Raw genomic sequence first — 144,179 nt, forward strand, 5'->3', positions numbered from 1 at the left:
TCTCTCTCTCTCTCTCTCTCTCTCTCTCTCTCTCTCTCTCTCCAGCTTTTGTAACTAAATAGGTTCTCTCCCTCCCGCTCCCTAGTCCCCCACAAGAGACTACCCTAACCACAATTATAGCAGTTTGACCAACTCAAAATTACAGCAATGGAATACAAACTATTAACGAGATGATTTGCATAAAATCATGAATCATTAATAACATGTTGCATATAGGTTCTAATCACCAAACTCAAAAGAAACTGCCTAGACAACGGGAACAAGAATAGATTAAGCATATCAAATTGGTACAAATTTTGTCTTTTTAGTAAGATAATAGTCATGGCTATACATTAGCTATCAATAGCAATCGGTATTTGGATGCAGTAATGTTTTCCAACACATGGCCATTTGAAAAAGACAAAGCAAGGTGTTGCTCATCATCTAGACCTAGTCCCATGGTAGAAGAGGTGATTGTGCATGGGAAGGTGTGGTCAACATCAACTAATTGCACAACCCTCCCAATGAGTTGGGCATGGGAAGAATCAGGGGTGTGCCTTCACGATAGTGGAAGTAAGGCATGGCATGCGTGGCAAGCCAATGTAACTGAAGGGTCCAACAACAATGTCTTGCTACAGTAGTGAGGGCAATAAATACAATGCCTATTTGGAAACCGCACACAACTTCTCTCTCTTTGGTGCTTGCATCTCAAAACACTGGTCACACATGCATGCTTGCCAAGTTGGCATAATGTGTCATTGATATCTTGTGCACTTGTATTTGTTGCTTTCTTTCCATGCCCTAGTCTTGTTTGTGTGACATTTGCATGTGCTTGCCCTATGCCCCCTCTAATGGGCATGCCAATTTCTTTTGGAGCCATTTGATTCAAAATATTATCTCTTGATACTTGCAGTTGTTGAAGGGTTGCCTCCTTCACTTCTCTTGTACATGTTGGAAGGCCATCTTCAATCTTTCTAAGTATCCTATTCAATTTGACAATGCAAGAACTTATGTCCCCATCAATACAATCCTCTTGACATGGATCGATTGGATCATCACACTCCAACATAACATTGTCCTTTTGCCTTATAGGCATGCCTTCCAAGGCATGCGCATTGTCTATGATGGGTAAAATGGAGTGAAGTTGTGGAAAGTACTCTTTCAATATAAGGAAAATGTCACATAAATGCTTGCATTCTGAAGACCAACCTAGACATTCACAGTAGTTGGATTGCAAACTCACATTATACCATTGAGAGGGAGTAGAAGTGCTCCGCAGCATCTAGACTTGTGTATCGGGTTCGACCCTTATCACCTAAGCGCAGTCCGAAGGCTTGGGAGTGTTGAGTAGGATCAGTGAGGCCTTTGGCCTTGCATACCTGCTCAAATTCCTCCACGAAGCTGTATGGGTCGTCGGTAGCTTGGTATTTGTCCAATCGCTTTGCTACCACAAGGATTCTCGATTGATTCTTAGAGCCTTGGTTGACTCCCAACCCCACCAGTAGCGATGTTGCCAATGCTGTAGCGCTTTGCTCTGCGGTCGTGTTATCTAATAGCCACTTTGTTTGGAGCTCGCTTAGCATGAGGTATTCTTCTAGTTCTCTCTCGCTCTTTAACCGATTCCTACCCGCTAAGGCTAGCACTCTCTGGATCTCTCGCATTTCTAAGCTCTGGCAAAAGTTCCGGGTTTGTTGATCCTTGTTGTATGCAACCAAGCCTTGCAAAGCCCGGCGGCCCAATTTTCTCTCTTCCTCTAGGTCTACTATGATATCCTCTATCAGTCTACCATGGTGTTCTAGCTGGGTTTCAGCATCATATTGGTTCATTAAATGTTGAACGACCTCAGGAAAGTCTCCTAGATTAAGCTCCTCATTGCTTCTATGGCCTGAGCTACCCTCTTCCATGTCTAGGACTTCCTGTTTTACCAAGTCATTGATCAAGTCGATAAGGCTGGGAAGATCCACCTCCATAATAGTACGCGTTTGGTTTTTAGCTATATTTCTCGATTGGTCCTACCTTTGGGAATTCGATCGCCCGCCTATGTCTTTGGGTCTTCTCCTACTGGTAGCTTCCTTCAAGTTCTTATGTCTAGGTGAGTTCCTTATTAATTATAATTAATCCTCAACTTACCCTCACTCTGTGCGTGTGTATGTGTGTGTGCTCTTTTCTGTGTACTGTGCGAAGTTAGGCTTTTAACTTTTCTCAGTTGTGCTTAGAGGATTGAAATTCAGAGTGAGTGAGAAGGCAAGTGCCTAGACAACTCTGTCACTCTCATCGTGGGTTTAGCCTGATAAGTTTGCATGCTCGGTTTTGGGTCACGGTTTTTGGCTGTCCCCACTAGTTTATAGGATTCTCTGCTACTTTCTTTGCCCCATCATGATTCGATAGTGCTCTAAAACTCCACTTGATGATGTTGTCAGGCTTGAATCACTAGATGGTTGACTAGCATCACCTCTATGCTTGAGTCTCGCTGATCCCTTTGTTCCTTGTGCCAGAAAGACTTCTCTAGCATTTGTGTGGTCTTTGGATGTTCAGTCAGCTGGTGTCTTTGGATGTTCAGACATGCGGTGTTTAGGTGGTCTGGTCTAATGTTCAAAAAATTCTTTTTTAAAAAATTAGGCTCGGCCCAATAGGTCCAAATTGTAGGGGCCAAATGTTTGATTCGGCTCGTCTGAATGGCTGAGGACCGAATGCAATTGGTCCGAGTGTTAAATTCAGCCAATTCGAAGGAGGTTGTTCGAGCCGAGGGCCGAGTCAGGTGGACCGAATGCAAAGTTGGTCCAAATGGTAAATTTGGTAGTCCGAATGTAAGCTTGTCTGAGTGGGGTTGGGCTGAGTCGGCAGGGCCGAGGATGGAGGGCTGAATGCAAAGTTGGTCTGACTAGTTGACTTAGACGAGCCGAGCAATGGGTGTCCAAGTCAGGTGGGCTGAATGGCCGAATACAGGGTGGGCCAAGGGCCAATTCTGGGACTCGGCCCAAAATCACCGTCATTCGAATGGGTCGAGCACGACGCATTTTTCGTTGAGATTGCACAAAATTCATCACGCCAAATGATCAAGGCCTTTCCACTGGTCAGCACCTCCAGATCCTAGCTACACATGTAGGGGAAGGTGTGGGAATACCTGTAGTGGGCAATGAACTCATCGACGATGAGATTGAAGCAAGTCCACTCAATGAAGCGCGCACACACACACACACACACACACACACACACACACTCTCTCTCTCTCTCTCTCTCTCTCTCTCTCTCTCTCTCTCTCTCTCTCTCTCTCTCTCTCTCTCTCTCTCTCTCTCTCTCTCTCTCTCTGTGGCAACCAGGGTTTCAAATGAGCTTTTCCTTGGTCTCCTAGCTATTGAACCCCTCCTCCACAAAGTTCCTTCCACTCCTGCCCCCTTGCTTGTTGGTCTCAACCCCCTTCAACTCTCGTTCCTCCTGGTTTTCATAGATTTGTGCCATGTTTGGCCTGTTTTACAGCAACAAACCCTACACTTTTCCAACCAATTTTCTAACCTTAACCTACTCTAAATGCAACAAGAATCGAAAGCAAGGTATTGAACTGATTTCTCCTACTACACTAACCATCAAAGATAAAATAATACTTAATTGTAGCACGAATTAAAGACCCAAAACCTCCTATCTACCTCAAGCTCCGATTTAGGGATGGAATCCTTACTTTGATGCTCAATTTGAAGCGCGCAAGTGCTCAACTTGAATCTGTTGGTCTCAACAATGGAACCAAAATGTATAGGTGAGCACAAGCTCAACCGCCAAGACCCACGGACTGCTTATTGTTCAAGCATTTCAAGTGGAGCACTAATGGCTATCTCCACATAGCCGATGCGCTATCCCTCTCTACGAGTGTAGTGAGCTTACCTTGATGCGCGATTGATTTGCTTCCTCTCTCAAGCACTCCGATAGCTCCATGATTCATGATGCAAGCTTAAGCATCCTCAAACCTCTTCCTCCAAGCTCCATTCTCCATAACCACACACGAGACAAGAGAAGAGAAGAGAAGGGAAGAAGAAGAGAGAAAATGGTGGAGAGCTTCACCAAGATCCCTCGCTCTCACAAGCTCACTCCCTCACTCCCTCACACTCCCTCCCTCAAGCACTCACAAGCAAGAAGCAAGAGAAGAGAAGAGAAGGAGAGAAGAAGAAGAGTCCACTTTGCTACACACCAAAGAATGAGCTCTCATTCATCTTTTGAACCTTATATACAAAGCCCTATATCCCACTTTGGCAGTTATCCCCTTTTTACATGGCCGACCAAGGCCCTTTTTTCCCTTGTCCTCATATCTTCTTGGCTTCTTTTCTATCGCCCATCTACCTTTACAATTTGCATGGGTGAGAGCCCAACACTCTTAAAATAAATCATGGTGTGCCTTGCACTCTTTTACAAAAGCATTGACTTGCGCTTTTTCTTGTGCGTCTTTCTCCTTGATTTAGGACTTTTCTGCACTTCTTCTGTTTCCATATTTTTCCTCGCGCACCTTTGTCTCCTATTTCACTTTTGCCTTGGCCTTATCTTCTGCTTTAGATTTTTTCGATTTTCCTCCTTGTTCAAGGGATAACACCATCTAGTCAAGGAGGGCCAAATAAGCTACAAATTAAGATTCCTTTGAAGAAGAGAGAGGAAGCCAAGGAGAAGATGACAAGAAAAGAAAAGGTTGAGCTTCAAAATCTGCAAGAAGAGTCAAAAAAGTCTGAAGAAGAGAGGATGAGAAAATTGGAAGAAGAAGCATAAAGACTACACAAGGAAGAGGAAGAAGACACTACAATAGCTATTCGCATGTTAATAGAATAGCATGCCAAGGAGAAGGAGTTAGCTGCCATGAGCTGGTTGATAGATGAAGGTCCAAGCACTAGTGCCATCAAAGATTGAGCAAGGAAAAGGCAAGGCCTTGCTGCGTTCAATCCCACCAATTCTCATGGCCTGAATTGCAAGTATAACAACCATCCAAGGTACCACAAACATGGTGAATGAAAGTAATCTAATGGCGTGGGTGCAATATCTGGTGGGTAGAGTGTATAAAATAGTCCAAGACTCAAGCATAGGAGATTCAATAGTGGGAATGAAGAGACCGATAGCTATTTTTATGGATACTGAATCACGGCAAGATCCTAAGAAGCATAAAGTAGAGGCATCAACAACGTTGATACCTATAGAAGTGTGTCATCGATGGGGTATGATAAGTATGTCAAGGAGATCCTTACACAGCTTGAAAAAGCAAAGGAAGAAAAGAAGATAGTCGTGGCTAAGGTGGAGGTTAAAAAGGAAGCCTTGGCAACATTCCAGTTGGAGAGGACACGCCAAGTAGTAGGGCATTAGAAGGAAATAGAGGAGGTGAAGAAAGAACTCAAGGCCAAGGAAGGGGTGGACAATTGGCAAGAAAGGTTCAATGAAGAAAGACAAGAGTTGACAAGGTTACAAAAGAGAGTATAAGTTCCTTATTATGCAATAGGAGGAATTGAGAGGGCAGTTGGAAAAGATAGAGGAGTTAACGAATAGACTTACAGTAGAAAACACCATAAAAGCTCACGAAGAAGAAAAGCACCGTAAAGAAATGGAGAAAATGGAGAATAAGTTGTTGTTAGCATTGGAAGAGCAAGAAAGTTGAAAGGTGAGATGAAGCACTTGAAAGAGGAGAAAGAAAAAGCTACTCAAATGTGGAAAGAGCATGAGCCAAGAATGGTGGATTTAGAACAAAGACAAAACAAAAGTCTAGAAAAAATCAAGCAAAGAGTCGAAGAATGGGTAGCTAAGAGCAAGGGAAGAGTTAAGGACTTGGCAAGCCATCTAACCCATACGGAAAGCAAGAGAGTGGTAGCAAAGAGTAGGGTAGAGGTTGTGGAGACAATAATGGTGGGCCAAAAACATGCTTTCCTCAACACCATTCTAGATATCACAAAACCAAAAGAGGAGGAGGCCATGGAAGTCTTGAAGAAGAAGTTAGAGATTGCCTGCAGAGCTATAAGGCATGGCTTGTGTGCCCAAACGCAAGAAGCACAAACCAATATAAGCTAGCAAGAACAAAGAGAATACTTGCTAAGGGTAGGGTTGACATCTCAAGAAATAGAATTGCTAGGGTATAAGGAGAAATAAAGACCACTAGAGTCCGAGAGAGGAGAAGGGCAACATGTGCCACCTATTGAAGGAGGGCTAGATTTTGAGGAGGGCCAACAAGAAGAAGAACATGTTCCACAATCAAGCCCTCCATGATTAGAAGCACAACAGGAAGTTCCACAAGAAGATCCAACTCTAGAAAGGAAAGTTAAAGTTAGAAGGAAGAGAGAGAAGATGTTGGAGCAAGCATGAAGAAGGCTAAGAGTGCAATCCCTAGCAGTTCGAGAAGTCCCCATCCCACAAACAGAAGAGTGTTTCCTTGTAAATTGGAACATGGAACTCGCAGTGTGGGAACAATGGATAAAAAAATGGCAACCCTTTGAGTTTACCTTTCAATTCCTGTCAAGATTGTGGGAGAGAAGGAAGGAGTTTCACTTGAAGCTTTCTTGCTTGCACAATGGGGGAATACACACAAGGGTGGAGGCTGAAAACAGTTTTCCTCTTCTTAGTTGTGTAAGCCAAAAGAACTCACTTACAAAGAAATAGAAGAACCCTATATATGGGTCTCAAACCAAACTCAACTAACTAAGGTGGCATACTAACTGAGCCACGAACTAGAGTAGATAAGGATAGCTATCATGTAGCTATTATTCATGGGCGGTGTACCAACCGCATCTGCAACTGACAAGTCGGTGACATAAATACACAACAGTCACCCTGGCGTATCACGAGTGGAGCTCGATATCTCAACACTCCCCCTCGAGCTCAATCCCAATTCCTGCACACCAAGCAGGTCTCTGAACTTGCGCAACTTCTCTGCGCCCAATGCCTTCGTGAATATGTCAGCTACCTGATCCTCTATGCTGACATAAACTAGATCAATAAGACCTAGTAAAACCCTCTTCCGCACATAGTGATCATGCACCTCAATGTGCTTTGTTCTAGCATGATAGACTGGGTTATTTGCCAAGTGTATACTAGTCATGTTGTCACAATAAATGACAACTGGCCCATCTGTAGGCTGATGCATATCATAAAGTAGCTTATGCAACCAAGCTACCTCACATGCAGCCATTGTTGCACCCCTGTACTCAGCCTCTGTGCTCGAAAGGCAACTGTAGGCTGTTTCTTGCTGCTCCAAGTGACTACAGCACTCCCAAAAGAGAACACATATCCACTAGTAGATAGTCTATCAGAAATACTACCAGCCCAATCAGCATTAGTGTATCCATGCAATTGTATCTGAACCCCAGTCTCATAAAATAGTCCATACTGCAATGTGGACTTCACATACCTGAGTATGCGTCTAACATCATCCAAATGTGGTTTCCTTGGAGCCTGCATAAACTGACTTACCAATCCAATAGTATAGCTCAAATCTGGCCTGGTAATAGTCATATAAATCAAACTTCCTACTATGCGTCTGTACATAGTAGGGTCTTCTAGAAGCTCACCTGCATCTGTGCTCAGCTTCACATTCTGCTCCAAAGGAACTGAAATAGGCTTATAGCCTATCATCCCATATTTGGACAGCATGTCCAATCCAAACTGCCTCTGCAAGAGCTATATCCCACTTGGTGATCTAATCACCTCAATGCCCAAGAAATAACGCAGCTCTCCCAAATCCTTCATCTCAAACTTTTGCTTCAATAGCATTTTCACATGAAGGATATCTTCATCACTGTCACCTGTCATAATCAAATCATCAACATAAATGACAAGTAGCATAATACCTTTCTCTGTTTTTCTCACATAAAGTGAGAAATCTGCCTTGGAAATCTGAAAGCCAATAGTGACAAGATACTGTCCTATCTTGTCAGACCATGCTCTAGGTGCTTGCTTCAAGCCATACAAGGCTTTCTTCAACCTGCAAACAAACTCAGGATGAACAACATGCACATAACATGGTGGCTGCTCCATATAGACCTCTTCTTGCAAATCACCATGCAAGAAGGCATTCTTTACATCCATCTGATGTAAAGACCATCCCTTTGATGCAGCCATAGCAATGACTGCTCTTACGATTGCCATCCTTGCAACCGGACTGAATGTTTCTTCATAGTCAATGCCATATGTTTGTGCATACCCCTTGACTACTAATCTTGCCTTGTATCTGTTCACAGAACCATGTGCATTGTGCTTCACCTTATAAACCCACTTACAGCCAATTGCATTTTTACCTTTAGGCAAAGGTACCAATCCCCATGTAGCATTTGCTTCCAAGGCATCCATTTCTTCATCCATGGCTTTCTCCCATTTTTCTTTTCCCATGGCTTGCTCAAAAGAAGTGGGTTCTGGTTCCTGTATCACTTTGACCATATACGCATAGTGAATGGCTGTAAATCCATCATATTTCAACCTATCCACAGGATACCTAGCTCTCGTAGACCTGCGCAAAGTAGGTTCACTCCCAGGTGCTCTCAAAACATCCCTGGTCTTCCTTACTCCAGGTGTAACAATAGAAGGAATACCCAACTCATCATCAATGCTCTGTTCTGAGCCACTGGATTCACCATCCACATAAGAGTGACCTGCATTCACATCAAACATGGGCTGATCAACCTTCTCTTTTCCTTTTCGTGATACCTGCATACCACTATCTGCATTACTTTGAGAAGATTTTCCTGATCTCAATCTGCTTGTCCATGGTGAAGAATGTGAACCACTGCTAGAGGACGCTCCAGGTCCACTAATATTTTGTGACTGCTGCTATGAATTCTGTGCAGCGTTACCATTTTGTGCATCTACATCATCAATCACATTGACTGGTTTATACCAGCTACTCATCTCATCAAAAACAACATCTCTGCTCTCTGTAAACTTACGAGTAGAAGGGTTATAGCATCTATACCCTTTTTGCTGCAGAGAGTAACCAATAAAGATGCACTTCTCAGCTTTTGGATCCAACTTGGATCTCAACTCATCTGGCACATGTACATAGGCAATGCAACCAAAAATTTTCAAATGAGAAATATCTGGTTTCCTACCAGTATACCTCTCCTCTGGAGTCATTCCATGTATTGCTGCAGTGGGAGTCCTGTTCATTATGTAAACTGATGTAGCAACTGCTTCAGCCCAATAAAAATCTGGCAAGTCTTTTTCATTGAGCATGGCACGAGATACCTCTCCAATATGCCTATTTTTCCTTTCTACAATTCCATTTTGTTGTGGGGTATGACTGCATGAATATTGCTGCTTTATGTCATGCTCCTGCAGGAACCTTGCAAACTCATTTGAGAGGTACTCTCCCCCTCCATCTGACCTTAGGCATTTTATCTGCAGGCCTGTTTCTTTTTCAACCATCGCTTTAAGAGTTTTGAAATGCCCAAAATCTTCACTTTTCTTTTTCATAAAATACACCCAAACTTTTCTGCTATAGTCATCAATAAAACTGACAAAATAATGACAGCCTCCAAGAGATGCAGCTTTAGTTGTCCACACATCAGAGTGGATTAATTCCAATGGCTTCTTACTCTCTTGAACATGTCTAGGAAATGGTTTCCTTGCCTGTTTTCCAAACTGATAGGCTTCACATACCTTATGCATTTCTGCAACCTTGAATCTAGGCAATCCTACAACAATGTTTTGGGCATGCATTGATTTAAGTCGCTGTACATTAACCTGACCAATGCGTTTATGCCAGATATCAATATCTGCAACTACACCGGTCCCATGTGCAAACATTGCTGCACTCAATTCAGACATGTCTGCATCCAACGTAAACATTCTGCCCTTCTTCTTTCCTTTTGCTATCAAGCGACCTTCATTTTTCATATCCTCAACAAAGCATCCATGAGGATTAAATCTGACCTGCAAGCCCTGCTCAACCATTTGACCGACAGAAACCAGATTCTTGGTGATATTTGGGACATGAAATACATCGGACAGGTATTTCTTTTTCCCATCCTGCATAGACAAAGGAAATTTTCCAATCTGCACAATAGGATGTGCAGTATCATCACCAGTCTCCACAAATCCTGGTTTTTCCATTTTCCTTGCATCCTCCATCCATTCTGCATGACCTGTCATGTGGTTTGATGCACCTGAGTCAACATACCATACATCATTGCTTTCTTCTACACTTGTCATAGAATTATTCATGTGCTGCACCATAAACAAATGCTCATTTCTGTCATCACCCTGTCTACTAGAAGATGCATAGTTTCCTTGTTGCAGTTTTCCATTCATGATGTCATTTTGCTTTTTATAGCAGTCTTTAGCCATATGACCCATTTTACCACAGTAGTAGCATTCAACATTACTGTTTGCATTTTGGCCTCTTTGCCATCCACCACGACCTCTTTGGCTCCCCCTGCCTCTAGAGTTACCACGTCCTCCTCCATAGGACTGGTTTTCTTTAGTTTGCTGCATATTCTGATTTCTACCACGGCCTCCAAATCGGCCTCCTCTACCTCTGCCTCTACCTCTTCCAGCATTTGAGTAGAAGACAGCTTCTTTTGAAGTTCCTCCTGAAGAAGATGCACCACCATTTCTCTGCTCCTCAGAAATTAGAAGAGCAATCAACTCCTCAAAGTCAGGAAATCTTTCACGAACTGAAATGGATGTCCGAAACTGTGCATAATCCTTTCCTAGACCATTCAAGGTCACAGAAACTAAATCATCATCTTCCACTGGCGACCCAATGGAAGCAAGTGCATCTGCAATCTTCTTCACCTTCATGTGGTAGTCATTGATGCTCATATTTTCTCTCTGCACATTATGCAACTCTTGCTTGAGCTGCATTTTCCTTGCTTGCGTATTTGTGCTATACATTTTTGACAAAGTGTCCCATGCCTCCTTTGGCGTACTTGCATCTTGAATATGCACAAGCATAGAGTCTGAAATGCTGATAGACAGCCAGTACATAACTTTCCTGGTTCTCTCATGTCATGCTTTAAATGCCTGAATTTGCTGTTGATTGGGAACATCAGGAAGAACTGGTTCTTCTTCATTTTCTGCAACAAATTCCCAATATCCTTTTCCCATGAGGAAGTTCGTCATTCTAAACTTCCATGCTTGGAAGTTGTTCTTATCAAGCTTTTCAGTGACAATCTGTGAAAGAGAATCAGACGCCATTACAGAACACTGCAAAAAATTCTGTCACTGCAAAAAACACAGCTTCACCCTCACAAGGGAAAATCTGCAAAACTGGCGAAAGTGGTATTTGACCACACAGTCACTTCCTAGTGACGATTTTGCATCAACAGGCAACAGGGATGATTCTGTAACTCCCAATGTCTCTGCGCACAAGCATACGATGCAATTTCTACAGTAGCTTTTCACCAACCTGTAGAACAGTGGCTGCACAGCATAAAACTGGGCCTTTTCCTGAGTGCGTGCAGAAAACTTCCGCCTCCAAAACAGGCCTCAAAATGGCCTCAAATAAAAAAAACAAGGTCGCCAAGGGCTATAGCCCTTTCCCGCAGCATATACTGCCCTCTTGCTTCACCGCGAAGGGCGTCTCAACCTGAGACAATGCACTCCTGCACTTTCCAGTTGTGCTACCTGCAGAGATCTACTCCCAAAACAGAAAATGAAAGCAACACTGCTCCTCTTACCAGAACACCGCGAGCTTGGCTTGCTTTCTTGAGCTCCTTACCACGAACAAGGCTCTGATACCATGTCAAGATTGCGGGAGAGAAGGAAGGAGTCTCACTTGAAGCTTTCTTGCTTGCACAATGGGGGAATACACACAAGGGTGGAGGCTGAAAACAGTTTTCCTCTTCTTAGTTGTGTAAGCCAAAAGAACTCACTTACAAAGAAATAGAAGAACCCTATATATGGGTCTCAAACCAAACTCAACTAACTAAGGTGGCATAGTAACTGAGCCACGAACTAGAGTAGATAAGGATAGCTATCATGTAGCTATTATTCATGGGCGGTGTACCAACCACGTCTGCAACTGACAAGTCGGTGACATAAATACACAACAGTCACCCTAGCGTATCACGAGTGGAGCTCGAAATCTCAACAATTTCCACCCTCTTTTTTGACTTGAACACTAGTATAGACAACTACACAATGTGTAAACTCATGATGTGAGCCACCATTCTCCCATCTTTTTATATGGCTCTACTAGAGGATACGAATGATAGCAGATTCACTAGATGTAGCTATCCATTTTGTCCACAACCCCTCTAAATGTATGCATGAATCTAAAGGGCTACATGCAATGTAAGAACTTTCTTAGCAAGTCCCCCAACCTCTTCCTCCCACAATCGTAAACATGAGGACTAGTTCTGCTCGTACCTTTAAAAAAAAATAGAGAAAAAGAGTAGAGAAAGGAAAAGAAAATCAAAAGAGAAAACGAGCAATACACCTCGCTTTTGATGAGCACTACAATCACTGCACTTAGGGGTCCTCAAGTTAGGTGCATCTAGTGGCCCCGGTCAGCTAGTTCCGTGCCTAACCCCCTAGTCCCTTTTGTTCCCCCACTTCATGCACTTAGGACACATCAAGGGCAAGATACACTTAGGGAGGTCACACTCACCTATGGTTATACATGTCTCCCTAAGCTACACCCACTACATCTCTCTTATGCATGAACTGGGTCCTTAAGTGTGGGACAACACCCCAGGCTTGCGACCCAACTCCTAATTCCAGTGGCATGAACACAATGCACTGCATGGTAAGGTAGACACATCCCCTAGGTAGTGCACTTCTTTTCCCTTTTAGGTGAATCCGACACCTCGCAACCAACCAACTTTGGAGGCCCCATCACCCTCTCAATCTACTCTTGGCTCGACAACCTCCAATACTTGGAAATGTTTTTTCTCATGTCCAATCCCCGCAAGGCCCCATCATCAACCCACATGGAAACCCTTCAACTACCTGAGTCCTCATCAGCAAAACAATTGTCCATAAGTGCCATGGGACTGGCACTTGACTAGGAGGGGGCAATGTTAACCTTAGTGGAAGAAGGCATAGAAAAGAGAAGCAAAAGAAAATTCAAAGAAATTCAAAAATATGAAAAAATGCGGCTTGACGGAAGAAATAAGAGGAGAAAATGCCAGAAGCATAAGGGCAATCTTAAAAGTTCAAGGCAAATGCAAAAGGGAAAATTCACATTTTAAAATTCAAAAGCGCCCTTAAATTTTGGTAAATGAGCATTGGGCTCGCTCCTGTGCAATCTGTAACATATAGACGTACATCGGTGAAATGACAATGTAAATAAAAGGGAATAGGAAAAGAGAACCTAGGCAAGATAAGCCGATCATGTAAAAAAGGGGGACGGGTGCCCAAAAGGGGAATATATAAAAGCCGAAACTTGAATAGAGAAGCTCATTCTTAGTGTATGGAAAATAGAAGCTTTCCTCTTCTTCTTCTTGTTCTTACTTGTGCTTGAAAAAGTAAGCGAGGAAGAGTAAGGGAGTAAGTGTGTGAGGGTGAGGAATTATGGTGGAGAAGCTCTCCATCTTCTCCTCTTTCTTCCCTTCTTCTTCTCATCTCTTGTCTCACACGGCTATGGAGCATGGAGCTTGAAGGTAGAGGATTGAGGTTGCTTGAGCTTGTATCTTGGATCATGAAGCTAGTAGAAGGTTTGAGAGAGAAGGGCACTCGATTGGGCATGGAGGTAACCTCACTACACTCATAGGGTAGAGGGTGTGCATCGCTATGTGAGAGGTAGCCATTAGCATTCGACTCAAAATGAAGTGTTTGCCAATTCTCAATGAAGAGTCCAAGTTCAAAGGTGCTCTTATGTCCAATAAAGAGAGGCTTTTGTATACTTTGTGCTTGATAGTCATTGCTATCCAATGCACTTCTATCATGGTGTTAGAAGTCTCACCTTCCTCATGGACATGTAATAACTTGTAAATGAACTCCCCCTTATATGTTGAGTTTTGTCTTTTGATTTGATGTTCTACTCATGTTGTTTGGGCTTCCAGAAACAAATAACATTTAGTAGTAGTCCAAGCTAATTATGATCACCACTTCTATTGGTTTTCATCTCTTGAGCTATATTAACTATGGTGTTTTGGGTGTCTCATGTTGGTTATGAATTATATCTCACAATATTAATGGGCTTAGGTAGTTTAATGATGAAGAAGACCAATATTGCTCATGTATTGAATTAAAGCATATTATGGCACACATTTAAGGGGCTTTAGCAACTCCTTCTCTACCAACCCATCCTTTCTTTACTCCATGCAATGTTGTAAGTTAGCACAGAGAATATGGATGATCAACTTCAAGTCAGAGCTCACAAGGAAACTTGAACTTTAAGGTTTTGTGCTTTTCTACCTCAAATGTCTCAATTGACTTCTAATGAACACCTGAATGTTCTTGAACCTCCTCAATTTCTATTTCTATTTTGTACAATTTGCATAAATGACCATCAACATACTAGTTAATCAATCATTTTCTCCCATGTCATTGGTACAATTTTGTATGCTCCATCTCTCACCCTACAAATAATGGTTTGTTGGATGTTGCATGAGGAAAGCCCCATACAATAGGCTAGTGGCAAGACATGCATTGTGAATAGGATTTAATTTTGATCAATCCTCTTTAAGTGAGTTTACTTAACACATTGTCCACATTCCTCGCACCATTTGAATAAAAAACAATTAAGACCTATTGCAAAATTGGGTTATATCCAAAACAGATCCAACAACATACTTTACACTACAACCATAAACATAACATTCCAAGTGAGTTGGTGTATAATAGACTCCAATTGAGTTTTATTTTGATGGTAGTGTCTTGGTTGATGCATGCGTTTGTAACGATTTTCAATAGTTAGATGACCACAAATTAGCCTTTGATAAGCATAATAGTAATTCCGCCCAATGAAAGATTTGATTTACACTAATCCAAGGGAGCAAATAGACAATGTGTAAGCCCTATAATAATGCTAGTAGATTTAGAGAAATCAATTATCTTTAGTATATGTGCAATGTAGTGTTAAGCAAGATCGAGGTTGATGATTAATCTTCTAAGTTGCATCCAAGTTAATATATGGTCCTTGAACTGCTGGTTTTTTGTCATAATGACTATCATATAGATAATGCAATTGATTTCTAGTATCCCAAACCATTTGCAATACCAAGCTTCAAAGAGTATTCTAATGTGGCAAAACCCAAAAGGCCTTGTGTAGAGGTCTCCCTATATCGAGCACCTACTTTAGCAAGCCCTTTTGCCACTTTCCTCACAAGCAAAATGTTTTGTTATACGATATTCAATTATGCACCAAATACTCTTCTCCACCCCATGTAAACAAAACTTAGGTATCACTTCATTTTCTGCACCATCTCCATCCGATGGAAACAAGCTTAGGTAGTGGTGATGCACGCCCTAGTCATGAATCATGAGGGAGAGGTTTAACGTTAATCGACATGTAATGAAATGAACTGATGGAACGTGGACAGGTCACGGAGTGAGAAGGGGGAGAAAAAAGGAGAATTAGGGATCGTTGACTTAAGGTTAATGGTTGACTTATGGGGGACCGGTTAACGAAAGTAGAACGATTAAAGGTTACGCGTATTTTTGAACGAGGGGAGGCACTCGCCAGCAGGCTAGAAAAGCCATGGTCTCTAATGGTGCTTCTCTTTACGACGACGAAGAAGAAGAAGAAGAACTGCAACATTGAACGGAGGAGCAGGTAGAAGACATCGAAGAAGAAGAAGAAGAAGAAGAAGAAGAAGGCGACTTAGGCAAGGAGAGACACGGGAGGAGAAAAAGAAGAAGAAGCGGCCCTCTGTCACCCTAGGTTCTTGCCGTTTCTCCCCCTCCCCCCCTTCTATCCCTTTTTGGCGTGGCGCACTCCTCATCCCCAGCCACGATCCATAGCTTCCCCTCCACTCCGTCATCCTCATGGCGTTTTGAATATCCCCTTGCCTTAAATCCCTAGCGCGGGGCGCACAGCTATGGCGGATCAAGATGCTAACGCTTGGCCCAAACTGGCCACTTTCAGTCCCGCAGTCTCTGCCTTGGCCACTGACCACGTCAATGGCGGACTTAGTGCCCTTCGTTTGTCGCAGGAGGGCTCTGCATTTGCCAGGTCAGGCCCACCACTGGAAGACAGTGCTCCGTCGAGCATCACCCAGCAGAAGGTTGCAGCAGCCAAGCAATATATTGAAAATCACTACCGCACACAAATGAAGAGTTTGCAGGAAAGGAAGGAAAGGTGCTGCCATTCTCTAACATGTTGTGTTGTGTGAGATGTCTTTGTATAGTTAGTTTGTGTTTATTCAATCAAGATTTCTATGTTAATAGTCTTTTGGTTCTGGAGCCCTTAATATAAATGGGGGATGAACCTTGATATTCATGGCATCCACTACGATGAGGTCCTATGATAATTATCAGATGGTTTACTTATATCACCTTCCTTTTTGATACCACAAGGATGTGGCTTGATGCTTTTGAAGGATTCGATGAAAAAGGCCTCCATCCATGCTAAGCTATAGGACTTGGTTTCTACCATTCGTAATGACCCCCTCTGAGGTGCACAATTATGATCACAATAAAACATAGAATGTCTTATCTGTATCAAGAACTTTGGTAGATGATGAAAATGTAAACTTAGGATGTACTAATTTTTGTACTGCATAGGAATGCAGCTCCCAAAACTTCTGCCACACTGATCTACTAATGCTCATGCTAGGCAACAATTACATGTGAGAAACATAACAGGAAGCTCAGTTAACTTTGAACAAACACACGATTTGCTACAATTGGATACTCAGATGGATTGGAACTGGAGCCTCCAATTGGATGCCCTTCGATCTACATCATGACAAAATGTTTAGTGTCCTTTTCAAAGTCAGACTGAATCAAAACCCTCGATTGACACATTGTGGTGCAATGGGTAGTAGCCTTTCCAAATGCAGTCTATGTGAAGCCCTTGGTTGATCGATGCTCTTCCCTCTTTGTATCATGGCAACTGTATGCTGAAGTGCCTTGTGTATCATGGCAAATGTATGCTGAGGTGCCTCAAAGGTTTATTCCATCTATCATACTTCTAATCTCAGCAATGAAGAGAGTAGGGAGGTTACACCTGTTATATTTTACTATACATGGAAGCTGCAGTGAAATGCATCAGATGTTATGGTGGAATATGCTCGCTGGCCATTTTAAGTGGCATTTTCAAGCATTTGAATTACAAGATATCCTGAAGCCAAGGTATTCTTCTGTAGGAAACTCAACAACGGCTTGAAAGAGACTATGGAATCAATAACAACACCTATACAAATGGGTGAATATGCTGAAGGAAGAGTGTTCCTACTCAGAGGAAAATATGTTGAGAGGTCTCTCCGTGGGTGCTACTTGGAGCAGGAGGACGCTTGGGTGCCAGGGGAGGCTCTGGTCATAAATACCTTGTCTCTGTATCCTGCACAAGAACTCCTTGTGTCACCTTGTCATTTTGGGTGATTGATTGTTTTGTATTGACTTTCACAGTTCAACGCTCAGGGAAATAAGATGCACATGATCGCATTGATATCTTGTTAGCAAAAGGAGGCTATAAGACCTCATGAATCAATAAGCCCTGTTTGAGAACCAATCTATCATCCAGCCCGTAGAGAATCTATCTACTGAGGCTGGCACCGGAAACTCCTCGTGCTGCTGCAAGGATGCTACTTATAAATTCAAAAAATCGAATTTGCAATTTGTTAGCGTCTGGTCATTTATTGCTTGTGAGTCTCCATCTGAGTCAAATGAGGATATTTGGAGCTCTAATATTGTGTTTGTCTGTCATTTAATGTGTCTTAAGACAGTTTAGGTGGAGCTTGTACCAATGCACACATAAACATGAGAAACCAAGAATGAACGAGCAATGGGCACCAGAAGATGAAACATGAGATTTATAGTACAATACCAATAGAGGACCTGCATAATGATGATGAGCAGCAGTGCTTCTAGAGACTTCCTCTCTCCAAGGATGCAAGAGAATGCGATAGTTGAGATTGGAATGAGGCATATATAGAAGCCTCAAGACGAGACATGGGACAAGCAAGTAAACTCTAAGCCTTTGGGATGAACATGAGACAACTAAAGAAATCCTAATCCTTATCTTCCAAAAAATGGGTCTGTGGTAGTCGTGAAGTCCATGTGTTCAACACAAGGACCTTGTCATCATCATCAACTACATCTTTAACATATTTGGCTAGCAATCTTAATAAATTGTGAGCTTTGTCAGGTTCTTGGATTACTAAAGCATTGTCAGAAATTAATTTTGCATGGAATATCCTTGTGATGGTCTACTAAACCATTGACCATGAGATGATCCTCTCTTCCAATCTTGTATTATTGAGACGTATATGAATACTTGCTTGTGTATTCTCAAAGAGAAAAAAGAAAAAAGCCATTAATGTGGCATTCTTAGTAGCACATGATAACATATATTCAACATATTGAAACCCCATGCACATTTGGAGTGCATCCATGGTTAAAAAAGCTTTTCAAGCTACATGTGACTTCCATCAAATTGCTAATGCATTGTTAGACATGAATGTGCGAGGATTTATGTGCGAGTGTTTTCTTTTAATAAAACGGACACACATGATACACTTTGAAGACCCATAAAGGGGTTAGCGGGGAGAGGCAAGTGAATTTGTACATAGGGCATGATACGTGATGTTGAGCAAGTAAACTTAAAGGCCTCAATTAACACAAAATTTTCATGCATTTTGGCCTAATTTAACTCCATGAGCAGTCCCAAAATGAATCATGTATTCAAAAACAAGGATGATTGCTGCACTATTGCTATCATTTCACATCAGCCATGACATCAAAGCTGCCACTGCTGCATTTTGGAGCCAAGGATTGCTGTGTAGCAAGGCATCCTTTGTCGATCATCATTTGGTATAAGTTGAGACATTTCGGTGCTCGAAGTATTGTGTTTTGCTCCCTTGGCCTTTGTCTACATTGTCATACTTCCATAAGAAAAGAGTTGTTGTTGGATAATCTTTGCTCCTTGAGCCTCCCCATTGCATTTCATTTGCCAATATTCATTCATTGTTTTGTGTTTTTGAGCTCATTCACTACTAGTGTTTGTTGTACACAAAGTATTATCTCCATTGCAAACCCTACTGTTTCTTCACATGGTATTAGAGTAGAGTGCTAGAGCTAAAGATTCTTATTCTTTGTGTTGAGCACAAGGCCTTGTGGGTAGTGATGAGGCATTTGATATCTTAGGTTTCTACATTCGATTCTGTTGCGACACTTGGGAGAGAGCTCTAACTTCAGCTCCCATCCCACATCCTCCCATTCAAGTTTACGTTGGTGCTATGGCTGTTCTCCCCTTGAGCTACAGCACTAACCGATATGAAGGCTTGAAGTTCTGTGTGAAATTTGAGCAAATAGTTGTGGGGATTGATATATTTAAATACCTATTTATGGATTTGACACTCAAATCCAAAACTCCTCCCCGAGTTTCCAAAATTGGTTGAAGCTCCTAAAGTTTGTTTTTTGCTGTTCCTATTTCCCCTATTTTTGAAACTCCCGTGTACTGTGTTGTGATTAGGTTGTGCAACCCAGTTGTTGGGCAAGGCAGACATCTTTAAAATTGGGCATACATTCCTTGGGTACAGTGGCTATTTCTTGGTCTAGTCGGCACCTTAATTGTTGTCGGACCTTCATTCGCAAGTCAGTCCCTTTGTAGGCAGCAAGTTGGCTAGTATGCTGATAGCCTTAGTAGCTTTCTCCCTCATTATTGTTACACTTATCATGTTCCTCCGTTGTTGTGGTGTATGTGCTCCCTTATCACATCGACACTTTTTACTTGGAGAAGGGATTTTTCCTTGTGTGGACATCCACCTTGGTGTGTGGTAGTATAGGGAGATGACATAATCATCACAAATATTGGAGGTCTGAGCCTTGTTCTGAACAGGAACCCTTTCTTGACCGATTGCATCGATTGGAGCAGCCAACTTCTCCTCCCTCTCTTCATGTTTTGCATAGGGCCCATCCTTTTGGTCCTAGGATGCCTATGATGGCACCTTTTGTTCAGGTTTTTGTTCATCCTTCTCTACACAAAGAAGACCGATCAGATGGATCAAACTACTCCCTTTGGTTTTGCAAAGTGGACGCCTTTGATCTTTGGGCTTTTGTCACTACTCATATTCCTCGGCTTGTGGAGGATCTCGTTATTAGCTCATCTATGGATTGTGTAGTGATTTGGGAGAGGCCCAATTCTCAAGCTGGGTCTTCTCTCTTTATGAGTCTTCAGGACTATCCTTCTTTATGTGTGCAGGTTTAAGACGACGACAAAAGTGTGGACACTGGACAAAGCTTTCTTCTCTCTATCATTTGAGGATATTTGCTGACCATATCACATTGGATAAGAAACTTCGCATGCTCTTTGTTGATGACTCTTCTTCCATGAAGGATCATATCAACAAAATGGAGGATATTAGGGATGAGCGTCCATCCTTTGGATGAAAATATCTTTCGAGGGATATGGCCTTGGTCCTTCTTATCCAGTTGCCATCTTCTAAGTATGGTGTTTTCTACATTGGTCTTCTAGCATCGAGAGTATGTGAGACTCTTCTTTGGAGGAGTCAACCCTACTTGTCTTGGAGTATGACGAGTGTCTCAAAGAGATAGGAGCTAGTGGATCTGGCTCTACTCAAGCTTTTATTATAGGTATAGGAGGGGGAAACAAGAAAGGGAATAAGAATGTAAATATCTCCAAGAAATAGGATGACAAGAAGGATGCGAAGTAGTCTAAGCCCAAGTGCCCACACTATGGAAAGGGCGCTCATCTTGAGGAGTATTGATAGAAGTATCCCCATGTGAAGCCACAAGTTGTTTCAAAGGACTTGAAGGCTACCCCTTGTCAAAATATGCAATGGTGCAGAGAGAGTAGGGTTTGTGGGAAAAACACAGCGTGGTACGGCAAACATTAAGAGAGAAGAAAAACTTAGAACACAAGGATACAGTGATGATACATTGAATCATGCTTCGAGAAGAAAAGTTGATATAGCGGAGCCGGAGCTCAAAAGATAATTGCACTATCCTATTTGAATCAAGCGGTAGCACCTGTGGGAATTTGCACAGTGAAGGGAGTAAAATGCAGTCCTTTGGGTAGTGGGCTATCGAAGTAATCACTAGAAGGTGAAGGATAGTTGTCAAGGGAGCAAATTACAATTCTTTGATGCTCTTGGAGATGAGGAAGATGATCACCAATTGTCGAGGGAGCAAAGTGCATTCCTCAAATGCCAAGAAGTGGCCTCGGTAGCAAAATGCAAATCCTAGAGTGTGTACGAGCTGTCAAACGCAGGGAGAGATCAGCCTATATGCTGACGATTGATGCCAAGGATGGTCGCCAGGGTGGTAGAAGCTTTGTTGACAGTCAAATGTAGAAAAGTAATGATGCCTTGAGGAAGAGGAGCCGACACCAAGGTGTAGCTGCTGTCACTAGGGTCAAGATTGTTGATGCTAGGTTGTAGGAGGAGACGCAAGACAGGGAGGCCTCCAGACAACAAAACGCAAATCCAGAGAGAGCCTTGGTGGAAGAAGCTGATGCCAATGCTAGAGAAGATGACACCAAGTTGGGAGAGCTCCAAAACGCAAGATTTTAGTGATGGAACAGGGCGCCTGAAGGAGAAGGAGAAGGTTGACCACGAACTATGATGTCCTAGTAGGGGTATGGGCAGCAGTGGAGTGGAGAGAGAAGACAAATCAATCAGCTAATCCTTCAGGGGTACTGAAAGATATGGGCTGCTAAGGCTGTCCATGTGCCACATGTCCAATAGCAACTACTGAGGGATCAAAGTGCAGTCTTCAAATGCCAAGAATTGGCCTATATAGCAAAAAGCAAATCCAGAGTGTGTCAGAGCTGTCAAACACAAGGAGAGATCAGCCCAAATGTTGATGGCAACTGATGCCAAGGATGGTCGCCAAGGTGGTAGAAGCCTCAGAGGTAGTCAAATGCAAAAAAGTGATGATGCATGGAGGAAGAGGAGCTGATGCCAGGATGTAGGTGTTGTTGCTAGGGTCAAGATTGTTGACGTGGGGCTGTAGGAGGAGACGTTAGATAGGGAGAAGGCCTCCAAACAGTAAAACACAAATCCAGAGAGAGCCTTGGTGGAAGAAGTTGATGCCAATGCTAGAGAAGATTATGCCATGCTAGGAGAGCTCCAAAATGCGAGATTTGAGTGATGGAATAGGGGGCCTAAAGGAGAAGGGGAAGGGTGACCATGAATTGCGATGTCATCCAATAGGGGTATGGGCAGCAATGGAGTGGAGAGAGGAGTGTTGGAGTGACGGAAGAAGAGGGGTGAAGAATGATTGAAGTGGTAGTGGTGAATGAATGAAGTGATAGCCTATTTATAGGCATGAGCTATTTAGGGTGGCGCATCACTGTGTGGGCGCCCATTGAAAAAGTGACCAAAATGTGGACACTAGCTCTTTTTGGGGCTATTAGTGGGGCACCCTAAATGAAGTGTGTAAATTGAAGAAGTGGTTTCTCAATACACCCATTGCTATTGAGTCTGTTTTTCTGCATCTATTTGTGGTGGAAGATATTGTTTTTGCTTCCTCCATTGAGGAAATGCCATGGCTCATTAATAGTGGGGTCACTTTCCATATGACTTATCGCTAAGATTAGCTTGAGGATCATCATTCTAGAGGGGGTTCGGTCACCATTGGTGACAACTCTTCCTTGCCCATTCGTGGAGTGGGGGACCATTCCTTTTGGTTGATTGTTAGGCCTCAATGGCCAAAGTCCTTTATGTTTTACATTTGGGCTTCAACCTTCGTTTGATGCAGCTAGGGACTTGTGTGATTTTACCTAGGATACTGTGATTGTTAAGGACTCTTCTACAGGTTCTATCCTTTGGATAGATACTTAGGAGGACGAACTTTATAAGTTCATTGCCCTTGTCGTGTAGACTTTTCATGAGCTTGGGGTTCTTTGGCATGCCCATTATGGCACCTCAACTCCAATGTCATATGCAAGGCTCAAAAGAAGTTAGTGGAGGGTCTCCTTGATTTTCCTCCTATTCACACCTTTTGCCCTAATTGCTTGTGGAGCAAGCAACATAAACAGCCTCATCCATAGGTTGCTTCTAGGAGGCCTACCACCCCGCTAGAGTTGGTCCACATTGACTTATGTGGACCTATGGCACAACCTCTTTTGGGAAGGCCAAGTATTTGATTCTGATTATTGATGATTTCAGCAAATATATGTGGCGGTACTTCTTGGAGTACAAGAGTAAGGTGTACTCCAACTTCTATGAGTGGAAGGTGGTTGTTGAAACACAAACGTCTTTCAAGGTTTGAGGTGTATGAGCTGACCATGATGGTGAGATTTGCTCTAACATTTTTTCTAACTTTTGCAAGGATCATGACATTCAGGTGAACTATTTCCATTTGAGCTCACCATCAAAGAATGTTGTGGTGGAGTGCGCAAATCCTACCATGCTTGAGATGGCCCGAGCAATGTTGGAGTATTAGAGTTTACCTTGCTCCCTTTGAGGGAGGTGGTTGCTACAGTTGGGCATATCCACCACGTCTTTGACTTCCACATTTCAAGATGCAATTGTTAGTAGATTATTTAGTTCATGGTTGAGTATGTACATATGGTACAGTAGGTTGGGCATGGAGATATTTTAGGCATTTTATTTGTCAGTATTTATTGGGTTTTGGCATTATTTGCAGCTAGTTGGCTAGCATTTAATGCTGGCTGACCAATCATATTTTTGGCTTTTATTTGGCCTATATATTCTTAGGCTCCCTCCTCCACATTTATTCATCACCTAACAGTTCTTGGAGAGAGGGAGCACGTGCCAGTGCCTCCATAGCCGGTGAGTCACATTGCTTTTGTGCTGTCTCATGTCTTGGTATATGGATTCCATTTCTCGAGCATACATCTGAGTTCTCATTTGTATTGTATTCTTTCTTTCCCTTTCTCTTTTGTCTTGTGTTTCAGCAGTTTATTACAACTTATATTTACGCTTACATTGCTACACCACTTTTGACATGGTATCAGATTTCAGGATTTGTGTTCTTGCTGATTTTGGGATTGTTTTCACCCTTGCTGATCAGGTGGCTGTTGCTCCAACAAGGTGACCTGTTTTACCTGCGTTTTTTGTTGATGTCAGCATCCGTACAGTCTACGTTTTGGCTTTGCATCTCCTCTTGGTTGGGCGCTTGCATTAGCAGGCCGTTTTTGTTGTTTTTAACAGTTTTTGACTAATTTCTTGACTTTTTATAGCAGCTTTTGTCTTATTTTGATCAGATTTTGGGTTATATTGTATGTGAACTCTTGCTTTTTGCAGTCTGTGCTCATGTTTTGGATGTGTTCCGTCTCCAAATACCTTCTTTTCTTTCCTTCTTTTCTAAATCATGTATAGATGGCTCCTCCATGCACATCCATTGATGACAAGCTCCATGGACTTGATTATTACACGTGGAGTGTGGTAATGAAAGCCTGGTTTATCTAGAAGCGGTTACGGTACGTGGTCGGTGGAGCTATTGCACGTCCTCAACAGCCTTCTCTTGTTCCATGTGATTTTGATGAAGACAACCATGAGGAGGTAGTGCTTACATGGGGTTCAGATGCTGCTCGGCCTTACTTCGGTGTATTTCCAAAGAAGTCCTACCAGCGGTCACCTCTTGCAGGACAGCTTCAGACGTATTGTCAAAGTTGCAGTTGATGTACGAGGCTCCTTCCACCCTGAGGGCCGTTACTCTCTATGGCTAGCTCTAGCAATTGAAGTTTGAACCCAAAGATATGATCCAATCCTTCCTACTTTGAGTTACCCAAATCCAGGATCAGCTTCGCACTATGCAGTTTGCCCTATCAGAGGTATATCTTGTTGTGGTACAGTACTCTACAAGCTTCCTCCAGAGTTTGATGGAGTGGCGAATGCTTTACGGGCACAGACATCCACGACTCCTATTAGTTTTCTTCATATGTCCTCGATGCTACTTGAGCATGAAGCAACTTTGTGACTACAGGGGCGGCTTTTGTCACATTATGGAGGTTCAGGTGAGGTTCTTGTAGCTTTAGAGAGGTGTTTGAAGATGAAGAAGTCGAAGGCCTAGTGCTACCATTGTGGCAAGAAGGGCCACTTGCAGAAGGACTACAAGAGTTAGCGGCTTCTAGGAAGAAAAAGGAGTAGAAGATGATGCGGGATGCGGACTCCTCCGACGGGTCATCTTTTGCCTTAGATTCCGATTCCGATCCTTCAGCCAAGGCGAAGTCCAAGGCATGGAAGGGACCCTCTTCTTTGGATTGTGGGAAGGGCTTGGTGGCCCTTTCCTCAGCTGCTTTCTAGTGGTGGTGATGAGGTCATCCCTCATGACTCTCTAGTGCTAGAGACGGAGCAATGCAAAGAAGAACTTGGAGAGGTGCTCGGGAAATAGAATCCATATTTCAAACATGAGATAGTTGTGTACAACAGTGAGTCATTGGTTGGGTGGGCTTTGGCATTGGCTCCCTCTCTCCAACAAGACCTTGTAGTGGAATTTGCAAGTGGTGAATAATTGAACAGTGGAGGAGCTTGAATATATAGCACAAAATAGTGCCACAAGTGTGATTAGGCTGGCCAGCAATAAGTGCCAAAATAATCACAGAAATGGCCGATAAAAAATGCTAGATGGCACATAAAAAATGTCAGATGCCCAGTCCACATGCCTAGTCCACTGGACTGACTCATGAGCTGACATAAGCACATAGAGGTGCATTATCATTATGTCAAAGACATGCTCCATGTAGGGGAGATTGACTTGGCCTATGTCCATACGCAGGACAATTTCGCAGATCTATTTACTAAAGCTCTTTCAAGAGAAGAGAAAAGTTTGAGGTCTTTTGCAAGACTTTAGGCTTACTACCATTTTGGGATTGATCTGCCACTCCTTGTATACATTTCGTCATTCACTCTTAGGGGATCTTGTTACATTTATCATGTTCTGTGTTGGTGTGACTGTTCCCTCATCTAGGGGTGCTTTTTACCTTCTAGCTAGAGAAGGATTTTTTCCCCATGAACACCCACCTTGGGTATGGTACTATAGTACCTTAGGGATTGCATCTTCTTTCAGTCATTCTCTTGTGTTGGATGCAACATTCTAGTACTCTCTTTACTTGCTGTTCTCTGTTCACTTTGAGTGTGAGAGTGTGCACGTGTGGCTGAGCTTTGGCCAATCCAACAGATCCAACAATTATTGCAATCACCGTATCCTCTACTCCCTGCTGTCATGATCCCTGCCCAGCCACCAGCCATGATCATCTTCTCTCCTCTCTTTTCAGCCTGATGATCTCTCCTGCCTTGCAGTCTGGCATCCTCACTGATGTGGTAGTGACCACATGTGCAGGGGCTGTTGTATTTAGCCATCTTTCTGTTTGTTCAGATCAGACTTTTGTTTCCTTTATCATCATCTGTGTTCTCCTTTCTTTCTGTGTGTTTTCATGCTGACATACTCCAGGCATGCACACACATTTGTGTATGTTGGTATGTGTGATTTGATCATGAGTCAAGATACTGCTCGAAAGAGTTAAAATTGATACTAAAAAAATAGGAGCTAGCACTATGGGGAGGCTGCAAGAATGGCCTGCTGGACCTTTTGTAGAAGTTTGTACATAGCCAGTGGAAAATTGCTAAAGACAATCAGGATGTTTGATTAATGGCATCCAGCACCTTTATCCATTAGTTTTGCTTAACCACTAGCGACAAAGCCAGAGCAAATTTAGCAAATTTGTTTCTAGAGGTTGTCTGACATGCAGGTACATTTATGATGCTTTGGTGTGATGTATTAACTTGCTTATGTTTATGCAAGGACATGAGCTTGAGATATGCATTGCATCATATTCTGATCCAGAAACTCATGAATGTTAAAGATGTTGGTTTGTCTGATTTGCAACAAGAAAACATTGGCACCATCCAGAATTTATACTGTTCTGTTACAATACCTTACCAGAAGGTGGTTGCTGGAGCAAAAGTTAAAAGATGCAGAATTATCTGAAGAAGAGCACCAGAATCTTATAAAGGACTTAGAAAGGAAAGAAACAGAAAACATGCGTTTGCAGAGGCAGAGGTTGGGTATGGATGATTTTGAGCCTTTAACTATCATTGGGCGTGGAGCTTTTGGTGAGGTATGTTCTTTGTACTACCTGTGCTCTTTCTTAGCTATATTTATGCAGTGCTGAGCATTCGGAGTGTACATTTTTTCCTTCTGGTGTTTGTAGTCGTCATATGTGTATCTGCTATTTTCAGATTCATTTTAGTCCCTGTGGAATTTGCAGGTACGGCTTTGTAGAATGAGATCAACTGGGGAAATCTATGCCATGAAGAAGCTCAAAAAGACTGAAATGCTCAGTCGCGGTCAGGTGTCGTATTTGAATTAAGCAAGTTATTGTCCTTAAGTACATGTGTTCAGGCATGCATACATATACAGTTATAGACGCATGCACACAGGCAGGCAGGTAGGCATGCAGGCAATATATGTACTTGTGTGCCTATGTGCCTATACATGTATATGTGCCTATGTGTATAAGCATAACCATAGTTGTACTTACGCCTATGTATATATGCACATACATATGCATAACTATAAGCATAGGCATACTGATGTGTAACTCTCTTTCGTGGAAGCACACTCCATTAAATGCTATAATACATTCAAAAATAATGGCAAAGACAGCTCTAGCTGACATTAAGAAAGATCTCTAAGATCATAGGAGTCCCAAGGAGATTGGAAAGAGAACATCCAAAGTACTGACAGGGGAGGAAAAATCAGCATCAAAATCAAATGATTGCAAGCATAGCACCCAAAAGTTGGTGCAGCCTCACTAGGCGACACCCAGAATTTATCATATTCTCCCCCCCTCCCCCCCCCCGCCCACAAAAAAACCCCATGGCTAGGTCTCATTCAGAGGAAGACAGGGTATCAGCCCTGGGCCACTTGAACTTAGGAACCTACCAAGCCCTTGCAAGGTGACAAATATCTTCTAGCACTTCTCTTTTCTTTTGCCACATGATTGGACTTGGAACAACTCTAGTTAAATCACCGAATGAAATGCGCAGCAGCCCTTCAAATATATCACGGGCAGCATGATATATATCAAAACCAACAAGGGATAATTTTGATTTTTCATCGAAAAGTACATCCCTACTGACAATTACCTTTTTAGAGATAGGATCATATAGTCTGTATCCTTTGCTCTCATTGCTGTATCCCACAAAAATGCATTTGATAGCCTTGTTATCCAACTTTTTTCTGAGTACCTTGGGAATGTGTGCATATGCTAGATACCCAAAGGTATAAAAGTGCCCAAGAGAAGGTTTTCGGCTGTTCCAAACCTCAAAAGGCGTGACATTCTTTAGTGCTTTGGTGGGGCATTAGTTTAAAACATGGCAAGCACACATAATGGCTTTCATCCAAAAACTGTGTAGCAAGCTCTTTGCTTTCAGCATACATTTGGCCATTTCCACGAGTGACCGATTCTTTCTCTCTGCAACCCTATTTTGTTGTGGAGTATAAGCAATAGTGAACTGATGAACAATGCCCTTCTGCTTCAAAAAAGAATTTAGCATAGAGGACATATATTCCCCCCCTCGGTCTGAATGGTGAGTCTTTACTTGACAGCTAGATTGGTTCTCAACAAGTGCTACAAAAGCCAAAAATGCATCATACACTTCTGAATTTTTCACTAAAGAATAGACCTAGCAGAAGTGAGTAAAGTCATCAATAAAAGCCGCAAAATAGTAACATCCACCTAATGACTTTATCTGCATAGGGCCACATACATCTGAGTGCACCAATTGTAACTTGGTTGTGGCTCTAAAAGCAATATCACGGGGAAACGAAAACCGATGCATTTTTCCCAAAATACATCCCTCGCATAAGTGCTCAGGAAATCTCTCCAAGAGAGGTAATCCATCTAGCATTTGTGTACGCTGTAAGAGCATCAAGCTACCATAGTTCACATGCCCTATGCGAGCATGCCATAACTCTACTTGTAAAATAGCAGGAGTAAGAGTGGATGCTAAATATGTTGATTGATCGACTGAAAGAGCATCCAACTCATATAACCCATGACAAAGAGTACCAGTCAAGACCAAAGTCATGTGTTCCTCATCTCACACCATGCATTTGTCATCATCAAAGATGACTTGCAATCCACACCGTGCCAAAGAAGAATAGATAGCAAATTCTTCTTTATACCTGGCACAAACAAAGCGTCTTGTAGGCGGAGAATTGAGCCATCAATGGTTGTGAGCATAATCTTCCCAATACATTTAACAGGGTATGATGCATTATTGGCACACTGTACAGATTTACTAACTGGAGCTGCACCAACAAAAGCGATTAAATCTTTGCGAGATGTGATGTGCCTAGAAGCACCATTGTCAAAAAACCAAAGTGCTTGCATCCTCAGTAGAGCTAAATGCTCTATCAGCCCAAGATGAGTCACAAGTGCATGTATAAAAATAATAGTATCTGTCTACAACAAAGGACGTTGACTCAGTAGTAGTGGAAGGAGCATCAGAAACAGACATTCCTGACTCCTTCTTCTCCTTGGCTATACGCTTTCTACACTTGTGATGTAGTGGCCTGGCTTCTTGCAATAATGGCATTTGCCCTTCTTGGCTTGTGTGCCTCCTTGTTTCTTATTACCGCGTGAAGTTCTTGAATTTCCAGAGCTTTGCTGAGATTTCTTTGCTTGGTTGCCTTTGCCCTTTTGTCATGCCATAAATGCCTGCTCAGAGGCTATGACATCTACACCACTGTTTCTTCTTGCTTGCTTCTTCTCTAAGAGCAAACTAACTAGCTGAAGAAAAGTAATTGATTTTGAGGCAATCCTCATGGTGAGGTTCAAGGCCGTATGAAAGGCCAAGTACGAGGGCGGAAATGAGTTCAATGTAATAGATATCAGTTGTGTATTTGAGTAATATTGCTCGACATTCATAAGCTGCTCACACAAGTCCTAAATTTTGTTTAGATAATCCTACATAGAATCACCCTCATCCATCTTTAGTGTCTCAAGCTCTTTCTTTAAGAAAGAGATGCGGGTCTCATTCTTGCCAGCAAGCATCTGCCCCAAAGTCAGCTAGGCTTCTCGTGAAGAAGCTGCAAACCAGATGTGAGGGATGTTTGACCGTTGAATTGCCAAGGCAATCAGTGACAAAGCCTGTGCATCACATGTATCCCATGCCTTTTGAGTTGCTGATCTTTGGGGAAGTGGCTGAAGTGGAGTAGGCTGAACAGGCTGAGGTACCTGTTGTGCATGTCCTCTTGGAGGAGGGGTAGCAATAGCCACAACTCCAGGACTGACTTCTTCTCCGCTTATGTAGTCCCAAAGATTCTTCACAATCACCACATTCTTCATCATGAAGGACCAAAGTGAGTAGTTGTTACCATCCAACCTATCCTCCTTGGATACATAGGTAAACGCATCACCTCCTTGATTTGTCATGATAATCAATGCCAAAAAGAGCAAAAAAAGTAATGTCCAAGTTGGACCAACTTGGAAATCTCAAAATTTCCAGAAATTACAGCAAGCATGTTGCTGCAATTAGCAAATTGAAGTTCACTCTGTCAAAACTGTCTGTGATGTACGCAGTCCAAGGTGCTTTTAATGCTCAACAACATTGTAGTAGCAAAAGCCCCAAAATATCTTGCCCCAAAATGCTCAAAAACAGTTTATTTCAGATTGACACTCTTGTACATTTACCAATCTCTGTACTGAGAATAAAAGCCCCAAAATTTCACAAAATCTCTACGTGAAAATGTGTCCCAGACACTTGGAAAAGTAGAGAAATGCTGCCCAAGCACAAGCCTTTTCGTGTGAATGAGATTTGAAATAAAAAATTGTTAAAAACATTTCCTTTTGCCTTGATGTGGACCGTCTGGAGTTGTGACAGCCGTATTGGTGGCAGACGGCACTGGTCAGAGCTGGAGGTGGTGCTGGTCAAGGTGGCTGGCCACAGGATACAGGCGTAGCTATAGTTGTGTGCAGTAGGCGTGGTGACACAGGCGCTGTTGAGGCGTGGCGAGGGCAGGTAACAGGCCAGGGGCATTGTGGAGCTAGGTGAAGGCAGCACACACTAGGCGGCATGTGGCACAGGGGTGGAGCAAGTAGGCGCAAGACTGGAAGCAATCGGGCATAGCTGGCAAACCGGATTGCTGGCGGATAGGCGGCTGTGCACAGGGCTCTAGGGCTGACTGTAGAGGGGGCACCTGTATAGGGCGTGAGCAGCGTTGATCGAGGGCATGGCCAACACAGTTAGGCGGTGCCAACGGGCACTGGGGGCTGACTGCAGAGGGGGCGCTTGTACAGGGCGTGAGCAGGCAGCATGTGAGCTAGAGGTGGGCAGCACTAGCACAAGCGGCCTTGAACTTGGTGGAGGCGCTGAGCAGTAGTTGTAGACCTGGCGAGAACTCTTGGAGGAGAGGTGAACTCAGCTTTGATACCAAATGTGAGAAGGTGGAGAGGATCGAAGCTCAGTTGAGTGTGCAGTAAACAGTGTGGAGAGTGAAGCACGACACCCAATGCAATAGTTTGAAAGAGTGTAAGATGAAAGTACAAGGTACAACCCTTAAAAAACCTTAGGGTTGTAAGAGGGTGTTCACACCTAAAAGTGTGTGCAACATGATAAGTGCCCGTAAATGTGTAACATAGGCACATAAAATGAAGAGAATGAATTTGGGGGAAAAAACCTCTTGAATGGAGAGTAAAAAGTGCCCCAGTGGTCCTACTAATCATCGACATTCCTCTGTGAGCGTAGGTGTGAGTGAAACCCAACAAAACGGTGTCAAGAAAAGTAATCGGATGGTATGCACTTATACCATATTAGAGAGATAGTAGGGTTTGTAGAAAAAAACAGTGTACAGTAAACATTGAGAGAAGAAAAGAAGAGCGAAGAATGATGAATGTCGAATCATGCTGATACAATGGAGCAAAGCTTAAAGATGATTGCACTGTCTTGGCTAATCAAGTAGCAATATCTTTAGGAAATCTGCACAGTGAAGGGAGCAAAACGCAGTCCTTTGGATAGTAGTTCCAGGAAGGTAATTGTTGAATGGTGAAGGATAGTTGTAGAGGGAGTGGAACACAATCCTCAAATGTTTTGAGAGAGGAGAGAGAATATTACTTGCAACCATTGTACCTTGGAGTGTATAGGATAGTTACCTGTCAATAGATAAATAGGTGCATGTATAAAGGGCTTGACCAATCTTGTCCATGAACTCATATAGAAGTCAAAGTGTGTTGCCCTTCATATCTTTAATATGATGGACACTATAGGTGGGTTGCAAAGCCTTCACAAGTGCTTTCGCATGAATCTACCAATCATGCCCCAATACCATGCATGCAAATGCAAGAGACTTTGGCTTTTCCCCATGTTTCCATTTAGCCCATTCGTGGCTAACCACACTACATAGGAGTCCTTGACGTACTCTGATCAGCCTTTTCACAACAATGAACATATAGGTAAATCGAGTTTGGAATGACTTTAGGATCTCCAAGTCATTGTTTGCCCTATATATTGCTAGGACCTTTGGCTTTTTGCATGACAAAATTCACCATGCTATTGATGCTTTTGCAAGAGGAGACAAGAATCTCTATTCCGTCTATGTACGTTTGACTATCCATTACATAATACATTGCAACCATATCTTGCCCATTTGCCCTTAAGAGACTCCAACTCTATAGTCGCAACTACCTTTTCCTTTCAAAGCCCAATAGAGCAAAGAGCTTCATGGAAAGGATCATCCCATTCACATCTTATACAAGAGACTACTTGCATAACTTTGTAATGAGTTCCATGTACAATGTTGAAAGACAAGGCACATTGAATGAATAACTTAGTCAACTCCCTTGTGGCCTCCTTCATTGGTTGCTTTTGAAACCCAACTTTTACACTTTGCCTCCTCAATAAAGGAAGGGCTGTTCTTTTCTTGTGTGGTGCATTACCGGAACTCTCACCTACAATATTACCGTGACTATCTTCACCTACTCCGAAGCTAGAGTCTTGACTTTGCATTTCAGTCAGCTCCATGCCAATGTCAAGGGAAAGCTCCTTGAGATGTTCAGGGTCTTACACTACATCCAAATCTAGGCCTAGCTGCTCAGCCTTCCAAGCCTTGAGTGGCTCATGAACATGTTTGGGAACTATTGAGCATTTGTCTATTCCAAAGCCCTTCGTGTGGGTGAGATGTGCCTTAAATCTAGTCAAAGGTGCGTCATAATCATTGGCACAATACCTGCACATCCACTTTGATGTGTTGGAACTTGCAAACTTTCCCAACAAGGTCACATGCCTCCAAAGGTTATCGGACTTTTGAGGCATGGTGATTCGTGAACTTGTAAGTTGGCAAGTTGCTGTTGTAATTTGCAGCAAAATACAACAAAAAGTAAGATATTGTTAGAAAGAGAGACATAGATTTTCAATCTACAACAGAAGTTAGTGCGGAGTTCATATTGTAGAGTGTGGTCAATGAGAGAGAGAGAGAGAGAGAGAGAGAGAGAGAGAGAGAGAGAGAGAGAGAGAGAGAGAGCTTTTACGAAAAAAAAAGAGAGAGAGAGAGCTCTACTCCAGCTGTCCTTTTTGTGTGATTTTTCTGTGTTAAAGTCTTGGTAGACTTTCATCTGTTTTCTTTGCTGACCTGATGGTTTGATGTAAATATTTACTATTTAATTCAATTATCTTCACGGAGAGAGAGAGAGAGAGAGAGAGAGAGAGAGAGAGAGAGAGAGAGAGAGAGAGAGCTTAACGACTACCAATGGCCAAATTGGGCTATGAGACCAAAATGTTACATTTGAAAAGTCAGGGAATTCCAAAATAGTTGTCACGTAATGCTATGTCTAACAAAATGAAAAACAAACAGCTAACAATACATAGCTGATGAGTACAAAATGATGTCTAAGCCAAATACAATGTGGAATTGCTCAAAAGGCACTCTCATCCCATGATTCATGAATTTGATGTTTTAGGTTGAAGGCACAATTGCAAATAACTAAGCGTCACTTTTAGTTGCTTTCATAGGGGAAAAAGATGTTTCAAGATAGAGCATGCTTTTTGGAGTCAAAATGTCACCTTTCAATTGACGCCTTAAAAATGTGCGAAACATTTATTACTCGTTTTGTATGTTTTCTACCTTGGGACATGTGTTTCCATGCAACTATGGTGGTTAGAGCACTTGGGACCCCTCTTTGGTGGATGACACACATCAATGCCTCCCTCAACTGTTCCCATGAGAGCCACTGGCTATTGGATAGTTTGCCCTTGATCATCTTGTACACTCCTTCCTTCATTTACAACATTTCTTCATTCACTTCAGAGTTCTCCTTCTTTGTTTGTGTTTTTGCATTTTTGCATTTTGGATTTGTGTTTGAGTTTATTGTATTTCAATTGTGGTCGTACACTTGGTGTTTTCTCTTGCAAAACTTGCATATCTCCACACTATTTACCACCCCCTCCTTTGGTAGATACTTAGAGTTCATGGTGTGGTCCCTTGGCTAGGTGCCTTGTTCAACCTCTATCAATTGCTGCGTTTTCTGTTGACGCCTTGGTTTATTTTGTTTGGAGCTGCTGCACACTTGGTGACTATTGCATAGGCTGTCCATACAATAGCTGATTTCACCAACTAGCGGTTGGTTAGCCTGTTGGACCTGGTGTTTTCAGCCTGCAGCTGCTGCTTGATCTTCCACTATCTTTGGGAGCTGTTTTCTGCACCATTGCTGCTGCACACTTCACCAAATCAGTCTACATCAGGTTTAGCCTTGTGTTTTTGGGATAGTTGTCACTAAATTGATTGCTTATTCTGTATTTAATAAATTTATGTCAATAAATTAATGACTCACTTTTCTTTAAGTGTTGATGATGATCTAGCATGGCCATGAGACCATTTAGAGACCAATATTCCTAGTGCATCACTTAATGGGGTGATCAGAGGACTATGACGGGGATATCTGGTACAGGCAATACAAGTTATGAAGGGGGAAAGAAGTGTCTGCCAAGTGTAAGAGTGTACATAAGAACCAAGGAGTTACACATAAATGAAGATGGATTAAGTTTTAAGAAGAGGAAGTGCATTAGCATTGTGTATATGTATTTACGTGTACATCCGAGGACACCTAGGAATGTTTACTTGTGTGTAATAAGCATTGCATTCATTTGGGGTCATCCTCTCCCTTACAAGTTAAGGTTTAAGGTTTTTTCTTTCATTAAGAAAGACAAGAGAGGTAATTCTCTCACTAAGAAAGATGAGAGACGTAATCCTCTAGAAGTGGGAGGAGAGAAGTGATTTTCTCTTTCTAAGGTCTAAAATGACACAAGCTTTTGTGTGGAATTCAATCTTAAGGTTGAGGCCCAAGGCAATTTAATGAACTCTTCTTAAGGTGGTTGCATGGACACAAGTTAAGAGTACAATTTAAGAAGCTGTTTTTTTTAAAAGACATGGTGAATCCATTTTTAAAATATCTCACGATAGAAAGACGATCTCTAAAAATGCCCGCCCGAGGTATCGGAAACAATGAGATCTACAACTTTCGTGTTGGACATTTTTTCATCTGAGCAACACACAGAGAGATATCTCGAAATTGGTGTGGTAGAGTATGTCCTGGAACAACCACATCTTGCATAAAGATCAACTCAAGTCTCTTTCCAAGAAGAGAAGCTCTTGAAAGCCTATATAAGAGGAGGCTCTCCTTGGGTGTGAGCAGAGGTGAAGGAAGCATCACTTTGCATGCATCCAAGAGAAGAGAAGATGCAAGTGCTACGGAAGCTCTGTTGAAATCAAGTGCTGCGGAAGCTCTTCTGAAATTAAGTTCCAAGAGGAGAAGAGAAGGTGCAAGTGCTGCGGAAGCTCTACTGAAATCAAGTGCCAAGAGGAGAGCCCTACACATATTGTGTAGGAGAGAAGGAGACTCGAGAAGAATCAAAAGGTGCCAACTTCCAAGTTGTGCAAGTGTTAGCCGGTTGTATACCGTGCAAGGAACCGTGATCTTGTTTCCAAGATTTACAAGTAAGAACTGGTTTATGTGTAACGGAGGAGCTTGCTCCTTGTCAATAATATAACTCCACAAGGGGGGGGGGGATTGGCCTATCTTCCAGTCCCTTGTGTGTTGTCAATTTCTCTCTCTCTCTCTCTCTCTCTCTACATCTTTCTTTTCTCTCATATGTTCTCTCTCTGTGCTAGCATAATATTCACCATATATATTTTAAGTATATAAGAAAGTCGAGTGTGTATCTGAGATCTTATAACAGTGGTATTAGAGCAGGTCTCTTTGCTTTTCTCAAGGTAAAGGCTATTCTTGCAAGAAGTAGGTAAACTGATGAAGCACCTACAAGTGAGCAGTTACAGGCTCAATTGACAAAGTATTGTAGCTTATTGGAGATTCCCGAAGTACAATTGATTGACAACTTAACGGCAAGGGAAGAAGTTACGTATGAAGGACCGAATCCTCCAAAAGATGGTGATACTGGAGGAAACACCATTGCACCAATTGATGGTGAAGGTGCAAAGCATCCAATTGCTGAGAAGCTTCCTAGAAGGAAGGACTCTGAGGTCAAGAAGAGTAAAAAGATGTCACCTCGAGTGAGGGGGATAAGGAGGGAATCATCTCCCTCAGCAACCAGCTACTCCCTTGATTACTCAAGTTCCTTCTCCTCCTCATCAACTTGTAGTTTTTACTCTCTTGGTTCTAAGTCTTGTGCAATCCGCAAACGGATAAAGAGGGACCATAAGAGGAGCAAGCTTAAGAAGACTAAGACTTTCAAGTTTGGCGATAAGGATATAAATTTTGACTCTTGCTTTGGTAAGAGAGATCCTGCTAAGGCGTTAGCCTTTGTCAGGCAATTTGAAGTTGCTTTTTCCGATGGTAATTTCTTAGAAAAGTCCAAGCTCAGGCATGTAGGCATGCACTTGAAAGACACCGCTAGCAATTGGTGGTTGACTCTCATTTTGGAGGGAAGGAAACCTACGACTTGGGAAAAGTTCAAGAAGAAGTTTTATGCTCAGTTCTTGCCTCCTGATTTTGAGAATGATGTCAAGAAGGAGTGGGATTGGTTAGGCCAGAAAGAGCATAAGAATGTCACTAGTTATGTGGACAAGTTTTGGTCTATTTTTCTCAAGGTTACTCCTTTCATGGAGATCAGCGATGAAGAGAAGAAAAGGAAGTTTGAAGCTGGCCTACTCCCTCATTTACACAGAACCATGGAGGTGTATCCACATGAAACCTCATCTCGTATGATGGAGTCTGCCATCATAGTTGAAAGTTTGCATACACCTGGTACATCTCGAAAGTTGGAGATGAGTTCTTATAGAGCTAGACAAGAGTAGCTCTATGATCAACCAAGAGACAGGACTAATTGAAGAAGACTTATCTTTATCCATGACCAATATTCAAAGCCAGAGGGTAACAAAAAGAAGCGCAAGTATCTCTCACCCTCTGAGATACAAAAGTACAAAGAGGAAGGAAGGTGCTTTCTTTGTGGTAAGTTAGGGCATATGAAGCCTGATTGTCCTCACAAAAGGAAGGAAGCAAATGTGGTTAAAGATCCTCCTCTGCCATCCTCAAATTTTATTTCGGATGTGCAAGCTAACACTCATTCAAATGAGAAGAAAAGACAACTCTTAAAGGGTTGGGGAACACTCAACAATCAATAAGTTTTGATACTCTTTGATGCAGGGTTCATAGATAATTTTGTGTTAGCAGATACTGTTGAAAGACTACAATATATTCCACCGGATCGATTGGGAACACCAATTGGATCAGGTTTGGCATTTGAAGGACTTATAACCAATTCTACTCCAATCCAAGGGAAGTTGAATCTTAGAATTGGGTCTTATTGCGACCAAGAATCTTTTTTACTTGCACCCATCGGTAACTGTGATGTTATCTTAGGCATGCCTTGGCATTACAAGATTAGACCTCTTCCCAATTTTGTTAAGAAGATCCTTGCATTTCAATTTAAGGGTCGAAACATAGTATGCATTGCTGATTGTTGGAGATTGGCCGGTGCCAATTGTTAGTCATGTTAGCATGTCTAAAGAAATGAAGAAAACTATTTTTACGTACATGATTTTTGTGAGAGAGTCAAAAGAAGCTAATGATTTAAGGACACTTGGTGCCTCTAATGAACACACAATACCAACTAATGCTTCTAAGTCTCAAACTTTAAAAGAACCACTCTCTTTAATTGATCAAGCTAGATATGCTTTTGTTAAACAATATGAAGATTGTTTTAGTGATTCACTCCCAGGAGAGTTACCTCCTAAGCGCCCAAAAGATCACACAATTGATCTTATTCCAGGCAGTTCACCACCTAACCAACTGCCTTACCGAGTAAGTGCAAGTCAGCAAGAGGAGATCCTAAAACAAGTAAACGAACTGTTGAAAAAAGGGTTAGTTCAACCTAGCTCTTCTCCATATTGCTCTCCAGTCTTACTTGTTCAAAAGAAAGATGGTTCTTTCCGCATGTGCATAGACTATAGATTTTTGAATAAGATCACAATCAAGAATTGTTTTCCTATCCCAAGGATAGATGATATCTTGGATAAGTTGCAAGGGGCTAGTATCTTTAGTCACATTGATCTCAAGAGCGGCTATCACCAGATATGGATAGCACCTGAAGATGTTCATAAGACAGCTTTTTGTACAACATTTGGACTATATGAGTTTTTTAGTCATGCCATTTGGTTTGACTAATGGATGCGCCACATTCAATCGAATGATGGAGAGAATTTTCAGACTCACTCAAAGTTCACAGGTATCTTCTTTGATGACATTGTAATATTTTCACGGTCTGAAGAAGAGCATAGAAAACATCTATCTATTGTTTTTCAAGAGCTTTGCAAGCATAGACTACATGTCAATGCTAAGATGAGTGAATTTTTCCTTTCAGAAATTCATTACTTGGGCCATATTGTTTCTCACAATTTGGTGAGAATGGATCTTGAGAAGATTCGAGCCATTGTTGATTGGCCTACACCTACTTTTGTACATGAAGTTAGAAGTTTCTTGGGCCTATGTGTCAGAAGTGGTGCAGCAATGGAAGCGTATAGAATATGCTGAAATAAATGCTGAAACACAAGACAGAAGAAAGAATGAACACAGTAGACAGATGAGAACTCAGATGTATGCTCGGGAAATGGAATCCATATCGAACACTAGACAGCAGCATACAACGGTGAGTCACTGGCTGCGTGGGCACCTCAGCACCGGCTTCTCTCTCCCTGAAGGATCTCCACTGATGGCTGAAGCACCAAAGACTGTGGAGGAGGAGCCCTATAAATAGCCACAAAAGTGGGGAGCATAAAATGCAAGTCGGCCAACATTTAATGCTGGTCGGCCAGCAACAAATGCTAAATAATACATCATAAATGGCTACAAAAATGTGCCATAAAATACTGCATAAAATGCTACATAAAATGCCCAGCCTCTGCACACAGACTCACACCATGAGCTGACTCATATCTGCTAACACCCTCTCTCAGATCATGTGTGATTTGATACAATAAAATAATGATGGAGAATCATAAACTACACAACAAAGAAACACCAGAAGGACCATGGATGTCCAAGCGGTGAGTGGCCAGCCCACCACCAAGATGCCTCGGAGAGTATCTGATGTCGATGTCGATCGTACCAACAACACCTGAAAATAGAGAAGACTCATAGCAGCTCTCTGTGTAATGTCACCTATGTCACTCAGGACATACAAAGCCAATCTGCCAAACATGTCTCTGAACATGTGACCATGGATTCCCCGCCTTTGGCCAAACCACCAAAGTGTCCCCTCATGTGAGCTCCAGACGAAAGCCTCTCGCTCTCTGTCAAAAAGAACAGCTCATCATGAACCCAGAAATCAACTCCAGTCTCTAGGATTTCACTGCCAGATACCGTCGATGCGTCAGGGACATCCCTCTCTGGATCCTGTGCATCTATATCAAAATATAGATGAGGCACTGCAGCCCCACCAACACCCGCTCACACTCCCGCTCTGGCACGAGAGTCGTGAGGGATGACCTCATCACCACCACTAGAAAGCAGCCGAGGAAGGGGCCACCAAGCCCTTCCCGCGATCTGAAGAAGAGGATCCCTTCTGCGCCTTGGACTTCCCCTTGGTCGGAGGATCGGAGTCGGAGTCTGATGAAGGAGAGGACTCATCGGTAGAGTCAGCATCCCGCTTCGTCTTCTGCTCCTTCTTCTTGGAAGCCGCTAACTTCTTGCAGTCCTTCCGCAAATGTCCCTGCTTACCACAGTGGTAACACTGGGCTTTCGACTTCTTCTTCCCGTCACCCCTCTCTGAAGCTACATAAGCCTCACCTCCATAATGTGCCGGAAGCCGCCCCTGTAATCTCAAGGATGTCGCATGGTTGTCCTCATCAAAATCTTTAGGAAGAGGAAAAGGACGGAGAGGTCGAGCAATAGCTCCACAGACGATGTACCATAGCCGCTTCTGCACAAACCAAGCTTTCATGACAGCACTCCATGTGAGATAATCAGGTCCATGTAACTTATCTTCACTTGAGGTGCACGGAGGGGCCATCTGGAGGAGGTAGAAAAGAGAAGTAGAAGAAAAGAAGGTCGTTTGGAGAGTGAGCACAGCCAAAACGCAACCAAAAACACCAAAATTAGTGAGTTCACATGCAATATAACCCAAAGGCTGACCAGAATAAGCCAAAAGCTGCTGCACAAAGTGAAAAAATCAGTCAAAAACTGCCAAAAACAGCAAAAACGGCCTGAATAATCAGAAAAACAGGCAAAAATAATGCTGTAAACAGCAAAACGCAGGTTGCAAACTGAATAAACAGGGGCTAAAGACTGTTGCCAGCAGTTTGATGAAGGAAACACGGGCAGCAAAGAGTGGAACAGCAGTAAACGCAAATCTGTCCAGAAAAACACAAAACGCAAAACGCAAATGCTGAAACACTGTCGCCAGCAGCAAATCAGCAGTCGCCAGCAGGAAGGACAGCCGCCTGATCAACAAGAAGGGTGTAAATCCTGAAAACAGCAAGAAAACACAGCACAAATAGGTTGCAGTCTGAAATCTGATACCATGTCAGAAGTGGTGCAGCAATGGAAGCGTATAGAATATGCTGAAATAAATGCTGAAACACAAGACAGAAGAAAGAATGAACACAGTAGATAGATGAGAACTCAGATGTATGCTCGGGAAATGGAATCCATATCGAACACGAGACAGCAGCATACAACGGTGAGTCACTGGCTGCGTGGGCACCTCAGCACCGGCTCCTCTCTCCCTGAAGGATCTCCACTGATGGCTGAAGCACCAAAGACTGTGGAGGAGGAGCTCTATAAATAGCCACAAAAGTGGGGAGCATAAAATGCAAGTCGGCCAGCAACAAATGCTAAATAATACATCATAATTGGCCACAAAAATGTGCCATAAAATACTGCATAAAATGCCCAGCCTCTGCACACAGACTCACACCATGAGCTGACTCATATCTGCTAACACTATGTTCATACTACATGAGGTTCATATGAGGTTTTGCATATGTTGCATCTCCTCTACATGAACTTACTAAGAAGCGAATGCCTTTTTGCTGGGGATCAAGGCAACTACAAAGCCTTTGAAAGAATTAAGTTTCTTGTGACTCAAGAACCAGTTCTCATAGTTCCGGATCTTCAAAAACCTTTTGAAGTTCACTGTGATGCTTCTGGGGATTGTATTGGAGTTGTGCTTAACCAAGAGCATCATGCAGTAGCATTTGAGAGCCGACGCCTCAAGGATCATGAGCTACATGCTCCAATATATGAGAAAAGAGCTTATGGCAGTGGTACATGCTCTTGAAGTATGGAAACACTATTTACTTGGTGCAGATTTTGTTATTAAAACAGATCACCAAAGTCTAAGATACTTTCTCACTCAGAAGAAGCTCTCAAAGAAATAGATGCGTTAGGCAAATTTCTTATCTATGTTTCATTTTCAAATCCTTCATACATCTGGAACTAAGAATGTGGTAGCAGATGCTCTATCACGGTGACCTCGAGTGAATGTAATCACAATTGTTTACCGTAACGAGTTCATGGATTTACCCAAAATGTATGCAACTGATTCCGACTTCTCAATCATATGGGATCAACTTAACTCAGGTCAGTCGATTACACCTTACTCAATTCGAGATGGTTATTTGTATCATTATTAAGCAATTTGTGTAGCATTACCATTGTGACACAAGGTAATGGATGAAGCACATGCATCCCCATATGTTGGACATAGGGGTATTCTATCCACTACTCAAGCATTGGAAAGATATTTCTTTTGGCCCACTCTTAGAGCTGACATTGAAAGATATGTCCGCGAGTGCAAGATATGCCAAAAAGTAAAGTATAACAAGCATAAACTACCTGGTCTATTGAAGCCATTACCTACTCCCAATGAGCCTTGGGAAAGTATAGCCATGGACTTTATCATGGAGCTTCCTTGCACACAAGCAGTCAACGATGCAATCTGGACTATCATTGATAGATTCAGTAAAGCAAGCTTACTTTATACCTGTGCGAAAGACAATCAAAGCTGATCATATGGCTAAGCTATTCATTGCTCATATTTTCAAGCATCACGGCATGCCTAAGTCCATTATAAGTGATTGAGATCCCCACATGACCAGCCTCTTATGGCTAGCTCTCTTCGAGAACCTTATCATTCTCAAACGGATGGGTAGAGTGAAAGTGCTAATTCTACTGTTTTGGACCTTTTGAAATCATACGTCTCTAATAATAAAAGAGAATGGGAAAAGTATTTGCCTTTAGTAGAGTTTGCATACAATAATATGGTGCACTCTAGTACTGGTAAGGCACCCTTTGAGATCATCTATGGTAAGCCTTATTTACCACCCATTCTTCTTACGAAGGATAAGATCTTTACAGCATATGAGTTTGTCAGAGACATTGATACAACTTTCACTCAAGTAAAAGCTGCTATCCAAAGGACACAAGAGAAGCATAAACGCGAAGCTGATAAGTATCGTCGTAAGTTAGATCTCAAGTTGGGACAATATGTGCTTCTTAAGTTTGAGAAGGCTTGCTTGAAGAAGCAGAAAGATCAAAAGGGTAAAGTGGTTAAGCTTTCTAATTGCTATTATGGCCCTTTCAAGATCACAGATAAGATAAACGATGTGACTTTTTGTTTGGATCTACCAAGTCATTGGAACATTTATAATGCTTTCCATGTAAGTTTGCTACGTCCCTATATTGGAGAACCTCCAATGGAACCAATCAAGGAAGATTTACCTAACATTGACGAAATAGAAGAGTTCCTTGTGCGTGAAAGAATTTTACACCATCAGGACAATACTCTAAGGTCAAGTAAGATATTATGGAAGTATCTGGTTAAGTTTAAGAATTATCCCCCATTGGATGCTTAGTTTATGACTAAGAGAGAACTACAAGACTTTTCAGATCTTCTTAAGGACTTTGCATCCCCTCTACAGTTGAGGTCAACTGTTTAGAAGCCGGAGGGATGTCACTAAATTGATTGCTTATTCTCTATTTAATAAATTTATGTCAATAAATTAATGACTCACTTTTCCTTAAGTGTTGATAATGATCTGGCATGGCCATGGGACCATTTAGAGACTAGTATTCCTAGTGCATCACTTAATGGGGTGATTAGAGCACTGTGACAGGGATATTTGGTACAGGCAGTATAAGTTATAAACGTAAGAGTGTAAGAGTGTACACAAGAACCAAGGAGTTACACATAAATGAAGATGGATTAAGTTCTAAGAAGAGGAAGTGCATTAGCATTGTGTATATGTATTTATGTGTGCCTCCGGGGACGCTTAGGAACGTTTACTTGTGTGTAATGAGCATTGCATTCATTTGGGGTCATCCTCCCCCTTACAAGTCAAGGTTTAAGGTCTTTTCTTTCATTAAGAAAGACGAGAGAGGTAATTCTCTCAGTAAGAAAGACAAGAGATGTGATCCTTTGGAAGTGAGGAGAGAAGTGATTTTCTCTTTCTAAGGTCTAAAATGACACAAGCTTTTGTGTGGAATTCAATCTTAAGGTTGAGGCCCAAGGCAATTTAATGAACTCTCCTTAAGGTGGTTGCATGGACCACAAGTTAAGAGTACAGTTTAAGAAGCTGTTTTTTTTTTAAAGACATGGTGAATTCATTTTTGAAATATCTCACGATAGAAAGACGATCTCAAAAAACGGCCGCGTGGGTTATCGGAAACAACGAGATCTATAACTTTCGTGTATGACGTTTTTTCATCCGAGCAACACACAGAGAGATATCTCGAAATTGGTGCTATAGAGTAGATCTTGGAACAACCACATCTTGCATGAAGATCAACTTAAGTCTCTCTCCAAGAAGAGAAGCTATTGAAAGCCTATACAAGAGGAGGCTCTCCTTGGGTGTGAGGAGAGGTGAAGGAAGCATCACTTTGCATGCATCCAAGAGGAGAAGAGAAGGTGTAAGTGCTGCAGAAGCTCTACTGAAATAAAGTGCCAAGAGGAGAGCCCTACACATATTGTGTAGGAGAGAAGAAGATCCAAGAAGGATCAAAAGGTGCCAACTTCCAAGTTGTGCAAGTGTTAGCCGGTTGTATAATGTGCAAGGAACTGTGATCTTGTTTCCAAGATCTACGAGTAAGAACTGGTTTATGTGTAACGGAGGAACTTGCTCCTTGTCAATAATATAACTCCACAAGGGGGGGGGGGGGGTGGCCCATCTTCGAGTCCCTAGTGTGTTGTCAATTTCTCTCTCTCTACATCTTTCTTTTCTCTCATCTATTCTCTCTCTGCGCCAGCATAATATTCACCATATATATATTTTAAGTATATAAGAAAGTCGAGCTATCTCGGATCTTATAACAATAGTGCAGCCTGCAGTGCTGTCCATTGCCATTTACAACAGTTGGTTTGCATACTGCAACTCAGAATCCACTCGAAGCATGACATACTCTCCAGGTCATGTTTAGGTTTGAGGTCTTGTATTGACTCTTGCATAGTGTGTTTACAACATTTAACATTCATTTGTTCTTCTCTTTCTCTAAGTTACTCTTCAGCTTCAAGTTGTACTATTTATCACTTTGTATTTTGTCTCGTACATTTGTGTTTATATTATATACTTGAGTATTTATTTACACAACTAAGCACTAATCTAACAATGGTACAAGAGCTACCTTCTCCATTGTACTCAGCTTGTGAGTTGCTGTTGGTACAGCTGCCATTGAGTCTCAGCTCGGCAGCATGGCTAGAGTTTAGTTTTTAGCCACATGCCTAGTTGTGTGTCCAGCCTCTCAAGTTTGGAGAGCTGTAGGAGCAAAATGAGATTTATGCTTCTTGATTTTTCGTGATGAACATTAAGAGGAGAGTGTTTTGCATCCATCTAGAGGTGTTGGACAACTGGGAATTAATCTCTTTCTTCTCCTTTCTATCTCTTTTGGGCTGTGTAAGCTCTGTTTTAGAACATATTAAAATTGGAGTTTGTTGTTTACAGCAGATAAGTGGCTTGGGTTTGTGGAAATCAATAAATTTGGTGTGGACATTGGAATTTCTTGTTGAACACATTCCAACCAAAACCTTAATTTGCCCTTGTTTTGGAACACCAAAATCATTGAATATTCAAGGCAAACATTAGGGAAAATGAATTTTGACACGTAGGTTTGATTTCCTACCATTGAAAACATTAACCTTAGCATCCAATCTTAGGGCAAATTCATATCAAAGATTAGGGTTTGTGGGTTTACAGATTTGAATTGCTTTAATTTGATAGTGATTTGAAGGTGCGTTGGTGAGGGAAAAGCTTGATGATTGTTGGGCAAGCAAGGCTGAGGTCTCATTTGATGAATTGGATTGGTCTAGGATTGAGATTCATGTAACTTCCTCATTTATTGCAGTGACAATAGTGGTGAGACCATGGACACATTTTTGAATGTCATGTTCATCAACATTGGAGTGATTGTAGCTTTGCATACTTGAAGACACATTGATTTGAGAGATTCAAAGCTTGTTGGTCAAGGTTGACGAGAGCAATTGCGGACATATCAATTGGAGCGAATTCGGTCCATTGAAGGACCAAGTATGCAAGGAATCATCAGAAAAAAAGAGTGCTGCTAGTCTATGACAAGCGTGTTGATCACACAAGTGGATGACAATTGGTTTGTGTAAAGGCTCATCTTCTTATTAGATCTTTTTGAGAGGGTTAAGTAAAATCCTTTTGATCTTGTTTGAAGGTTTTTCTGCTTATTAGATCTTTTTGAGAGAGTTAATTAAAATCGTATGCAGTAATAGACTGCTCTATGTATACACACAACAAATGCATGACCTTACGCTTATGTGTATTCATCTATTCATAGATCTATTCAGAAAGTTCCAATTTGCCTTACACAACAAATTTCCATAGGATCTAAAATTGATATATATCCTCTAGAACATTTGTATTGCAAAGTCATAGGCATGCAAGCTAGGATGCCGGGACACCGTTTTGAAATGTGGGACCTGACCCAATCACGACGCGGGATAAGGGTGTTCCAAAGTGTGATCCAACCAAACATGAGCTCTTTTGTATAAAATAGAAAAGCTTTGATTTGTATTTCACACTTGTATATAGCAACAAATGTTCAAGTTGTACTCACTTTGTATATAGCATAGGAACAATCTTTTATGATGTGCAAGATAGTTTAGTAGGTTAGTTTTTACTCCTGTAGTTGAGTGACTTATGTTTTCTAGAGAGATTGTTTTGGCTTTTCGTCAAACTAGACTTTGTTTGTAGACTTCTTGGACCTTGGCGAACCCAACTTAGAAGAATCGCCTTGCCATAGGTTTTTTCCTCAAGACTTTCGTCTAGAGACTTTTTAAGGTAGGATGAACTTGAATTGCAAGTTGCCTAATTCAAAGATTTTTGACGACAATTTGGAGAAAACCTCCTTCACCACTCCAAGATCTCTGGATATTGATATTCTTGAAGATATTTTGCCCCCCCTCTCTTCAACTATAAAAAGAGAGGGGAGGTGACCAAAGTATCAAGTGATCATTTTATGCTTATAGAAGTGTGCTTTTGCAAATTTTTGTACTTTTATCCCTCTCTACCGAGGCATCACTATCTCTCATCTCATTCTTGTCTCCAAACTTCTTACTCTCTTCCTCTTCTCCCCAGACTTCACTTCTCTCTTGTCTTTTCACCAAACTTTTGTATCGAGCCTTTGTCTCTAGATTTCTCTCTCTTCCCTTTTCTCTCTAGATTTCATACTCTCTTCTCTTCCCTTTAGACTTGTTGCTCTACCTCTACTTCTCTGTACTTCTAGATGTAGATCTCTCTCTCTCTCTCTCTCTCTCTCTCTCTCTCTGTCTCTCTCTCTAGACTTCAGGTCTTTGTCTATCTTGGCTCCTCCCTCAAGACTTCTTGACTCCAGGTTTCTTTGTTTGACTTTTTCTCTTTCCTAGACTTCTTTGCCTCCAGACTTCTGTGTTGACTTCTCTCCTTCTCGAGACTTCTCTGTCTAACTTCTTTGTAACATTTTCCCTCTTCCCTCTTTCCTCTTTCTTGTGGACTCTCCTTTCCTTTCTAGACTTCTCTTTTCTCTTTGCTAAAACTTCCTTTTGGGTCCTCTTTGCATTAACAAGCAACATCAAGGAATTTGAAGACATATAGATTGGTTTTGCAGAGTGAGCATATTGCTCTAAGGAACCCCCGCTCAACTCATACATGCATTGTTACATGATAACCACCTTACAATTTGGCGATAACAGTGGGATACGGGTTTGCAATTTGCTAATAGTTGGAAGTTCGAAGTATATACCTACAATCCACTTTGGCAAATCCTTCGATGTAATTCTTGTTTTCACTCTAGAAGCTCTCTTCTAGTTTTTAGTAGACTCCAAGTCCTGGGACGCTCTCCCGCATGCCAAAACATAAGTAAGTCCGAAATGACTAGCACAGGTATGGGAGTTGGTAGCGATCGGGGATAGGGGTTGATGCCCTTGAACCTCTTCAGAAGACATTAGGAAGAATTGATATAAAGCTGTATACCTTCAATGGGCTAGCCACAAAAGATCTTGAAGACCATGTGTGTCGATTTTGCAGCTTATGTCAAAGTAGAGGGGTAGATAGGGAGGATCCATTTCTCGTACTCTCCCCCTCCACCCTAGAGGACAGTACGGATAAATGGTATAGCCATTTTTTGAAGAACCACTCTGCGACTTGGACATTCCTCAAGGAACTCATGACTTCCTTGAGGCTTACCGTTTGGGAAATCGAGAGGTTTACATCATCCAATACCTCGACTTACTAACGTATATTGATGAAGAGACGTTCCCCAATCTCCCTACATGAGCAAAAGTATTAGTGGTCTGCCCTCCGACTTACCTTGGAGACTTCATGAAATGATGATGGATTACTACATAGCTTCTGAAAAACACTCAATAAACGATTTACAAGACTTTGGTGGTCGTTGCCAGCGTTGATGTATGCAAGCTCTCCTCACAATCAAGTATGTTATTATCCTCATCATCGAATACTTTTGATGATGTTGTTACACAATTAGCACATGAGTTGCAGGCCTTGAAAATGCAAAAAATAGAAGCAAATGGACAACGTGCAATAGAGCTCTTAATGAAGGATATTGAGGAACTCAAGAGTGCAATTATATCCACCATAATGGCCATTGCTCCTTGGTGTACCCATTGTCAAGAAAAAGGGTACATAGGGACAAAAATTGTCAAGAACAAGGGCATGTAGGGACAAAAATGAAGTGTGGGAAAGATTTTCTCAACACCCCCTCTCAAGCCCAAAAAGCAAGACAAAAGAGGCGTGAGGTGAAGAGAAGAAAATTCACTTGTAATCTGAGAATACCACTTGAAAGGAGATGGACGAAGATAGTTAGGAGACTAGATGAGTGATAAAATCCGAAACACAACCTTGAATGAGAAGCCACTAGCTCCGTTACACCATGATGGAGGGAATATGAAGACCCTAGTCACACAATCCCTGTAAAAAATCCAAGGGCCCTGATCGAAGTAGATCTTCAAGATGTATGGTTTCAGTAGAGGTAAAACTACTCAAAAGAGGGTTAAGCCTCGAAAGTAAAAGATGGTGTGTGAGGAATTTCGAGAGTAGTAGGGTCCCCCTTTGAAATTGGAGAAGTAGGAGGCCCCTTTGAAGTTGAAGAAGTAATGGAAGCCCTTTTTGGATCCCCCTTTGAAGGAGATAGGAAATCCAAATACTCGTTGTTCACAGACTCTAAGGTATTTGATGACGAAGGAAGTTCCGCCGATTGTGTAAAGAAGGTATTTGGGGCTTGAAAGCAGAAACTTAAGAATGCCTAGAGGTGGCCTCTCAAACTTGAGTAGAAGAGGGTGGAGTAGTAGGTGGCTTAGGGCGAGAGCCAAGGATGGGGGAGAGTTGTTGATACTCAATGGAGTGGATTGCTGGGATAGTAGGTGGCTTAGGGCGAGCCAAGGATGGGAGAGAGTTGTTGATACTTAGTGGAGTGGATTGTGGAAACTTGGGTTGTGGAAATCACTGAATTTGAAAGAAGGTGGGGGAAATCTCCATGGCGCATTGTGGTGGTCTCTAAGAGGACTTCTTGTGTTTGGAGGTCTTAGAGCCTCCGTTTGCTTGTGAGGAGTTAGTGTGTGTCGGATGTGGCTTATGGCCTTGTGCATAGAAAACTAAGAGCCAGTGTAAAACGATCTCTGTGGCTCAAAATGGAGAGGTAGCACAAGGAGTTCTTGGTGGAAGATGCATATACTTTGGTGGGTTAGGGAGGAAAGGTCGTTGTCGACAATCTTCGGTGGTGTAACCAGTCTTGCTGCAATAGGAGCACCTAGTAGATTGGTCACCTATTGGTGAAGCCATGGTACCAATGTGCCAATCTAGAATAGGGAGGGTTGGTGGGAGGAGAAGAGAAGGGTATCTCTTGATGGATTCCTCGGAAATAGTAAGTAAATTAGATGTTGATGTTGAAGCCGCAACTTTGTCTTTGTCTTATTTAATACAGAGGATCTTCGCGGCTCACTTAGCGTCTATGACTTTGATACCATGTTAGGAAATGATTGTTGTAAAAGCAAACTAGAGAGACAATAGGGTTTGTGGGGGAGAACATAGAGTGAGCATGACAAACACTGAGAAGAGAAGACAAATTGAGATGAATAAAATAATGAAGAATTGAACAATGAAGTGAATGTGATACAAGGGTACCATAGTATGAAAGATGCCCTGGAGTGCAAGAAGATTGTCAAAGAAGCCTCTGAGTTTGCAAATGCAAGATGAAGAGTGATTGATGAAGGTGACCTCCAACCTCCAAGACAAAAAGTGTCAAATGTAAGGATGAGTAATCTTTGATAATGAGAACATTGTTGAGATTTCAAGCTCAACATGTGTATACATTGATGATGGACCACCTAGTTAGATAAGTTCGCATGTCAAGCTCGTTGGTGGTTAGTATGATCCTTACATGGCTATTGACTTATCACGTATTATATTTGGTTGTTACAGCTATCTATAACTGGTATAACTGATTATACTAATTGAATGTGATACTATACTTTGTGTACATTGTATTGTATATGAAAGAAGAAAGAAACCAACAAAAAAAAAGTTTTGGCCTCCATATGTCTTCTTGTGTTCTTGAGTGAGCTTTCTCTCGTGTGTATGGTGTGTGTTTGGTGTAGTAGGTCAAGCAAGTTCCCCCACTATACGATTCTTGACATAGTATTAGAGAGACACCACTCAGAGAGATCTAGTTTTGAAGATTGAAGTAAAGAAGAAGAAGTAAGGATTTGAGCAAGCAAGCAACGGGTAAGGAGCTCCCCTATTTTTTCACTCTTTCTTTTGGATAGAGCCTATGGAGGCATCAGAAGCAAGGCAGAGCAAAAATCTTAGATTGTTGTGAGATTTGGTGTGCGAGCAGAGCACTGTATTTTTTGTAGATCTGCTCTTTACGGCTTCCACGTTGCTTTTTGAACCATCTGAGGCCATTTCGAGCTTTGTTTTAGATATGTAAGGTTGCGAATAGCAATTTCAGGGTACATTGTAATTTTAGGTGTGTTGATCGTAAGTGGGTATACAGATTATAGATTTTAAATTTGTAAGTTGTGAGGCGTTTGCGAAAAAGCAAATACAAGCATCATTTGCAAACAAGTTGTAAATTACATGTACTGTTGAGCAGTAATAAAAGATGTTATTTGGTGTGTTGTTGTACACTTGTTGTAAAAGATTGCAGAAGCCTTGCTTGCTGTTTTACATTAATTTTGTGAAAATGGCATAGAACAGTGGAAACCCTATCATTGAGAAGTTGGATAAGAATATTTATCTATCATGGAAGTTTCGTGTGACGAACTTTTTTATGGAAAAAAGCCTTTAAGAGTTTATTTCAGGTGAAGAAAAGGAGCCAATGCTAACTAATCCTGCGAGCCGATTGCAGAAGAATTAAAGATACGAAAATAATGGAATGCAAAAGACAAGAAGGGGTTGTATTGGCTATTTGCAGTCATTGATAATACTATATTGGAGCATATAAAAAATGCAGAAACTTCATATGCAGCTTGAATAATCTTTAAGAATATGTTTTCAGCAGATATGAAGGCACAGAAGATTTAACTCAAGCAAGAGTTGAATACTTTGAAGAAAGGGAAGATGCTTGTAAATAAGTATATTTTGAAAGTAAAAAGTATTGTAGATGTCTTAGTAGCTATTGATGCAATGCTTGATAAAAATGAGCGTCTGTTTTTCATGCAACAGATGATAAATGTTGTTATAGGAAAGGAGTCACATAATGATTATAGTATGCTGATTCAAGTGCATCTAATCATATGACTTTTACCACTCAATTTTACACACTGGAAAGGTTCCCTTCTTTTTGTATGATGGTCAGATAAAAAATTTGTTAGATCATGTGCTATCCATCACAAAGAATTTAGTGTTTGTTAGAGCAACAGTTGCAGGTTTAATTTAATGCAAAAGGTTGCTTTATGGAAGATTTTAATGATAAATGTAGGTTGGTTGCAAAAGAAAGTAGAGTTGATCACACGTTCACTTGAGATATTGGAATTCTTGCTATGAATGTTGTTATGTATGCTAAAGACAAAGGAGTGGTTGCAGACATTGAAATATGACATAAAGGTATTGGCTATGCAAATGCACAAAGATTGAAATTAATACAATTCAAAGGATTGTTTATAAGGTTGCTTGTTTTTAGAGTTACTGAATTTCATAAAGTGTGTGAAGCATGTGAGTTTAGTAAGCAAGCAAGATAACCTTTTTTACATGATAGAGATGTGAGCAGGGATATACTTGATGTTGTGCATACAAATGTTTGGGGGCTTACATAATATATCTCTTGGTAGCAACATTGATAATTGTTTAAGAAAGTTGTGGATGTATTTGACAAAGAAAAAGAGTGATGTGTTTGAGCATTTCAAAACTTGTAAGGTTGCTGTTGAAACAAAAACATGCTTGAAAGTTAAGTGCTTGAGGTCTCATGGAATAAAGAGAGAGTTTACTTGTAGGTATATCCCAGTGCTGTCTATATTATGAACAAAACTTTCATAGTTGCAGTTCATGGGATGAACCCTGAAGAATGCTTTATAAGTAAGAAGCACGATGTGTCACACTTGAACGTGTTTGGTTGTATTGCATATGTTCACCGTTCATGTGTAAGATAAGTTGCGAAAGAAGCTTGATCCAAAGGTTGAAAAATGTATTTTTATTAGATACTCTTTAGAGCGAAAAAGGTATCGTTGTTTTAACCTTGTCACAGATAAGTTCAGAGTGAGTAGGGGTGTTATTTTTGATAAGATCAGCTGTTAGTATGCATCTAGTAGTAATGTATTGGATGATGATGATGATTATGATAGTTATGTGCAAAAAGGTAAGCAAAAAAAGTTTTAGTGGACGAGAAACATCATCTGGTACTACCTATATAGTTAGCCCTTGGTTTGGGAGACTAAGGAGTGGTTCTATATCTTCAGGTGTATCTTCTAGTGTTGCAAGTAAAGGCAAAGGGAGGAAGAAAGTATCAGATGGTAATGATGCATTTGCTAGTCATTTGGGATTTGATGGAGATTCCAGTGGTTTAGAGAGTTTGTATGATGAGCTTGGTATTCCTCTAGTTAAGTCATCAGGTGTACACAGAGCACATGGTAATGTAAAGGCTTCACTGAGTGATTCGGTGGTACGCATATCTAGTAGGGTTAGATACCGTGTTAAAAGATTTGGTTTTAAAGAAAATGTAGTTCACTATTATATTGATATGATAAATGGATTGAGGATGTTGAGTCCACTTGTTTTGAGGATGCTATTGGCCATGCTCATTGGAATGCAACAATGGATGAGGAGATGGCTATATTATAAGCCAATAAGACTTGAGATCTAGTACTATTATCTAAGGGTAAGAATGCTATTGATTGTAACTGGGTCTACAAAATTAAGCATAATGCAGATGGTTCTATTAGTAGGTATAAGGCTAGGTTAGTTGCAAATGTTATGCCCAAACATATGGCATAGATTGTGAAGAGACATTCAGTCCAGTTGCTAGGATGGTAACTGTTAGATGTGTGATTGCTTTGGCAGCAGCCAAAGGTTGAAGTTTGTAGCAAATGGATGTAAAGAATGCATTCTTGCATGGTGAATTGCAAGAAGAAGTGTATATAGAGCATCCAATAGGTTATGAGGATTTAGAGTATTCCACATATGTTTGCATGTTAAAGAAGGTGCTAGGTGCTCTATGGATTGAAGGAAGCACTTAGAGCATGGTTTGACAAGATTGGATAGCACATTATTAATAGGGTATTTTGTTGGTATTGAGGGGATGAAATGAGATGATGGTATATGGCTATCCCAAAGGTAGTATGGCTTGGATATATTATCCATATATGATATGATAGAATATGTGTCTCTTTCAGTGCCATTGAAGCAAAATGTAAAGTTGAGTGTTGATGTTGGAGATGAGATAGAAGACCTTACTATGCTTGGGAGGATAGTAGGAAGTCTGATTTACATGACTATCACAAGGCGAGAGACTTGAGTTATGCTATTGGTCTTGTCAGTTAGTTTATACAGATATCTAGAAAGCCTCATTTGGATGCAGTTAGACTCATATTGAGTGTTGATGTTGGAGATGAGATAGAAGACCCTACTATGTTCAAGAGGATAGTAGGGAGTGTAATTTACCGGACTATCATAAGGCTAGACTTGAGTTATGCTTTGTTGGCCTTGTCAGTCAGTTTATACAGATACCTAGAAAGCCTCATTTGGATGCAATTAGACACATATTGAGGTATGTGAAGTGCACTTTCCATTATGGATTTTTTTACGAGGCAGGTAAGGATATATAGGTGTTTGGATATAGAAATGTAGATTGGGTTGATAGCATATCTGACAAAAAATTTATAAGTGGATTCATGCTTTCCCTTGGTAGTGCAGCAGTTACGTGGAGTAGTAAAAAAACAACCTACGATTGCTTTATCGAGTACAGAGGTACTACTATGTTGCAAAAGTTATTGGGTGATTTGGATGTGCAGGAAGATGGTCTAGTTGTCATTCATTGACAACATGAGCAATATACAGTTAGCTAGGGGTCCAATGTTCCATGCTAGAACAAAACATATCGAGGTGCATTACCACTTTGTGAGAGAGAAGGTACTTGCAGGAGAGATTGACTTGGTATATGTCAACACACAAGATCGGATATTTGACATTTTCACAAAAGTCATTGGGTGTAGAGAAGCTTTGAAAATCTCAAAGCTTACTTGGAGTTACAAAGATATAAATAAGTCTGAGGAGAAGTGTTGAGATAGCAAGCTCAACATGTGCGAACATTGATGATGGACCACTTAGTTAGATGGGTCCGTACGTCTACACTTAGCACATTGTTGGTCATTATGATCCTCACATGGTCACTGACTTATCACTTATTATAGTTGGTTGTTACACCATTCTATAGTTGGTATAGTTATAGTGCTAGTCGATTAGTATAGTCAATTATGCAATGCTTGACTTAGTAGGCCACTTTTCTTTATGTTGGATCTTATCTATATTTTGTGTACATTATATTGTGTATGAAAGAAGAAGAAGAAACCAACAAGAAAACGTTTTGGCCTCCATGTCTTCTTGTGTTCTTGAGTGAGCTTCCTCTTTTGTGTATGGTGTGTGTTTGGTGCAACATCTCAAGCAAGTCTCTTCACCACACGATTCTTCATAAATGTGAGGTGGAGAAGTGGCGCCTCATGGAGGATGGAGCAGCCAGGAAGCAAAGGCAAGCACTAACTGCCATAGAAAATTGATTGCAAGCTGATGATGAAAACGCTAGGTGGAGAGAATACCTATAGATAGCCAAAGATAGGTGGAAGAGTGATGCATGATGGATGGAAGATGACATGAGGCAGGTGGAAGTTGACGCAAGAAGTATGTAGACTCTACATGAAAGGTGTAGGAGCACTTAAAAGGTGTTGCTAATAATGGAAGGGAAGTGTTAGTTGAGGAGGAGGAAGGCTGCCACCAAAACTTAGCCCAGATGATAGTGAAGGTTGGTGCTTGGCAGCAAGAGATGATGATGGCAAGAGAGGAGAGAGAGAGATGATGGGAGAGAGTCTTTGATGACTGATGGGGTGTGGGAGAGACCTAGTCAGGATGGAGATGGGTGACCTTTTTGGGGCTGTTCTCTAAGCGAGACCCTAAAATTCATGGACAAAAATGAACTATGGGAAAGGGTTTCTCAATGAACAGTTCTTATGATGTAGGATCCCATGCCACCTTTCCACTCTCTACAAATCCTCTTTCGTTGACTATTCCTCTTTCATCCAAATATGCCGGCTCTTCCATACCATCTCCACAAGACAAAGGGCCCCTCGTAATGCCTCTAATCGCCCCATGTTGTGCTATAGATGTGGAGAATATGGACATTATCAAACTAGATACACCCTCCCAGAAGGAAACCCTCCATGTTGGTTTTGCCCAAGTTCTTGCGACCACTATACTCGAGATTGTCCCAAAACCAAAAAATGCACAAGCCCTCCAACCAGAAATTGATTAATATCACTTTCCCTAGCACCGAGCACACTTTCCCCCTTAGCGGCTGTTGTTACATGAGCACAAGCACAAGCAAAGGCCCTCGAAAATTCTTCAAATCGCTTAGAAATCTCCCCATGTACTCTTTTCACTTTCACCTTGGAAAATCCACAATTTACACCAATTTCTCTTCCACTCACATATGCTAGCTCTTCCATACCAACCTCCACAAGACCAAGGGCCCCTTGCAATGCCTCGAACCGCCCCATGTTGTGCTATGGATGTGGAGAATATGGACATTATCAAAGTAGATACACCCTTCTAGAAGGAAACCCTCCATGTCAGTTTTGCCCAAGGTTTTGTGATCACTATACTTGAGACTGCCCCAAAACCAAAAAATGCACAAGCATCTCCAACCAGAACTTGATTGATATCACTTTCCCTACCACTGAGCACACCTGCTCCCTTGATGGCTGTTCTCACATAAGCACAAGCACAAGCAAAGGCCCTTAAAAATTTTTTAAATCTCTTAGAAATCTCCCCATGTACTCCTTTCACTTTCTCCTTGGAAAATCCGCAATTTTCACCAAGAAATGTTGAGAAAGTCTCTCCAAAAAACTCTCAACTACCGACATGGGTAAATGAATTTGCAGCAATATAAAAATTCTCATTATCTTTTGCAGGGAAGGCTATCGATGAAATTTTTGAGGCACCAAAGAAGTGAAGCTTTGCTCTAGGAAATTTGCGACGGTAAGTGGCTTCATCTCTTCCTTGAGCTTGCGTTGACTCCTCTAGTTTGGAAATATGTGCATAATATTCTCCATCAAGTCAAGGGTCCACAATCTAACACAATTAGAACCCCAATACTTACTAGTGTCAATGGTTACCTAGTGCTGACATTCGTGTCATTGCTAACTCGCATAGCCTACTACTCTTGGTTGAAATTAAAGGGCATGCTATCGAAGGGGCCATAGTGGATGGCAGCTTGAGAGTTAACATAATGCCTCAAACAATACTTTTAACGTTAGGGCTTACAATAACTTGCCCCTTTTGCCATTCGCATAGTAGATATTCGGGAAGTGCAATGAATTGATTGAAAGAGTCCTAGTGCACATAAAAGACCTCAAATTCCATATATCCTTCCTTGTAGTAGAAGTTTTGGCCATGGAAGGATCGTACCTATTGTCTATTGGAAGTCCGTAGTTGCACGTAGCTAGGGTATGCAAAGATTGGAACATGGATGAGCTATGGATTAATAAGCATGACAATGCGCTAACACCACTACACTTAGAGAAAGGGCCAAACTCTTTTTCTATCATGGTACTTGTTGTGGAAGTTGTCACACCCACTCAGCTAACTAGCCCCCTGAAGTTGATGATCTTGTGTCATTTGCCCATTTTGATCGTGGAGGCAACCACTACTTAGCTCATGATATTGCTTTTAAAATCTTACAATTTGGTCTTTGGTAGTCTAGTTTGTTCCAGCATTGCAAGGAGTTTTTGTCAAAAGTTAGCCCAGTTTGTTCTAGTATTGCAAGGAGTTTGTTGAAAGTTGTGATGCTTGTCAAAGATGTGGATCCAAGTCTATGAGAAGTAACTACTTACTACTTCACATCTCCATTGAGTAGTAGCCATTTGCTATGTGGGGCTTGGATTTTGTCTGGTCAATCTCATTGACCACCAAGAAGAGGAACAAGTACATTTTGGTGGCCTTCGACTTTGCTACCAAGTGGGTTGAAGCAATTCCTTCCCAAGACGCTACCACCACAATTGCCACCTTCCTTTGTTCCCATGTGTTGTCTTGCTAGCCGTCCCATCAGTGTCATGATGGATCGTGGTGCACACTTTAATAATGCTCTTATCAACGATCTTCTTAGTCGTTACAAGATTTTTTATTAGCAATCTTGTGCCTATTATCCACATGCCAACAACCAAGTAGAGAGCACCGACAAAACATTGTGCCATCTCCTCCTCTTCTGCACGTGTCTCTCACATCCCTAACATTGGGATGAGGCTTTGCTTGGCTACTTATAGGCATACTGCATGACATAAAAGACAATGACAGACCACACACCCTTTCAATTGGCATTTGGCATGGAAGCAGTCATGCCATTTGAGTTTGTCACACTCACACCTCACCTTTGCTAGCATCCTGACATCACAACACTCCTCTTTGAGCCTTCGCTGTGAGTGCACCTTTTGGAAGAGATCTACATCCATTTTAAGCAAGCCCTAAATTCTATTTAGCAACAATACTACGCCTGGCATGATCGACACCTCCGAAAGCAGCTTCCACTTTAGAGATCTTGTCCTTGTCTATAATTCGAACTACCTTGCCAAGAAGCCCAAGCTAGTTCGAGCATGGGAAGGTCCATACAAAGTCATTGATATACTTTCCATTGGAGCAGTGGCATTGCAAACGCTTGACGGCACGTTCTTACCATTGGTGAATGGATCTTAGGTAAACAAGTATTCCAACCAGCCATAAAATTTTCACTCATTAACATCCCCCTTCTTATCGTGTGTGTGTGTGTGTCTCTCTCTCTCTCACACACACACACACTCACTCACTCGCGCGCGCACACACACACACTCTCTCTCTCTCTCACACACACTACTACCTTACCATACCATACGCCAAAGTATATTTTCTGTCTCCATTCACTTTTAAAGTACACAAATCACTTCGATACTCCCCCTAGGCAAATGTATCCATACATAAGAGAAGAAGGGGGGAAAAAAAGGCAAAAAAAGAAAAGAATAATAAAAGAAAAGGGAAGAAAATTTTTAAAAAAAGAAAGAAAAAGAAGAAAAGAGAAAAGAAAGAAAGAAAGAAAGGAAGAGACAAAAGAAAGAAAGAACCACCGTGAACCACTATTGGATCCCACCCCACCTTGCCATGCCCTCATGCTAGTATCCATCCAACTTGACCTACCACCTGCCCCACTACCCAATGTCAGCCCACCTTGACACACCTCCCAGGGCCCGTGGGGGGGGGGGGGGGGGGGGGGGGGGTTCTACCCCCTACCCAATCCCACCTTGACTCCTCACCTGCCCTACACCTGCCCACTGCCTCCCTACCTTGCCCGGTGAACCACACTGTCCCCAGCCAGCGATTTTACCTGCCTTGGCTCTACTTGCATGGCAGCCTGCAGGCTGCTGCGCCTCCCGTTCTCCCCTTCCTCCCTCCTAACCAAAAAAAGGAGGAGGAGGAGGAGGAGGAGCAGCAGCAGCAGCAGAAGCAGAAGAAGCAGAAGAAGAAGAAGAGAAGAAAGGAGGAGGAGGAGGAAGCAGCAGAAGAAGAAGAAGAAGAAGAAGAAGAGAAGAAAGGAGGAGGAGGAGGAAAGAAAGGAAGAAAAAGAAAAGTGGAAAAAAGGAGAGGAAATGGAAAACAAAAAGAGCATGGGTGCAGACAAGTTGTCCCTAGGCTGCAGCCTGCCATGGAGTTGTTGACAAGCCCCATCACACCATCTGCAGAGCCATTCGAGGCACTCGACCTTATGCAGCTCCCATGTCATGTATGGCACCGCCAATAGTCTCTTCAAGCCAGCTGACACCTCCTTGACGTACAATTTTGGTGGCACTTCCTAGCTCTCCCACAGGTTACATGGTCTTCACCATTCTCTACACACCCGTGCTGTCATTGAGTGTGTTTTGTGTTTACTAGTTTGATACTCCTCCCACCCCATCCAATCAGCGCAACACATCTATTGGGTGTTCTCTCACAAACTCAGCCCTGCACTTCAGCATCCTTAGGTTCTTTATCCTGTAGAGATGAGGATGAGGATAGCTCCTCTATGGACACTTTTATGAGCATAGGCGTGACACTCACAGTGAGATGTATTGGCTGTCTTGCCAGTGAGCTTCAACAAGGCATGCAAATTACAGAATTCGTTGTGGCATATCTTGTTGTGAGGATGTATAGGATGACATCTATAGAGTTGGGACTACCTTTTGGTGGGAGGATTATGGATTTGATGGGCTTAAGGTGTAGTCATTGACTATCCGTATTTTGAGTTTTACTGTGAGCTCCTCTTGTTTGGAGCAGTTATGGAGCTTCTATTTACACATTGCTTAAAAAAAGAGGAATCATTTAGGTGTGTAGAAAGCAAACGATTTGGTATTTGTCAGCGCCAATTTATGCATGTTGGGAAGGAGCATGATTGCATCCGCAGATCAATTTGTGGTCTGGTAGAAGCAATAGGAGGAGGAGGAAGAGCCAGTGAACTGAGCATTTTCAGCAGGGAGATCCCGAGGATGATGATTATGTCATGCAAGAGATGGAGCATCCTCCTACAGGTTGATGCATTGTTTTTTAGTTTTATGTGACATTTTAAGAAGATTTTTGAGTTAAGGCATCATATCTGTTTAGTTTCTTTATAGAGCATGTCAATTATGTCTAGAAAACATGTAATTTTTAGGTCCTCATTGTTATCCCTATCCCCCGTCCCCTATTTCCCCCGTCTGCCTGGGAACTGTCCCCTGTCCCCGGTGACCATGCTATAGTGGCACATGGCATCTCTTTTGGATGTTTAGGTGGCACAAATAAATGTATGCTGAAATTTCGAATTTGCACATTTGGTTTTAGCAAAGGTGGGCTATCCCCTTATTGTAGTGTTTTTGATTGAAGCTTAATGATTTTGCATCGGTGATCAACACTGTCCTTGATAAAGGTATAAGTGTATTTGCAGGTTGAACATGTCAGAGCAGAAAGAAATCTGCTTGCTGAAGTCGATAGCAGATGCATTGTGAAATTGCAGTACTCATTTCAGGACTCAGATTACTTGTATCTTATTATGGAATATCTACCTGGAGGTGACATGATGACTCTCCTCATGCGTAAAGAGACCTTGACTGATGATGAAGCCCGATTCTATATTGCAGAGACTGTTTTAGCAATAGAGCTGATACATAAGCATAACTATATACATAGGTACTTGGATTCAGATTCCTCTGTCTCTAATTGACTGACCAGGTTTATTAAGTATTTAAAAGGTTATTTTTCCCCGGTTAAAAGTCATCTGACAGTTAATTTCAATGCTGCAGAGACATAAAACCAGACAATCTATTACTGGATAGGCATGGACATATGAAACTGTCAGATTTTGGATTATGCAAACCGTTAGACTGCAACACACTCTCTACTGTGCATGAAGAAGAGGTGACTACCGAGGGTGATTTGCGAGGTCAGGGGGATCTTGATGGGCACTTGCAGTTTGCCCACTCACATTGGACTCAGCAAGAACAGTTAGAACATTGGAAACAAAGCAGACGAAAACTTGTAAGTTGCTGGCAATAATCGACTCAGTTATTGTTTGAGAAACTTCAAATGGAGTAGTAAAACGTGCATAACTAAAAGCCTCACATTGAATGATGATTGCATGCATGAAAGCTGTGTGTCTATGCAGGCTTATTCTACGGTGGGGACACCTGATTACATTGCACCAGAAGTCCTCCTCAAAAAGGGTTATGGTTTCGAATGCGATTGGTAAGATTTCGGTGAAGGTCACAATTTTCTGGATAGCATAAAATTTGACATCTTCATGGGTAGTTTCACTTTTTTGTAGCCATGCTTTCTTTCAAACATTTTGTTCAAGTTTCCTATACCACTAGCGATTAGAAATTCAGCACTGTTGTTCTAGATCAGAAAGCATGATACGAGTGGAGCTAAATTGGTCCTGCACAATTGGTCAATTCACCTAGACACACAATACATTGGCACGATAGCTCTGTGGCACAAAATTTTACAGGCACTAAAACTTGGGTCTTTCTTATCCTCATATATACTGATAAAGAACGGCTTGCCTTAACATCAAGAGCTGATTAGGGCCTTGGTCATCAACAAACTTAAGCTCCCCATGATGAAGGATGGAAGAATTGGACCCTAGTATTCCATCAAAGGGCCTCAGTCATCAACAAACTCAAGCTACCCATGGTTAAGGATGGAAGAATTGGGCCCTATATGGAAGATGAAACCAGCCTCTGATAAGTAAAGGGCAGTAGAACTCAATTCCATTGTAAAGTTTAGCTCTTGGAAACAGATTAGAAAGCACAATATAAGTGGAGCTAGATTGCTCCTGCACAATCGCTCACTTCAACCAGACACTGACATGGGATTCACCTAAAACCATGGTTCTTATCATTCACATTTGCATGCTGAGGGAAATGTTTGCAAACATTTGTTACGGTTGGAGTATGTTTGAGCATAACATTGTTCACTTTTTGGGATTCAAACACAACCTGCTCATTCCATGTACAGTGAAAGTATTAATTGGAAGAGGATGTTTGCTTTGCCTCTTGCTTTGCAATAACCAAGAAGAGCTCATTTTCTAGCCCAAAGATGTATTTTATACATGATGTGGTGGATGATTAGGAATATGCTTTTTCTTTCATTGATACCTCTGCTCGTTATCATTTGGATATGCATTACCGGCAAAGAAAGATCTTACATTGCATATGGAAATGTAAATTTCCTTTCAAATTGAGAGTTTTCTGTTGGAGGTGTCTGGTGGGTATGTTATCTTTTGGTGTTCTTCTTGTGAAAAGATGCATTACTACTTCAGCTTGTCAAAGATGCCCTACACCTTTGGAAGTTGTCCCTCACATTCTACGGTTTTGTCCTATACAGTTTTTTGGACAGGTTGTCTGCTTGTTTGAGCGAAAGATTCCCTTTTGCTACTTTTGGTAGAACTTATTTTTTGTTTGGGATTATACGTACAGCCATTAGAGACCTTTTTCACTTTTTGGCTTGGGTCCAATTTTGGGCACTTTGGACCATCTGGAAGACAAGAAATCATATAGTCTTTGGTGACATTGCAATTCATCCATTTACTTTTTTAAGAAGATCTTTGAGCAGTCATTGTATCATTGCCTTACATTTCATGATATTGATCCTGATCAGTGCTCTCTTTTTGCACAACGTTCTTGCTGGACATCTTCCATTTGTATGTTATGTGTTTTTCCCAATGTTTTTGATACATTCTTTGTGATGCTCACTTTCTCGGTAGCATCACATCTTGTACATCAACTCAATGGAAACGTTGGTTTCACAAAAATGTGTCTGTGTATGAAAGGCACAAGTGTGTGTGTTGTGTGTATTCAAGGGTCATCCTGTTTTCTAAAAGCCTATAAAAAGACATTGAGGTCAGGCACTCCAAAGATGAGCAGTACAATTTCATTATCTTTCATAGGGATGTAATAACTTACAGGACATGATACCTTCCATCAACTAAATAGATAGTTGACAGCGTTATTTTGTTGGGTTGTGGACAAACTTGTTGGTTCAAAGATCCGAACTGTTTATTTGGCTGATCTGTTTAAGTCACAGAAGAACTTGATGATGGATGGTTGCATGGAAGGGTTTACTGGAAGGCTATGGGAATATGCTTGATACTCTCACTTCTTTGAGGTTTTAAGCTGGCATACAATGGGATGCATGCCCACCCTTGCTTGAACAGCTTAGTTTGTACATAACTTGTGCCAAAGTTAAAGAGCATATTGGTGCAATCACTAGTTGTGATGGACTTGCTTGCCTACCACAGTCGTGATGTTATATTTGCAAGTGTTCAGATCACCACTTCAGTAGAGGCTCAAAGGCTTGTCCAAAGACTGGATTTGGGTGGTAGCATGTAGGTACCTGAAGGATGATGGAGATAAGACTGCAGCTGATTCTCCAGCAGAACCTATGGAGAAGTCTCTGTTATTTTTGAGCCAGATTGTGGGTTTATGAACGTGATCTATAGGAGGTTAATGAGCTGTGAAGGATGCAGAACCATATTGTTTTTTTTCCTCACAGAATGGTGATGTTATCTTTGGAAGTGTTCAAATCACCACTGCCATAAGAATGATGGAAACATAAATGCAGCTGACTGTATGTCAGAACCTTTAGGGGAACATCTGTTGTTTCTGAATGAACAGCCAGATTTTGGGCTTTGTTAAGGTGATCTACAGGAGTCTAATCAGCTGAAAATTTGGGGTTTCTGATGTCCATTTTCAGATTCGATATATTTCAGTTGCTTACTTATCTCAAAAAGTTGTGTTTTTAATGGCTATTATCCGATTTCATATTATTCAATTACTCAGTTATCATTTACCACACTCCAAGGGAAATCGTACTCGTTTTAGATGTGTGGTATGATGTACTACTCATTGTCTTGTCGCAATTGCTTTTTGTTTCTTGCACATTAGGTTGGTGTGCATTTCATTCCTACATAAACGTATTCATGAGGCATGTTCAGTCTGAGTTACTGCAGCGTAATGCTAGTTTTAAATAGTGGAACTATTGATTTTTGATCTAGTGTATGAACTTTTAGCTTGATGAAACTCTTGGTAAACTTGTCATTCACTTTTCGTTTTTGTTTTCCCTCTAGGTGGTCACTAGGAGCCATCATGTATGAGATGTTAGTTGGTTATCCACCTTTCTATTCAGATGATCCCATGACAACGTGTAGAAAGGTGATGTATCTATCATGCATGATTTCAAAGAAATGAAGTCAGAATTATTTTGATAATGCGCATGAAAACTTTTAGTTCTACGTGCAATCATCTATTGTGCAGACAGATGAGAAGATGTAAACTGCTAGTCATGCTCTTTGTTTTTTGGCATTTATGCGCATAAAGTTCTCTGTGCTTTTTCAGTGCATACAGGGAAGGGGAACGGGAATGGGAATGGGAGTGCGAAACATGATAGGAAGGGGAAGGCTCCATTCTAATTGGTAGATTTAGGAAATTTTCATAATTTTAAAATGGGCTACTTCACCAGTACAAAGACACTCTAAAAGCGCAATTTGAACATCATATTGCACTATTTTAATAAATACAAAGACACTCTAAAAGCGCACATTGAACATCATATTGCACTATTTTAATAAAACAAATGGTGCATCATATATTAAGACCAATCGATGGTGCAAAATAAGGTGACACTAATAAAGAAGTCTAACAGTAAAGACTCAAGAGCCATAAATGTTTGAAGGCTGAATTACATATCATGAAACAGCCAAGGCCCAAGTTTCAAGGCCAATAGTAGCTACAAATATCAAGTCAAAGCAATGCTCATAGATGGTAAGCTGAAGCTGCAAGCCGCATATATTAATACTCAAGCCTTGAGGGCTATGTTAGCCTGCCTTATTTTGTCAGTCATCTGCTGGTTATGAGCCCAGTCTGACAGGGACATTTGGAGCTCTGACTGAGTTTTCTCCTCCATTTAGTGTGTATTTCCAGTGTTTATGCTATCTTGCCAGGTGCTGACCACTCCCTGGACTGCTGCAATTTTTCCCTGGCTTGCTACATCATCATTTGGTTGCATTTATTGCAGTCAGAGTCCCGACTGCACAGGCAGTCAGTATTTTCAGGTCAGTATTTTGGTTGCATTTATTGCAGTCGGTCAGTTTTGCAGGTTTTCTGCTAATTTTAGCAGGTTTGCTGGCCAGGCAGATCATTCTTCTTTGTCTCTTACAGGTGGCCCAACAGTTAGCTGCAGTCTTCTCCATCTCCATCTTGGACTGCAGGCTGCACACACTCCGTCTCCATCATTGCCACCATCATATGTGCTGTCATCATTGTTCAGCCTGATCCGGTGCCCTCACTGACACATTGGGCTGCATGCAGGGACTAATCAGTCCTCATTGTATTCAATGTTTCTTCACTGGCCAGTGCAGTTCTCTTCTTTTCTTGCTTTCTCTTCTCCGCTTCTTTTCTCTTCGTGTTCATCATTCTCTTCTGTTGCACACTCTCACATGGTATTAGAGCCTATGTGAGGACATGGAGTTTCCAGCCAAAGAGGAGACCACACTATTGCTGAAAACTCAAATATCAGCTTGCTGTTTGCTGCTGTAAACACAAATTTTCTGTGGTGGACATGTACTTTCAACAAAGACGGGGCGTCTACAACTCTCCCTTTGTATTTGTTATTGATTTTCCCTCCGTTTTGGCTTTCCTACAGCAAAACATAGTAGCTTATATGTGTTTGTAGGTTATATGAAGATGTCTGATCCCCAGTTCCAAGGCTTTGATGACTCGGATGAGGAGATTGTTAGCGATCAGATCAGATTCTGGTCGGGCAGCCAGTCGGACTGCCACGTGGCAGTCTGACCTGATTGTGGATAGTTGGCTGCATTTAATGCAGCCGACCTGCATTTATTGTTCGCCTGTTTTTTGGCTATTTATAGCCGATATTCCAGCAGTCTTCACCCACTTCTGTACGCAGGTTCCAGGCTGGAGATACGTGCAGATTACATCTCTGTTCGCAGATTTCAGACAGGAGATCGTGTAGACTGCAGCGGGCTTTGAGGTGAACAGCAGGTTGCATCGTCGAGGTGGAGACACGCAGTCTCGTGCACTGCGCCCGTGTACATATCTGCATATCTTTGTATACAACACACTTTATACAGCAGATCTTCATCTTCCACTGTCTCTTTCTCTCTCCTCTCTTTGCGTTCTCTCTCTTTCAGTCTTATGCTTCCGCACCGCTGCACTCTGACATGGTATCAGAGCAGTGTAGAAGGGCTGGCCGAGTGAAGAACCAACCTGAAGAGGAATTTCCATCGCGACACAAGGCTGCGTTTCCAGCGTTTGAGGGCGAGCGGGAGGGCTGCGCCTCGGAACAAGGCTGAAGCAAGCGTGGGCGCGCAGGAAAGGAGTCCAGTTGGTGGATTTGCTGCTGTTTACTGCTGTTTGAAGAGGAGGAAGGCTGAGTTTTCAGTCTTCAAGTGCAGGTTTTGCTTTTTCATCGCCTCCGGCAGGTGAAGAAGGTACGGGACGTGGAAGAAAGAGCCCTAGCAGGCTGCGTTTTCATAGTCAGAGGGGGCTACTTTTGCGTTTGTGAAGGCATTACAAGTGAAGATGTCTACAAAGATTGACTTGGAGTTCCAGACGATAATGGACCGGAAGGTGCCTGTCTTACCGGCTCTTCTTGCAGATCAAAAGCTCGATGGCGACAATTACCGCATGTGGCGCGTGATGATGTTGGCCATCCTTGAGTCCTACGATTTGACGGAGCTTGTACAGGAGATCGACCGGCCCTCGGTGAGAGATGAGTCCAAACTTTCTTCCAATACTCGTGCGGAGTTGGCCAAGGCACAATATCACTGGGACAAACTGAATGCCAGGATTCGTTCCTTTCTTTTTCTGTCTTATACTACAGCCGTGATAGCTCACATTGAGCACTTGACGGTGGCTTGAGAGATATGGTTGGAGCTTAATCAGATGTATAACGGGATGACCCTTATGAAGCGGGTTTCCTTGGAGGTGTAGATGCGGACCTTGTCCGTGAACAAGTCTTCTTCGTTGCGGGAGCACATCAACAAGCTTAGACAGCTTCAGATGCAGGTTCAGAATGCGGGGAAGCCGATTTCCTCCGAAGACATGGCGATCACACTTTTGTCCCAATTGCTGCCACGATTCGGTGCTTTCTACTCTGCTCTTATTGCTTCGGGGCATGAGTCTACTCTTCGGTGGGAAGAGCTGGTTCTTATGGTCTTGGACCAAGAGGAACAATTGAAGGGACAATATGCTTCCAAGTCGGAAGCCTTGATAGGTCAAGCCTCTCAGAAGAAGGAGAAGGACCACAAGAAGAAGAAGGAGGACACCAAGTCAAAGAAGGACAATGACAAAGAATCCACATGCCATATTTGTGGAAAGACTGGCCATTGGAAGAAGGATTGCCCTGACAAAGACAAGAAGGACACCAACAAGGACACGAAGGATTCTGGAGCGGTGGCTGCACCCTCATCAGCTGCGTTTCTCCATCTAGCTGTCATTGAGGACTCTACACTGAATGGTTCTGATGCTGCGATGACAGCTCCCCAAGCTTGAGAGTGGATCGTTGACAGTAGTGCCTTCCGGCACATGACTCCTTCATCAGTTGGTGTTGCCCAGTTGCGACTTTCGCGTAGGCAAATTCTCATTGGAGATAGCTCTTCGGTGTTTATTGCAGGACGGGGTGAGATGCAGCTTATTCCAGATGGACGTGGTGGTACCCATACCTCAGAGGTTTTGCATGTGCCAGGTTTGGGGTATCATCTACTTTCGGTTCATAAGATTTGTTCCCTTGGACTTTTGGAGGAGTTTGACAGTGATACGGTGCGAGTCCTTGACCAACGGTCAAGGAAGGTTCTCTCATCAGGAGATGAGGAGAACGGCATCTACAAATTGACGTCTTCTACCGCCCTCCCTACTCTTCTTCTTATCTCTCAGACACAGTCAGAGCTATGGCATGCTCAGTTTGGTCACCTCAACTATGATTATCTTCGGAGGGCGTCACGTGGACAGCTTGTTCGAGGGTTGTCAGACATAGTGGTGAGCCAGCAGCCATGCGTCTCCTACATTCGTGGGAAACAGCATAGGGATGCGATTCCCAACAAAGCTTTGCGGCGGTCTACTTCACTGATGGAGCTTGTATCTATGGATCTTTGTGGCCCTAATAGGAACGAGTCCTTGAGAGGAAGCTCGTACTTCATGTTGATCGTAGATGACTACAACAGGATGACATGGGCCTATTTCTTGGCGTTGAAGTTAGAAGCTTTCTTCCACTTCAAGGATTGGTTTCTCTTTGAGGAGAACCGATTGGGCCGGAGATTGAAGACCTTGCGATCTGATAAGGGTGGTGAATTTGTTTCTAATGAGTTTTCTCGTTTTTGTGCAGATAAAGGTATTCACCAGGAGTTTGCTAACACCAACACTCCTTACGAAAATGGCATTCTTGAACGGAAGAACCGAAGTGTGATCGAGATGGCGCGCACCATGATGGAGCACCGACAGACACCTCAGTTTCTGTGGGCCGAGGCTGTGGCTACTTCAGTCCACATCCTTAAGGGATCCCCCACTTCGGCCGTTGATGGGATGATACCTTTTGAGGCTTACTTTGGGACTAAGCCCGATGTTTCTTATGTTAGGGTTTTTGGGTGTGATGCCTATGTTCACATTTCCAAGGCTCACCGTGATAAATTTGAAGTAGCTTCCCGAAGACAGGCGTTTGTTGGCTACAGCTCTCAGTCCCAAGGCTATCGTTTGTATGATCCCGTCAAGGGGATGTGTACACCAGTCGAGATGTGCGGTTCGTGGAGGTTTCGGCCATAGTAGCGGGTGAGGAGCATCCCGTTCTTGGAGATCCAGGGGAGAGTTGGGCTCTCGAGACAATTCCTTTGGAGCCCGCGCCTTTTGATTCCGATTCTATTTCCGATACAGAGTCCACTGTTCCACCGGTCACCCCCGAGGAGTTACCACTGGTGGATATCCCAGAGTCTTCAGCTGATGGAGAGAAACAAGGAGAGGTCCGGCCTCCTCCTCGTTGGGCTCGTGACACACTCCGAGATTCAGGGATCGAGGGGGTCCCTGAGGAGTGGGGCGGCAGGATGGTCCGCGGCGGTCACGGAGGCACCAGACACATTCTACGGAGCTTGTTTGCTCTAACTATTGTTTGATGACCTGTGTTATGCAGGATCGAGAGTCCACCTCCGTGAAGGAGGCTTTACAGTCCGTACCATGGAAGAAAGCTATGGAAGCCGAGTTGGAGGCTATTGAGAGGAATGACACTTGGTATCTTGTGCCTCGCCCCCCAAATAAAAAGGTGATTGGCGTCAAATGGGTCTTCAAGACCAAGTACCTTAGCGATGGTTCTTTGGACAAGCACAAGGCTCGCCTTGTTGCTAAAGGTTTTGCACAGTGCCCAGGGATTGATTGTCATGATACTTTTGCCCCCATTGCTCGTATGGCGACTATTCGAGCTGTTCTTGCCTTTGCTGGCCATAGGAGATGGCCTGTCTACCAGTTGGATGTGAAGTCGGCCTTTCTTAATGGTGATTTGAAGGAGGAGATCTATGTCGAGCAACCTCTTGGCTTTGGGTTTTTAGATAGGCAAGTCTACAGGTTGAAGAAGGCCTTGTATGGCCTCAAGCAGGCTGCGCGTGCATGGAATGAGAAGATTGATTCGTTCCTTCAGTCAGAGTTGGGATATCGGTGTTCCAAGGCCGATCCGCAGCTTTATATACACACTTCCGAGGCTGGTTGTGTGCTTTTTGTGTTGTATGTTGATGATTTGATTGCCATAGGTGATCATGCACAGAAAGTCAAAGAGACGAAGGCAGCTTTACATCAGATGTTCGAGATGACGGATTTGGGTCTACTCCATTTTTTCTTGGGCCATGAGATTTATCAGTCTCAGAGGGGGATTTTCATCTCTCAGCAGAGATATGTACAGGAGCTCTTGGTTTCTTTTGCGATGGAGGATTGTCGGACCATTTCTACTCCTATGGATTCGAACTGGAAGGCCACTTCACATTCAGCTTCTCCCATGGCGGATGCTTCCCGCTATCGTCAGCTGATTGGATCATTGATTTGGCTCCTCAACACTCGTGTTGATCTTTGTTTTGCTGTTGGGCTCTTGGCGGGGTTCATGAGTGAACCTCAGACGGTGCATTGGCAGGCTGCCCAGAGGATACTTTGGTATTTGAGGGGGACATCTGATTTAGGGATTCACTATCTAGCAGGCAGAGGTGGTTCAGATCTTGCACTTGTAGGTTGGAGCAACTCGGATTGGGCTGGTGATGTGGACCACAGGCGGTCTACTACAGGTTAGTGTTTTACCTTGGGTGCAGGTGTTATCTCTTGGAGTAGCAAGAAGCAGCCCATGGTAGCCCTTTCGTCTATACTGAGGCGGAGTATCGGGCCGCGTCTTCCACCACATGTGAGGCTGTGTTGCTTCGGAGATTGTTGGAGGAGCTTGGCTGCCTCCAGACTCGTCCTACTTTGCTGTAATGTGACAATGAGAGTTGCATTGCCTTGGCACGGAATCCTGTTTTCTATGCCTGGACGAAGCACATAGAGATCCAGTACCACTTCATCAGAGAGAAGCTTCTGGATGCGACCATCACAGTGGAGTACTGCAAGACGGAGGACAATCTTGCAGATTTGTTTACGAAGGCACTTCTCCAGGCTCTACTTCGGAGACATTCCAGATCCCTCAAGCTTCTGTCCTGCCCAGGCTCTGAGAGGGGGTGCTCGCGATCAGATCAGATTCTGGTCGGGCAGCCAGTCGGACTGCACAGTCAGAATTCCATGTGGCAGTCCGACCTGATTTTGGACAGCCGACCTGCATTTATTGGGCGCCTGTTTTTTGGTTATTTATAGCCGATATTCCAGCAGTCTTCACCCACTTTTGTACGCAGGTTCCGGGCTGGAGATACGTGCAGATTACGTCTCTGTTCGCAGATTTCAGACAGGAGATCGTGCAGACTGCAGCGGGCTTCGAGGTGAACAGCAGGTTGCATCGTCGAGGTGGAGACACGCAGTCCCGTGCACTGCGCCCGTGTATATATCTGCATATCTTTGTATACAGCACACTTTATACAGCAGATCTTCATCTTCCACTGTCTCTTTCTCTCTCCTCTCTCTGCGTTCTCTCTCTTTCAGTCTTACGCTTCCGCACCGCTGCACTCTGACAGATATTTCCTATCATTGCTCTAAATGTTGGTGTGATTATCGTAAAGAATAGAGGTCACCAAGCCCTTTTGTACAGTCTCATCGTTCGGAGCAGCCTTTTCGTCCCCCCTCTCTCTGTGTTTCACAGAAAGCCTGTTCTATTGGATTTAAAATGCCTAACATGGCACGTCCTACCTAAGTGCATGTTCTTCCTTCTTTACCCAAAGAGGATTTGCTAGATAATTCCAACTATTCGCTTTGGTCATGTAACATGGAATGCATCCTAGACACCTTTAATCTTTGGAAACTTGTTGCCCTACCTATCTCGTGTCTTGTGCAGGATCCTCGTGAGGGAATATCAATGGATTGTGCAGCCCTATGGGATTGGCTCAACTCTTGAGCTTGATACTTCCTTTCATGAGCTTACAGGATTTTGTTATATTGCATGTTCACAAATTAAAGATAGTAGCAGAACTGCGGAAGAAGCTTGCGTCTTTGTACCATCAAAAGAGGTTTGCCCCTAGGATTTCTCTTGAGAAGAAACTTCAGATACTTAGTGTTAATGACTCTCCTTCCATGAAGGATCAAATCAACAAACTGGAGGACATTAGGGATGAGCTTGCAACCTCAAGAGGATGATATCTTAGGAGGATATGACAATGATTCTCTTGACTCTGTTGCCATCTCCAAAGTTTTATATGTTCTATATTTTCCTTTTTATACATTGAGGATCCGAGAGACTTTGGGAGGAGCTTGCCCTGTTAATTTTGGAGCATGACGAGTGGCTTAGAGAGGTAGGTGTGAGTGGATCTAGCTCCATGAAGCCTTTCCCAATTGGTATGGGAGGGAAGAAGAAGAAGCCTAGGGCTAAGAAATAGGATGACAAGGAGGAAACAAAGTACAATAAGAAGAAGCCCAAGTGCCCATACTATGCGAAGGGTACACATTCGGAGGAGAAGTGCTGGCAGAAGTACCCCCACTTAAAGCCCAAGGAGGGGGTCTAAGGATTCGAAGGCTATTCATGCTACCACTAAGTCCCTCTTCATACATATGCTTGAGGAGGAGGATACCGCTATTGCTTCTTCCATTGTCGCGGGGAAGCCTTTGCTCACGGACAATGGGGCTTTTTTCCAGATGGCCTATTAACAAGATTGGCTTTAGGACATGAGTTCTAGAGGGGGATCTACCACCATTGGTGATAATTTTTCCGTACCCATTCATGGAGTGTGGACCATTCCTCTCTTGCCTGATCAATAACATTCTTCTGCCAAAGTTTTTTATGTACCAGATTTGGGTCTTAACCTACTGTCTGTTCATGGTCTTATATAGCTAGGTACTTGTGTTTACCTAGGATACAATGATTGCAGAGGATGCTTCTGTAGGAGTTGTTCTTTGGATAGGTACATAGCAGCAATGTTTACCTAGGATGCAATGATTGAGAGGATGCAATGATTGTAGAGGATGCTTCTACAACAATAGTTCTTTTGACAGGTGCATAGGAGGATAGGCTTTATATGCTCATGGTTTTTGTTGCAAGGACTTCCCGTGTGCTAGGATTGCTTTGGCGTGCCTACCATGGATACTTGGATTTTGATGCTATCAAAAGCGGGCTTTCAAAAGATGACGGTGGTGCAACTTGCCAATTTTCCTTCCATTCACACTCTATATCTTACTTGTTTGAGGGGAAAGTAGCATAGGCACCCCCTATCTAGTAGCTCTCTTTGACTTTTGACCCCTCTTTGATTTTTTTTTTTTTTTTTTTGGCAAATAAAAAGTGGTTAATTATATTACTTTAGAAAAACCCCGAATACAAGGAAGTACTTATGCTCAATAGGCTAGCTGGAGTTGATGTAGAGTCACAAATATATCAAGATGTACAAGCCTCTTAGGGCGGTCTAGGGGGGATGGGGGCAAGAAGCCATGGAGGGGGGGGGGGGGGTGTAACGCCATTTGGGGCTACTTGCCTGCATCTCGAAAAATAGGTCCTGGCCGCTCCAAGTGCGCATGAAATGACAACGGAGCTCCTAACAAGCCCTGGACTCGCCTTGCACCTGATCCCATCGGCTGCGGAGGGAGTGGATGATGGAGGTCTAGAGCTTTGCTAAGGTCGCTTGTACTGAAAGTCTCTCTCCGCCAAAAACCTCTTGACACTGCGCCTTCCAGATATGCCATCCAGTAAGACTCCCTATGATCTCCCTTACTTCAGAGCCGACCTTGCCTCGATAATGAATATCGTGTCCTGCATCCCGGCCTCATATAAAAGGTGACGGCCGTGGTTGACTGCCTGCCAGCAGCAGAAAGCTCCCCAAGAGACACATCCAAGGTTGGGAGCCATGCGGCAAAGGATGCGGCATGCTCCTCTTCACACTAGTTGCGTCGCCTTGCACGACCAAAGGCAGTGTTTTGGGGTTTCCAGAGACTGCTGTGTGCAACGCTTACAATCTCCCTCCTGCATCTGGGCAAGCCAACTTCCCATTGCCAAGCCTCTATGTACCACTGGCCATAAGAAATACGATACCCTTCTTGGTCTCCAGCTGTCCCATAGGCGGCGCCAGAAGGTTTGTCGGAAAGGCTCCGTGATGCTATACTCTGCCCAGTGCCTGCTACGCGGCGGCGCCCAATTCATATCGTCTTATATCAGTACGTGTCTGCCAATCTTAGCAGTATACTCCAAGAGCCTCGGTGGCTTCTTGGCGACCGCAGTGGCTGGCCATAGCCACTCATGTGGATCCCACTATAGCTCATCAAGTGGCTTGCCCTCCCAGATCCAAAGGTGCTACTCCTTGAACTCCTCCCAGAAGACAAAAGGGTCTAGTCGCCATGTCTTCCCTTGAAGGCCAATCACTTGGATCCTCCTCCATGAAAAGATAGTAATCCCCTCATCCTGCTGCCCTCTGTCAAGAGCCAGACACCTCCCCTCCTGCATGGTGAAAAAGATCCCATGTGGCGCGCCGCCCACTCTACCTGCTACCTGGAGGGGGATGCCTGCTGGTGAAAATCCAGTGGCCCATATCTCCCCGGGCTCTATCGGCTCTCGTATCGGGGGAGCAAGCCACTCTTGAGGTATTGCTACATCTATCTCCCTTCTGAGCTCCACTCCTCTTTGGGAGCCTGATACTCGCTGCAACACCTCCTCGTACACCATCCTGGACACTTGCCGCCATGTCCTGATGGTAGGAGCCGAGCTGGCCTCCCAACCAGCCCATTGGATGTGGGGGCGCTCGGCAATCTGTACCCCATCCTGATCTTTGACTTGGGGGTTCCAGATCATCGGCTGGCAGTCTATCTCCTCTTGGTAGCACGGGGGGCTCTGGATTAGGGCCTTACGGAGGCCTTGCCACACACGGAGCAAGCTGCGTAGGAAATGTGATTTGGGGGGGGGGGGTGAACTGGGCTGACGTGAAGATTCATCTCAGGGACAGCCTCCACTCACCATCAAGCCTCGATCTACACTTGTGGAGACTCTCTTGCAATAGGACCTTCCAGGTTTGCCCTCTTGGTGTGAGGCCACGAACAACTAGCTTGCCCAAGAGGGCCATACTTTAATACTTTGGGTCTATGATCTCGAGCCCTCTCTTTGATCGATGCCGTATGATGGTCGCCCACACCACCTTGGCCTTGGAATCCCTGGAGCTGTTTGACCCGGACCAAAGAAAGTTCCGCACTAGGCGGTGAAGCTGCACTGCACAGGATGAGGAGAAGCACCAACACGAGGTGATGTACCAGGTTGTCGCTAGGAGAACTTGGTTAATCACCAGGGCTCGTCCTGCCAGTGAGAGGCAAGTCGTGCTCCAATAGGCCAGCTTTCTCCAAATAGAATCGAGGACTGGAAAAAACTTCTGGGCAGGAGTGATGTGGAGTCCCATGTGGAACCCTAGGTAATGGACGGTTTGCCCTTTGCTCATCCATCTAAATCCCATGTGGACGCCCCACTCCGTGCAAGAGTTTAGGTCTGTGAGGAAACCAACCGACTTTTGCTAGTTGATTTTTGCTCCTGCTGCAGAACAGAACACCTCAAGAGCTAGCCTCACTCTCTCCAGCATCAACTCATCGTCCTCTATGTAGAGGTTGTATCATCTGCATACTCTGAGTCTAACAACTCAGTCTCCTCGCTCACGGGAAGTCGGAGGACGCGTATTTCGCTCACCCATGATGTGAGGAAGTGAGACATCGCCTCTACAAAGAGTAGAAGCAGGTACCGGGCCAGGGGGCAATTCTGTCGGACCGATCTCTCCAGCCAAAACTCCTCCCCTCGCCTACCACCTATGAGAACCCTGCTAGTGGCCAATCTGTAAAGTGCGGAAACCCCGTGAATCCAAGCTTGGGAGAAACCTAACCTCACCATGGTGCCCTCTAGGAAATCCTAGTACACCTTATCATAAGCTTTCTCGAAATCCAAGAGTAGTACGCCAGTCTCTACCCATTGTGCTAAGTCCATTGTGTCGCCTCAAAGAAGGTGAATACATTGTCTAGGATGCTTCTATCTTGGACAAAGCCTGTCTGTGTGTCATAGATTATGTTTGGAAGCATGGGGCGTAGTCGCTTACCAATCATATTTGCCAGTGCCTTATAGACCACTAACAATAAGGTGATTGGTCTCCACTGGGAAAGCTCCAACCGGTCTCCCCCTTTGGAGAGAAGATTGATAAGGCCTACCGAGAGACTCCTTGGCATTTGTCCTGAAGTGAAAATCTCTTGGAATGCCATCAATAGGGGGTCCTTCACCACCTTCAAGTAGGTAGTGAAGAAAGCCTTAGAGAGGCCATCCTCTTTCGGGCGTTTCTGCCCGTCCTGTATGGAAAGCCTTCTCTGGTTCCTTCTCTATGAAGGGGGACTAGGAGGGAGCGTCCCATCTCCTCTGTGACAAGGGACAGGATGTGATCCAGACCTGCTGTCTACATTGTTGCCCTCTAGTTGAGGCTGCTGGAACAGGCGTCTGTAGTAGTTGGTGGCAATCTCCATCACCTCGTTTGGGCTAGAACGAGTCCTCCCATACTTATCTCGAATGCTGCGTATCTGCTCTCTTGAGGTGCAAGGCTGGTGGACTTGGAAAAACTCCGTGCACATCGTGTCCCCCTTCCGCGCCAAGAAAGCTGCTGAGGTGCCGAAAGAGAACTCTGAGTGCATGTCCTCTAGGCCAACAATGGCTGCTCGCACGTGCATCTCCTGTGCGTGGAGGGTGGGATCCCCTGGTGCCTCCTGTAATAATCTCTGCGTGGCTGCAAGGTCCCATCGGAGTGCTCTCTCCTCCTCCTAGCTCTATTGCTTGGCCTGTATGGCTGCCTCTTGGCAGATACTGCTTGTCTCGGCTAGGACCTTTGCAACCTTCTCTGCGATCTGGTCCCTCCTGTCCCACTTCCTGGTCCAAATTTGCTCAATTCGTCTTGTCACCTCCTTCCTCCTATAGATCAAGTCCGGGATTAGGCTCGTGCATCTAGGGCAGATGCTAGGGGATCAAGTGTTAGGAGAACCGGGCAATGATCTCGGCAGACAATGTTGTGCCTACCAACTGCCCAATTTGGCCTCTGCGAGAGCATCCCCACTCTCCCACATAAAACCTGTCCAACTGCTCCAGCAAGACTCCACCTAGCCGCATGTATCCCCAAGAGAAATCCAGTGACCTCTTCCTCGTGTGGAATGTAGGATCTCTCCGGGCATTGCGTGCTTCTACTGTCAGTAGTAAGACCTCCCATGCCTCTTGCTCCTCGCCAGTCATGCCCTGGTAGTTTTTGCCTCTGCCCTGCTGGTCCTCTAAAGCCTCCAAGTTGTTGAAGTCTCCTCCAATGATCCACGAGTCCACCTCTAGGAGTCCATCCGCGATCTCCATCCAGAACCTGCAACGTGCCCTAACCTCAGTAGGGCATAGACATTGAGGACTCTAAGGCATGAGTCCCCAATATCCAATATGATCCATAGGACCCTCCTTGCCACTATCGTCCCGTGGTCTCATACACAGGCGGTGAGACTCGGGCCAATAGAGGTGCATACGTCTGTGCTCTTGCCATGGGCACTGATGGCGTGCTCCCAGTAAGTGTGCGAGCTGCTTGGGAGTATCTTCCCTATTCTCTAGGCTTGGGTGGGAGTGAGCTTGTGCTTATGTAGAAGTAAGATGTCGATCCGCCGTCCGGCAAAGGCAAGATGCAACTCCTGCCGAACAATCAACTTCTTGGAACCACGTGCCCCACTATAGTGGAGGCTATTCACATTCTAGGATGCAAGGTGTAAACTCATGGAGAGACATGTGACTGACCGAACAAGCATTTGTTCGGTGTGGAAGCTGTTGATGAAGAAGAGGAACTATGAAGCATGTGGATACGCTTCACTACTGGCTTGGATGGTGAACTCCATTCCCCCATGGTAGCCCTCGGTCAGACCATGGGGGTGATGGATGCGCTTGGTGGTACCACTAGGGCATCAATCAACCAGACTTAGAGACGAGACTTTGTACATTGGTAGAAACGGGCCGCTTGTGCCAGGGGCCACTCTATCACATCTATTGGCACTCTCCACTGTGGGAGGGACTCCAAAGATAATGCTCAGATGAGGGACCTCAGCCCTTGTCCACCAGTTGATGTTCATCATGCAACCCGGCCACTGTTGGGAGAAAAGTGTCAGTTCACCTTCTGCCATCCACTGGGAAATGTGGTCTGCCACTTGGCTATTCACCTCCTCCTCTACTTGAGTCGTCATCCAGCTTCCTGTGTGAGAGGTCTAACAGAAGAAGGCGTAGTTTGGTCCATCCGGTGGTGCTAATAGATGGACCTTGCCGCTCCTAGACTTGCATACCACGAAGATTCCCACCTCCAGGGGTAGTGGGAAAACTCCGCGCTCTGCAATTCTCAAATAAGACCATGGCCCATTGCGAGAAAACTCTTGTGGTAGCAGCTGCGCTTGTCTTGGGTAAGTGTGGCGGGTGGCATGGACAGATAAACTAGTGGCTTTGTGAGGGAGAGAGGGGGGGCTAGACAATTGATGGGTGGAGGATGTCGGCGTTTGGGCCTCCTCACCTCCTGTGGGAGGGGTCACCTGTACTGGGTGGGGATTAGGGGAGGGGGGGGAGAAGGATCGAGAGACAATAGGGTGGTCGGAGGCACCTGACGGGTGTGGGGGGGCCAATGTCTCTGGGGGAGGGGGGTTGTTGACTACTGGGGTCGGGGGAGGGGGGAAAGGGGGTGGGGGTTGTGGGCCCTCGGGTGAGGTGGCTTGTGACGCCTTTGTGGGGGGTGGATGTGTAGATCTGTGGACCTGCCGGGCAGGGCAAGGGGGGGGGGGGGATCGCGTGGTGCTCTGTTGGGGGGGCAGGGGGGAGGGATCGCGTGGTGCTCTGTCGGGGGGGGGGGGGGGGTGGGCGCTTGCTCTTCAGCTCCTTGCTGTGACTGTGTCTGAGGAGCTCCTTGCGGCCCCCCTTACCGTCTCCCTCTTTGTCGTCTCTGTACTCTTGTGAAACTGTCCGCATCCACCTGTGGGCCTGTTGGCAGAGCCGCCCTAGCACCGAAGCACGTGCACTCTACTACTTGGTGCCAGAAGTCATGGTAGCACAGGCATTGCTTTGGCTGCCTAGTCACAATGAACTGCTGCCTAAAGGAGTATTCGCCTGCCTCAATCTCTAGGAACTGTGGGGTATTCTTGACCTCTTTCACTGCCACCCAAACTTTTGGGACTTGTGCAGTTGTCATTGCGTCCTCGAAAGATGCCGCGAAAGATGCGGGAAGGACAATGCCGAAGAGCCATCCAAAGTCTTCCACAAATTGGTGATACTCTATCGCCAGGCAGGGAAAGAGAAGGGTGATCGGGTGCCGAAGAAACTTGTTGTGGAGTGCAAATGCCTCCATCGTGAAGCCATTGTACCAAGGGACCATGTATATGACCCCATTTATGGACGCATAGGGTGAATTGACTAGTAACTCACGGGCTGTGTCTGCCGAGCTGAGCTGCACCATGAAGATCCCTTGGCCCATTAGAACCGCCTCCAAGATTTGTGCTGTGCTGATGTGCATCGTGGAGTGAAGCCAATCCTGAAGTTGGGCCCTGATTGGGGATGTCCTACTACCTGACCATAGATCAGGGATGTCCTACTACCGGACCATACATCACTGTTTCCTTTAGCTCTAGCTTTGTAGCCCGGACAGCTAAGAGCTACTCCTTAGAGAGGACGACATGCAAGGTGTTTGGCTAGGGGGCACTCGCTGAATGCGCCGGCGTCTGACTAGAGGTTTCCATTGCGTGTCCCTTCTGAAAAACTACCAATCACGTTGCGGTGCTACCTGAGGGGGGGAAGTTGATGTAGATGGAGGGAGCAACTGGAGGGGAAGTTGCTGTTTTTGAAGGTGGGGGAGGTGTTGGACGCTGCGGATGGTTACGACAGGCACCGTGCGGGGAGTGGTAGGTCTGCAGGATGGAGTTGGGACCACAAGGCGGAGGCAACGCACGGGGTGTGTATGGATGGGGGGGGGGGGGGGCAGTGTGGGGGATGGTAGCGCCGCGGGGGAGGGAGATGGCGGGGGGTAGTGTTTCACAGGACGATGGGTGGGGGAGGGGGCGCGATGGCGTGGGCAGGTAAGGTAGGGCAGCACGAAGGAGAGGCAGGGGGCTGGCGTGCTGGAACAGTCGTGGGAGGGGGGTGGGACTCGCTACAGGGCGACAACTGGGGGAGGGGGTGCCATCGCAAGGGAGAGACGGGGGTGTTGGTGCGATGGAGCAGTCAGGGCGGGGGGCAGTAGCGCAACATGACGGGTGTGGAGCTCTCTCTCTGCCCTTTGTCTACTTGTACTTTTTCACCTACTATCCCCCTCTTTGACTGTTTGACCCTTTTCTCATCTACAGAAGGTGCTCCTCTTCTCCATGCTTCCACACCAATTCAACAAGCATTTGCCATTCTCATTTGCCTCTCTTGGATCTTGAATCGATTTTTGATTTGTAAAGCTCTAGCCTTTCACTCTCTCCTCTTTTTGACACTCTATAACAGCTCAAGGCTCAAGCCTCTCCCATCCCTCTCTCTCACTCTCACTCTTTCAAATTTACCCCAATCCTCTCCCTCTCAACTTTCAAGTTTCAAGAGTGAAGACTCAAGCATCTCACTCACTCACTCACTTACTCACTCTCTCCCCCCCTTGGGCCTCTCCATCCGTCATCGATACCGACTCATGAGAAGCATGAGGCCTTCAAGTTGCACGTGATCCATGTGGAGAGGGACACAAGGAGTTCAACTTCCAGCATTGGACATGCAAGTATTGCGGAATGTGCTATCCAAGTGGTGCAACCCGGCTTGTCCAACATCTTTCTAAGAGAGGGGAGGCAAGTTGCTCCATGCAAGGAGATTCCTTAAAACATCGCGGATGAGATTCTCGCCAAGATGAGAGGGGGATCCACAAGAAGAGAAAGTGGCGTATTGACACCAACTCCTATGCCTGCTAATGAGGAAGCATCGAATGTGGGTGTATCTTCAACGGATGGGAGAGAGGCCTCTACCATTGGTGGTGGGGGACTCCGCATCCGCATTCAGCTTTGGTAAAAGACAGTGTGTGGAGGCTCATACAGTACCAGAGAGACAATCCTCTTTCTCTCAAGTTCCTAGTCACGTGCGTGGATTGGTTGCCTTTCTTAGAGAAAGGCAACGACTTGTGGACATTGAAATTACTTGCACGGTGATTGAGTGCAATCTTTCATTCAATGTCCTAAAGCAAGAGCAATGGAAGAAGATGTTAAAAGCCATTGCCAATGCGGGTTCATGTGAAGGATGGAACGGTGTCACATACAACGATATGAGGATGCAAAAGATTGATGAAGAGGAGAGGATTGATAGAGCCCTTGATGTTGTTCGGGCCGTATGGATAAAATATGGTTGCTTCATTCTCATCGATGGATAGAGTGATTGTAAGAAATGGTGCACCATCAACATACTCATCTCATGTCGACTCGGCACTTACTTTTTACGGGCCGTAGATAGCGGTAAGAGGGGGGGAAAACGATGGGCACATTCATCTACTGCCACATTCGCAAGCTATCATTGAGGTATACATTGCCCTTTAAATTTGTTTCACTTTTTTTCATTATGATTTATGCATAGCTATCTATCTCCCTATTCTAGTTTCTCTCTAATATCTACCTCTATTCTCTCTTTCCTTGGGGCCCCAATCCCCATCTCTCTTCATTCTTGAATCTTGAAAGGCTCAACTCTCTCTTTCTCTCTCTAACCTCCAAGTATTGTTACTTGTAATTTATAAATTGTGGTCATAGATGGGCCCCTTGAATGTGGTGCAAGTTATCACCAACAATGCATTTGATCGTGGGTTCATGGGTTGTTTGCTTGAGGCCAAGTTTCCCACGATTGTGTGGACTCCATATACAAGTCATTGTTCGGACTTGCTCATGGAGGACATTGGGAATCTCAAGTGGGTAAAGACAGTGGTTCTCAAAGCTACATCAGTTGTCATCTTTTTCATGGTAAAGGTAAAGGTGCTTGCGATATATGGTGAGGATAGCACATTGGAGTTGAAGAAGCTTTCTTCGACTCAGTTTGCTTACATGTGGTTATTATTGGAGCGTCTTTATGAGGTGTGGTCGACAGTGGTATCTACTCTATGGAATGAGTGGGATGAGTATGAGACAGAGGAGGCCAAAGCCATGCAGTTCTTGTGCCTTAATGAGCTATTTTGGCAAAAAGTTCATGTCGTTGTCATTATCGTGACTCCCTTTTATAGGGTGTTATGTATGAGTGATTGCGAGGGGTCTACCATGGGCCTTCTCGTTTACATCTTTAGAGCGGCATTGGTGGAGGCATGGGCTTGTACAGTGATCATAGAGACACAACGTGCACATGTTTTAGAGATAGCAGAGAGGAGATGGGTATGGATGCATAAGCCCATCTATGGTTTTACCGCATTGGTACATCCAGCCTACAAGTCACCAGTAGTCATGGATAGAGAGTTCTGTTTGGACCAGCTTGCTTATTTGACTTGTGTGGTCCTTGTGGATGACCACAATGCAGTGTTGGAGGAGCTAGGATACCATGCAGATCAGAGAGGGCATGTGGCTTTTGCTTCTTCTACATGTTGGAGGGGAGAGTCACTTGTGAAGCCTTTATTTTGGTGGCATTGGAAACCCTTCAACCCTTAGCCATGAGGATTCTTGCCTCAGATTGTTCTTCGGGTGCATGTGAGAGAAATGGAGTGCCTATACTCTCATTCACATGAAGATTCACAATCGGCTTAGGACACGACAGTTAGAGCGGCTAGTCTATTGCCGCACTAACTTACGTATGATGAGGGCTATGATGAGCATGGGTAGTTCGAAGTAGATAAAGTTTAAACACTTAACCATAAAATTTAAAATTTGTTGTTTTAAACTTTGAACTTTGAAGTTAATACTTTACAATTTAGACTTTAGCATTTACAATCTTATGTGCATTGTGTAGGTGAATATTGATACATTCAAGTTAATAGGGGAGACTCTTCTGAGTGTACATGAGGAGGTGGACGAGGAGGAGGAGATGATGTTTGTAGAGGTCTATAGTGAGCTTATAGCAGTAGATACTCACGATACTCGCAGTCACCGTGCTCCTGGGTGAGGAGTTCAAGTAGGTGGTAGCAGGGGCATGGTCATTCGGCGCCCTCTAGCATTGAGGAGGGGTGGTTCGAGTGGCTTGCAGACATATGTAAGGCGGGGCTTTAGTTGCTCACATCTCGTGCCTCATGATGACATCTCCCCCTTGCCTACATTGCTGCCACCTAGGGAGCCATCATTTGATGATGATAATAACCTCATTAGTGAGGATGAGTATTAGTGTGTCTCATCATCCGATGCGGAGGAGTCATCTTCAGACTCTCTTGATGAGCACTCAGATGGTTCTGATGATGATGATGATAGTCATGTCTCATCATAGATTCATAGGTCTCTCTCTTTTTTGTATCTACTATCATTGTATCCACATGGATGATGCCACTATGATGCATCATCCATGGACCATCATCCATGTATGTACTAGACTATAGTTGTATCACATGTTTTGCGCAGCCATGCAACCATGATGCCCTTCCTCATGTATTCTGAATTCATCTTATTTTGTAATGAAATGTTTATTTTCACTTTAAATATATATTCTATCATTTAATGATTTATGGCTTTTAAAAAAATCATGTTAATTTTTTCGGTACTAATATTGTACCGTATCTTATAAAATCATAAGGTACCATTTAGTACCGTTTTTTATCGTATTGTACTGCATTGTACCTTTCGTACCTAACAACTATGCAGCTAGGTAATATTAACAACTATGCAGCTAGGTAATATCATATTTGGATGTTTCATTAGTGGAGACACTTTTCATGGATGTCTAGGCAGAGCAATAGCTGATTTTTTTGCATTTTCTCGGGATGGAAGTCTAAATTTTCTCTCTTTTTAGTATTCTCTCTCATTCTCTAGCTTTCTCTCAAATTATCTTAGCAAAATCCACATTTGAGTGTTGAAAGGTGGAGATTTTGGTCAATCTGTGGTGTAAACCCTAATTTGTAGCAGAAATTAGGGTTTGACAACTGCCTTGGGATTTGTGCTTAAAATTGAGGGCCTATGACTTGAATTCTAGCAATCAAAATTGAAGAATTTCAGGGAGATTCAAAAGGCCAGCCAACTAATATTAAATTTGTTAGAGGGTGAAGCCTAATCCTCTAGCAAATTTAAGGGCAAATTTTTCGAAGGCTTAGTGGTCATTTATGAGAGCAAGAGACACTTGGATAAGTTGGGGAGATTAGTGAATCTCAATTGCAGTGCATCCGTTTGAAATTGAAGATAAATAAATACTGTAAGGGGTGCTAGTTTTGGGGCCAACATGTTTTCCATTGTCTAAGATTAAAGTAGTAAAGTATGTATTTTAGTTTATGTGATTTATTTACTTGCTGTAATTATTGTTAAATCAGGTTGTTACCACCCCTCTGAGGAGGAAGATTGGTTTCATTGCGAAAGGCCCTCTATGGCCTGAAGCAAGCTCTTCGAGCTTGGTACCAGAGTATTGATCGATTCTTCTTATAGAGTGGCTTCCATCGGTCAGATGATGACCCCAAGCTTTATTATAAGGTTGAGGGTGACAGGTGTGTGCTCATCATCTTATATGTGGACGACTTGATTATGACAGGGAGTGACTAACTGGAGGTTGATCGGACTTGGGAGATCTTGAGATAGGAGTTCGATATGATGGATCTAGGGATCCTATATTTCTTCCTTGTCTTGGAGATCTATTAGATGGCACATGGCATCTTCATATCTTGACATAGGTACATCTCTGAGTCGCTTTTAGAGTTTGGTATAGTTGAGTATCCATCTCTTTCTTGCCCCATGGACCCGAAGTCCAAGCTTTTGGCTATAGGAGATCCCCTTCCAGATGCTACCTGTTACAGGTGCCTTGGTGGTTCATTGATCAGTAGGCTTATTCCCACTCGGTTGGATATTTCCTTTGTGGTGGCATTGCTGTCTTCTTTTACGAAGACTCCTACTTAAGCTCGCTGGAGAGCCACTTTACACATTCTGCGCTTCTTAGAGGGGACTTGATCCTACATGATCATGTATGGAGAGGAGACCACTCTTTTTGGATAGAGTGACTTAGATTGGATAGGTGATGTGGATTTGAGATGATCCACTATAGGTTACACGTTTTCCCTTGGATCATGAGCTATCTCTTGGAGGTATGGAGGTCGTTTGGCTCCGTTGAGGGTCGGCGAAGGTTGGCTTTTCACAGATAGAAACCATTTAGCTATGTGTGGATAACCAGAGTGCCTTAGCTTTGGCAAAGAGCCTTGTGCTTCATGCAAGCATGAAGCACATAGAGGTTCAATATTGTTATTTACGGGAGTAAGTCGTGGATTCCAAGTTAGCGGTGGTCTATTGTCCTACAACAGACAATGCGGTGGATCTCTTCACAAAGCCTTTGCCGAAAGCTTCTATGCTTCATCACATGAGATTGTTGGGTTTTCGACACTCCCAAGATTTGAGAGGGGGTGTTAGCCTTCCTTCCTTTGCGTGTTTGTCATCTTTTGGTTGTGAGCCCTAGTCAGAGTTTGATAGGGATAGGGACATTTAGATCTGTGATTGTGTTTTCTTCTACGTTTGGTGTGCTTTTCTAGTGTTTGTGCTATCTTGCCAGCTACTGACCATTCCCCAGATTGTTGCAATTTCTTCTTCACTTGCCACGTCATCATTTTACTGCGTTAATTGTAGTCACCTGCATCAAATGTAGTTGGCCAATATTTTAGGTCGGCCAGATCAACAATTGGTCAGTTTTTCAGGTTTTTTGCTATTTATTGTTGGTTTACTGGTTGGGCAGATCATTCTTCTTTGTCTCTTGTAGATGCTCTAACAGTTGGCTGCAGTCTTCTCCATATCCATCATGGACTGCAGGCTGCACACTCTGTCTCCGTCACAGTCACAGGTATTGTCATCATTATTCAGCCTGATCAGGTGCCCTCATTGATACATTGGGTTGTGGTCAAGGACTGATCAGTCCTCATTGTATTCAACTTTCTTCCATTGTTTAGTGGAGATTTCTTTTCTCTTCTTGCTTTTTCTCCTCTACTTTTCTCTTTGTGTTTGTGACTTTCTTTTGTTGTGCGCTCTCATAGGCAATTAAGCTGCTCAAGTTGTCCATGATGTTAGAATTTGCCAATTCTATGGGCGATGCCCAATGTTTTAGTCTTTAGTTCTTTTTGAGTCCTTAGTGTGAACACAACTAAAGTTATAAGTTGTGTCACCACTCTTAGAGTTGGAGTTAGAATCTGTTAACTTTGGTTGAGTTACAGCTATGTCTATCTTAGACCTATCTTGTACGTTTCATTCTCATTCTTTCAGTTCAGCAAGTACACTCTACTCTTTTTCTTCAACGCTCTCATTGTCTCTCTTTTCTCTCCTCCATAGTTGGCTGTTATTTTCCAACATTTGGTATTAGTGCAAGGTTCTACACATGGATTTAGGTCAGCCATCGTCAACTGGTGCCGCCCCGTCTAAGGTCGTGTTGCTGTCAGCCAGCTCTTTGTCCGAGGAAGAGGAGGACAAGCTGTTGCTGTTTTCAGCTTGCACGTAGCCCTACACGCACCTGAGAAGCTACTGTTTTGGAGGAGCTGTTGCTGTTTTCAGCTGTGCTCCTTATTTTCTCACCTTTGCCCGCCATATTCTCAGCCTTGCTTGCAATTTTCTGCAAATCCTAGTAAGTGCAAAAACCCTAATTTTTAGATTTGGGTTTTTTCCCCCAAAAGTTTTGCAATTTCCCATCCATTTTGGCCATCTCTTTATGAATCACAACTCATGTTATCCAAATTTTAGGGCTTTTGTCAAATTTTGCTCCTAGAGATCAAATTGACAACCAATTCAAAGAAATTTCACAATTTCTTTGACATTTTTTTCAAAAATTTTGGGGCTTTTGCTCGATTTATAGTCTTGTAGGCGAATGTTTATTGGAAACATTGACAATGCACAATTTCATGGACATTTGTGTCATAAATTTGGGGCTTAACAGTCCATCAATGACTGTGTGACAGCTTGCCAAGGCTAGAAATGATGGCAACAATCCCCTTGGAGTGAATCAGAGTACACTCTTACGACTTCATGAGCTGATGAGTCCTTTTGGAGATCATCACAATGAGCAATGGAGGTTTCCCCACCCAACTTGGTATTAGACATTTGTGTTCGGGCTTCGGATGCTGTTTTTGGGGGGGCAAACAATTGGGGCTCCATTGCCTCCATATGTGAAACTTAGTGCAAAGGACAGATCTACATCTGATGATGAGAAGGCTTAAATGGCCAAGATACCATATGCTTCAACTGTTGGCAGTTTGATGTATGCTATGGTTGCTACACGTCCTGACATTGCTTTTGCAGTGGGAGTGGTTAGTAGATACATGGCAAACCCTGGGAAGAAGCATTGGGATGCAGTGAAAGGTATTATGAGATACCTCAAAGGCACAAAGGAGTTGTGCATCTGCTTTGGAAAGTAGAAGGCATCTGGTGTTGGCTTTAGGGATGCAGACTATGCTGGTCATGCGGATTGTAGAAAGTCCACTTCTGGGTATGTGCTTACTTTCACAAGAGGAGCAATCTCTTGGATCTCCAGGCTACAAAAGTGTATGGTTGCTACTGAGGCATGCAAGGAGGCTTTATGGCTTTCACGTCTGGTGGGAGAACTTGGCATCACAGAGTTACCTGTTCTCCATTGTGACATTCAGAGTGCTATCATGCTAGCACGGAATCCTGTCTTTCATGCAAAGACAAAGCACATATAAGTGAAGTACCACTTCATTAGAGATGTACCTGACAGCAAGAGCATTGAGCTTGTGAAAGTGCATACAGATGATAATCCTGCAGACCTTCTCACGAAGGGTCTTCCAGCAGAGCGGTTTGCTTATTGCCGACAGATGATGGGAGTTGGATAGATATATGTATTTCAGCTTTGTACATACCTAGACTTAGCTGATTCTTTTCTCCTCTTAAGGCACGTTGCCTTTAGGTGGAAGGTTGTTGGGAATAAAGGCCTCGTGCCTTTAAATGTGCTCGGGTGTGAATGTACCCTTAGCACTTGTGCTTACACATATATATCTATCTAAAAAACCGAAAGATATACGCTCGTCATTGCACCTAAAAAATGTGCTTACTCTCTACTTTGCTTGCTCTCGCTCTCTCTCTGTCTCTCATTGTGCGTAGGACAGTCTGCCTCGATTATCATACTTAATTTGCCCCTACAAGAAGCACTCTCATTTGAGGATATCTCTCATGGGTCTATCTAGCATAGAGAAGGTGAAGGTGTGAGGTAGGGTTCCCCCGTGACAGTGTAGTATCCTCTATATTTGCAGATGATGCCTCCTGTGATGAGAGCATGGATCAACTAGACGTGGGTGACGGGTTTTGCATCTCTCCATGGCTGTCTAAGGTGGTCCCCCTGTTAGCAGAGTATTTGTCAGCTCATGTGTGAGTCTGAGCTTGATCTGGGCTGGACATTTTTATTAGGTATTTTAGGTTTTTTCTGGTGTGGCATTTTATGCCAGTGGAGCATTTTATGCACCAGTCGGCCAGCATTAATGCTGTCCGACCAGCATTATTGCTCCCCACTTTTTCAGCCTATTTATACTCAGTGGCTCCTCCTCAGTCAGCCACTTTATTTCACCATCTGCAGACTCTGTGGAGAGAGGAGCCAGTGCCAGTGCCCACACAGCCAGTGACTCACTGTTGTATGCGACTGTCTCGTGTTCAGATATATGGATTCCATTTCCCGTGCATACATCTGAGTTCTCATCTGTATCGTGTTCTTTTCTTTTCTCTTTTTGTCTTGTGCTTCAGCAGTTTATTTCAGCACAGATTATGCTTCCACCGCTGCTCCACTTCTGACATGGTATCAGTTTTCAGGATTTGTGTTTCTGCTGTGTTTTCTTGCTGATTTCAGGACTGTTTTGTACCCCTGCTGATCAGACGACTGCTGTCGCAGCCAGGCGACCTGTTTTGGGGCTGTTTTCAGCCTGCGTTTTTTGCAGTTTTGCCATTGCCTGCTGCCTACGCACCCTCTGCTGCCTGCGTTTTTCATCAGCAGCTGCTGGTGATAGTTTTCTACCTGCTTTTCTCCAGTTTACAGCCGGCGTTTTGCTGATTCAGCGTCTCTCGTGGCTGGATGACTGTTACTTCAGGCCGTTTTCTCTGTTTTTGGCAGTTTTTGACTGATTTTTTGACTTTCTGCAGCAGATTTTGTCTTCTATTGATCAGATTTTGGGTTATATTGCATGTGAACTCTCATTTTTTTTGCAGTCTGTGCTTGTGTTTTGGCTGTGTTTCCTCTCTACATTCCATCTCTTCTCTACTTCTCTTCTTATCCTCTACATATGGCTCCTCCGTGCACTTCCATTGATGATAAGTTACATGGACCTGATTATCTCACGTGGAGTGCTGTCATGAAAGCTTGGTTTGTGCAGAAGTGGTTATGGTACATCGTCTGTGGAGCTATTCCTCGACCTCTCCGTCCTTTTCCCCTTCCTGAAGCCTTTGATGAGGACAACCATGAGGAAGTGGTGCTCACATGGGACTCGGACGATGCCCGTGCTTACTCGGCGTTGCTTCGGTGTATTTCTAAAACGGTCTTACTGGCGGTTACCTCCTGTAGGACCTCTCCTGAAGTATGGCAGAAGTTGCAGCAGATGTACGAGGCACCTTCCACCATGTGGGCAGTCACACTTTATGGCCGGCTCCAGCAGATGAAGTTTGAGTCGAAAGATACTATTCAGTCTTTTCTTCTTCATGTTACGCAGGTACAGGACCAGCTTCGGCACATGCAGTCTGCTCTTTCCGAGGCGCATCTCGTCGGGACGGTCCTCTACAAGCTCCCCCCGGAGTTTGATGGAGTGGCCAATGCTTTGCGGGCGCAGACATCATCAACTCCTGTCAGTTTTACACACATGACCTCGATGCTTCTTGAGCATGAGACATCCTTGAGATTACAGGGGCAACTTTCGGCGCATTATGGAGGCGAGGCTTATGTAGCTTCAGAGAGGGGTAACGGGAAGAAGTCGAAGGCCCAGTGTTACCACTGTGGCAAGAAGGGACATTTGCGGAAGGATTGCAAGAAGTTAGCGGCTTCCAGGAAGAAGGAGCAGAAGACGAAGCGGGATGCTGACTCTACCGATGAGTCCTCTCTTTCATCAGACTCCGACTCCGATCCTCCGACCCAGGTGAAGTCCAGGGCGCGGAAGGGATCCTCTTCTTTGGATCGCGGGAAGGGCTTGGTGGCCCCTTCCTCGATTGCTTTCTAGTGGTGGTGATGAGGTCATCCCTCACGACTCTCTTGTGCCAGAGAGGGAGTGTGAGCGGGTGTTCAGATGGGGCAGCCGCGCCTCATCTATACTTTTATACAGGTGCACAGGTTCCAGAGAGGGACGTCCCTGACGCATCGACTTCAGTCTGGCGGAATCAACTCCTGGAGCTGGGATTGATATCCAGGTTCATGCTGAGCTGGTTATCTGACAGAGAGCTGGAGGCTTTCATCTGGAGCTCACATGAGTGGACACTTCGGCGGTCTGGCCGAAGGCGGGGAATCCATGGTCACCTATGTTCAGAGGCATTTTTGACAGGATGGTCTTGTATGCTACTGCGAGACATTGATGATGGACACAGAGACATGCTATGATCTTCTCTATTTTCAGGTGTTTGGTACGATCGACATCAGGTTTTCTCCGAGGCACCTTGGTGGTGGCTTGATCACCCACTGCTTGGGTATCCATGGTTCTACTTGGTGGTTCTATGTTGTATAGTTTCTGATCCCTTTTCATTGTACTATTGTATTGTATTAGATCACTCATGATCTGAGAGAGGGTGTTAGAAGAGTATTTGTCAGCTCATGTGTGAGTCTGAGCTTGATCTGGGCTGGACATTTTTATTAGGTATTTTAGGTTTTTTCTGGTGTGGCATTTTATGCCAGTGGAGCATTTTATGCACCAGTCGGCCAGCATTAATGCTGTCCGACCAGCATTATTGCTCCCCACTTTTTCAGCCTATTTATACTCAGTGGCTCCTCCTCAGTCAATCACTTTATTTCACCATCTGCAGACTCTGTGGAGAGAGGAGCCAGTGCCAGTGCCCACACAGCTAGTGACTCATTGTTGTATGCGACTGTCTTGTGTTCAGATATATGGATTCCATTTCCCGTGCATACATCTGAGTTCTCATCTGTATCGTGTTCTTTTCTTTTCTCTTTTTGTCTTGTGTTTCAGCAGTTTATTTCAGCACAGATTATGCTTCCACCGCTGCTCCACTTCTGACACCCCCATGGTGGGGTTGTAAGTCGGACCAGGTAGGACGCCATGGTGAAGGAAGTAGGGGATGCTCTTTAGAACTCTGTGAGTACACATTGGTGTATGGCTCCATGTCTCTACTACTAGGTCTAGAAGAGATGTTCTTTGTGGTGATGTAGCTCCAGCAAGAAGAGTGCGAGACATCTCTAATGTGGGAAATCCATAACCTTGGATAGTGGTCTAAATCCCTCTCTAAACAAGAAATGGGAGCGCCCTTGGATCTCGTAGTACACTTGGTATCTGCATAAGTAGTGCTCCTCTATCTCTGGCTTGAGTTGACAAACTTGCAAATCTTGTCCTCCGTGCCGGGGGGGGGGGGGGGGGGGGGGGTTTGCGCTATATCCACTTGTCTGAATTTGGAGCTGGTGCAAGGATGTACGGAGCTTCCCAATGGCACATTGTACACCATGAGATAGGTGTGCATCTACGTATCTCGAGTAGACAACAAAGCCATTAGGGAATATCTGTAGAGATGCTTGCTGTAGAAAGCCATCTTCGTCCCTAAATACTTTGTAGGTGTCACCCATGTCTTAGCTGTGTGTATGTGAATAATGTCCATCTTGATGATGTGGTTCGGCTTCTCTCTATTGGGCTCCAAGTGGGGGCAATCCAAATTATACTGTAGTGATGGGAGGTGATCCATGCGTAATCCATGTGTCTGTAGCCATGCTTCTATGCGGAAATACCAAAACTTAGTATCTCCTTGTAATGCTAGTTGTCTAGATGACTCTAGTGCAAGCTGGGAGTATCTTTGTCTTGGCAAGGTCCAAAGCATATGTAGGAATGTCACCATTTGGAAGAGGGCCTCTATTACTAGAGGTGGTGCTCCCATCTTTGCTCTAATAATCTCATGTGGGCTTACTTTGAACCATCCTTGAAACCATCAGAACGACGAGTCTCTCCATCTGCTCCCACCCCTTATATATCTTTCTTCCCTTGGGTAGTGGCTGATTGTGTGTGGCTCTTCTTATGTGGTAGAGGCCCCTGTGTGTGTGCACTGGCTTCCATTGCCCCAAAGTTGTGTAGCCTCATGTCAATCTATCCTCTACTGCTTTGCTCAAAGTGAATCTTGGTTGTGAAAATGTAATCCCCAAGTAAACATATCGGTGGACTACTTGCACTATCTCCCCTCCATATGTCAAATGGGGTATTGATCGCCGAATCCATTGGGAGGAAGTGTTAAACACCATAACCTTGGTTTTCCCAAGGTTCACGATGAAAGCCTTCTTCTTACAAAAGGCTTGTAGTGCATTTAGGTGGCATTGCAATCCATCCCATGTGCTAGAGATGAGGACTATGCCATCGGCATATAGTAGTATGGGTATCAATGCCCCCCTAGGCCAGCTCCCTCCCCTCCAAGTCCATCAATATAGTGTCATATCTCATCGATATAAAGGCCAAATAGAGTAGGTGAGAGTGGGCACCATTGTTTCATCCCAATGGTATCGATGATCTCCTCCGATAGCCGTCTTGGTGCTCATACTCACCCTGTAAGAGACTCTTACGAGACTCCTACAGTGCTAATATCTCCCATCTTATCTCCATCGGGACCTTTAGCTCCTATAGTTTCTATATGAGCCTAGCACATGGTACTGTGCCAAAGGCCTTATGGAAATCCACAAAGCAACAATATACATGCCTCCCTTGTGCCTTGCCCTCCTCCATGATGGCTTGGAGTGCAAGGAAATGATCAAGAGTGGAGTAACTCCTAAACGTTGTCTGTCCACATGCCTAATGATGGTGTTTCTTTGCCCATTTGCTCCAGCTCATACTTATCAATCCATAAAGCTTGGTTAGCACGTGCCAACCATGATGGTCCTATAGTTCATAGGAACCATGGGGTCTCTTGATTTTAGGATGTGAAAATGTACATCTCAAAAGCTAAAATAAATTTCCATGTCTCAAAATAGTTGTCATCTAATGCTATTGCTATCTAAATGGACAAGAAATAGTGAACAACACATAGTTGGTGAAGCTAGATTACAATATGGAAGTGCTCATGAAAAACTCACATCTCAGGATATCTCTTATGGGTCTATCTGCCATAAAGAGGTTGAAGTGGTGAGGTAGGGTCCCCCGGTGATGGTGTAGTATCCTTTGTATCTGCAAATGATGCCTCTTGCGAGGGTGTGGACTAGTTGAACATGGGCGACGGGCTTTGCATCTCTTTGTGGCTATAGCTAAGGTGGTCCCTTGTGGTGGGGCCGCCAGCGGACGGATGAGGGCTGTGTGATGGAGGGAGTAGTTGATGATTTGGAGAACTTTGTGAGTGCACGTTGGTGTGTGGCTCTATATCTGGTGTTGGGTCCATAAGAGGTGCTCTTTGTGGCTGCGGCATAGCTCTAGCAAGAAGAGCTTGAGACATCTTTAATCCGGGAAATCCATAATGTGAAGAGTGGCTCAAATCCCTCTTTGAACAAGCAATCAAAGCGCCCTCATATTTGGTAGTACATTGGGCATCCGCATAAGTAGTACTCCCAAGCTGACAAAGGTGGCAAATCTTGTTCTTTGAGGGGAGGGAGTCTTCGCCATATCTACCTGTCTCGATCTAGTTGGTGTGAAGATGCATAGAGCTGTCCAATGGCACATTGGACATTATGAGACGTGTGCATCCATACATCTCCAGTGAACCACAAAGCCATTTGGGGATATGTGTAGAAGATGCTTTTGGTAGAAAGCCATCTTCATCCCTAGATCCTCGGTAGGTGTCACCCATGTCTTGAATGTGTGTATCTAAATAATGTCCATCCTAATGATGCAGTTCATCTTCTCTCGGTTGAGCTCCAAGTGGGGCCAATCAAAGTTGTAATGTAGCGGTGGGAGGTGATCCATGTAACTATAGCCATGCCTCTATCCAAGCATAGAAGCATTGACTATGCCCTTGTAATGCTAGCTGTCTAGATGAATCAAGTGCGAGCCGGGAGTATCTCTATCTCAGCAAGGTGAAGGGCCTATGCAAGAAGGTTAGTATTTGAAAGAGGGCCTTTGCCACCATGGCTGATGCTTCCATCTCTACTTTGATAATCTCATGTGGTACAGAGGGCTTACTCCGAATCATCCGTGAAACCATCAGTACTAGGGATCTCTTGATCTGCTTCCACTCCTCATATATATCCTCTGTTGCCTTGGCTAGCGGCTGATCGTGTTTGGCTCTCCTTATGTAATAGAGGTTTGATCCCCATACGGGGGCCTCATTTAGAGTGCTGGTGTGACCAAAGTATTGAAGGGTTAGAGCTTTGTCTTAGGCGTTTGAAATATTTTTGCGTGCGCATCGGCTCTCCATTGACCCTCGGGCCGCATAGCCTTTTGTCAATCTATCCTCAGCTGCTCTCCTCAAAGTGAATCTCAGCCCTGAAAATGTAATCCCGAAGTAAATATATCTTTGGACCATCTCCACCATCTCCTCTCCATATGTGAAATGGGGTATTAATCTCCGAATCCAATGGGAGGAAATGTTAAACATCATAACCTTGGTTTTTCCATGGTTCACTGTGTGAGATCCTTGGCCTTCCCCTTGACCCCCACAAACCCCCAAGGCAGCTCCTTGCCCTCCAAGTCCATTGATTTTATTGCCCTCCAAGTCCATCGATCTTACCAATGTAAAGGCCGAATAGAGTTGGTGAGGGTGGTTATCCCTGTTTCATGCCAATGGAACTGGTGGTCTCTTTCGATAGTCCTCCTGGTGCTCGTACTCATCCTGTAACAGACGCATACAATGCTAGTATCCACCATCTCATCTCCATTGGGACCTCCAGCTCTTGTAGTCCCTGCACAAGCTTGGCATGTGGCACTTGTATCAAAGGCCTTAATGGAAATCCACAAAGCAGCAGTATACCTGCCTCCCTTGTGCTCTACTCTCCTCACTCTCCTTGATGATGGCTTGGAGTATAAGGATATGATCAAGAGTGGAGTAGCCCCTCCTACACCATGCTTGTCCAAATGCCCGATGTTGGTGGTTCTCTGCCTATTTGCTCAGCTCATGCTTTAGTATCAATGCATAAAGCCTCGGCTAGCACGTGGCCAACCGTGACTGTCCTATAGTTTGTAGGAACCATGCGGTCTCTAGCTTTTTGGATTAATACCATAGTATTAGCTGACCAACTAGCAAGGACGCCTGCACATAGGGCCCTGTTTAATAGGTGGGCTAGAAGAGGTGCTAGGATATCTTTGGCATGTGATAGGTGCCCCGCTACTAGTCGGTCTCGGGCCTGGCCGTTTTGGAGTCTATTGATGGCGTCGTGAACCCTTGATGTGCTAAAGTAGGTAGATGATGTGGGTTTGTCCTCTGGTGGTTGGGGCAACAAGGGCTGCCCATGTACCTGGTATAATGAGGTAGGATATGCATGCAATGTGTCTGGGAAGTTGATAGGTCTATGGGCTTGGGGCTCCTGGAATACTTTCCATGCCTTTTTGCTATCTTGTCCCAAGTATTACTGGTAAAACTTGTGCTCCAGTCTTGATAAAAAATGCCTTTTTTTTCGGTTGGACTAGGCGGAAAAAGATGGAGTGTGTTATTACCATGGTCATCCTTACTTGTGAGCCCCATTAGTGAGTTAGGTGAGGAACCTTAGGAGCTTGGTCCAGTATGTCCAAATTTGTTAGGAGTGGCCATCTTTTTGGCATGCCCTCGAATGTCTTTTTTGACCGACCTGTTACTGGTCAGTTATGGCCTGCTTCTGAGCTTTACATGTAGTGAGGGAGATTAATTTTTATCACAGTTTTGATCATTGTCCACTTTTGGGTCATGTATGCCAGTGTAGGTCTGTGAGTCACATGTGCCTTCATTAGGGCAGCCTGCATTATGGCAGCACATTATTTGTTGAACAGTTTTCTAAGTCATGTTTACAATTTTCACTTGTCGGTATTTGGCCACCATCAATTTGCTCATAAGTTTATTCCTTTTTCACATCAGCATCTTTAGGATGCATTTCCCTTCATCTGCAGCTTCTGTATGCATGCTGCCATAGTACAGTTGTGAGAGAATGTGTTTTATTGCAGTTACAAGGGCATTTTAATGTCAGACAACGATGTGATTTCTGTGCTTTGTGCTGTGTTTTCATCTTGCTACAGCTGCATTTTGTTCACCTGTCTTGCCGAATATTGCAACACTGTAACTAGCTATTTTCCCTCCCAGAAAAACATGCTATTCAGCCTTGACCTGCAGGCACCGCTGCTGCTGCTGCTGCCAGCTCCATGTGAGTGGCACCATAGCCTGAGCTGCACCTCCATAGTTGCACTAGTACCACATATGAAACGCTTCATACTATACTGTGCTATAGGTATTGTATTGTACGTATTAGTACCATAAGGTTCCAATTTAAGGGATACTTCTTCTTTGCCTTTTTCTGTTTTAAAAAAAGGGTTTTAACTAGCTTTTAGTAGAGAATAATGGATTATAATTGTGTTATATGGTGTACCTTAAAAAAAACTTTAGGTACAATGTAGTACCATATTTTATTGTATCATACTGTATTGTACTTTTTGCACCTAATGACCATGTGCGCTTCAAATAGTCAAGGCCTTTTGTCAAGTTTGGAGCTGCTTGCAGCCAACCAGACAGACTTTTAGATCCTTGCAACCCTGATCAAGGTTTCTAGTTCTACTGGGGAGTATATTGTTGTCAGCTAGGTGGCTGCATTTTTCATCAGGAAGAGCTCAATGTTCATGTTCTGTCCACTGAAGCAGCAGCCCAGGTTTTCGTTTTGGTTGACAACCACCTAGTAGCAGTTCCGATTTGCTTTGTGTGGCCTACCCTCTATTTTAGCATCGCCCATTCCTGAAGGTACCTTTGTTTCTTCAGCTATGCCGTTGGTTTGTTGCAGAATTTCCTATCTCATCCACCTTCTGTGAATGTGGATAGCTTTTCTTGTTCCCTTCTTTAGAGAGCTACAGTACAAGTTCACATTCTCCTCAATCTCCAGAGGCTCAGAAGATTGATGGGACTCTCACCTTTGGAAGGTGAAGGGTGAAGCCGTAGCTGACATATGATTTTGTGGCTGTTTCAGCACCAGGTCTACTATCCTGCCTATGACATCCATTGCCCCTGGGGCCCGAATCTAGCTTACTCAGAGTTGTGACCAGGACTTAAGTTCTTCAAGATTATTCATGATGTTCTTTCTCAAGTGGGTACTAGGTTGATACTGTTGCTTGAGATGGTCCTTTTTATTTTACACCGTCACCTGAATTAGTTCCAAACAACTTGCAAGTTTTTCTAAATTATGGAATCATATTTCATTGCCTTACCTCTGATCTAGCAAGAGGTATTAACGGTACTTATTTTACTGTTCACACTGGTCTTTGGCCCGTTCCATATTAACAATGAGCGTTCTCTCTACAACTTGGCTGACTACACCCTTGCACTTCAGAGTGCACACCGTCATGTGACATGTCATGCAAGCTACTCATTCTCCAACTGAATGCACACGCTGCATATTAACATTGCATGCAGAAAGACTGAATGAGTGGACCCAATATATATGATCTCAAGCATCTTATGCAAAGAAAGTGCCGACAGTTGTCATGAAGGAATACGAAAAAGGTAAGACCAGAGGTCATCGATTAACGTAGGCCAGACCTATTTTGGGAGGTGACAATCAAGCTCACAGTATTGAGTAGATAAGGGAATGATTGAGTATTTCTATAGAAGACATCGAAATAATTAGTAGATCGAATACTGGTGTAAGTTTCTGCTTCCGTTTATGCACCAACTGAATTTTAACTTGTGGTTTCATATTTATGTGACAGATCATTAACTGGAGGAAGTATCTTAAGTTTCCTGAAGAGGCTCGGCTATCAGTTGAAGCAAGGGATCTTATGTGTAGACTCTTGTGTGGCGTTGAGCACCGATTGGGGACCAGAGGTGTGAATGAGATAAAGGTATTTGCAGGTACACAGGGTCTTGCCAAATCAAAAGGTTAAAACATCATTGTTTGTTCTTAGAACTTGTCATTGAAAAACTTGCAGGCACATCCCTGGTTTAAAGGCATTGTATGGGATTGTCTGTATGACATGGAGGCTGCTTATAGGCCAGAAGTAAAGGATGAATTGGATACTGGGAACTTCGAAAAATTTGAAGAAGTGAGTTCTGCACCTCCTTTACAGAATATTGAGGCTTTATTCCCTTGCTTAATGCAAAATGCAAGTCTATGAAGTTCTTTTTTTAGGCCACCCCTCCCTTCCCTTTCATTCCCCCTCTCATGCTGCCAAGACAGAAGTTCGTGACTCGTTGGAACTGCTCTGTACTGTGTATGGATTGCTTGGTGTGCAAGTGCGATTAAGGGTTTTTTGTCTAGGTTATGACAGATGTTTATAGAATATCTTGCAAGTACTTGTTGAGCTTCTAGGGAACCAGTTATTGGTTCATGTTAATCTTCTCCTCATTCTTTCCTGAGAGCTAAGCTAACTGCCAAATGTTTTCAAAGATTTTGCATCTCTTATTTCCAGTTGCAGATTCTGTTTTAATCTCAATTATAAACATGCAATCTCTCTCTTCAGGTTGAACCTCGCCATCATCATCCATCCAAGGGTCCTTGGAGGAAGGTATAGTAACTTAATATCCACCTGCCCTTTTCGGTGCTAAATGCTTCATAACGTGTCTCCCGAAGTGCTTTTAACTGCTGACTATGTTTATATGAAAGGCTTATTTGTGCTAAGAATTGCTGATGGCTGTTAACACTAGAAGTTTCCTTCTTTGTCAGATGCTGTCATCCAAGGACCTAAATTTTGTTGGTTACACCTACAAAAGTGTTGACGTCTTCAAGTCCTTACAGGCAAATTCTGGTAAGCATACTTCTGATGATTGTTAGATAACTGATTGTGAATTCTAGATTGTCCCATGCATGTTTGGAAAAGTACATGCAAAAGAACTCTGTCTGCATCTGTCCAAATGGTTTCATTTATTGAGCACTTTATGGTAGCAGTTTTAATGTAGGTGAACAGACACACCACCCCAAAGTACAGTCGGCATATGTGAAGAATTGTGTTTTACAAGAGCTTCCTGAAATAGAGGTTATGGTTCATTGCACAATTGTCAATGAGTGCAATACTTTAAAAATTGATCCAGTAACCAAGCAATGCAGGTTATGCGTATGAATAGTAGATGTAACATTGTAGTAGGCCAAACATGGGAAGCCCTGCATTGTAAGGATTGTCTTATCTAGGGTTGATGTTTTGTGGCTTCCCTTTGAGCAGATGAGATCAGTGATAATACACATGATATGGTTGCTACGGAGGTGGAGACAAATTGTTGCAGTTCTTCGGAAGACCTCTGTTCCCAACAAAGCCAGGCTGCTCCATCTGGAAATTAACACATCAGTGGGGAGTATTCTATATGAAAATTTTTGCCGAGGCAGTTATGCCCATGTCTATCTTCACCAGCTATGTGAGCAAGGCAAAAGGCACAAAATGGAGCCTTGAGAAGATATAATATCAGAAATGTTAATAATCATTTCTTAATCTGCCTGTCAAGGCAACGGAAGGATAGGTTGCTCACGAAATTCAGCTGTCCATCGAAATGCTTGCAAAGCTGTTGTAAATTGTTTGGTTCCAGCCGGGATTGTCCGATTGGGAAAATGGTCTCTTGTAATGCTGAAATGTGGTGGCTCTTTAGCAAGATCGACATTGGATTACCAATGTTTCCAAAGTTACTTAACGTATCCGATATTTGAAAGTTCGTCATTTTATTAAATCGCACTCGTAGGCTTGTGGGCGTAGCGAGTTCGGCACGGGCACCACTGCACCTCTCATGCTTTGTTAGTATGCATCTACATGCCTACTGTTTCATGTGTGGGAGGTGCTTTTTGTGTCAACACATCACAAGGTATTGTTGGTCTAGATTGTGTGGCACTGAAACGCCAAATGGCTGAAATGTCTCACTGAAATAGGAAAGACTTAGACAATATTTTTAAATGAAAACAATTGTTTTTTTTGGTGCTTTTCTAGAGTTTTTAAACACATTGGATATATGCTAGACATCATTTATCGACACGAAAGGGTTTGCATGGTGTAAATGAGTAAGTTACAACTCATTATCCATAAAGAAAGCTATATCACATATATTGTTTAACAGTTTCGCCTGGCATTCCAAGGGTGAAACGTTTCGGGGGTGGAACGTTTCACAGTTACCTTGAGCCCAAACCCATATGGCAAGGGAAATGGAAATGTCTTGTAATCACTTCTCACAATACATTATGCAACAAAAGATTATACATCTTTGGCTTAATTTGGTAGTACATTAGGCAACAAAAGACTGCTCCGTCTTTGGCTTAATTTTGTAGAAGGGAGGGAATCTCTTCCATGTACTCCAATTTATCCTCAGTTAGTACAAATAAGTTTGAAATTGGCCCAATGCCCACCAACCCACATGAGGTGTTTATTCATTATCTTACATGAACCTCGCATCCATTGAAGGATTGGTATATAAGATGCTCTCCAAGGAATGTGGTGTTTAAGTTAATGTTTTAATATGTGTGGTGCGAGTCCTTATTGTGTGTGTGTGATTCTAACCCAATGACCATATTTAGCTTAGGTTCTCTCAATTTGTGTATTAATATTAATCTTGAAAGGGCCTCAGCTATGATATGTAGTGCTCAGCCTTTGCTCTATCTAATTTGGTAGTTTATGGAAGATGGCTAATCCCTAATTTATTCAATCATGAAAATCTTATTTTGTTTGGTCTAGGATTCAAACATTGTCTCAATATATCTTCATTGTATCAATCTGAAGATATATTTTCATAGCAAATGTGGATTGTATTTTCATCACCCCCTCTGAAGCTATATCGTTTTTGAGGTCCTAGTATCACCTAAGCTCACCAACCTAAGCTTTAATACCAAGTTAGAAATTGTGTGGGGACCCTTGCACCTCCCCTTTTTGAGAGGTCAATTGTCCTAATATTGTTTACACCAATGTGCACTTAGCTTCAAGATTTTCATAATTGGACTAGCCATCTTGTCTCCAAATTCCCAAGGTGATGGATGGCCTTTGCTCTATGTAATTATGGAAATATTTGTCTGGTTGGCCTAGGATTTAAAACCTAGTCTCAACACATAGTTGTCGCATCGATAGTGAGGTAGTTTCTTTAGCAAGTGTAAATTGTGTTTCCAACACACACAGCACCGAGTGTAGCATATCACCATGACAACCTACCCTCTATGATTCTCCTTGCAGTAAATCTTGACGTTGCAAAAGTGGCACCAAGAGACATATCCCTTCATCCTCTCCATAATATCCCTTGTATATGTAAACTAAGGGAATGTATTAGCCCATTGGGTAGGGTCTTGAAACAGTGTGCTTTTGTATTCACGGTGAAATGTATGTAGACCCTCTCCACAATATCCCTTGTATATGTAAACTAAGGGAGTGTATTAGTCCATTGGGTAGGGTCTTGAAACAATGTGCTTTTGTCATGGTGAAATGTATGCAGATCATCTAAGTGGCTTGATAGCTCCTCTTGAATATATCCATATTGTCAAGTGATATCAACATACGTGCACGCTAACTTCTTGCCCTTTTTGTTTGTCAATGTAATTCAAAATCTCATTCATATGTAGCTCAACAGGTGCAACTGTGCACATTGCTCTCCATAGCACCCTAGTGCAATATATCTTTAGGAAGACCTATCATGTACTGCTCTTCCAAGATAGATGTATTCATTGACCCACAACCTATATATGTAAACTTAAGCAACATATTGTCCCTTTGGGTAGAGGTGTTAAAACACATGCCTTGGTCTTCTTGGAGAAAGGTACCTAGATTATCTAAATGCCTCATAGCTCTACATAAAATGCCTCTATTATGGAGCATGTTCAAAAGTTGTTAAAGATGGAGTTTCAGGGAATGGGGCAATACCGAATGCATGGAGTGTTAAGACAAATAATCATGAACATCTGCAATTGAATGCATGGGTCAATATCCCGCATGGCAATGGATAAGTAGTTACTTGTCCAAATGCAACAACTTGTTTGGTAAAATGATATTTGGGTAGTGTTACTGGCATCTTTCTAGTAATGATGGAGGAGAGGCATGCATGGTTAGCCATCTATAGTAATGATGTGATGAGAGATGGTGAAGGATGTCATAGGAGGGACATTGAATTTCATAAATAGTATACCATGCTTAGAGGAGTGTGCTTGCACTAGCGTACATGTATACTCATGGTGATTAATTATGGTTACATACACCACCCATTCTAAGAGAGAGCATCCATAATCCAATCAACTTTGTAGTATCTTGGGATGTATTGGAGTCTATGCAACTTGTAGTGTGTAGTGATGTGCTTAAAACCCCAAACTTGTATGGTAAATTGTCTCTATACATAGGATCCTTGCTCTTAAACTAATGTCCTATGGTAGAGTAATGCTCAATGTTTGGTATAGTGGCTAGTATCGGGAATCTCTCTCAATTGAAGTGGTGTGACTGTAGCTTGTAGGGCATAAAAGTACACCATAATCTATACACATGGAAAATTTGTGTGCATATCCATCCATGTAAAACAAGCATCCTCATCCCTACTCACCTTGCACAATATGTTGTAGCTTCCATCCCATATAGAGGAGCCACTCCTAGTCCTTTAATCCCTCCTTATAATCATGTGGCTAAGAGCAATAGATTGATTCCTTTTTATAGCTTTGAACATTTGTAGGTGAGTACTCATGCTCTCCTAGTGTTTGTTTATATCCTATGATGTTTTTTATCTTTTAAGACAAAACTCAAGGATGACACCCTTGGTTTGAAGATTTGCCAAGAGAGACTGAGTGAGAGCCACACTATCCTTTTCCCTATGTGGAGATAGGAAAGCTTGTAGGCCGAATGAACAATAGAGCTTGCCACATAAGGACCCTCATCCTCAGTAATGCTACCATAGTGAAGACTAAGTGTTTGACTAGGCAAGACCCCAGACTTATATAAGCGTATGATTTCCAAGTGACACACATCTAGCTAGAGTTGAATCCACAACCTAATGCTTATGAGACCAAGCATTGATTGCTAGGTCACCCTTACGACATATTATGATTTGCTTGTTTTTGCATTTTACTTAAAGTAGCTCGTATTTATCTGCAACCCTCCATTTGTAACTCCACATTGCCCCATCTTGGGCACCAACTTATAGTGATGACATGTTTGTTTCCATGTATTTCTCATTTGCCCACATTGTGGGCCTTCGTAATACTTGCATGCATGCACATTGGTGACCCACCTCACTCGGTGCAAGGTTATCTTCAAAGGTTTATCTTATATTTTCAAGTCTCCTCCCTTGGAGTGATGACATGTTTGTTTCCATGTATTTCTCACTTGCCCACATTGTGGGCCTTCGTAATACTTGCATGCATGCACATTGGTGACCCACCTCACTTGGTGCAAGGTTATCTTCAAAGGTTTATCTTATATTTTCAAGTCTCCTCCCTTGGAGAGAAAGCCTCTCCGTATGTTTGCACTGGCAACTTCGAATGAAGGGCCTCTCCTTTCTGAATGCTTTGTTAACTCACCAAGCTCCCATTATAATCAATATGTTAATCACCTCTAGGTAACTAGACATCTCGTTGGGATCCTTTATCAAACTATTTTTCTCTCTTTATCTTAGTGTTCTTGCATGCAAGGCAATGCGTTTGTCTCTTCTATTCCTCTATGGTTGCATTGGCAAACTCTTCCCCATGGAAAAACAATGTATCTTTCCATTTAATGACGTCAATCCAATTTGAGATTTCATCTTCCTCGACCTATGTGCATCTAGTCACCTTTCTTTTTTTTTGGGGGGGGGGGGGGGCACGTGTGGAAGTTTGTTGATAGCTTGGGATTTCAAAAAAGATCTTGATGACTTAGCTAATTCTATAGAAGTAATAGTGATTAGTTTGCTCCATCTTATTATCACTTCATTTTATACTTTACTTGATATACAATATGATTTTCCATTTGGTTATGAATACAAACAATCATGTGAATGAGTCTAAGATTTGAGATTGAACATGACAATATGATAATTCATATGGATATTGATCGAAAGGATATGTTTCCCATGTGGACCATCTCATATTAGTTTAAAAAAAGAAAAAAGGGAAACCCTGGCCTTTTCAAAAAGCCCTAGGTGCAATTTTATATAAGCTTATCATACTATTGTATATGTGCTTTTGACCACTCCTCTTGATTAGAGACTCCTTAGCAAAATACAATTATGAGCATATATATATATGTGTGTGTGTGTGTGTGTGTGTGTACAAAATACATGCCTAATTGTAGCAAATATGCATGGATGAAGCCCAACCTCTATTCCCAACAAGAATGGGTATAATCTCATCCCTATCTTAGCCAAGGCTAATTGGAACCTTCAACTCCCATGAAGTTTGATTGTAAGCTTAGTGTGACCTGATCGACTATACTTGGTGACTAGAAGGTATAAATCTGTGCTAGGAGAAATCCATGTGTGCTTGGTTCCAAGGGTCTATTTCACCCCCTTGATCACCATTTTGTTGCACACAACACTGAATCATATATGCCAAACCTCCCCTTCTAGGTCCATAGCCTTCTAGCCACCCTAGAAGCATGACAATACACTAGCACCCTACCCTTCTATGTGTAGGTACCAAACCTCCCCTTCTAGGTCCACTAACTTTCTAGGTACATGTGTCAAACATGCTCTTCTAGGCTTGTTAACCTTTTAGTAACCTTAGAAGTAGGAGAGTTTTCATACAAGGAGCCCTAGTTATGGTCTACGTGATGTCCTCTAGTTTTTTTGTGTTTCTTTTTACTTCAGGTCTTGTGCTTGTAGTCATGGTAGTGAGACATCTCAAATACCCCAATTTATGGGAGAAAATGATTAATACATGGATTCTCATGTCCAATAGTTTGAAAAAATCCTTGACTTTAAACTAGTTAGGTCTAGTAGATGAATCTTACAAATAGGCAATATTTGAATCCAATCTTCATGCAAAAACAACCACCTAGCAAACAAGTTGTTGACTTAAGATTTTGTCAAATAGGTAATGTGTAGATTTTGCAAGTTGAACGTGTCACCCAAATTGTGGAGAGACTTTATGCCTTGGGGCAAAGGAACAAAGATGTCGAGACTATGCTATTGGTATGATAGAGTATCACATTGTTGCCTAAAACAAGAATTCCTATATTTGAGTCGATGGCATAAAAAATTTTGAATTCTTTCTTTATTTAGGTCTCATCAAAGATCTTTGAACTGCATTGGCCATGGTGCACTTACAACATTCTAGAGTTTTAGTCCATAGAAGAAATCTAGCAAAAGAAAACACCTTAGCACTAATCGTAAGAGAGAAAATCTAGCAAAAGAAAACACCTTAGCACTAATCGTAAGAGAAAAAATATCAATCTTAAGAAGAAAGCTTTATTGATTGGCTCTAAAGAGGTAAAATCATGTTTGACCTATAGGTCTCACCAAACATAGAAGAAAAGAAAAAGCCACTATTTTGGAGCATCACCATCCAAACCACAATCTAGTTTTTTGTGTAGCTTATATTGCAATCTAGACATTTTGTCCTAGATTATGGGCTCAATCAACACTGTTGCAAAATCTATTGCATAGATACCCATAGTACAAATATTTTTTCAATAATGGATAGAAGAATAGCTTGGCTCACTCAAACTAGTGGCAAAATCTTGCAATGTGAAGCCACCTCTCTCTTACTTCCATATGCCTAACCCTCGACAAAATCCCATCCTAACCTTGCCTTGATCACACTAGAGGAGGATACATACCCCCAAGGCAGGGAGGTCACATCCCTCAATGCATGGGTTAACACCCAACAATGCGTTACTTTTGTATGTAAGAAGGTCATTAACAATCATAGAGTCATGATGTAGTCGATAATATGCCCATGAACAAAGGAAAAGGATTGAGAAAGGTAAGGGTCATATGCCCTCTAAACTTGTAGGTGGCTAAAATATTGCGAAGTAAACAAGATCCCTAGAGGTCAATTGACCTATGCATGATGGTGCTCTAAGCTTGTAGCCCTACCTTTATATTTGTCTCCAATTTGAGTATGCCAAATTTTTACATTTCCTCTTTGGATCTTCCACAACCTTAGATTGGCCTACCTTGGCTTGATGGAGGAAGAAATGTCCGCCCAATAAGTATGTCTAGTATGTTAAGTGTGTTAGTGCTATCCATTTTAAGTACTAAAATCTCAAACTTGGGTCATAATCTCACCCTTGGGTTGACCAAGACTATTCACCCCAATAGACTTAGAGGCTCTCAAAACTATATGAGAAATAGAGAAAAGGAAAACTGAAGAGAGAAATAAGGTGGTTGATACCTTCTTGATTAATTGAGCCAAAAATACATACAGATTTATAGTCTTGAACATGACCGTTGGCATCTCTTATCCATGACTCCTCACATCCACTCATGAAAGACCCTTTGAAACTTTCCCCTTACACATGGCATGCATAGAGGACCTTAACCCATGTCTTGATGCCTTTGATACATTTGGATCCATTAGGCTATAGGTACACATGCAAATAATTAGTTACATGTCATTTTGGCATGGCTAAGTTAGAGGACCTCAAAGTGCATAGAGTGAAATTCTAGCATTTGATAGGATGTCATCTTTGATTTGGTTGTTGTCTTGTTTCACCATGGTCTAGACATGTAGTGCATGCACTCCAATCAATCTCACTTTTTTGTTGGTGGCCCTATCACTATGTTGGCCTCATCCACTCTTGTTTTGTTTTGTTGATGATACCATCCTCCCTGGTTAAGTAATCTAGAAAATTGCACCAGGCAAAATTTTGAGAATTTTAGATCAACATGCAAAAATTCTATAGTATTGAATAGTCTTTTGGAGGGTGATGCAACGTGGGATTTATTCATTTGGTGATGTGAAAAATGTAACAATGAGTTATGGAGGCTAGGATAGAAGACTAGTGAAAAAGCATAAGAACATGGGTGGTTTGTGGGTTAGAGGTGAATGAAAAATGGAACAATTAATGCACTTGAATAGAGTGATTAAAAGTAATGAGGATGACATGGGAAGAGGGGTTAATAGAGGTGATTGGTAAAGCTGAGAATGTAGAGTGTAGAGTGGATCATGTTGCATCTTCTAATTTTCAATGGTCAAATGTTGTAGAGCACACCATCTAGGGAAAAGTCAAATTGTAGGCAAAATACAAGTGAGTTTTGGGGTGTTGATCACTGGGTTCAATCTAGAGGATGTTGATCAAGGCATGGGTGTTGGTGAAGACAATGTCATCCTCATGGTAGGCATAGGTGTAGAGAATATATGCAAGCCAAAGGACCATAGATTATAGTAGTATGGATAAAATGAAAAATCCAAAAAATAAAGAAGAAGGAAAAAGTGAGGGTTAGGGTTATATCGTGGTTGCCAAATGTTGGGGTTTTCACCCCAATAGGCTAAGAGAATTCCAAAACTCCAAGGAAAGGAGATAGAATGAAGATGCAAGAGAGGAGGAAGGAGGTTGATTTTTTCTTGATTGATGGAGACAAAAATATATAGATATTTATAGCCTTGAAAATGACCTTTGGCATCCCCCATCTACGATCCTCATATTCACTTATGAAAGATCATTTTAAATTCCCCCCTTAGATTTCCCTACTAAACTTACAATGACCACTAGTTTAAGGCAACAATTCATTAATGCAAGCCCTTGTGATCACTTCATCCAATTACCTCAAAGGACAATGACAATGAAGCCAATTTATGAATATGACATGTATTATTATTGTGTATCATATGTAGCTCTTATGTATTTATTGGTTGCCTAATAATTTTGGTAAAAGTTCTAAATATGGCAACTTGCCTTCTTTTATTTTCATGTGCTAAAACATGGGGAATTACTAGTTTATTTTTGGTGATGTTTTACTACATAGTGTGATCACAACAATAAACCTTGATTAACATTTCAATAAAGGTTTGGACGATCATTTGTCAACTCTTAATATCTATTCCTTGGATGAATGGTGAAATAACAGATTGACATGCTTCTTAGGGGAAATAAAACAAGTTTTTTAAATCACAACAATGCTCTGAAAAGCAAAGAAGAGTAAGACATATGCAAAGAAACACAAGGATGATGATAAAAGGAGGCCTTCAAGGAGGCACACTTAGAGTTTGATTGAGAGAGAGAGAGAGAGAGAGAGAGAGAGAGAGAGAGAGAGAGAGAGAGAGAGAGAGAGCTATACTCATCTTGTAAGGAACATCGAACAAAATAGAATGCAACAATGTTCTCATAACAATCCACTTTAAGGTGCCATTGGCACAAAATAAAAGAAATGCTAAAGTTCTATGTCTCATGACCTAAAGTAGCCTAATGCTGTATCTTTTGTGAACTCCACTATAATGGATTTGTTGCATTGATAGACTACAAGTAGGGCCTCTTTCCTAGGATCATTCATATTAGTGATTTCACTTGGCCATTTTTGGCATTTTTTTGATATAAATTCATCCACGATTAGCATTTTGGTTTCCATAAATCATTTTGATGGCTTTTGTGCTTCGATTTTACATTTTATTGTTGTGAATTATCAAGTTGCTTGATTATTTCCTTTCTTTTGCCAATGCATTGTGGGATCACTTAGTTAAACTTTGTTCTGTGAACAACGGTATTAGCTTGGTCTCTTGCTCAAATGACTTAGGACGGGATCTATAGTCTTCATCCTCTAGTGCAACGTGTTTCTTCATGCCACAAGTTGGAGACCCCTTAATCATGCATAGGGTTTAATAGTTCTTTGCAATGTAAACTTGTGGACTACTAGAAAGATAGTGGTTGCCATACCTTACTTATCTTCCTCCTTCCTTGTGATTCCTTCTACATCTCCTCTTGCACTTTATCATCATTTCCTTCACTCCATCTTCAATCCTTCTAGTAGTTTTTACAATCTCAAAAATTTTATCTTCTTCTTGGTTCATCCAAGGTTTTTTGCATTAAGGCAAGTGATTTTTTTAAAATTATAGTATGTTCTTCTAGGTTAGAAACCCACTATCACACATATTCCTCCCATGGGCTTTGTTCCTCATCTTGGGTGGTGTTGTGAGGACCATTGAGACAACCATTGGTGCTCACTTTTGTGCAAGGAAGAGACTATTGCCAATAAACAACATGGGAAGAAGAAAACTTGCAGCTATTCTCCTACAAGATGCTTTTCTAATTCATGAGGATATGAGACTAAAGCTCATTGTTCATGATGAGGATGAAGACTAAAGAGTGGAAGAGAACTTATGTTTCTTGCCTTCTAGCATCACACAATGTGTGCATTTTGATGGTGGAAGGATGTAGATGTCATAGTGCTTCATGAAGGCTAGAGGACTAAAGGTCAAGCATCCAACTAATGGCTCAAATTCTTTATATATAAAAGTAGTTTCCAAGCATCCAACTTTTTTGGAATATTAAGGCGAAAAATAAAATCACCCCATCAATCATGTGGTTTATGATTTTCCACAAAGCATTTGCATGAATGTGAGACTACTTGAACAAGTAGATTTGAAGAAGCTTCATTTATCTCACTGAGTCTAACCTTTACACCCAAATTTTAATCACACATCCTTGTATCAACAACTCCTTTAGCAAGAATAAATCCTTGAGACTCCTTTTAATATGCAACAAAAGCTATTAGAGCTAGCAAATGGTAGCGAAAAATTTACGGTTTCCTAGAGGGCATAATATTAAAATTTCAAGTTATTTATAATGTGTGGGTTGAAAACACAAAGTGAAATGTAGACTTTGAAAGTAACATTCACTGGCAAGAGCATGTACATGTTGGATTTAGGGTTGTAAGAATAATGGATGTACATAACTAGGAGAAGAAGAAGCTTGACGGAGCACAATTGAAAGCGTCTTGAGAGGTATCATGCTACTAAAAGCATATTGAGGTGCATTGTCATTATGTTAGGAGAGATTCCCTATAGGAGAGATCAACTTGGCCTATGTGCTAATACAAAACAACTTTGCAAATATTTTCACAAAGGCTTTATTGCAACACTCGAATTAGCCAAAAGGCATATGAGTCAAATACACCAATTGTAGCTCTAAAAGCTACCCTATACTTAGCTCACAATTGAAAGTGCCACGATATACATGAGTTGCCAAGCATAAAGCAAAAACCATTGTGGATACACAAGTGTTGTAACAACCAGCCTAGTCAAAATGTGAAAAGCATGTAAAACTAGTGATAATGATCCCCTCTTGAGATAAAGTAGCTCAAGGTGCTGAGTATCACTCAAGTGGCAAAGTCCGCTTCACTACCTGCCAATGCTTAGTGCATGGGCTATGCATAAAACTGCTCATCTATGAGAGTGCAAATTGAATATTAGGCCTTGTATTACATATATAAATCAAGTATCCACCAATAGCTTGCTGATAGAGAAAGATATCAAAGCACTCTTTGGCATCATGAAGGCTCAACTTCAAACCTATCTCCATATGAGTAGCAATAGTCTTATAGTCCTCAAGACCAAAAATCTCTGCAATAATGTCTCAACATACTTTCAATACCTCCATCATATTTCTTAAATTGAATGCCTACATAATGATGCAATAGACCAAATCTAATATGTCAAAGTTGAGTTCAACACCTCCTTAAAATCATCAATGTGCCTCATTAGGACGAGTGAGCATCATGTCATTATCATAAAGCACAATGATCAAAGGTGCATCATTATCATGTCTGACATATAAGGTGCTCCTAGTTGGACTATTTTGAAACCACATGTATACAAAGCCTTTTTCAATCTACGTAGTTTGTTTTATTACCCTTTCTACATAGAATCATGAGGCTAAAAGACATACACTTATACTTTTCTACTAAGCATAACCCTTTGCTACAACTCTAGTTATGGGAGCAAAGGCCCCATCAAAATTAATGTTTTTCTACTAAGAGTAACCATTTGCAACAAGACTAGCTTTGTAGTGATCAATACTACTATATGGCTTACACTTTAACTTGTAAATCCACTTGTGTCAATGCCCTTCTTTCTAGGAAATAAATCACATAAAAAACAAGTACAATTTTTTGTAATAGCATCATACTCAGATAGCGTAGAAGCTATCCAACTTTTTGAATTTTGTGCCTCGTCAAAAGACACAAGCTCATCTTCATCATATAGACTAGAAACAACCAATGCATAACAATGTGATGCATAAGAGGCATAATGAGAGCTTGAATGAGTACAAGTAATGAAGGGTGCATCCAACTTACTATCATGAAAGGTTTACATCAGCCATTTTGGCATAGTCTGGGTTTACTAAATTCCTACTCTAGTATTATGAGGAATTTGCATAGCCTGAAAACTACCTCACTTGGTACTAAATATGACTACACACTATTGAAAGAGGAAACAAATTATCATAGGTATCATATGAACATACCTTTTTTTCTTATGAAACATTAGGAAAAAATGAACTCAAAAAGAGGCCCTTAAAAATATTATAGTTTAAGAGGTTGACGTTTTGGATTGCCCAATAGGAAGGTTGGATGTTCCTATCCATGGAGGGTGGACCTTCTCTCTCTAAATCTTGGGTTTTTGATTTAAAAAAGGGGTAGTGTGGGATTATAAAAAAGATAGAATCAATAGTGCACTAATGTTGAGTATCTCTATCCTTGTACTTCCCCCCTCTCCCCTCTGTTGATGTGAAATCAGGATGAGGTAAAGTAGAAATTTCATCTTCTATTTTGTAACTCAATTTGTAGGTAAAATTGCCCTGTTTTGTGGTGCCAAGATTATGCATTTGATTTTTTTTGGTTGATTGGGCTTGATTTTTTTCTCTATCTATTACTTTTAATTAATTTGATGATCATGATTTGCAATCTACTATTCTTGCAACAATCAACACATGGTAGAGTAGAGATTCCATCTTATTTTTGGTAAATGAGCTTATAGAACTAAACTCATCCTCTTTTGTTAAGATGGATTCATGATTCAAATAACACACGCCATTGTTTTCTCATATCTATCATTTTCAATAGGTTTTGATGATTATAACTTTAGAACCAATTTTTGTTGCATCAAGCAATAGAGAGTAGTGTAGATATTCTATCTTATCAGTAAAATTTTCCTCATTTGTGTTGCGAGAATTCATATGAATGATTAGTTGGTTTGGTTTTTATTGAAGTGTTATATTCTATAACATGCTATTATCATGTAAGGTTTAGGTGAACCATATAAATCTCGACTCACTAACTTGCTATGGTAGCTAATTCCTTTATGTTGGACGATATGGATATGGTGAAAGTCAAGGTTTAGAAATCTTGTGGAGTATTGGTCCTATGTGTCCATTTTGATCTTCATGCCATTTGGCTATGATGTATAAAACTTCTATATCATATCATCCATATAAGATGCAATATTGAGTCATAGAATATCTCGAGTGTTAATCCAAAGTGCCAATTCGGATTTGTATCCTATTTGGCCACCATAATTATAACACTACTTTATAATACCCATGTGTTTATATAATGTATTGAGTGAGATTAGACTCTTTTCATTATAATGAAATTTCTTTTTGCAAAATTCTCTAAGTATTCTTGTACTATTCTTTCCATTCTCTTTTATGTAAATGCTATGATTAATGTGATGCTTTGAAATTGAATTTGTACTTTATGTTAATATACATCTATATATTCATTTCAATACTGATATTTGTGTCTAGCTACTAAAGTGTGAATATATCTTAATGCCATAATTGATTTGTATGACATATCAATGATCATTTTCCAAACTCAAAATGATTATGGTTAAGAGTTTAGCACGTACTTCTTTACATCTATTGTCTACATTATAATGCTTGAAAGAAGAACAAGTATTCTCTCAATAGAAGTACATAACATGAAAGATGAAGAAGGAAATTTGATTATTGATATGTATCATTGCTCATATTGGGTATATAAGCATCCAAATATGAAGGGAGTTTTCAATGTGAAAGCATCTACAATTGCAAATATATCAAAGCATTGGAAGGGTAAAGTTTTAGCTCTTAGACAAATAATACATGCATTTGTATTCATACACAAAAAAATACATGTTGCACCCATAGTAATCATTCAATAAAAGATTGTAAACAATAAGTCTTTGCAACACAATGAGAATGAGAAATTTCATGATATCAATGTGACTAACTATCTTGTGTTTATAGAAATATACCCTTTGGATTGGTATGAGTGGCAAAATGTTGTGAGCTTTATAAGTTCTTTCAAGTGTTACCACATCAAAATTGGTTGATTTCTTTTTGAGGGGCATATGGTGAAGCATCTCATAAAAAGAACCTTGTTTTTTTCTATGATTTCAAGTACATATTGCCCAAGGGGGGTCGTGAAAATGGAACCCTTGAGTCTATGCATATATCAAATTTCAACACCATAGAATGGCCATTGTGTAGTAGCGACATTTTGCACATGTAACACAAAATTTTATTAGACATTGAATTCTTTACAACCAAGCACTAGCTCAAAGAATGTGGGAGTATCTGAGAGTTTGAGATGCACTAAAGGGATGTATGTCATTGTAAAAAGTGCATTAGAGGACAACAAATAAGAATTCTACGCAAAACTTAGACATAAAAAATCACTCACAGTCCTAACTCAATAAGTGTCACTGGAAAAGCCATTTCCACGATGGCTGAAGCAATTCTATGATTGTAGTAACCCTATGCCTACCACAATTGAGGAAAAGGAAAATTGAAGGAGGTCTTTGAGAAATGTAATTACCCCCCACGTACAAATCTCACACACCCCCCCCCCCCCCCCCCCCCCCCCCCCCGCCCCAATTTAATAAAATCAGTTAAATTTTTTTTAATCCCACACCCCAGCCACTGGCGAACAAGTGGTAAGGGGGAAGGAAGGTAAAGACGATGCGACGTGGAGGCGGTGAGATGACGTTGAGAAGGAGGAAGATGATATCGATGAAGTCAATGGGGGGAGGGGCACACATGTGCCACCTCTCCCCTCGACCACACCCCCCCCCCCCCCCCCCCCCCCCCCCCCAAAATACACCCCCTCAACACCTATAAGAACCCCCTCCTTGAGAGAGAGAGAGAGAGAGAGAGAGAGAGAGAGAGAGAGAGAGAGAGAGAGAGAGAGAGAGAGAGAGAGAGAGAGATTTATAAGCTGGAAAAGTATGGCCCCCAAACGGAGGGAAACACGCATCCGACGGTAATCCTGCATCCAACAATGGAGCCACTAGCGAGGGTGTTACTGTTAATAGAAATACAACATCGGGTATGGATAATTCATATCCGAATATCTAAGAACTAATTGCCATCTTCGCTATTCATTGAGACATAGGGTATATCGCTTTGGCATGCGCATGAGTTCATTTTAACAAGTGACACAAATATTGACAAGGAGTTGCATGTGGGTAGCCAAAGCAATGATGTGTCCATTGTGGCCTTCATTGAGGAGAAAGCTAGGCCATGTAGATTGAAAAAATTACTAGCATTTTGTGGATCTTTGCAAAAGGTGGATGAGCTCCCAAGTGAGTATAATGGTATGATTGCTTTTGAGCTTCCAGCTACACAAAGTAAGAAACAAATGATGGGTATGAAACATAAATATGATGGTCACCTTTGGTCACGGCCCTCACAAATAAATATGGCAATAGAGTGCACAATGCGTTTGATCTATTGCCTTGGAAGTCTTCAATGTCCCAAGGTAACTTATCCTTACTACATAATGAGAGAAGCTACAATGTGTTTTTTTCCATGGTCATTTACATAGACAGATGAGCATGGGCTATTCTCCGAGTGAGGGAAACTCCAAGATAACATGTCACTATTGTCAAAAGCTTGTTAGTTGTATAGCCATTTGCAGATGCTCAGTCTATTATGTGTTGCCACTAGACCCTACAATGACACGGTTGGTAATCCATGTTGGGAAGCATGCTCACAATGTTCAACAGGGTAGAAAGAGGGAAGCCATTGAAAAGATACGGAGCCTTGTCAACATAGTCCTAAAAATAAAAAAGGGAGGCTCATGAAAAATACAGATGCTAGTTGCTCGATAGATGTTGTTTGAATCTTTGACAAAAGAAGATGAATCAGAGGCGACTGAGGTGGATCTTAATCATTTTTTAGAAGAAATGATGCCATTGGTGTAAAATAAAGGGTAAGCTTGTGTATCATTACTTTGTACAAATGTTGCATGCCTTGCATTTGAAATAACCATCTAGCAAACACACAGGTTCAAAGGTATTGTTTCACAAGAGAGAGCTAATCAAGTTCAATTCATTGGTGATGGGTATGACAACATACTTCTTTTGCAAGATGTGTTGAGATATCGAGGTCCACTCGTGATACGCCAGGGTGACCATTGTGTATTTATGTCACCGACTTGTCAGTTGCAGACACGGTTGGTACACCGCCCATGAATAATAGCTACATGATAGCTATCCTTATCTACTCTAGTTCGTGGCTCAGTTAGTATGCCACCTTAGTTAGTTGAGTTTGGTTTGAGACCCATATAGAGGGTTCTTCTATTTCTTTGTACTTGAGTTCTTTTGGCTTACACAACTAAGAAGAGGAAAACTGTTTTCAGCCTCCACCCTTGTGCGTATTTCCCCATTGTGCAAGCAAGAAAGCTACAAGTGAGACTCCTTCCTTCTCTCCCACAATCTTGACATGGTATCAGAGCCTTGTTCGTGGTAAGGAGCTCAAGAAAGCAAGCCAAGATCGCGGTGTTCTGGTAAGAGGAGCAGTGTTGCTTTCATTTTTTGTTTTGGGAGCAGATCTCTGCAGGTAGCATAGCCGGAAAGCGCAGGAGTGTATTGTCTCAGGTTGAGACGCCCTTCGCGGTGAAGCAAGAGGGCAGTATATGCTGCGGGAAAGGGCTTTAGCCCTTGGCGATCTTGTTTTTTTGATTTGAGGCCATTTCGGGGCCTGTTTTGGAGGCGGAAGTTCTCTGCATGCACTCAGAAAAAGGCCCAGTTTTATGCTGTGCAGCCACTGTTCTACAGGTCGGTGAATAGTTACTGTAAAAATTACATTGTATGCTTGTGCGTAGAGACATTGGGAGTTACAGAATCATCCCTGTTGCCTGTTGATGCAAAATCGTCACTAGGAAGTGACTGTGTGGTCAAATACCACTTTCGCCAGTTTTGCAGATTTTCCCTTGTGAGGGTGAAGCTATGGTTTTTGCAGTGACATAATTTTTTGCAGTCTTCTGTAATGGCATCTGATTCTCTTTCACAGATTGTCACTGAAAAGCTTGACAAGAACAACTTCCAAGCATGGAAGTTTAGAATGACGAATTTCCTTATGGGAAAAGGATATTGGGAATTTGTTGCAGGAAATGAAGAAGAACCAGTTTTTCCTGATGTTCCCAATCAACAGCAAATGCAGGCATTTAAAGCATGGCATGAGAGAGCCAGGAAAGTTATGTATTGGCTGTCTATCAGCATTTCAGACTCTATGATTGTGCATATTCAGGATGCAAGTACGCCAAAGGAGGCATGGGATACTTTGTCAAAAATGTATAGCACAAATACGCAAGCCAGGAAAATGCAGCTCAAGCAAGAGTTGCACAACGTGCAAAGAGAAAATATGAGCATCAACGACTACCACATGAAGGTGAAGAAGATTGCAGATGCACTTGCTTCCATTGGGTCACCAGTGGAAGATGATGATTTAGTTTCTGTGACCTTGAATGGTCTAGGAAAGGATTATGCACAGTTTCGGACATCCATTTCAGTTCGTGAAAGATTTCCTGATTTTGAGGAGTTGATTGCTCTTCTAATTTCTGAGGAACAGAGAAATGGTGGTGCATCTTCTTCAGGAGGAACTTCAAAAGAAGCTGTCTTCTACTCAAATGCTGGAAGAGGTAGAGGCAGAGGTAGAGGAGGCCGATTTGCAGGCCGTGGCAGAAATCAGAATATGCAGCAAACTCAAGAAAACCAGTCCTATGGAGGAGGACGTGGTAACTCTAGAGGCAGGGGGAGCCAAAGAGGTCGTGGTGGATGGCAAAGAGGCCAAAATGCAAACAGTAATGTTGAATGCTACTATTGTGGTAAAATGGGTCATATGGCTAAAGACTGCTATAAAAAGCAGAATGACATCATGAATGGAAAACTGCAACAAGGAAATTATGCATCCTCTAGTAGACAGGGTGATGACAGAAATGAGCATCTGTTTATGGTGCAGCACATGAACAATTCTGTGATAAGTGCAGAAGAAAGCAACGATGTATGGTATGTTGACTCAGGTGCATCAAACCACATGACAGGTCATGCAGAATGGATGGAGGATGCAAGAAAAATGGAAAAACCAGGATTTGTGGAGACTGGTGATGATACTGCACATCCTATTGTGCAGATTGGAAAAATTCCCTTGTCTATGCAGGATGGGAAAAAGAAATACCTGTCTGATGTATTTCATGTCCCGAATATCACCAAGAATCTGGTTTCTGTCGGTCAAATGGTTGAGCAGGGCTTGAAGGTCAGATTTAATCCTCATGGATGCTTTGTTGAGGATATGAAAAATAAAGGTCGCTTGATAGCAAAAGGAAAGAAGAAGGGAAGAATGTTTACGTTGGATGCAGACATGTCTGAATTGAGTGCAGCAATGTTTGCACATGGGACCGATGTAGTTGCAGATATTGATATCTGGCATAAACGCATTGGTCATGTTAATGTACAGCGACTTAAATCAATGCAGGCCCAAAATATTGTTGCAGGATTACCCAAATTCAAGGTTGCAGAAATGCATAAGGTATGTGAAGCCTGTCAGTTTGGAAAACAGGCAAGGAAACCATTTCCTAGACATGTTCAAGAGAGTGAGAAGCCATTGGAATTAATCCACTCTGATGTGTGGACTACTAAAGCTGCATCTCTTGGAGGCTGTCATTATTTTGTCACTTTTATTGATGACTATAGCAGAAAAGTTTGGATGTATTTTATGAAAAAGAAAAGTGAAGTTTTTGGGCATTTCAAAACTCTTAAAGCTATGGTTGAAAAAGAAACAAACCTGCAGATAAAATGCCTAAGGTCAGATGGAGGGGGAGAGTACCTCTCAAATGAGTTTGCAAGGTTCTTGCAGGAGCATGGCATAAAGCAGCAATATTCATGCAGTTATACCCCACAACAAAATGGAATTGCAGAAAGGAAAAACAGGCATATTGGAGAGGTATCTTGTGCCATGCTCAATGAAAAAGACTTGCCAGATTTTTACTGGGCTGAAGCAGTTGCTACAGCAGTCTACATAATGAACAGGACTCCCACTACAGCAATACATGGAATGATTCCAGAGGAGAGGTATACTGGTAGGAAACCAGATATTTCTCATTTGAAAATTTTTGGTTGCATTGCCTATGTACATGTGCCAGATGAGTTGAGATCCAAGTTGGATCCAAAAGCTGAGAAGTGCATCTTTATTGGTTACTCTCTGCAGCAAAAAGGGTATAGATGCTATAACCCTTCTACTCGTAAGTTTACAGAGAGCAGAGATGTTGTTTTTGATGAGATGAGTAGCTGGTATAAACCAATAAATGTGATTGATGATGTAGATGCACAAAATGGTAATGCTGCACAGAATTCACAGCAGCAGTCACAAAATATTAGTGGACCTGGAGCGTCCTCTAGCACTGGTTCACATTCTTCGCCATGGACAGGCAGATTGAGATCAGGAGAATCTTCTCAAAGCAATACAGATAGTGGTATGCAGGTATCACGAAAAGGAAAAGAGAAGGTTGATCAGCCCATGTTTGATGTGAATACAAGTCACTCTTATGTGGATGGTGAATCCAATGGCTTAGAACAGAGCATTGATGATGAGTTGGGTATCCCTTCTATTGTTACACCTGGAGTAAGGAAGACCAGGGATGTTTTGAGAGCACCTGGGAGTGAACCTACTTTACGCAGGTCTACGAGAGCTAGATATCCTATGGATAGGCTGAAATATGATGGATTTACAGCCATTCACTATGCATATATGGTCAAAGTGATACAGGAACCAGAACCCACTTCTTTTGAGCAAGCCATGGGAAAAGAAAAATGGGAGAAAGCCATGGATGAAGAAATGGATGCCTTGGAAGAAAATGCTACATGGGAGTTCGTACCTTTGCCTAAAGGTAAGAATGCAATTGGCTGTAAGTGGGTTTATAAGGTGAAGCACAATGCAGATGGTTCTGTGAACAGATACAAGGCAAGATTAGTAGTCAAGGGGTATGCACAAACATATGGCATTGACTATGAAGAAACATTCAGTCCGGTTGCAAGGATGGCAACCGTAAGAGCAGTCATTTCTATGGCTGCATCAAAGGGATGGTCTTTACATCAGATGGATGTAAAGAATGCCTTCTTGCATGGTGATTTGCAAGAAGAGGTCTATATGGAGCAGCCACCAGGTTATGTGCATGCTGTTCATCCTGAGTTTGTTTGCAGGTTGAAGAAAGCCTTGTATGGCTTGAAGCAAGCACCTAGAGCATGGTCTGACAAGATAGGACAGTATCTTGTCACTATTGGCTTTCAGATTTCCAAGGCAGATTTCTCACTTTATGTGAGAAAAACAGAGAAAGGTATTATGCTACTTGTCATTTATATTGATGATTTGATTATGACAGGTGACAGTGATGAAGATATCCTTCATGTGAAAATGCTATTGAAGCAGAAGTTTGAGATGAAGGATTTGGGAGAGCTGCGTTATTTCTTGGGCATTGAGGTGATTAGATCACCAAGTGGGATACAGCTCTTGCAGAGGCAGTATGGATTGGACATGCTGTCCAAATATGGGATGACAGGCTGTAAGCCTATTTCAGTTCCTTTGGAGCAGAATGTGAAGCTGAGCACAGATGCAGGCGAGCTTCTAGAAGACCCTACTATGTACAGATGCATAGTAGGAAGTTTGATTTATATGACTATTAGCAGGCCGGATTTGAGCTATGATGTTGGATTGGTAAGTCAGTTTATGCAGGCTCCAAGGAAACCGCATTTGGATGCGGCTAGACGCATACTCAGGTATGTGAAGTCCACATTGCAGTATGGACTATTTTATGAGACTGGGGTTCAGATACAGTTACATGGATACATTGATGCTGATTGGGCTGGTAGTATTTCTGATAGACGATCTACCAGTGAATATGTGTTCTCTTTTGGGAGTGCTGCAGTCACTTGGAGCAGCAAGAAATAGCCTACAGTTGCCTTGTCGAGCACAGAGGCTGAGTATAGGGGTGCAGCAATGGCTGCATGTGAGGTAGCTTGGTTGCATAAGCTACTTTATGATATGCATCAGTCTACAGATGGACCAGTTGTCATTTATTGTGACAACATGAGTAGTATACACTTGGCAAATAACCCAGTCTATCATGCTAGAACAAAGCACATTGAGGTGCATTATCACTATGTGCGAGAGAGGGTTTTACTAGGTCTTATTGATCTAGTTTATGTCAGCACAGAGGATCAGGTAGCTGACATATTCACGAAGGCATTGGGCGCAGAGAAGCTGCGCAAGTTCAGAGACCTGCTTGGTGTGCAGGAACTGGGATTGAGCTCGAGGGGGAGTGTTGAGATATCGAGCTCCACTCGTGATACGCTAGGGTGACAGTTGTGTATTTATGTCACCGACTTGTCAGTTGCAGACACGGTTGGTACACCGCCCATGAATAATAGCTACATGATAGCTATCCTTATCTACTCTAGTTCGTGGCTCAGTTAGTATGCCACCTTAGTTAGTTGAGTTTGGTTTGAGACCCATATAGAGGGTTCTTCTATTTCTTTGGACTTGAGTTCTTTTGGCTTACACAACTAAGAAGAGGAAAACTGTTTTCAGCCTCCACCCTTGTGTGTATTCCCCCATTGTGCAAGCAAGAAAGCTACAAGTGAGACTCCTTCCTTCTCTCCCACAATCTTGACAAGATGTTGTGTCCTTCCATTTTTCCATGGAAGTAGTTTTCCTTGGAAAGGTTATGCCAAGGAGAAGTGCTTCTTGTTTAAAATTTCCACTAAGGGACAAGCATCAGGAGTGGAATTAGTGAATAGTATGAGGCGAACAGGAACCAGAGATCTATGAAGTGCATGGGTGCACTTCGATCACACCCATAGGGTTGATGGATGGGCAACAATGTCGTATTCTTTTTATGATCCTAGGTATAAGATAACATTATTATAGCTTACATTAAAATTGAATTGTTGCTAGCAAACATTATGCTAATGTATCAATCATAAACTAGCATGAGAGCATTGTAGGTGATTTTAATATGTGAATTTAAAGAGGAGGATGAAGAGTCTCAAATCTTGTTTTGGGAAAATCTAATTTTCGTCATGGTTTGATGTGGTCATGATCCTCTTGTCTTTGTTGGATTCATGTCCGATGAGGCAAGTGCAAATTGGTTGGCAATACGGGCTATATACAATGGAGGATCACATAACATAATGGAAGGGAGAGAGTGCTCTTGTCTTTTTCATTGGGAGCAAAGTTTACAAAGGCATACCAAGAAATTAGTCACTATAGATAAACAAATGCATCACATTGAAATGTGTGAAGCATAGAGGCTAGTAATGACAAGTCAACATGCATCGCTTCACACCTCTGCTATCCAAGATTGGTGGGCACAAAATGTAAACAAGGATAACATTAAGGCTTTGGATAGGTGGTTAAAATGGTGGCAGCAAAGAATTGCCCATTAGGGAGGAATTGAATCTCATGTAGGTCTGATGTTTTTCTTAGCTCATTAAAAGAATTGCTACACAATGTTCTTATAGAGAAAGCTACTATTTTTGCTCTTGGATTTGACTCTATAGGATAACAAAAGTCCCTAGGAACACGTGCTCAGATTCCAAGCATAAACTTGTAAGAAAGCATCCATGCTAGCTGGTTAGCAAGTGAAGGTGGAAAATGAAAGATATCACTCTATCATGCATGTATTATTGATGTTTTGAATGCATGTATCCAATGTGCAAAGAGGTTGGGCTATATCACGAGTAGGTATATTGGATTTGGTCCTTCAATGGACTCTTTGATGGATAATGCTAGCAAAAGGAAATCCCCCAATCCTGCCTCTGTTGCATGTGCATTGCAAGGTGTTGTAGCTGGCAGTCCTTTGTATGAGGAGCCCACAATGCAAGCTGGTAGGGAGACTGTGCATAGAAAAAAGAAGGGAACTAGCGCAGCTACAAGTTCCCACAAGCTGGGATACGTGATTGAGTCAAAGCAACGTAAAAATAGGGCAAGCCACGAAGTATACAATTTGATGATGGTGAGTTGGAAGAGATATATCTTTAGGATGCTGAGGAGAATGAAGAGATATCAGTCAAGCCCTTGGAAAGTGGAGTAAATGTGCCGAATGCAAGAACATCGACTTATGTAGAAGAGTGGTCTTTACGAAGGATGTCACCTAACTTTGTGAGAAATGTTTTGGTATGGAGGGTAGAAAGAGTTGTAACAACAAGTTACAAAGTCAGAAAGTGGGTCTAATCACACCATGTTTTTGGTCCGAGAGAGCCTATAAGGACAAGACCATTGCACAATGGATATGGTTTTGCAATCATGACATCATGGATACAAACACTATGTAGAAACAAGTGATAGTATCATCAATAGTTCCTTTTTTGTGGCTAGTTAATATAGGGACAAATATATCAAAGGAAGAGTGTAGCAATCTAAAACATGCTGGTTTCAAGTTTGCCTGCTTTGCAACACCATCAAAGGATGAGAACAAAAAACCTCTTACTTCTGCAAAGGGTGGTTCGAGTGGGAGGAGGCATAAGTGGAGGCATGGAATTTCCAAAGAGGCACAAAAGAGAATAGAGGCAGCTACTTGCATGGTTGCAACCTTCTTGGAGGAGATAGTGAAACTTGAGAGTAAACATTCAGTATTTCGAGTCTTGATAGAGAGTTGTTATGACGTGCACATCAAAGAAGAGCCTAGGTGCACTTGTCCTGATTTTCAAAGAAGAGAATCTACCTAAAAGGCATTTCTTGCTTGCAAACATATGTATTATGTGTACGTGCACATACTTGGCCTTTGAGCTAAGGAGCACATGTTTGTACATCAGCCTGCAATAACTCCTATTGACCTTGCCCTTGTGTTAGGGGAATCCTGTAAGATATGCCCTGTCATGTGGAAAGCCCAAAAATAAGCATAACTCATTCATTGTTTGGGCCCACTCAAGATCATGCTCACATCAATAGGGTGTGGCATGCCCTTTTTTATTGCAAGATGATTAGGGTGTAGCAATCTTGGAAAATTTCTAGATATTGTACTCTTTTTGGGGGATACAAAATTTCTCGATTGCTCACTGGAGGAAGGTTGCCCATACTCTTTCTAGATATTGCACTCTTTTTGGGTGATCTAGAAGTTTTGGGTGTAGCAATCTTGGAAAATTTCTAGAATTTTGTACCGTAGCTTCCTCAATTCTAGATAGTATACATCTTATTGCAAGCTTGAAAAAGCTCGAAAAATCAATTTCAATTACAAAAGCACAAAATCAAAAGCTCACAAAAATAACACACTCCCACCATGTGAATGCATAAGATAGATCACATCCCCATGCAACCACACCACATGAGCTTTGCACTTGATAATATCAATGAGCGAGAGAGAGGGAGGGTTACCAACTCCCTCTCCCCTCCCTCAAGGCTATATAAAGCCTTACAAAATAGCATTAGGATGATGATTTGATTTTAAGGCAGAAGCACCGAGAGAGAGAGAGAGAGAGAGAGAGAGAGAGAGAGAGAGGTTAATTACAAAAGCTACCTTTATGTGTTGGAGCATAAGCATGGTAGATGATTAGGCAACTAAAGTTGATCCAAAGAGGGAAGTGGGAGGGCGAGATCCTTGATTGGTTTGCATCCAAAGACATGGTGATCTTGATTAGTCAAGAGCTTCAAAATATGGTAGATAGAAGTTACACATTGACCCAATCGGGAGGTTAAATAGAATCCTAACTTGTGTCATTTTAGGAGACCCAAATGAGACTATATCCTATGGATAGAAGGGTTGACATCATACACTCCCCCTTCCTTTTTCATTCTCTTTGAATGAATTGTGACACAATTCGGCTTTAGTTTGGGTGATCTAGTGCAAAGCGGACGCCCAAAGACTTGACACTAGAGAACCGATATGTGACCTTAGTCTACTCTAGGAACCTGGATTCATGTCAATCCTTATGGGTTATGGTTGGAACCTTATGTTGTGAAGTGGATTTGAGAGGACCTAAGTTACAAATCCAGTGTTATTCCAAGGAGTACCAAGTGGCGTTGCTTAAGAAAATCTCTTGATGGACCACTAAATTGTGTCATTGATGAGCGCTCCTTAATCAGGCACATTGCAACAAGGATATCCAACATTGATCTTCATGCTTTTCTTTACTTGTGTCCCATAGTAAGCAAATCTTATTTCTAGGGTGGAATGTAGAGTGTTCTTCCAAGCTCTCTTGCAATGTATGGCAATAAGTTCCAATGATAGGTAGCTAGTTGTGCTATCACCACCCACACAGAAGGGAAATCTTTATTAATGTAGTGTTTATCAATTTCAACAAGTTGCCATTACATAATTTAAAAAGATTAAGGCCCCAAAAGAATACACCTTGATCCAATATTTTCTTGGTTTCCTCTTAATTACAGAACACTACCTCAAAAAAACCATTTCTAACATAGTATATTTGGTTGATAGCCCCTTCAATTTTAAGGATGGTTTTAAACCAACTGGAAACCTCCATTGTTTTTGGAGATTTTCCTATGAAAAAAGCAAGAACAACCTCTATACTAAATTTAAGCACTTTTTTCATACCTTATTTGCATCTCAAACTGCTCTACAACATGATGTTACAATTTCATTGCTATCCTCCATGTGCTCAATTGGAAACCTCCATTGTTTTTGGAGATTTTCCTATGAAAAAGGAAAGAACAACCTCTATACTAAATTTAAGCACTTTTTTCATACCTTATTTGCATCTCGAACTACTCTACAACATGATGTTACAATTTCATTGCTATCCTCCATGTGCTCAATTGAAAACCTCCATTGTTTTTGGGGATTTTCCTATGAAAAAGGCAAGAACAACCTCTATACTAAATTTAAGCACTTTTTTCATACCTTATTTGCATCTCGAATTGCTCTACAACATGATGTTACAATTTCATTGCTATCCTCCATGTACTTCTGGAGACATAGTGTCAGGATCATAGCTACTTTTTAAGGGTTTTCCTTGAGCCTAAAACTATAGTCTTTTCTTGAGCCTTGCTTGTTCTCTTGCATAACTTCAATTGGTTGATGATCTCCTCTTGCTTTGATCATTGGCTCATTCAATAACAAGCTTCTCTTCCTCTTAAGAACCCTTGTAGTTGATCCTACACTCATTATCGAGATCTCATTATCCTCCACTCTCTCACTCTTGATGATATTCTCTTTCCCCTTACTCTACTTGGCCAGGACAACCCTACCTAATTCCCATGTTGTCAACTACATAAACTCTAATGATGTGGCATGAGACTTTCAAACATGGAGATTTGTTGCCACATGTTGTCATGTGGTTATTGGTTCATAGGCAGAAAACATAAGGAAAGGACCATTAAGTTGCATATTTCATCTATATGCACACAAAGATTTTAAGCGACTAGATAAGGGATATTATTTTTCTAGATTTCATGAAGTGATATACAAAACAATACATGATTGGGAGTTCTAATGAGTGTCTCACATGTCAAGAAAGTTACAAAATCTCCACTAATTTAAACTCAAGTATAGCTCAAGAGATATGAAAGAGATGAAACTTTAGACCTTAAAGGGCCACTTGACATGAGTTTTCCTAAGGTGCTTTTCATGCCTTTGAGAGGGAGATAAATCATGAGGATCAGGATTGCAAAAAATAGATGTTTGTTAGTGCCATTGGTGCTGCCCATGAGTGTAAGAAATAATGGAGCATGAAAAGCATAGTAATGCTTTTGAGTTTGCAAGACAAGAAACAAATAAGCACAAGTTTTGAGCTGGAAAGAAGGGGGCAAGGTCAAGTATATAATGAGCATAGATGGAAGAGGGAATGCATAACCTATTTATGACTTTATGTAAGAAGGAATTCATTGTTGCATACTCACAAAAACAAGGCATCACTACCATAGTAATCATTTGCCTACTATTTCTTACTCACAAATAGCTTGTTTGAAGAAAAATCATGGACTATTTTGAAGCCTTCAAGTATGTATGATGTCATAAATAACTAATCAAGGTTTTGAGGAGTTTTCATACAATGTTATATATGAAGAATCACCACTAAATACTCAGCTAAACAAGATAACACTATTGCAATACTCTTTTACCTATAGATATTTGCACACAGATTGCTTGTTTGAAGAGAAATCATGGATTGTTTTGATGTCTACATTTATGTATGCTGTCATAAAGATTTATATAGAGAATAGAAGGAATTTTGTGGGATGATTTCACTCTAAAACAGGGTCACTTGATAGTATATGGTTTGTTATTCTAAAGACTGTTCAAAGGCTACATCTTGATGCATAAAAGTATTGTTTGTTGTCCACACACATTCCTATTGATGTATAAGAATATGGAATGTTATATGCCCTTGACCATGGTGGGATATGGCTAATAAATGTATAGAGCATGATGAAATATGGTTTGCATATTCAATATATATACTCCTATTATGTATCTTGAATGCTTTTATGTCACATAGATTGAACTTGAATCAAACTATTTGAAGATATATGTCTAGACCATGATGAAATATGGTATGTATATTCATTATATATTTTCCTATTATGTATCTTGAATGCTTTTCTGTCACACAAATTGAACTTGAGTCAAAACTATTTGAACCATTGATTTATTTCTACACCTCTTCTTTCTATCTTGAAGATTATTTCCCCTATAGTTGGGCTCCTAAGACCTATGTCTTCTAGCTGTACACTCTTTGTCCTATGACATCTTTGGTGAAACCGACATAAAATTGACAAATAAAAAGTTCAATCACTAGGGAGATTTGAATATGGAATTGAAAATAGATGCAAATGTGGTCTATAACAATGATCTAGAGCAAGTTACTCTGAGGTTTCAAGAATCTATGTTACAAAACTATTACAAGAAATGCATGAGTGTGGTTGAAGATTACACGACTTGAAGAAAAAGAGTGAATAATATCAGAGGGGGTAGTTTGTTAGGATTATGGGAATGGTGTAACGATTTGGTAGGATGAATTTGGGGATTCATTAGTTTCTCCTTTGGATGAAGTTCTAGATGCTAAAGTTCCTGATGACTTGTCTAATGCTATGTCTAATGCTACAAGTATGTTAGAGTCACTAATGCTATGATAATAAATGTAGTTGATTCATCAAGTGAGGATACATATAATACATTACTTGTGAATGTAGATGATGTGATGGCAATGCATATAGGTAATGCATGCTTGAGGGTGTAGATGAAACAAATGATCTAATTGAGGAAGTAGATGTGATGGTTGTAAATAATTCCCAGTTTGAAGTATGGGTGGGGCATAGAAGACAATGAGATGAGATCACCACTTATACTCATTCCAACTGCACAAGTATTGAATTTCTCACAACAAGATGAGATGGATGATGAAAACGTTTGTAGACTACCTAGTAGATATGTAGATTGAAGATGAGGGTTGCAAGACTAGTAGAGGTGAAGATACTTTTCCAATATTCCTAGTTATGATACATGGTAAGCAGAACTGGATGTTAGATAGTGAGCATGCTTTTATGTGAATGATGATGGATCAAATGTGGGTATGCTTTGTGAGCCAATACTATTTGAGCACATTATTGCAAACAAGATGTGGAATTACTTGAAGTTGCCTTATGATCCAAGGGAGTTGCAAGTCATGCTATGCTACAAATGTATTATGGGTTACCATTTGATTAAGGTCGTTCTAGGTATTTCTTAGAGCATAATATGTATGGATACATACTATATTTGGTTTGCATAAAATGTTGATGTCATATGATTTGGGAGTCAGAAAATAGATTGAGTGCATGCGTATGAGGAAGACAAGTATTTGGGATTATGATCCAAGCAACTATTATGATATGCATGAATTATGTAAGGTGACTATTTAGATGTTTGATATTGGAGGGTGAAAATGGCAACATGTTTCTATGCATATGGAAAATTACTTTGGGGCCATTTGACCAAGGGGGTGGCTATGAAAAGATTATGTGAGTAATGTACATACTAGTTGTAAAATACATTACTACATTTAGCAATTTTTGGATAGTTTTGATGCTCTAAAATCTTGTGCAAATTTTAGATCTTCTGATGATGGATAGCATATTCATGGTGTACTTTATATGTAAAGAATACGCCTCTTAAGTTTGATAGCAAGTTGAGTGATTATAGGGAAGATACATGCTTAGGAAGCTTTATGTGTACTATGGACTGCATGCATGAAAACAAGATTGCAAATTGTGCACAAATTTTTTGAGGTAGTGGCTTATAAAATTTGCCTTTGATGTTTTCTAATAATTTTAGTTTGAAATTTGAGCTACAAAATTTAAAAAAAAGTATTGGCGATCCAAGCTATGGTTGAAAAGTTATGAGTACTTTTATATAGGGTTATCTTGATTGACAAGTTTTTGAGAGCATAGAGTGGCTCATCATGGAGGGTAGAAAGCATTGACCTATATTGAGCAATGTGGCACATGCTAGAGGATAGGCATGTTTAGAGGAGGTGGATGTGACATGGTTACTAGTTCACTTACACAAAACATAGGAAATACCATTTACCTAGATATTTCATTTATATGTGTATAGAATATTATTTGCTCAAAATCTACAATTATTTTTCTAGATTTCATGAAGTGTTATGCAAAACCAACACATGAATGGGATTTTTAATGAGTGTCCCACATGTCAAGAAAGTTGTCAAATCTCCACTAAGTTTAAACCTTTGTGCAACTCAAGAGATATGAGAGAGATGCAACTTTAGACCTTTAAGCGCCACTTTACATGAGTTTTTCTAAGGTGCTAAAAAATCATGGATTGTTTTGAAGCCTTCAAGTATGTATGTTGTCATGAAGAACTAAATAGGGTTTTGAGGTTTTTATGGATTGTTATATGTGAAGAATCGGTGTTGAATACTCAACTATACATGACAAAACTGCTATAATACTCTTTTACCCTACAAATATTTGCTCACAAATCACTTATTTGAAAGAGAAATCATGGACTATTTTGATGTCTACATGTATATATGCTATCATAAAGGCTTATGCAATGAATTGAAGGGATTTTTTGGGCCGATTTCACTCTAGGACAAGGCATCTTGAAAGTATATGGGATGTTTTTCTACATGACTGTTCAAGGGTTACATCTTAATGCATTAAAGTATTGTATGTTGTTTGCTCACAATTCTATTTACGTATAAGGATATGGGATGGTATATGCCCTTAATCATGATGAAATATGGTCGATATATGTTTAGACTATAATGAAATATGGTCTATATATTTAGCAAATATGTTGGGACTATATAACTTGAATGCTTTTATGTCACACAAATTGAACTTGAATCAAATATTTGAACCATTGATTTATTTTTACACTTCTCTTCTTTCTACCCTAAAGATTTTCCCCTACAATTGGACTTTGTGACCCTATGTAATTATGTCATGCACAATGACCAAGTTATCGATGTGTGGATCTTTGTAGTGATTATTGAGCAATAGGTTCAAATTTCCGGCATGTGCGTCCTAATCATGATGCCTAGTGCGGATAATGGAGGGTCTCTTGAGAGACTTGAAATCTTATATGAGTGTCCCTGTGGCATGATTATCATGTTAGAAGTGGTGCAACAATGGAAGCATAAACAACGTGTTGACGTAAGCTGCTGAAACACAAGACAAGAGAAAGAATGAATAAATGAACACAGATACATATGAGAACTTAGATGTATGCTTGGGAAATGGAATCCATATCGAACATGACACAATAGCATACAGTAGTGAATCATTGGCTGTGTGGGCCCCCTGGCACCAGCTCCTCTCTCCCCTAAAGAATCCACAAGTGATGGCTGAAGTATACAGAGGAGGAGGAGCCCAACAATATATAGGCATAAAATGGGGGAGCCCGACAATATATAGGCATAAAATGGGGGAGTAATAAATGCAATCGGCTAGCATTTAATGTTGGTCGGCCAACATTAAATGCTCCCCAACCCTAAAAAGGGCACCAAAAAATGCCAAAAAAATACTACATGAAACACCACAGCCTTTGCAGCACAGACTCACACATGAGCTGACTAATCCACTAACACCCTCTCTCAAATAAGGGGTGATTTGATACAATACGAAAGTACAATGATGGGGAATCATAAATTGTACAACATAGAACCACTAGAAGAACCATGGAGATCCAAGCAGTGAGTGGCTAGCCCACCACCAAGATGCCTTAGAGAGTATCTAACGTCAATGTCGATCATAATAGCACCACCTGAAAATAGAGAAGAATCATAGCAACTTGCTGTGTGATGTTACCTATGTCATTCAGGACATACAAGACCAATGTGCCAAACATGTGATCGTGGAATCGCCGCCTTCGGCCAAAACTTCCAAAGTGTCCCCTCATGTGAGCTTCAGACGAAAGCCTCCCACTCTCTGTCAAGTAACCAGCCCATCATGAACCTGGATGTCAATCCCAGCTCTAGGATTTGTAAGTGCTCGATGCGTTAGGGATGTCCCACTCAGGATCCTGTGCATCTGTATAGCAATAAAGATGAGGCACGGCTACCCCATCTCACTACCCTCTCACACTCCCTCTCTCTGGCACTGGAGAGTCGTGAGGGATGTCCTCATCACCATCACTAGAAAGCAGCTGAGGAAGGGGCCACCAAGGCCTTCCCACAATCGGAAGAAGAGGATCCCTTCCGTGCCTTGGACTTCACCTTAGCCAGAGTATCGAAATCGAAATTAGAGGTAGAGGATGACTCGTCAAAGGAGTCCACATTTCGCTTCATCTTCTGCTCATGTTTCTTCTTGGAAGTTGCTAACTCTTTGCAGTCCTTCCTTAAATGACCCTTCTTGCCATAGTGGTAACACTAGGTCTTTGACTTCTTAAGTAAATCAGCTTGAAACCCTTGGGATCTTGCCAAGTTACGATTGATCTCGGATCGAATGCTGGATGTATTCGGAGAGAAAGATTCACACCTTAGCAGTTGGCTATATAAACGACCACTGGAGTGCTTGTGTTTGTACACTTAGTAGCATTGTTTGTACTTCTTTGATCAAGGAACTAGTGCCGAAAAAATAACTAATGCTTCAGGTTGAAAGCTTGGAGGGAGAGGCACTATCAGTTACCTCCGACTGTCTGCCTGACCCTATTCAAGGGGGTTGTTAACGGTGCCGGGTACGTGGACCGAACCCACCGCGAGAGGTCTCTCTGTGGGTGCTACTTGGAGCAGGAGGATGCTTGGGTGCCAGGGGAGGCTCTGGCCATAAATCCCTTACCTCCGGATCCTGCAAAGAGGCCGACGTGACTCGAGATGGTATCTCGAGGCCCGCATACTAGTCAGCGCGGGCGGCGGAACTTGGAATAGCGATCCCTGAGGATTGCTAGAATAGCCTTTGGGCGAATTATATGATGTATTCCAAAGACTGATAAATAAAGATCAAATGTTGAAAATGAACTTGCTTGACATTGTTTTTCTATGTCAATGCCTAAGTTACGTGAAGGAACCAGTGATTAATTGGTTAATTAAAGAAGCTATTTTTACTTGTCAAACTAAATGTCGTAGGTAATTAGATAACTAAAGCAACCCGAGAAAAGTGTGGGGGATGTGACTCTGGGTTCGTCCTATGGAAGGGTGATCCCGGTTGGCCGGTAACTTTTCTCAAAGGAATTGACAGCGGGGTAACAATGACCTAGAATCTAGAGTGCTAGAGTCCCGATTTATACTGTTTTAGGGGAATGGAATGGGACTATGCCTTACGGGTAGAGAGATCGAGCTTCACATCCCTCTCGTTTCCCATTCTCCTTGAACCAAGTGCAGTATAAATCCGCTTCGACCCTGATGCTTCTGAGTAAAGTAGTTCGTGTCTGGGGCTCAATGCTAGCTACCATTCTAGGAACTTGACCATTAGGAAAACCTTGATTCAAGTTGATCCTAAGTGTGAATGGTCGGAATGCTTCTGCTTTGTGGCAGACTCAGGAAGACCTAGATCGTAAAACCCATGACATTCCTTGGGAGTGCCGGGCGATGCTTTCTAGACTCTCTTCCCGATGGGCTGTTAAGACGTGTCCTGTAGTGGAAAGGGGGACACGTAACAGTATCAATTGGAGTTTCTTTCTGTGCTTGACTTTAAGCTCCTTGTTTCTCAAGTCGAATGCATGCATCTATTGGAGTTTCTTTCTAGGGGTATATTCCTGGCAAATTATAACTAGAGGGATGGATTCCCCTTCTGCATTGTGTATGCAGCAAAGCTTTGTTTAATTAGTAGGATTTTTGTAACTTCTAAATGTTACTTCTACCTTTGAATAGCAAAGAGTGATTTTTTATGAGATTGTCCAGTGATGATGATGTTGCATGTTGCAGTACGTTGACGGCATGGAAGATTTTTCAACCTCGTGCTTGTATTGTAGTCAACTTGTTCTATAATGAAAATATTTCATGCTTGTCATGCGATCATGCTCTATAAAGTACTTGTGGCCATGTTGTGATCATGGTATACTCATGCCATGATCATGCAATACCATTTTTTGTTTTGTTTAAGGGATCAAACCATACCATCTAGCTAGAATATGAGTTGTCTAACATTTTTGTAGGATTGCTTTCAAAAAAATCTTGTGCAATTTCCTTGTCCTGACATTGAGTCAAGCTATAAAGCTAAATATAGGGTAACCCTTATAGCTATGAGGGACTACGTTCGGTTCTGCTAGTTGCTACCAAATCTTCATGTATTAAATGTTTGGATTTGTAAATGACAAAATTTTTATGTAGTTATTTATTTGTAATAAGACTTGGTTATGTCAAGGAAATATCTCATAGGCAATGATGACACACACACGCTTCCAAAAGAGATCAAATGAGGTTGCCTTCAAGGTTGAGTATGAAGCCTTAGAAGCATTGGACCATGTTGATATCGGAGCATCTGATGATGTTGATGTGGGTTACAATGGCGTTGCTACAGATACATGCATCGTAAGTTTGTTGATTGACATTGAATTGCATTTTTTTCATTGTAGACATGAAATAGTTATTATGCTTAACACTATGCTTGCCTTTGTGTTCTTTCCATTTCACGAGCCTCTATACGAGGAGATTGTGTGCCCAAATGGTAGAGTGGCACGATAGTGTCGTGCTTGTCCTATCTATCCGAGGAGACATGTGAATGAGTTCAAAATATTAAGGATGATACAACACTTGAAGAAAGAGCATGTCGTCTTGGACGTAGACATTCCTCTACGTAAGGTTGGTCGTCCTAGTACATATGACACTGTTTATGCCAATGTCACAGAGTACTCTATTGATATCTCTATGCGGCAGAGTCAAAAGTGTTTTTTCCAAAAGGAGAGAAAGTTTGAAATGGCAAGGAAGAAGTTTGAGTTTGCTACCCTTAAGAGAGCTGAATTTGCATGGGACTTGATCCCTGAAGATAAGAAGACTTCTACGAATATGGCTAGCTATATTTCACAATTTTTGAAGAAAGCCATGAGCAAATACATGGCTGAAAAGTCCATCAAGTTGAAAAGAATTGAAGACAAAATAAATTAGGGATATGAGAAGCATGTAAGCCATATTTGTTATTTTAATTACACACACACACACACACACACACACACACACACACACACACACACACACACACACACACACACACACACACACACACACACACACACACACACACACACACACACACACACACACACACACACACACACACACACACACACACACACACACACACACACACACACACACACACAATGAGTTTGTTTTATTCAATGCTTCTCAATATAGGCACTGAAAAAGGTACCTCATGGAGACCCAAAACTTACAACTGGGGGTGTTTCTGAGGGTGTTGACAATTATGAAGATGGTGATGATGATGTAGTTGGTGATGATGATATAGCTAGACCTCATGTCAAAGATCTTACTAGCGATGGAAATGCACGTGATGGAGACTATGACCCAAAATGGGCTCCTCAAGAACATGGTCTCGCATCAAGTGAGTGCATTATTCCACAGTTTTGAAGTGCTTCATTGGCATTCTTGTTAACATTCAAAGGTTTGAATCTTGAGTCACAACCCCCATCGCCCCCATTGGTGAGTCTTGAGGTGGTTTTAATGTTGTAGTTCTTTCCTAATCATAGCTCATTTTATATGTTGAAAGTTGTGTATTGATTTATGCATAGCAGAGACATCGTGCCCCTCGACAGAGGGGATTGAGATCAAGAGGTCCATGTATTGGGGATGATATGACCATTATTGGAATCTCTTCACCGTCATCATTTGAGGAGGATGTACGTGAGTATACATTTGTGATCTCCAATGCCACTATTGAGCCACAATTCATAGGAGAGAGTCCCTTGCAAACGAGGGGAAAGATGGCTTGTTGCAGATTTAGGGTTGATGGTATCTATTTTTTATATTTTATGTAATATTGTGTGCTTCGTAGTGTTCTTGGTACCATGGTTTTTTGTACAGGCTAGAGACAAGTGTACATATTGAGTTCAAATCCTCGAGATCATCCCTATTGGCTAAGGTTGATACTACACTGGTACATTCCATTATTGGCTCAAAGGCGTCCACTCGAACTCTCAATCTATTTAGTTTGTAAGTAATTTTTTTTCATATCATAGTACATTGTAATGTATACATTTGGGTTTGTTGGTTTGGTAATCAAAGCTTCTTTTTTAGGTGGATGGAGCACAACTTATCATCGGAGATTCTTGAGAGGGTGTGCTCCATTGATAGCTTATGGTACTCTGTTGTGAGTGGGGCATGTTCAAAATCACGAGTGTAGCGAAATTTCTTTTCTAGTGTGGATGCATCAAGATTGACGCTTGTTTTTTTGCCAGTTATCTTGAGGTAAACATTTGCATGGTTAAGTTAGGGTTTTATCAATACCATTGTGAATATACTCTTTGACTTAGACATTTAAATACCATTTTTGTTAATGCAGAAATCATTGGGCTTTGTATGCCCTTTACAACCCTAAATTTAGGAGGGTTTCACATTTAGAAGACAAAGGCATAAGCCTTTTGTATTTTGACTCCCTTGGGTTGATCGAGGCTTGCGAGTGTTTACCGACTGTGGACCGTGCACTAGAGAGTCTTGCACACTTTGCAACGGATATAGAGCTTAGTGATGTCTTGAAGAGGCTGGATGAGTTAGATCTAGTTGTACCTACTTGCCCTCAGCAATGGAATAGCATTGATTGCGGGTTCTATGTTATGGCCTACATGAAGTTTTTGATTGAGGGGGCACTATAAGATAAGGTGTCAAGGCATTGGGTAAGTGGTCTTTTTATAGCACATTTTTTAATGTGTTAATTTAATTGGTGGTCCTTTTATCATGCAACTTCCAAAATCTTGGTTCACTCATTCGATCCTAGAAGATTTAAAGAGAGGATTACAAGATTGGTGCACCAGTGTGCTACAGATGGAGTAGCGTAGCAAATACTAGTTATGGTTGCTAGAAGAGTCTATTTTTTGTAGTGTATTTTCATACCATTTTGTATGATCGTGCTAATGCTCATGTGCCTTCTAGGAACCATTCCTAATTTCTCATTTTCATGCCATATACCTTGTACATATGGGCTGTTTTGGCTAGTATTAAAATAAAAATATTTCTTTTACAACTGCATTAGGTTTTTAATCTGGTTTTGGCATATGTGATATTTAATATTTAATTCATTTTTACTTCAAAGCACTTTTTGGTGTGTAGAGCTTGTTAAGGTCTTGCAGGTACATTTTGTTCCATGACATTCGGTCAATCTAGATTGAGGGCTGCAACATCTTAGAGAGGTGAGGGTGCTTGCACATTGTTGTTGTTATATTTGTTGATTGTGGTTGTGCTCATATTGAAGCTTGACTAGCATTCGTATTGTTAATGCTTGCAGGCTAAATTCCCGATTATGGATACTACTGTTTGCAGGTGATTCTATTGCTTGAACAGGGGCAGGGTATGTCAATAATGCTAGCAAGCAGAAATGCTCTCATGGGGGTATGTCAACAATGCAGTGAAATTTATTGAGGATAGTGGTTGGGAATTCTGAAAATTCTGAGGAATTAGACAAAGGATATCAGCCCTTTGATGTCGAAGAGCCTTCTGAATCTAAAAATGGGGTCAACGGTTGAAACGGTTGACATTGCAAAAGCATACCATGTGTTTAATAAACCATCCATTGGATATGCATGCTCATGGAATGCACTAATTTCAGGATATGTATGTAGCTTGAAGGCATATCTCCTGGTTTTGTGACAATTGACTGCACTTTAAAGGCTTGTGGCACCATAGGATCCCTAGAAACAAGCCACAAAGTACACTCTAAATTTTTTAAAAGAGGATTGGAAACAAAAATTTACATTAACAGTAATTTAGTAGATGTCTATCTGAAATGTGGCTCACTAGCAGAAGCATGGTAGGATTTTGACAGACTGCAAGTTCAAGATGTGGTCTTGTGGAATGCACTCATTGCAAGATATACTCAACAAGGGAATGATATAGAAGCATGGAATTGCTTCCAACAAATGCAACTTGAAGGTGTGTCTGCAGATGGTGTTTCAAGCTTTGTTGAACATGGCTTTGATTTCAGGATATGCTGATCATGGCTTTGATTTAAAGGTCAAAAGTTGTTTGAAATAGATGTAGATGGAAGGAATCTCAGTTGATGCAATTACATTTGTTCTCTGCTTGAAATCCTGTGGTATTATAGAAGCCTTAGAAAATGGACAAGTAATACATATGGAACTAACCAAGAGAGGGCTGGAAAAAGAACATTTTGTTGGCAAATGTGGGCTGGGAATGTGATGGAACCTAGAACGGGCCAGCACTGGCTCGTGCACTAGCCAGACCTCTATCTCACGCGCTCAACAACCCCACGGCCTCGCGGCCAGGAGCGTTGATGACACATACATTGCCTTCCTAGACATCTTGCGTTTGTATTACGTCGTTTGTAATCCACTCTTCTCTCACCCACTACTCCTCAGAGGGAGTCCCTTACACATTGCCTAATGGCACGAAGCACAGACATAGGGGGTCCTCCAACGACTGAGTGCCGCCACCCCTCTGCGACTCTCCTACACCTTGGGGATTGGCCCTCGGTGTGCGTCGCTCAACATATAAACATTTGTACAAAATCCACTCAAGGTACCATTTAATCGTATACAGAAATGTACCAATGTCCTTACTTCTCTTTTCCCTAGACCCCACGACTAGCCTATGGCTTAGGGTGTCCTGTCTCTCACTCAACGTGGGTCAAGATCCTAATGAAAGCAATTGCTGTGCATCCAGGATTTCTGATACCTTTAAATATTTCCATGATTTATGCATATTGTGGATGCTAAGTGCTCAAACAGTTATAAAATCAATATTGTGCACATGTGAAAAACATCGCTTCGATGATTTTCAACTACCGTTCTTATGCGGCGTTGCATGAACCTAGCACCGAGGAAACCCTCGTGCTACTAGGCTCTCATTCTATAATTATTCACCGACCTATATGGCATGCAAACAAAAACCAACAATATTTTCATCATTTTACTCCGCATTTAGACACATTTTGACCACTCTACCCTCCCATTGATCAAATGTTGCATTGTTGTATAGATTTATAAGGCATTTTGCCATCATTTTATGTGTAAAAAGCGAGAAAAACACACTAGAACAAGGAGGTGGGGATGAACTGAGGCAAATCCTCATGCTTCAGTCCCCACAATCATTCACAAACATTGTTCTTAATTATCATTAATTTTCCGTACCCAAAATGCATTTTTTCCTTATTTTTAGTGATTTTCCTCTATTTTCCTTGTATTTTCTCTTATTTTCTGCATTATTTAATTACTGAAAATTCAAAATAGGTTATGGGCTGTGGTCCTTAGTTCCTTCTTGTAGCACAAATGAAAATTTAGTTGGTGTTCCTATTCATTCTTCCATTTTTATACCCAAAAACATAATTTTCCCTTGATTTTCCATATTTTACGTGTTTTAGTGTATAATTTTGAACCACAAGATGCAATTTTACGTGTTTTAGTGTATAATTTTGAACCACAAGATGCATATTTTTCTGATTTTCTGATTATGATCAACAAGTTCTCATGGAAAACAGCAACATAAACAATTTTTAGCCCACATGAACAACATTTTATCAATCAAAAGCCATAAAATCTCAAATTTCCTTTGAAAAAAATTGAATTACTGCTTATTTGCGTGTTTCGGGTTTCATGTCCATGGCTGCAAATTTGAAAATCAGGAGCACTTCATGCTCATGACGATCACAAGTCACCATTCCCAGCTCGTGGAGCAATCCGGCGGACAAGCCTCCATCATTCTTTCTTCTTCCTTCCTCTTCCCACATGGACTTGCCTTTAGAAGAGAGAGAGGGAGGAGAGAGAAAGACTAGATTTCCATCTCAGCATTCAGGCCATCAATTGACGGGCGAAGGGCGGCGATAGAGTCAGCATTCAGAAGGGAATGAAGCCCCATAATCCATTGGGGGGGTTGTTTGCAGCAGCAGACAAGTTGCCTCTCCATCCTCCATGGCGTATTTTTCGGGCGCCATCTTTCTCCACGTTTTTTCATCCCTCTTCATTCTCTCTCCACGTTTTTTGCTTCATAAGGTACATAAAATTTTTGGGGGGGGTCCAAACTCAAAAGGCATGCTCAAATTTGGCCTCCCAAGTGTCCACCTTTTCATATCTTGACCATTTTGTGGCCATTTCCCCGTCTGGACTCCGAATTGAGCTCTGAAAAATCCTAGGCATCCAGCTTGGCATCCCGCATTGGCCAGTAACTCTTGCCAACCCACAGGACAATCTGAAAAATTATGAAAAATCAACAACTGTCGCTCAGGCACCTTTAAAGCACTTTGGCGCTTAAAATCGTCCTAGATTGAGCCGCCGCCTTCGACGTTGAATATTTTTCCCTTGATATTCATAATTTTTAGCTATTTTTGAGCACTTTTCGGCACCAAAATTCTGCTCTCATTGGCGATCACGGGATAGGGCGAGTCAGCCCGTCGAATCCACGAACATATCTGCACATAAACAACCAAAGAAGCATCAAGCTGATACAAAACAAATATATGATAAAACTCAGCATAATGCTCCCCCTACCCCTGGATAGAACCAAGGCATGACATCCACAAGGAGTAGGCCTAGCATCATCTAATAGAAGATCCGAAGTGAGTCACTAACCAACTGCTCCAATACAGCCAAACTAAAAAACCTACCAAAGAGGTTGCCCTAAGTGGTAGTCTAAACTACTTACCAACTAAAGACAACACAACTAGGAGCTCCTACAAGGCGAGGACTCCGATAGCCTGATCAAGGAGTATTTGCTTTCAGTACATTTCTTCTTTTAGGGTTTTTATTTTATTCACATACTTGGGCATGTAAAAAGGAGGGAGCTGAGCATAGTGACCCAAGGAGAACAGGGCGTCGGTCTCAGGACCTGCCTCGGCACCCAAGAACCTACCAAGCCCTTGCAAGGCGACACTTAATCCTTTTCTAACGCTCACTTTTATTTTCACTCCAACCTTCCTTGTTTTGTCATTCATTCTTCAACAAGAAGCCACCCCTAGGAAGACAAGGTATCGGCCCCGGGTCTGACTCGTCCCCAGGAACCTACCAGGCCTTCGCAAGGCAATGATCAACTGCTTATATATTTTCATTCCTTTTCTTTTCTTTGATAGGGGTTAGAATCCCTTTTTACACACCTTCGTATTTATATTCATCTTACAGGATGTTCAGGGTTTCTTGGCATCATCATTATTAACTTATGGCAGGCTTCTCTACTCGCCTCACTACTAACAAGAACTCCTAGAACGGCTGCCTAGCAGGCTAGCAGAACAAGGCCACTAGGACTCCCTTCTAAAATAGGTCTTTCGATGCCTGACAATGTCTTTACAGGAGGCAATGACTACTCCGACCTCCCTCAAATATACTTAGCCTGAACTTGGGACTTCATGCCTTAGTTTCCGGTTCCCAACAAAAATGTATCCCCTCGACAAGTACAAATACACATATAACAGGAAAGAAAGGTACTCGTAAAGGAGAGATATCACCTGGATTGGCCACAAGAAGCTTCCATCGCAGCAAAGGCTCCTCCAGGCTCCACTAGACATTCCACGAACACAAAACCTGTCCAACACAACACTTAAAACAAAAACCCGATTAAACGCACCCGCACTAGACAGGGAAATGGCTCTCTTGGCCTAATGAAAGAAGACAATTCACCACAAAACTGAATCGGCCCTCTTGACCTAATGAAATCAAACAATACTACGCATAACATCCGCTTGGAAACAACTATGATAGACATCAAATCATACCATTCCGAGGGGAACAGAGGCTCGTAGCCCTAAACTAGGTGCATTAAATTATGACCCATCCCTCCTGCGTATATCGCAAGAGGTGTTCGCATCACATGTCGTCTAATCAGTCTGTGGGTCCAAGATAATAAAGGCAGATGAGTCTCACCTACCCTCTGCATCACCCAGATCAACCATCGTCTGCCAAAGAGGGCATGTTTAGAAAGCATACCCCACAAACGACCAGGTCCTGTCTCACCATCAATAGATATATTGGGACAAGGGCCACAATTAAAGAAGAGGTCTTCTTCATGCGCAAAATTAGCCAATGAATCGGCAAACTGATTCCAATTTCGTGGAATCAGCTGAAAAGACACTCTATCAAATTCGTCTAGCAGGGCTATGGCAGTATGATGGTACATGCAAAGGATGGGGTTTCGCACCATGTAAGTCCCATTGAGTTGATTTAAAACCAACTGAGAGTCCCCTTTCACCAATAACTGGCGGATACCACCCTTCTTTGCAATATTCAAACCCATAATCAGGGCTTTGTATTCTGCCATATTATTGGTAAAATTCACCCCGAGATAAGCAGCTAACTTCATGACAATGTATCGTCGGGGGTCTCGGATGACAACTCCTACACTTCCTTTTTTACATGCACCCCTGGACGCCCCATCAAAGTACAAGGTGTACGTCCATAAAGGGTTTACATATCCCGCCATCCTGAACTCTACTCATAATTATGGTAATCGAAATTCAGCATATTCAACGGGTGGACTGTAGGCTCCATCCCTCCATCATCATTGAATTCAACAGGGATGCTCGTCAACATTTGTAGGCAGTGATGGCAGAAGACCTTGATTTCCCAAATAAATGTCCCGCCTTCTTGCTCAGTCACCTTATATCCTTTGCTCCACCAAATGAGCTTTCCCTGATGATACCGCTATTCTAAATATGGGTGTTCTAAATAAGGGATGAGATGACCCATCAACCTCTATCACGATTTCCTTGCAGAAATTTGATCGATCTCGCCTAGACCTGCAAGGCAGTCATAGTATTAGTGCAATCAGAAATAATAAGGTTTTTTCATATTCTCACGATCCTATAGGGCCCGTCCCATTTGGGCTCTAGCTTGCCTGGAAATAATTCACGTCGTGTGTCATAATACAAAACAAGCTGTCCTTTCTTGAAGGTGCATTTCTTGGCTTTGAGGTCATGTAACTGCTTCATTCGGCGCTTCGCCACTTCTTGGTGCAATAAGCTCTGTAGCTTAAGCTCATCTAAATGTGCTAGTGTCGTCAAGCGCTCAAAAAGTGCATCTTCATCACTCAAAGAATTATTGATGGCAAAACGAATAGTCGGCAGCTCAATCTCTAAAGGCAAGACACACTCCTCCCCATATACTAACTTGAACGGGGTATGGCCAGTGACTCATTTGAAGGTCATATTATAGGCCCATACTGCCACGTATAACTTTTTATCCCAATCTCGTTTCTTTTCCGATACAATTTTGGACAGGATGCCCACAAGCTGCTTGTTGGTGCTTTCAACTTACCCATTGGCTTGTGGGTTATATGGGGTTGTCTTGTTATGCTTGATTTGCCAAGTCTCTGTCAAACTTTTGATCACCTTGTTCAGGAAATGGGTTCCGTGGTCCGACACTAATTCTTTCGACAGACCAAAACGGCATATTATTTGCTCTAAAAGGAAACTAACAGTTTCTTTAGCATCATCTTTCCTTGTTGCATGTGGTTCTGACCACTTTGTGAAGTAGTCAGTTGCTATAATGATGTACCTCTTTTGCGCAGTCGATGACGAAGTAATAGGACCCACAAAGTCTATTCCCCACTTCTCAAATGGAAGTATCGCCATAATAGGGGTGAGTGGTCGTTTTCTATTCTCTCGACTATCATGTCGTTGATAAATATCGCATCTCTTAACATACGCAAACGCATCCTGGAAGATGGCAGGTCACCAGTAACCTGCTCTTAAAGCCTTTTGTGCTGTAAGCCGTCAAGCAAAATGGCCGCCACAAGCGGAATCATGGCACTCTTCCAAAATGAATGGCACCTCGTCAAGCATCACACATCGGCGGTAGATGTCATCAACCCCTTGCCGATATAATGTACCTACGATCAAAGCAAACTTTAACGCTTGCTGCTTAATTTTCCTTCTCTCAGCTTTAGATAATTCGAATCCCGCCTCTCCCGTTGATAAATAATGCGTTATTGCAGCATACCAGGAGGAAATAGATGCCGTATCTATTTTAAATAACAACTCCATGTCACTACCTTCAGCCACAGATTCTTTCGGCTCCCCAAAGTCCACTACACATTCCACGATGCCTTGCAACCTTGGTGGCTTACTACGGATTTCATAATCAAACTCCTGCAAAGTAATTAACCACTTCGCTAGACGATCAGGCGGCTGTAGCTTATTCATCAATAGTCGAAGCCCCTCCGCCTTTGTATAAAGCACGACTTTCTCATAGAGAATATAATGCCTGAATTTCTTGGTCCCAAAGACCATTGCTAGACACAACTTCTCCATGTAGGTATAATTGATTTCGGATACCCCTAGCTTCCGGCTAGCAAAAGCAATCGGGTGGTACCACTTCTCTTCCCAAATTTGGGCTAAACAGGCTGATACTATACATGGTGGCTGTCGAGAATATATAGAACACCTCGCCTCTTTTAGGTGCTTTTAAAATGGGAGCTCTTGCTAGCTCTTGTTTCACATCCTCGAATGCTACCTTACAAGGGTCACCCCATACAAACAAACAGCTAAAGGACAATAAATTTGTAAGCGGCAACGTTCTTTCTGCCAAGGCGTTTATGAATCTACGGTAATAACCAACCGAAGACAGAAAGCTATGAACTTCTTTCGGAGTGTGTGGTGGACCCATGGCAATTATAACTTTGACCTTCTCGGGGTCTGTTGCAATTCCTACCGAACTGACCACATGACCCAGCAATAGCCCATAAGGTACTCCAAAAACACACTTCCGTGGGTTTAGGGCGATGCAAAATTGTCTACAGCGCTCAAAGCATTTTCTTAGAATGATCAACTGCCTTTTTCTCATGGTGGCAGCCCCTAAGTCATCAATAAACACCTTCAACTCTTCAGGGGATATGTCACCGAATGTCTTATCTGCTGTTCGTTGCCACGAACCAGGCGCATTGCATAAACCAAAGGCCATCACATGGTACGCAAAAGTACCAAATACAGTAATAAAAGTTGTTTTCAACTTGTCCTCTTCTGCAATTGCCATCTGGTTATATCCTGCAAAGCAATCCATAAACGAATATATTTCCCTACCCGCTAATTGATCCAAAATCTGGTCAATAAATGGCAACGGGTAGTAGTCCTTAACTGTCTGCTTATTCAGCTCCCTAAAGTCTACACATAATCGGATTTGATTATTCTTCTTCTTTCTGATCACAACTGGCGAACACCATTCCATGTGTTGCATAGGAAAAATCAAACCTGCTTTTCGAAGCTTCTGTAATTCTTCAAACAGCCCGTCCCTCAGTTCGAAAGGCATACGCCTTACTTTCTATCATACAGGACGACTACCCTCTTTCAACGGAATTGTATGAACAACAAGACTAGGAGGAATGCCTCTCAGCTC

General features: G+C 42.2%; 1 protein-coding gene across 2 annotated transcripts; it reads left to right on the top strand.

Annotated features, from left to right (window-relative positions):
- Positions 1-15,526: 15,526 nt before the first annotated feature.
- LOC148033346 (uncharacterized) lies at positions 15,527-100,083 on the top strand. 2 transcript variants are annotated; one of them, XM_087681258.1, is made up of 12 exons: positions 15,527-16,171; positions 26,911-27,082; positions 27,233-27,316; positions 60,614-60,855; positions 60,969-61,203; positions 61,331-61,410; positions 64,292-64,376; positions 97,889-98,020; positions 98,108-98,221; positions 98,639-98,683; positions 98,842-98,923; positions 99,335-100,083. In XM_087681258.1, the coding sequence occupies exons 1-12, from the start codon at positions 15,912-15,914 to the stop codon at positions 99,448-99,450; spliced, it is 1,647 nt and encodes a 548-aa protein (XP_087537384.1). In that variant the 5' UTR covers positions 15,527-15,911; the 3' UTR covers positions 99,451-100,083. The 2 variants fall into 2 exon arrangements, with proteins under 2 accessions (XP_087537384.1, XP_087537383.1); XM_087681257.1 differs by having other exon boundaries at positions 15,528-16,171; positions 26,908-27,082; positions 99,335-100,081.
- The last annotated feature ends 44,096 nt before the right edge of the window (positions 100,084-144,179 follow it).

This window comes from Lygodium microphyllum, chromosome 7 (genome assembly GCF_053477565.2).
Source record: "Lygodium microphyllum isolate KBCC chromosome 7, Lygodium_microphyllum_v1.1.10, whole genome shotgun sequence".
NCBI classification, from domain to species: domain Eukaryota; kingdom Viridiplantae; phylum Streptophyta; class Polypodiopsida; order Schizaeales; family Lygodiaceae; genus Lygodium; species Lygodium microphyllum.

What these genes read in the sequence shown, in the direction of transcription:
- LOC148033346 (XM_087681257.1), top strand. Translation starts at nt 15,912, where the DNA reads ATGGCGGATCAAGATGCTAACGCTTGGCCCAAACTGGCCACTTTCAGT. An exon ending in GGCGTGGAGCTTTTGGTGAG is followed by an intron (nt 27,083 to 27,232) that starts GTATGTTCTTTG and finishes TGGAATTTGCAG; the next exon opens with GTACGGCTTTGTAGAATGAG. An exon ending in GTCCTTACAGGCAAATTCTG is followed by an intron (nt 98,924 to 99,334) that starts GTAAGCATACTT and finishes CCCTTTGAGCAG; the next exon opens with ATGAGATCAGTGATAATACA.